This window comes from Punica granatum, chromosome 3 (assembly GCF_007655135.1).
Source record: "Punica granatum isolate Tunisia-2019 chromosome 3, ASM765513v2, whole genome shotgun sequence".
NCBI lineage: Eukaryota > Viridiplantae > Streptophyta > Magnoliopsida > Myrtales > Lythraceae > Punica > Punica granatum.
In genome coordinates, this window is record NC_045129.1 from 8,759,286 (window position 1) to 8,879,690 (window position 120,405).

The following is a 120,405-nucleotide window of genomic DNA, read 5'->3' on the forward strand; positions in this document are numbered from 1 at the left end:
GAGTTATGAGTTGGCCACAGAGAGTACATATGTGTGGACAGGGGTGTGGCTGCAGCTCTCCAAAGCAAATGCACACCAGTAGCTAGGAAACTACAGAGTTTGGCTAGCTAGCCAAACCCTTATGCCGCTTATTGCCCCTGCGACCTTATATTCACATCACATTTGAGAAAACGGATCTAGACCATGCAAGGGACATAACTCGGAGAGTATTGATGCAATTCCCAGTGAACTATAAATTTCATGACAACATAATTCTATTAATTATTTTTCACCGCATCATTATTAATATGATTTATATTAAATTTTCTCTATCACTGTGATATTCGAGTAACCAAAATTGGATAATGTATGCCATGGCATTAGTATCTTCTTCCATTAGAACATGACTTGATCTAATCGGATTGGAAATATTATTCATGTATGGACAGTGTCGATCAGGTTCATGATGAGTATGGCTTCATGGCTACAGCAGCAACAGCGTTTCCTTCGTCCATGCGAATAAAGAGAGGCAACCAACTTTGATGGGAAAGAAAGCAAGTCCCTTTCCTTTAATTTTCACTCGGTGCACGGGATAGTGTTTACCTCTTATTTCTCTTTATTGTCTCCTTCAAACTCTCTTATAACAAAAATATATATATAACTCAGTCCCAATATAGTTTAGTTCAAGTAGTTCGACGCTTGTTCTCCTTAAGTAAGGTCTCGAATCCGAATTTTGGGAATGGAAATAATCCACGCTGAGACTATGAGAACTTTATTCCTTAATGGACCAACCCGACTCAAACTGGATTAGTCAGAATTCAATGGGTTTCCGAATACCATGGTACACACAAATATATATATATATATATATATATATATACAACTCGGTCATGCTTGTTCATGGCTGGGCTTGGTCAACGATTCCAAGCCCGCACTCGTGGGCCCGGGCTAGCTCCGATGCAGACAGTAGAATTGGCCGGGCTGGCCCGGGCACAGGCCTGACCAAGCTCACCACAAACGACCTTACTATAAAAGCACGGGGGGAAAAAAAATCCATCCATTTCATAATATATCCATGAACGTGGCAGTGGCTGTATGAGATTTTGCCAGGGGTGGAAGAAATGGATTGAAGTTACAAACGTATGGGCCCAGCCCAGTTGATCCAGAAACATATGAGCCCAGCCCAGTTGATCCAGAAACATATGGGCCCAGCCCATTTGATGGCTCACTGGAATGGACACCAACCAGACTGAGGCCCAATTGCATCGCTGTTGTAATTTTTCCTTGTGAAGCCCGAAATTTTCTTGCATAATATTACCAATTTTTTTGGGGGGCAAATTGCGTTGAAAAAGCACGTGGTTAGCTGTTTTTCCCCAAATCTATCACATGCTGTAAAAAAAATTTCATAAAAGCACGTTGTTTAGGTTTTTGTTTCAAATTTAACACTGGGCGCTCTCTACATTTGTTTTTCAAAAAAAGAACCCTATATTCTTCTCTTGTTCTCAAATATGCCCATCCACTCTATCCTCTCCCACTCTATCGAAACCAACTCTGAGAATTGCGTTAGTTTTGCTCAGACCTCCGATTGCAGTGTTAGAAGAGCAGGGCCACTCTACATAGATACTGAAAGGACGAGTAATAAATAGTAACACTAAACGAAATCGAACTGAAGTTATAGACCTTGCCGTTAGAACATGAGGGTTACTATGCAACTCCCATGCATGAATTTTACCTTTCCGATTTTTCGATGCAATTATTTCAAAAAAAAAAAGCCTAAAAAGGCTTAAGGATGAGATTGTTATGCTCCTCAACCAACTCAAACAGACAAATCTTTTTTGTCGATAACCTCAGACCAATCAATCGAATATTGATTAATACGTAATCGATCGAAGACTACTTGAAAACGGCTCTTCTGCTCAGAAACGAAATGTTCCAAATGTTCCTGGAAAAAGAGAAAAGAAAGTGAGAAAAAAAAAGAAGAACAAAAAAGAGAAAAATACAAAAGAGAAGAGAAAGCACGAATAGAAATAGCAGAAGCCTGGGATAGCATTCTATTTGCTCAAGTAATAAGAGGTTTCATATTAGTAAGCCAAGCGTTTCTTAGAAAATCTATTATATTACCTTCATTGATAATAGCTAAAACAGTTGGTTACACATCCAATTACGAAAATAATAAGGAATCAAATTCAGATTATGTCCGCAGCACTGTATTCAATTAGATTATTTTGATATGTTTAGATTCTAGATCATAAGGAAGCAATGGGATTTTATAGTACTTGATTTCATTGAACAATTTGGTGGATATTGTTATTGAAGTTTCTAACTTCGTGATAAATTTCAATTTTAACCATAATGTATATGTCATTTCTTCATTTACCGAACTTATGTCAATTGGTAAATTATACTACGTCATTACCAGCTGTCCATAAACACCTTAATGCGAGGCACAAGCAAAAGGAGCGAAATTCTTGAATTCGGTCGTGATAGAGGAGGAGATGAGAGAGTGAATGGGCAGATTTGAAAATGTGAGTAGCTTTTATGAAGAAAACCAAACATAAAAAATAAAAAAGTCACATGCTCGATTCGAAACAAAAATCAAATCACATACTTTTAAGGAAAAAAATTTAAAATACATGCTAGATTTGAAGGTTAAAAATGCTCGATTTATCCTTCTTATTTTTGTTACCTCTTACTTTTCTTCTATAATAATTAATTTTCTCAACTTCCAAATAATTTGTGGCAAAAACAAAAAGATGATTCTTTAAATTCATGGAAATGAACCGTAATGAAATAAAGTTGTTATCATTTTTGTCTTAATGTTATGCCTTTATGCTTGTTGACATATTTCAATACATTCATTAAATATTATTATATTTCAATGTAAACGAATAGATTTTAATTGAAGAAGAATGTTCTATGACAATTATGGATTTCTTATGTTTTTTATTGTTTCAAAACTAATGATTTTGTGTCCAGTTGTGCCATACGACACCGGTCTTCTGTTTTGATATTCATAAATGAAATATGATTTGTTTCTCCATTCGATTTTTCAGAAAAGCAACAAGAAAGTATGCACCGAAGAGCGATGGAAAATAAACATTGTAAAGCACCTCTTCTTTCATAAAGTAAAAGGTCACAATTTAATTTACCCCAAAAAACAAAGCATGAAAAATTATTATTATTATTATTTTTTGCGCCTTTTCCATGAAGAAAAAAGGGATGATGTTTTAACCCAAAAAAAAAAAAAAAAGGACGCTGCGATTCGCCCTTTTGTTCTGCAACAAATAAATGGGAGCGCTGAAATGACAGTTATACCCTCAGGCTGGGTCAGGAGAGGAGGAAGACATAGACAAAGGGCTACGAGGGGGAGATGGCCACACGTGACCCGAGCCATCCATCAAATCGGACCGTTTCGGAGGATGAGCAGCGACAAAGGACCGAGGCGGGCCCCACCTCCCATGCCCACGGAACCCCATTTGACCTTCTTGCCGTCCCGACATTTCAAGTCACGGGGACCACGTCGCTTTTCCACGTGCCACGGTCCCATTCGCCCCCATCTGGGGACCTGAAACGGTGCGGCAGTCAGCCTGGAAACGACTTCCTCGCTTACTCGAGAGGGATGTTTGGTAACTAACTCGGCGTGGATGGATAAGTTACGTATTAGTAGACCGGTGATAGTAACTGACCCAAACGGGGTCTCTTTCAGTAAATCTTTTCAAACTCAGTTTACTATTCTATCAATTATCCAACCTGAGTATTATTAATCTCATCGAAGTTAAGCTCAATGATGTCTCTATGACCTCCCTCGGAGGCGCCTAACCTTTTGATGGCTGACATGGCGGGTGGCTCTTATGCCCGTGATGTCTGCATGGCTTCCCGCCACTCGCTCTGGATCGAACATTACTTAATTTCCAATATATTATTCCTCTTCATATCAAAACGAAATATATACCTTCCATGTTTTCTTAAAAATAAAAAGAAAAAATCACATTTAAAAATTAACGTGATTTTTACTTATGTAATTTTTCTCGTGACGTACATAATGAATTCATTGGATTTGTTTCTATAAACTAATGGTGAGCGTAACTAGAGACCGTTTGGATCGTAGGCCACTCGAAAATTGAAGGGAAAAAATGCACGAATTTCAAGGATAATGAGAAAAAAAAAAGGTTGTTGGGGTTTTATGGAATTAATCGTCGTGTGGATTTTTAGATTGGGCGAAGAAGAGTTATGTTAAGGGAAGAGTGTAAATGAGGGCAAAGGCAAATTAAAGTCACCGGCAAAAGCGGAGGTGGCCCGGCAGTGGGTCCCTTTGTCTGGGCACGGCCCCGCAGAATCTGTGGCTATGGAAAGCAATAAAAAACCTCCTCTTCTTAATTACAATCCCCCAGTTCACCTCCCGTTATATTTTTATTTTATTTATTTATTTATTATTAAAGAAAAAATTACTAAATTTAATAAATTATTATTATTATTATTATTATTATAAAAGAAAATAAAAAATAGGAAAATGAAGAAATTAATGTGTATACTTCTGTCTTACAATTTCTATATTTTTTCTTTTAATTAAGTATTAAATTAGATAGAAAATATAACAGTTCTATACTTACTAAGAAACTAGTTATATCATCTCAATTATATGATTCCTTTAGTTTCATGGGTGAGCGATTTCGAAACTATAGTTTTGTCCATATTTTTCTCTGTTTTTGTTCGAATCTGAGGTGTGAATAGAATATTTATGTCATTTCATTTTCATATGTGTAATTATGAAACTATGGTATCATTTTTACTTTTTTAAAAAAATTTATGATTGGACAAAATGTTATATAATTATATTTTAACTCGTGTAGCGATTCTTTTTTTATTTTTTTTCGTGCTGTCTCTGATTGACTAGGGAATTGAAGTTATTGTCTTCTTCTTCTTTTTTTTTTTGTCTCAATAGTAATGAGAATTTCATTCATTACTTAAAAATGTACAAGGAAAAATGCTCAAGAAAATAGACAAGACAACATATGGAATCTCCTAGGTAGGGCTGTGTAAAAACAAATGGTAACCGATCCGTTCCAATAACCATCCCTTCCGTACCGAAAAATAATTGAATTTTTTGATTTCGAGAAAATCGGTTCCTAAATTCTCAACTAATTTTGTTCCAGGACGGTTACAATTTTCATTGCCAAAATCGTGGTTAATTGTCTCGTTCCAAATATATATGAAAAATTCATATATAATATATTTTTTTGTGTATATATATATATATATTATGCGGCCAAGGCCCAAAATTGTGCACTGCAGTAACTCCAGCACTTCCCTTATTTTAAGAAAAAATTAAAAGAAGTTCATAATCACAAATTCACAAACCCTAATCCTCACTCCTCAGTCCTCTACGCCTCTTCTTCTTCTTCATCCCTTCAACATAATCCCTTTTTTGTTACAAACCCTAGTAACTCCAGCGCTTCCCTTTTTTTGTAATTGGAACTTGTAGAAATTTGATAGATATGTAATTGAATGTGTTTGTTTATTTATACTTCTTTTATCTTTGATTGCATTCTTGAGTCTTGTAGAACTCAGACTTTATAAATTTAGATCTAATATTAATTTTCTTACGTTGAGATGGTTCAGGTAGCCGAACCGAAAAATGATTTATTCTCGAGACAGTTTTATGATTGTAATATGATTTCGGGATTGGTTTTCAATTAGGAAATCTCATTCCCGAAACTTCGGGATGATTACAGTTAACACTGATAACCAAATTGTCCCATCCCGTGCCCACTCCTATTTCTAAGTTAACCACAAGGAGAATACAGAATGATATATAAAAATAAAATAAAAAACTAACGATCTGCTCAAACAATGTAGTTAAGCCCTTTAAAGTCTTGGCCTAAACCTACTGTCTCCACGGTGAAAACTGGAAAGGGTCCTCTTCTTATCGATCCACAAATCCTTCTTCGGCCTCATATTATTGTTGTTTGGGATGCTACTTCAACGAAATATAATAGATGGGGAATACAAAATTTTGGGGTTAAAAAAACAATGAGGAACGTGTCTAGTATAATGACACAAAACACGACTCATCATAATCAAAAAATCCTGAGTTTGATTTTCACAAATGAATTTACGTGCAAATTTTTTTCACTTTAATTCATATTCTTGTACTAAGTGATAAAAATAAATTAACAAATAAACATTAGAAAAAAAGAAAGAAATTCTATAGCCAGAAAACATAATCAGTCTCTTGGTACACACGCCAATATTTGGTGGTGGGTTCGGAGACAAGGATGAGAAATTTTCCCTCCTTTTCCTTGATTTGGAAGATAAAGATGCGATACGATATGCTATATGCAACTTATTGCATGTATCTAAGTATATATATGTATAATAATGTTCATAATATATCCGCTTTGTTAACAATTGGCTGTCACATCACAATTTAGTCTCACATACAAAGGCAAATAAATAATTAATTAATTAAATTTCATACTAGCTCCTAGTTTACTCCTTAATTGCATTAATGTGCCCCTTGTTCTATATTAATTTCCATGATTACTTAAAAAATTGTGGAGTCATGAGCCCCTATTGTAGAAAACGGAGCACAATATTCTAATAGAAATGCAGAAAGAATTGGTTTTCTCTTCGAATACTTTCTAGCCCGATCGGTTCAGCTCTATTTTATATGTTGCTTGATTTCAAAGAAGTAAAGGGTCACTGTAATGGAGATATAGCAAATATAAAAGAAGCTGAGAATCACTAATTTTAACAAAATTAATAGTTGATAGTGAAAAGATAAACTAACAATATAATCTGTGATTTTTTTTTTCTGCAAGGGGGCCATCAACTTATTCAAATCATTATCAACATTGGTTAGGATCGAAATCAATGGGTGTGTAAAGGATGGAAAACTTAATTTTACATATAAAAACCTTAATAAAAGCTCCTTTTGCTTTTTTTAAAACGATTCCTTTATATCCTAAAAAGGACAAACATTTGGCATGATGGTTGCCAAAGAAACAAAGCTCAAAATTTAAAACCCGTAACTCTTTCGATTAACATTAATTATGCGACATTAATAATGTCGAATGGGATGATAATTATGGCGAAACGCCAACTAGCTAGTGATAATTAATTAAGGCCAAGCTTTTGTGCTTTTACCTTTTCCTTTGTTTACACAAAAATGGGAACCACTAATTATGAAATTAATTAAGTTAAATAAGAAAAACGAAGTAAAAGAGGAAAAGAAAAGGGGGGAAATGACGTAGAGGGGAGGTGATAGTGAGGTGATGATGATAAATAATAAAAATGGGCATGGCATGTCTTCCACATGAATGGTTGTGCCCCCAAGCGTGCAAGGCCCAGTGGCAGCACATCATCATGATGCCTCGCTTAGAGAGAGTAAGTGATAGAATGAGAGAGAGAGAGAGAGAGAGACTCACCCTAATTATTTATTTATTATTATTACAAATTATAATAGCCTTCACAAAAAAATTAATCACATTTTCAAACTTGATTAGACAGAGATTTGACTAATTTCAATAAATTATATATATATATATATATTTGACTAATTACGTACGGAAAATTATGTTGTCCTCTTAAGCATTGGTCCCACCTTTCTATAGTTATCATGTCAACTTTTATTGTACATGCTATTGAAAAGAACCAGCCCGATGAGAAAAAGGAAAAAAGTCAGATCGCTCAAAGAAACCATATGATCATCTTCGACTTGTGACATATAAAAGAGATCTTGTAAGAAAGGCAAATGCCTTATTTTGTTATATCAATGAAAATTTAATGAATATATAGTCGTATATTGATATCCATTTTTTAAAATATAATTACATTCGGGTCATTCTTCTGCAAGATCACAATAAAACTTTTCTCTATGCAAAATTTTCTCTGGTTTATGCCGCATGCAACGTATATGTTAAATAGATTGCATTTTCTAACCCCCCTTGAAGCTAATTTCTTTGGAAGACGTTGTAGCAAATATCATTCATGCGTACATTCTATTGCCTAATTTGATGATTAGTCTACTCCAATCTATCATATTAAAAAAATTCTAAAGTCTAAAATGCCATTGACCCAAAGAGTTTTTTGGCATGCATATCCCACATCCGTGGCGAATGAATTCAGGGAGCTGGTTAATACGATACTTCTCTTATCTTCTAGATAAATTAATATAAATCTCACAGATGCTAATAAAATTATATATTTTCATTCGACTAACTTCACAAGTTTAACTTTTATATTAAGTGCAAAATAGATGTTACTTTCTTCCAACTAATCCAACTCTTGAATCTATCATCGATGCTTCTTCTCTACAACGTTTTACATTCCCAATTGCAATCAATAATAATATATAAAAGAGGCAGAAGGAGAATGCACGTAATCCAAATTATGGAATCCTCAGTTTCACTTCGAATTGACCTTCCTATTACAGCTTATTGAACTTTTGTAGTATTTTGTTTATGTCATATTCAACATACTTTAGCTATTTGTCCATAAAATTTGTATATAATAATATTTAAATAAATTTTTTAAAAGTTTTCTTCATAATTAAAAAGAACTCCTCGAAATATATAATATTTTTCAAGCATAATATGTCAAATGTCCTATAAATACAAGATACAAAAATTTATTTTTTCCATCATCTTTTTACTTATTATAATTTTTCTAATGCCTTCTCTTACACAATATCTCACTTACAATATATAGAGTTTATAATGTCTACTTGGTGAAATATATAGTTTTGAACATGTTATTTTTTCTTAAACCTATATTTATTGTATTAATTATCTATTTTCAGTCATGCAAAAAGTGATAAGAATTCACTGCAGAATGTGCAAGTACCCATTAATTTCTATTAAGATTTGATGTCTCTAATCCTCCTTCAAAATGTTCGAAGGCCTGATTTTCATGGTCTATTTATCTGACCAAACAAAAGGGATGCCCTATAATATACGGTTCCCACGGTAATATATGAGAAACAAAATTTTAAATGGTTTTACCTCATAATATGTGATGAGGACATTCATTAGTTCGGTGCAATTTAGTTGATTTTTTTTTCATGTTAAAAAAGGAAAAAAAAGATTAAAGTAATCAATCCTAAGAATTATTAGAATATTATTAGACACGTATAATGAGAGGACTGGAAGGATAATTTATCTTCTTTAGTTTCCTTTAGAAATGAGTGAGAAATATTTTTTTCGGTGTAAATCCTGATATCCGAAAGTCCAATTGGATATCGACTAATCCAATCGAATTGGGTCAAGCCGCTAAGAGGTAAAGCGAGTGAGAAATACTTTGAAAGTATGTTCTAGTTCTCCAATTATTTTCATCAATCCCAAAAGAGGAAAATTAATAGATATTAGGTGAACAATTATGGAAATAATAGAAATATGGATAAGTGGATGAGAAGGCAGTCACCTTCACCGTAACATAATAAGAAAGATTTCGATAAAACTATTTTATCATATAAATTCATGAACTTATTAGCTAATAAATACTTGATCACAGGACGGGATAAGATCACAAAATTTTTTATCGAAAGATAGAGATAGGGGGAAGAAGGGCAATGATGGCACCCTGCTTCCTTCTATTCAATTAGCCTATTCATCCTATCGCTGTAAGTTTTACTAGTTTTTCTTCTTACGTCAAGTGATGAGATATGATCGTTAAAAAAAAAATTATCGGGAGAGAGGAAAGAAGGGCAATGATGGAAATACGAAAATAAGAAGAAAAATAAAAGGAAAAATAGAGAGAGAGGAGAGAGAGAGAGAGGGAGGAGGAGGAAGTTACATGTCGCGGTCACCACCCGGCAAAGCATCTTCAAATGCCGCTTTCTTGTCCCCCAATCCCACTTCCCCCTTCCCCTGTTTTCCTCTGTACCCCCCAGTTTTCCTTTCCCCCTCCTCATTTATTATTTGCATCTATCTATATTGTATATCTATACCCCATAAAAATAGAAAAATAAAAACTGAAAAAAAAGAGAAATTTAAAAAGAATTTGGTAGGTATTATTTTTCAGCTATCTATGATTTAATTCGCATCTCTATAGTCGATAGGACCACAAATTTCCCCTTCAAGATTTCAGCAACTCAATACACGTGTGCGAGTTCAATCTCGTCTCGTATCTGAAACCGTATCCGTACCCATGTTCCTTTTTCCGACTCGTGCCATCCTTGACGGACTTAAATATGAGGTGATGTTAGGTATACGTATATTACAAGTTTATAGTGTTTATTTAGTAATTTGAATTACCGGTGTTATATTTTGTATGAGTTGGATCTCATTCACATTTTTCTTACGGTGCAAGATACGGTCAGTTTGGCACTCACAGGTTGGTTTGCCCTTCCTGCCTCACCCTTTTGGAGGTGGATCCGGCAAATAGCTGCATCTTGGTATTTGGCCAAGCGTGACTAATTGGGAAATAATTGACACCACGTAGCCCCAAGTGTACCCCATTTTGCAAACGGGTCATATCAAGTCACGATATATATATATATAGACACTTGATTTCGATATCTCTCGGAGTCAGTTGAGTGCTTGTACCAAATAATCTTATCATCAACAGATAACATATACCACGGTATCATCTTATTTAAGCAAGTCTCCGACATAGTTGGATGCAGGAAGTCGACATGGACCACAAAAGATCGAACACATCATTTCAATACGGGCGCCATGAACGTGACACGACTCATCGGCGTCTCAAAATTTTGCTAATTACAATTGATATTACCCTGTGTCACGTATAATTAGTATGTGCTGTCGGCCTTCACTGATAAAAAATCTACCGGTGTGGATCCAACAAGGAGGACATATTAGTAATTCTACCGACGAGCATGATCTGAGGTGTAATGAGTGGAGTTGTTGAATTTGATATATTTGGAGGGGACATAAATCTGATTTCAATCATCTTTGTAAATTCCACTTTGCTGCTCGTATTTATGGCCTCTGTCAAAAGGTTAAAAAAACCTATAAAAAAAAAGAATTAACCCACAAATTAAATATTGTAAAAGATAATAATAATAATTGACCTTGCATGCTCCAAGAACTGCAGAGTGTTTTTACTGTTCTGCCCCCCTCAGAAGCGCCGTGAGGTCATTGTACGGCAAAAATCCCGGCGGGAGGATAAAAGGGAAAAACGATAAAAATGACATTTTCAGTTCAACAATTAAAATGAATATATATCTGTTGCAAGCTAATTCCTCGGATATCTGTAATGAATCTTCACGAGTCTGATTACAATCCCAGCACTACTAGGATTTATGTCTTCAAAGATATATATATTTTTTTTCATAAATTTAGAAATTTTCTACCAATGAATAGACCAAAAATTCAGATGAATTGGCTGCTTTCGTGCACAATAAGATTATTTTTGCTTAACAAAATGTTTCACAAAGATTTTCTCTCATTATATGCAACTTAACCATGCAAAAATTTGCAAAGGGATGCTCGGCATTTAATTTCTAAAGATCACAACTATCTCTCCATGTTGTATATAGGAGAGATAAACGCAATGATATAAATCTTATTATGATAATATAATACCGATATTCAGTTGTGATATTTTTCATATAACACTAAAGAGCTATATAGATTTTTCGATGATAACCAACTTTCTGATGTTCGAGCTACAGTTTTACTTGCAAGTTTGAAAACGATGACAAAATCCGATGCTTCTGTTCCTCCATCCACAACAGAGCTTTGTGGATTCCAACATTTCTAGAAATCACACTTCACATAAGTTGGGGTTTACAGTTAAAATTTCAGTAAATTGTGAAAAATTGAAGAGTATGTAACTGAGTTTAATCCCGTAAAATGAATCATGAATTTACATTTATATCATATAAAAGTAAAACGAAAAATGCCACCTTAAAGGAGAGATAAAAAGACTATTTTTTTCTTTTGATTGGGGGGTGTATGTTATGAAATGCCGGTTATGCCCCTGGGAGGCCATTTTGAAGGGCGCGTGTGTGCGTGAAGTGTTGCATCTTTTTCAAGCTGATTTTCGAGTGTCTCAGCGAAAACAGCCCCAAAGCTTTTGTTGCTTTCTGCTTAATGGAAGGCCCCTAATCCTCTCTCTCCTCCGTCTCTCTCTCTCCGTCTCTCTCCGTCGTCTCCTTGCGGCTGCTCACTGAGGATTTCACCTGAAGGGTAATCTGCAACTTTTGCTGGTGTTTCCTTCTGTTGATCCGCTGGAACCGTCCAGGTACCGCCTCGAAGCTCTTGTTCCCATATGGGTTTTGCTTGATTTTTCATGGATACTCCTCTGGGCATGCTGGGATATATGTGGGAGCTGTTGCCCTGTGGGGAATTGAAGTGCTGGAGATCTTGGTCATAATTTCTTACAGCTTTGACTCTCTCCACATTAAATTCCTTCCTATTTTTCTTCTCTTTAATTTTTCCGAAACTTATTATGCTGAGTTTTCCTGTTCTTTTGTTTCTCTTTCTTCCCCTATTTAGAGCTCTGATGTTCCTCAGTTTTTTTTTTCTTCTTTTTTTGACCACACTGATGTTCTTCAGTTTGGTCGCTGTAGATCTACAGGATTCTTGGTTATGTTCCCATTTTTAATGTTTCTGAAGCTTTTACTTGTAGAATATGAACACTGGTGATTTTTTTTCGACATGTTTTTTTTTTTTTTTTGTGGGCAACTGATATTAGTTGAGTTGATTGTTGTTCATGTAGGATCATTAGCTTAGTTGAGTTTTTTTCCCCTCTTCTGTATGATTTTGGGTCTTATACTGTTTTGGGGTTTCAGTTCCTCTTCTTTTTCCGTTCTTCCCTTTCCTGAATATACATGCGTCGTTCTTTATGGAAATTTCCTTTTGTTTTTTTTAGGAATGGAATTCTATTATTCCTGTTGCTGCGTTCTCTCTCTCTCTCTCTCTTTTTTTTTTTTTGGTGTGTGTAAGCGCCGGGTTCTCAGTTGTTCATCTGATTTTTTGACTTAAAGATCTATTTCCTAAATTCGGGATGGCAGAAATTATTTTGGATTATGTGAATATGGGTTATTCGCTCCTAGGCAACAAGGGTTTTCCTGCTCTGTTCAATCATGTATAAATCATGCGCACTTTGGCCATTAGTTCGGATTGGGGATATCTGTCTTTCCTCAATCTGTTGGATGATGCCTTCCTGAAAGTTGGATTGGAAATGTAGTGAGTAGTTCGGATTGATCTTTCCTGCATATTCAGCATTACTCGGAGTGAATTTACCTTTCAATTTACTGATTACCTGTTATGTGGTGTTCTTCATTGTATAAGTCTTTACCACATCCCTCAAAGAAAGATTTATAGGATTGCTGGCAAAATCTGTTCTGATGGATATATTCTTACTGGTAATAATTGGCAGTTTACGAGGAATTGACAATTTCTAAGTGTCATGTCTCCACCGCTCCTGGGTGCGGAGGAAGGAGGAACAAGCGATGTCACCAAAGTTGCTGGTTCTCCCTCCTCAAAGGACTCCCCTGATGGCCTTGGCTTGGGCCTGAAAGAGAGGAACTACCTTGGACTTTCCGACTGTTCATCGGTTGACAGTTCAACGGTGTCGGGCCAGTCAGATCCTGAGGCCCAGAACAACAAGCTGAACCTGAAGGCCACAGAGCTCAGGCTTGGGCTTCCAGGATCTCAGTCCCCGGAAAGAGATCTTGATGAGAAGCCTCTGTTCCCTCTCCTTCCCTCAAAGGATGGGATCAAGACTGTCGTCTCAGGCAATAAGAGGGGTTTCTCTGATGCAATTGATGGGTTCTCGGATAAGAAGTGGATGTTTCACTCTGCCGGGACTGATGAGGGCACACAGCCATTGGGACAGGGTAAGTTTCCTGCTAATGCTGGCCCTAAGCAGCCAGCTACCAAAGAGGTGCCGGCAAAGCCCCTGCCTGAACGAGCAAATGGGATTAACCCGAGCAGAGCTGCGAACAATGCACCAGCTGCCAAGTAAGTGGAATTCATGTTAAGAAGAGGCCTTTTTTCTATGTTTAATTTCTTATTTTCAGGATCCATTACTGTTGATTGGAATTTTACGGAGATTTAAATATTTTCTTATTTATTGGAACTTGGAGTAGACGGTTTATGAGGCTTTACATTGTTAAATGTATAGAACGGCTTCTATTGATACGTAGTTGTAGATTAAGTATATTGATGCTGTTTTCTTAGTAGGCAGGTTCATTTTTCTATTGTGAGGTATGACAACATGTGTCTGTTCAGAGAATTATTTACTATGCAGTCTAGCATGTTTTCAGTTTTCTTTTTCCCTATATGCCAATACATAAAGAATGGAAATTTTGGCTTTTGTTTAACAGTTCTCTGGAACCAAAACGTACATTGAAACCAGCGGTTTGTATATATAGGAAGAAATAGTTTTATGGCATGATTTGTCTGCTTCATGGTAGGGCCCAGGTCATTGGTTGGCCTCCAGTGAGATCCTTCAGAAAGAACACTTTGGCGACTACTTCTAAGGATAATGATGAAGTAGATGGAAAACCTGGTCCTGGTGCTCTCTTCATCAAGGTGAGCATGGATGGTGCTCCATATTTGCGGAAGGTGGACCTAAGGAACTACTCCAAGTACTATGAACTCTCCGTTGCTCTCGAGAAGATGTTCAGCGGTTTTACCATAGGTGGGCATTCGATTGCTGTTCTTCATATGACATGTTATTTGTTTGATTTATACAATTGGATCTGTTTGATTTCAGAATTTGTAAATAAAAAAAAAAAGAACAGTTATTGTCAACCTTGCAGGCACTGGGATCACGTGTCAGGCTTTCATCAATATTGACGACCATCGAATATTTTCTCTAGACTATCACACGGAATTTTCATTTCTTAAGAACATGATATAAATAACAGATGTGGCACTTGAAGCGATGCGTGGGATTAAAAAAGTCTATACTGAAGTGGAATCCAGAAGCATTTTCTTTCTTTATATTATTTGTATTTTGAGATGAGAAAAAAAGAAACTGGGGAACCAAGCGATAGTTTTACAGCACCAAACAGACCCCAAATGAAAATCTTGGTATCGTGAGGCTACTGACTTCTTTGTGTTCTCAGGGCAATGTGGAACTAATGGAACTGGTGGAAGGGAATCGATGAGCGAGAGCAAGCTGAAGGATCTTCTGCATGGGTCAGACTATGTTCTCACATACGAGGACAAAGATGGTGATTGGATGCTAGTTGGAGATGTCCCATGGGAGTAAGTTCTTAAATTTGTCTCTCTTTCTCTCTCTCACGACACAATATGACATGTTCAAGATTCAAGACCTTCCCTCCATTGATTGTGTTTGTGATTTTCAGAAGTGTGATTTATATAGAGTATGTTTAATTATGCACTGCTTAGGCAGTAAAAAGTCAAAGGAAGAGAGAGATCTCAAGAACTCTCAATGTAGTAGAGATATGGATGCTGAATTTAAGAGTTGCTCCTAGCAGTGCCAGAGCCTTAGGAATAGAGAATGATGTGGCTTTCACATGTTTTAATCTTCTTTCTAGCGAGAGAAGAACGGATTGTTAACTCAAGCCGTTGTTGCCTCGAACTTTGAAAAATTGAGCAATGCTATTCAGTGTCTTCTTGACTGGATGAGTCTGGATCTTGATAATTAGTCTCTGTGATGATACTCAAGATATGATTTGCGATGGATTTTCGCATGTTATTGTAACTTTAGATTAAGAGTATCGGGTTTGTTGCCTTTTGAAAGAAAGATGACCTATCAGCATATTTATCGATCTATCTGTGGCCGCAAGTCTCTCGCTTTGTTTCAATTTGGCCCGCTGAGATATCTTAGTCATCATATCCTGGGGTAATTGTAATTCTCTGTGACAGGATGTTTATTGAATCATGCAAGAGGCTGAAAATTATGAAGAGTTCGGATGCAATTGGACTCGGTATGTTGGCTTGATACTCTCTCATCACTCGAATAGCTATTTCTATTGATATATTTCACATCAGGATCTGGGCCTCCATTGGAGTAATTCTTTGTTGCTTCCCTTGTGAGTATTCAGAACTTCTGTACTGTTTGTTATGGAACTGTTATGAGCACCTGTTCGGGTAATCCTCTGATCAATCGAATCGCTCGTTACTAGTCAGTCTTGTGAATAACATGATCTTTCTCAGTTGATCCACGAGGGACTTCCGTTCTCATAACTGCGCCTGATTATGTGCATGGGAATCCGTATGTTTACTTCTTCGACACTTCTTCCATGTACTGATGATGTTGGTGTGTGCAGCGCCAAGGGCAACGGAGAAATCCAAGGCAAGAAACTGAAGCCTGCTATCTCTCTGAGACTGTCCAAGTGCTGAGGGTGCATTTACAGGAGGATGAGAAAGTGAAGAGACAGCTTGATTTTACCGTGTTTTTATTAATCTATGGTGATGTGTTTTATGTGTGTTTGCATGTCCGTCTGAAGAAGATTTAAGTCTTTGTCCATTACGGTTACGAATTACTATTATTTGTATGAACCTCTCGTATATTACTAGGAAATTGTAGTAATCTGTGGAGTTCCCATGTCCCTGGAAGAAGATTCTTGTTAATGTACTCTGCTTTTATGATCTGATTAAGTGTGTGCTTTTATCAGTAGGAGCTCTTTGATTCTATACCTAGTGCGTGGCTCTTCATTGGACTCTTTCCTTGAGGCTGTGGTAGGGCTGTATCTTGACCGTCAACTGTTTTTTTCGTTTCAAAACGAAGATGCATGTAGACACCATATGGTCGAACTTTTGCCAAGTCATATGATCTGTGGTCATGCCTGAGGGGCGATTCCAATTTTGGATAGATGATCAGACATGCAGACTTTCTGCACCATCTCATTCAGCCCCAAGAACACGAACACCGGCTGCAAGAGGGCACTCTTCATAGGGAGATTCAACCTGATACTGATGACCTGTGTCTGGTCCATGAACCATTAGCCTCATTTACAGATTTTGAGTTGAAGGCTTAAAAACTGCAGAATGCAAGATTTGGAGTTCAAAAAGAAATAATATGCCTGATAAAGCACCAAAACTGCCATGAGGGGCCGTATTTATTAGCAACTCAACCACAATACCAATGAACTATGAGTAGCCCACGAACCATTAGCCTTATTTACGGAGAAACCAAAAATGAAGATGCTGAAAAGTCCGATAATGGAAAAACTACAGTTTGCAAGATTTGGAGTTTGAATATGAATGCCTAATACCATTTTCGGTGCAAAGAGAAGTAGAGAAAAGAAAATGGAATTGGGACTTTGTAAGAACTGTTATTTCCTGCAGCAATTCTGAGCCCGAATCTTTTCGGTGGCCAAGACAGGAAAAAGAAAGAAAGTCCTAACTAGCAATCTTCTACACCAACATGGCTTCTCATTCCAGATATGAGTACCAAAGAATGTGTCCTATATACAAATGGCAAAAGAGAGACAGGGAGTGAAACAACAACACATTCTTTGCCACCAACCATTCACATCACGTAACCCAGAGACAGACTACACGGAAGGAAGAAAGAAAGAAACAGTTATAACTTCTACATAACATGCATAAAGTGGTACAGCTCGTATCAGAAATTCAGCTGCTTACATAGCGAGGCGTCGATATCGGACGGGCAGTAAGGGCACTTGAACGACTTGGAGAGGTTCTTCGACATCTTCATGATGGACTGCCTGCAGAGGACATGCCCACAGGACATCAACATGGGAGGGTTGTCCTCCGTCGCCTGCTCCTTTGAGACAGGGCAGACGAATATTGAATGGAACTGAAACTCGTCCTCGAGCTCCACGGGGACAGGCAATTGCTTCATTGTCTGCCACTCTTGTTTCTTCCCTGCCATCACGTTCATGAACTTGAGGAGAGGAGGCAGAGCCTGAAAGCCTGCGGCTATTGTGACACTGAGTGGGCTCTCATAGGACTGCCCCAAGAGATTGCAGAACTGTCGGGTCACTTCCATGGCGAGCCTGTCCCAATTGGTCAGAGAGAGTAGCTCAGTGTAAGGTGACTGGTCCAGTTTTCGAGCAAAGAGGAGGCAACCCATGAGCTTCTGTATTTCAACCAAATGGGTTTCGGCAAAAGGGGCGAGGTGAGTTCTAGCATACTGGAGGGCTTCATCTCGACTTCCCTTCTGAAGTGTTTCCAGGAACTGCATACTATGGAGTTTCAGCTCAAGGTCCGACCCATTCGCGCGGAGCTTAGAAGAGTTTTCTGTGGCCCATGATAATGCTGGCTCAAGATTCCGACTTCTCATTGATTCAAGAATCTGATACATCTGAATGTAAGGTGATTTTATCAACGAGACTGATTCTTGCTCCATTGCCCCTACAGTGAAGCAGTCACCGACCTCGAAAAGACCCTGCCGATAAAAGTGGCTAGCAATTATCTGATTAGTTGTGTCTATATCAGGGTCAACATTTCTATAAGCCTTGGATATGTCAGGATTGAAGGATTTCTCTAGAAGTTTCGGATACTTGCTGAGAGCAACGTTCAGTTCCTTTTGTGTCCCTTCCAGTTGTGTAAGTGGAGCTGATTCTTTCAACTTGGTCCTCAGTTCAGCAAGCACAGTTTTACAATCGGATTCGTGGCCTGACTGTAAGTTCTCCAATGCAGCTTGAATTTCTTGATTGAGTTGATCAATGACTTCTTGGCTCTTAGAATAAGAAAGCTTTTGCTTCTTTGTCACCTTATCGAATGCATCCTTAATAGTGTTTACCTCCATATCTTGTTTAGTCTGCTGAGGTCCTAGTATGCTGTAATCAGCAGTCCAAGCTTGAGATAGCTGCAGGACAATTTTTATGGTGTTAAACCAGCAAAACTTGTAAGCACGTCAGATCAACAGCTGATGAAATGACAACAACAACCCTTTTGGTATCAGAGTTCATGAAGGTGTATTGTATTGAACAGTTCTGAGGATAGCACAAATTCAGGAGAACTCAGGCAAGTATTATATTTCGAGTGGCACAGATAAATGCTAGAGGAAAGTGTAATACACCAAGAAATGCTCCCTGAAATTTCAAAAGCATCATAAGCCCATATACACAAGCTTTTCACTTTAATAACCACGACGATCGGAACCTATTACAAGATATCATATTTTAAGAACTAATCACACACCTTCAAAAAAAAAGAAGAAAAACAATGCATTCATGAACATTACAGCATTTACCTAATATATTAATTTACTCTGTAGTAAGAAATCATGTGGACAAGGAGATGCGTATAAATAAAATGCAAATTCAACACATAAATTTCAAACCCAGCACATACAATGAAAAGAGTCGCAGAAAGTCCAATATACGAAAGTGAGATGCACACCAAAAGGGGGTACATGAAGTCTTTAGCTTAGCTTTTGTATGTGCTGTTATAGCTCCTGCAATCACTCTTCCACTACGGTTTCTCCACTAACTCTGTTTTCAAAAAGTTGAACCCGAAGCAACTTCTAAAGTCGAATTTTCTTAGACTGCCGACAGGCTAGTTCAACTGTAGTCTCTATCTTTCAGCACTTGGCCATCGACTACATCACATCAACTTAACATCAAACATCGAATGCATCGAACCTCAGATCTAATGTGCTATAATATTCCAGTGCCCGCGTGCCCGCTACTCCAGAAATCAAGGACTTGCGTCCGCAGACCCGAGCAAATCTTTATTGCCCAAACAACCATTAGAAACTCACACGGAGTACAGGCAACATTCCTCAGCACGACAAACAACCCGATGCGTCAGAGAGTTCCAATGTACAGGACAGATTTTTCATATGCTGCAAGCATCATAGTAGCATAGCTGGAAAGAAAGTGATAACTGCTGGCAGGGCTCGAGCATTAGAGCTTCAAAATCAAGAGGAAGAATTCAAGAACACTCCGACCAATTCGAGGAACATGGTTTAAGGAACGAATTGACAGCAGAGCAGAAAGCAGATTCACAACAACGGCAAACGGAAAACAGCGAGTGAGCTGAAACGAATCGAATCAGGAAATTCAGAGAGAAATGCTCGGAGATTCGCAAAGGGGAGGAGAGGATTGTTACCGGTAGGAGAAGTGCGGGGAGGGGAAAGGAGAAATCTTCTTCCCACGTAATCCCTGAGTAAACACCTTCTGGTTCCGGAAGGAGGAGGGGTAGGGGAGATGGAGACGACGAAGTGGTTTTACGTAACTGCCCTCGGGGATTCTCGGATATGCCCACTCTGCCCTACCCGTTAACCGGCCCGACCCGATTAAACTGAAAGATTTGGGCCTCCCATCTCCTTCGTCTTCTTCCTCCTTCAAACTTCCCCATACGCCACTAAAAAGAGAGATGCATTTCGGGACACCGATGCATAAAAAACGCGGGTAATATGTCTATTAGACGTAATATTGCTATAGGGGGGCGTTCGTAATGCGAAGCGCGCTGGCTCGATCCGACAAAAGCACGAGTGGTTGATTCCAGCATTGAAAAGAACCTAAAGGCAACCAGCGTTTCTTCCTTGGCATAATGGATCGTGGAAACTAAGGTGGAAAGGATTGAAGAAAGATGAAAGATCTCATTCGGCTTCCGAACTTTACATTGTTTGAACTCGAAGACTCATACGTAATAACCAGGGCCTTCTGACAAGGATTGATGGTCTGCAATATCTTAGCAACAATTAATACTCGTGAGAAAAGTTGGCTGCAGAACAGTACAAAGTGCACACGAGGTTCTTCAAGTCGAACCGAGCAGTACGAATGCAATTTCTTCCGCTGAACACGAGCCCTTTATCAAACCTAATTGTAGAAGCTTCAATAGTCAACGGATGAGCTTCCATGCTTCTCTCATGAGTTGGTCGTTTATGAAAGGTCGCAACGACCACATCAGGCAATAGCTCTCTAATTCTCCGGATGACAGCTTTAGATCAAGAGCGGAAACAATTCTTTCCTGAAGAAAAAGCGAAGCTGTTCATGTCAGTATCTCACAGAAGCAAGTGTATGCATCAGATATAAAATACAAAAAGCAACTTTCGGTCTTCCTCTGTTCTTTGCGTGCTAGACAGAGCATAAAGAAGATGATCGAAAGCATACACATATTTCAATACCTGCATTAAGAAATCCTGTTTCATCATATTGTAAATTATTGCCATCATGGTAGCATAGTCTGTGATTTCGGGGTTTTGATGATCTGAAAGTGCAGTTTCATCCTGTACAATAAGCAAGTCGAGAATCAGAAATTGCAAGAGGAATCATCCTAAGGCAGCGCCGGCAACAGCTCCAGTATTAATTTTGTAGTCATACATAAATGATTCTCTTGAAATTATGTAAAGCAATGCAGGATTTATTAAAGAAATGGAGTAAGAAGCTTTGCAACCCAACTCTTTTTGAACCAAAATGCAAAAGATAAAGGATAAATGTTAATACTGCATTAACAGTTCACAAAATTGACAGCTCCAAGAGAGTAAGGGAACTAGAAACTCCGACATTTTGGGATTTTTGAATACCATCCAGTACTTTATGTTCTTCACTAAAAACTCCTGGACAAGAATATAGTTATATCAGCATTGGTATGAGCAGTAGTACCTTATTGCTGACGATTGCTTGGTCATGCAACCCATCACTAGAATCTACATCCCGATTTTGTAATAAACATTCATTTGCTGTTTGCATCACGAGGGTAGCATCTGCAAGAAGACATTCTGACTCTTCTAGCATGGTTTTGGCTGCATAATTATCAACAAAATCAATTACATCAATTTAGGGCCAAGTGGCTCGTGGTAATGATGAAATGAAATTAAGGCAATAACCATTGGACAATGTTCATACATCTGCTGCAAAGCGTATCCTTAAAAAGAGTTTGAGAGTAGCCTCTTGCAATTAACAGAAGAATATTATTTTTTCTAGTACTCATTTTGAAGGGAAAAATATGTAGAGAAACAAGTGATACATTTAAGGAAAGGGGCTGCTCAAAACCCTTCACGAAAAATACAAACAAACTTGCAAAAAACAAAGAAAACTAATACTTCCATAATTCACAAACCCAAAGTTTGTAAGCTCACTAATTTTTCCAAGAGATCAAAACTTCGTATTCTAGTCCATTCATGTTAACGAAAAACTGAATCTGACATATCTAGTACTAGAAGTACTTCTGAAGATCAATTCAACAAGACCATCCAATTCCATTACCTCTATTTATATGTTCCTGAAGCCCGAGCAGACACGTGCGTACTTCTGCGTGCACATTTCCCACAAAAAATGTGTTGCTGTCAGACAAAAGTGGAACAGAAACATGCAGAAAACAAACAAGTTGATCTGTCCTCATTAATTTGAAGTTTATAACAGAACTCCTACATTTTGAAATATATCTCTATCAAGATATGTCACGCAGAAATCTGACATCTTCCTTAAAATTAACTGTCAACTTTCATTAGATTCCAATCATCAATAATGAAGAAATACTTAAAAGGAGGGTTAAAGTAGACATACAGTTGCTCATACTCTGGACACTATCATGGACATTAATACACCCAGCTTCAAAGTATGATAGAACCCTTTTCGACTCATTAGCTTTGATAATCTTCTCAACCAATTCTGAATTCCTGTTCACAGGAGGTCGCCGGAGGAGCTCTAAATGAAGACCGGAATTCATATTAGTTCTTGCAACAGATCATAAAAATTTCATTTACGCATAAAAAAAGCCGAAACGAAGTCAGGAATTCCCACCAAGCCTTTGCTGAAAGCCAACCAGTAGCTTGTGTCCTGCAGCTACAGATTCGTCGAATGATGCCATCCTAGAATAAGAGATTCCACAAGATCTCCGAATTAACTTGTGTACATTCGACTATATTCAACTTTGATTAAGAAGTTCCTTTATCGTCAACAGGACGAAATGAGATACCGGCAATGAGAACAACGATCGTCAAAATGAACAATGACACGACCAACCATGAAAGCTACCTGGTCATCAAGTTTTTGAAGCTCCGGAGCATCTTCTGCTTCAGCTCGGACTTCAAATCTCCAAGCTCTCCTTCCATTCCGCAACTATAGAATTAAACGACAAGTGCTTATTTGAAAAGAAACAACACCGCTCAAACATAAAGGGCCATTCATGCAAACCTGAGAGCTCAAGGAAGGAGACAAAGTGGGAGCAATGGCGGACAACTGACCCCACTCTTCTCAGCTGAGCTCCTCGGCTACTGAACCTCTTGATCAGACCAATCTCTGCCTCCGAAGCTCAAAACACAAAGAAAAGCCAATAAAGCTTCCAACTTCTCATTCCAAGTTAAGCTTTAGCTTCAAACTCAGCCTCCTAATGGCGCCTGATGACCAGCCCACGCAGATATCTGTAGACCCTCTCCCTGGCGGTGACTAGGTCTGCGACCGAGATGGCGGCTGTATAGGTGGTGGCGGAGGGCGGAGGCGACGAGAGAAGATCGAAAGAGAGAGAGAGCGTGACAGGGTGGGGCGAGGGATGTCGGAGGAGAGAGGAGCGGGAGAGAGAAAATCCAGAACGGGCTCTTGAAATGGTTTCGGCCCAGCCCAGCTAACCGTAGGCCTTATTTATTATTATTATTATTGTTGTTGTTATTATTATTATTATTATTATTATTATTATTATTGAATGATATATTAGGTATCATCGTGATTCAACTCTTTTATTTGCTCTTATGTATGAACAAAATTACATGTACGATTACTTCAATATTCTCTATCTCATTTGAGTAGCAGCTTTTAATAATTATCGATCGTTGTTTAGAAATCTTCTACTTATAACATGATTATAGATCAACTAATGAGAGTCACAAAATATTCTATAGATAATCACATATTATTAGAGAATCTTTTATTAGAAAATTTTAGAAAAATTATATAATTAGATATCATATTTGATCGAAAATTATTTATTTAAAAATTTTAAAAAATTTCATGTATCAATAAATTATCATCAAGTAAATAATTGAAAAAATATGTAACACATTATTATGCAAGCAAAAATGAAGATGGAAAAATTCAAACGCTTTCATGTAGATAACCGCATTTTATCAAACTTTTAATTTAAAAGTTTGAAATTTAAAATTTTAGTTATTTAGTAATCTATCGTCGAAAACAGAAAAAAGTTCATTATAATACTATACAAATAAACTTAAAAAATCCAAAACTTTAAAAAGTATCATAAGGATAATATTCCATATATCTTATTATAATATTATAATATACTAACATATTAATTTAAAGTTCATGATAATATTTAAAAATAAAAAAAGATTTATTAAATAATATTTTCAAAGAACATTAAAGAACCTCAAAAGTTCGAGAATATGATGCCAGTATTCTCAAGCTATCAATACTGGGTTCACCTTGACTTCACTTTATATATATATATATATATATATATGCAGTTACAGAAAGATGAGTACATGTAAATATTTATACTCCGTTTGAAAATAAAGTTGAATTTAATTTATTTTTTATTTTTTAATTCAATAATATAATCATTATTATTTTATCTTTTTTTCAATTTAATAATAAATTCTCTTATATATATATATTATTATAATTAATTTTTTTCTACTAAATTCTCTCAACTATCAATTATTTTTCTCTCGATTCAACAATACGATTATTACTTTTCTCTCGATTCAACAATACAATCATTACTTTTATTTTTATCCATCAAAATCAAATAACATCATAATCATACATCGTTACCAAACGCACTATTATGAATATAGATTTTATGCAATGTACTCAATATAGGACCAATTAATTTTTAATGTGAGTGACTCTCTCTTAATAATCATCTTAAAATTTAATTATTTTTATTCAATTATGTATAATTTGCTCGAATTTTTAACGATTACTAAATATTCAAGCAACTAGACACATTACTGTAAGCACTTCTTTTGTGAAAGCAAAATTGCGATTGAGGTTCTCTAGCACTCGACTAGTAGCATAGATATAACGACAGGTGATTATAAAAATTGGAAAATTCGTCCACGAGATCCTCTTCGGGTTTATAGTACAAGAAGTCGCACCAAGTTACAAGTTTAGAAATAATGTAGCAAATAAATCACCGCATCAACTCTCGAAATATCTATCTCTTCCCGATAATGCGTTTGACGCCGAACGTAGTAAATCCTGCGCCGATGGATTTACGGCATTGCTCGACTTGCAACCGTGCAATGGCATTTCTTCTTTTGGAATGTAGATGAATGAGAATGCATAGTACCAAACATCATCTTCCATGAATGGACCGGACAGGGCATCCGAGCCCGGCCTACAAAAGCCCGCAGACTCGAGCTGCCGAGCCGACAGCCAACTCAGATCAGAATCCCGAGTCGAAGCGCGTGCGCACTACGCTCCCCGGCGCAGGTTAGCACATTGGCCTTTATGTTCTGGGTCCTTCCTTCCGATCCTCCTCTCCTTTATCTTCCTTATCCAACCCTAGATGCCCCCTTCCCCCCCTCTTGGCCGCCTCTGCGCTCTCAGGAATCGAGATCTCGGATCGTCGCGCCTCTGCTTCATCGATTCAGCTCGCCGCGATCTCTCAGGTGATTGTTTCTCGGCCTTTTCAGCCAAGGATCGGCGATTCTCTGGCTGTTTTGCTTAATTTTGCGTGATTGATTGGTGCAGGAAATCGAGAATACGGTCAATCGGACCATATGTCTCCATAGCAGCGAAGAGCAGACGGATTTTTGAGTGGTATCTTCGCGGATTGCCCTCAAGTGGGTCGATTTCGAAGGAAATTTCAATTTTGTTATTGGCTGTTTCGGGAACCCTATCTATCGGAGGAGGTGAGAAATCAAGGTCTGATCGATCATCCGTTCATTGATAGCGGTGAACAGAATGATTTTCGAGCGGTAGAAGGGAAACCCAATTTCCTGCGTGATTTTGCACTGTAATCTCTCTCTTTCTTACTCGATGTGTATGAAATATCAATTTTTTTTGGAATTTCGAAAGTCCTAATTTTTTGCCTCAGCTTCTTGCTATCATAATTGCGGAAAGATAGCTTTTATCTGTCGTGTTTTGATAGCCAGTTCGTTCCTCAAAATATGCGTCCTGTTTGATTTTGCTAAAAAAGTTGAATTCATTGGCATTATGTTGCAGTTGTGGTTTTTAATTGACTTTTATTTCTCTTTACACAGTTCTCTTTGGTAAGATTTCAAGAGATTGGCTCAAGAATGCGAGGATACGAAGATGATGTAAGTGATACTCGGTAGTTTTTCGATTCGATCATAGTTTTTTCAAAGCATATATGAATTTTTCTGGGTTCGTATGTGCTAAAGAGAGGCTGGTTTTCAGGAGTACGAGGATTATGATAATTATGAGGAGGAAGGGTACGAGCAAGAGGAAGGCGGTGATGAAGAAGATGAATATGAAGAGGAAGAAGAAGAGCCAAAGCCCACCAAGGAGGAATTGGAATATTTGGAGTTGAGGCAGAAACTGAAGGAATCTATCAGGAAGCGGATGAAGAAGGCAGCTTCTGGTTCAGAAGAGATAAAGAAAGACAAGTGAGTAGTGATTCCCTCCAGCTTACATTTTCTCGTGATAAACACTGTTCTGGACATTCAATGAAATTACTACTCTTTGTGGAGACACCTTCGTGCTCGTCGACTTGTTCTATTCAGTTCTGTAAGCCCTTAGGATTCATTTTATGAAGTTCTAACCTTTCAACTTATTTTCACAGTTATGGCTCTTTCTTTGGCCCTTCTAAACCTGTCATTGCACAGCGAGTGATTCAAGAGAGCAAGTCATTGTTGGAGAATCAACATTTGGCTGCCCGATTGTTGAAGTCCCATCAGAATGTATGTACCCTTGATCTTTATCTTTGGACTTTACAATGAAGTGATTGCATTTGGCTATTACCCAAGTTTGTGCATTGCCCCCTTCCTATATACTTTTGTTTTGTTGGTAGAAACATAAATTAAAAGCACAAAATTGCTTGAATTAAACAGGAGTTAGACAGAGTCTGCTAGAACTATCAATTAATCATCTAATCAGAGAAAAGACTATCATTAAGCTGTCTTGATAGGTGAGACGAAGATTTTGCTATGAAAATATAATTTGTGAAAACACAATGTTTATCTCCTGTCTAACATAGTTGTGTGGAGTTTGTGACTCGTACATGCGGCTAGAAAGGTCAATAGCCAAATTTGCTTTCGAAATCTTGGGTTAAGTTGCTTTATGTTATCTGTGTTTCTGGGGCTTGCCTTGTTTCAAGCAGTTATACATATGTTCTGTGCATGGTGGGGATCGTGTGAAAATGATAGCCATTTATTCTGTAGTTCAATTTTCAGGCGATGAACATCATCTAAGAATTCTAATTTTCAGGGTAATAAGAGTTCTTCTTCAAGACCTGATGGTTCCAAGCCTGGAGTGCGTCCCCAAGCTCCCAGAGTAAGCCAGGTAATTGGACTCTGAGATTACTTTATTTTACGATTCTTAGAAGTTATAGTCATCATTTGATTAGTACTGACATATGACATGGTTTTGGACTATTTTCAGCTGAAACAGAGAGTTCAGAAAATAAAAGATACAAGGGACTACTCTTTTCTATTATCTGATGATGCTGAGCTCCCTGCCTCGCCCAAACAACCTCCACCACGAAGTATCCCTGCTCCCAGTTTGGGTATGTCATGATTTATGCTAGATCTGATTCGTGATCTTTCTATCATACTGGTATGAAACTTACTGAGTTCTTTTCTGTTGTTGCAGATGCTCGCTCAGCTAAATTATCGTCTCAGAGCAGACTTAACCCAGGGAGCAATAGCAGACATGTAAATGGTGGTCGTGAAGAAAGAAGACCAGCTTCATCTAATGGTCACAGTAACCCTAGACCAGGCTCCTCTAATGGTCACAGTAATAATAGACCTGGATCTGCTAATGGTTATAGCAACACCAGACCAGGCTCTGCTAATGGTCACAGTAACCTCAGACCAGGCTCCGCTAATGTTCACAGTAACCTCAGACCAGGCTCCGCTAATGGTCACAGTAACCTCAGACCAGGCTCCGCCAATGGTCACAGTAACCTCAGACCAGGCTCCGCTAATGGTCACAGTAATCTTGGAGCCGGACCAAATAAGTTGTCTTCTGCTAGTAAGCCTCAGATGGCAGCCAATAGGAAGCAGCTCGGTAGCAACAGTGGGAATGGGCCTGGCCGGCCTGCAGTTTCGAATGGGTTGCAACCAAAGAAGCCAATTCCACCCCCACAGAGATCTTCTCAAGGTTTGAAAAGCTCTGTTCCTGCTGGGGTGAAACCGCCAGCCACAAAGATGCAGTCCTCTGCTTCGAAGTACCAGGTGGAACCAAGAAGAAATGTGCAGCAACCAAACAAGGGCAAAATTTTATCTAAACATTCGGTTGCTTCGACTAGACCTCAGGTTCAAGCTCAGGTGATGGCACTTCTGCCTTGTTCCCCTTTGCTTTTTATGTGCAGATGAATGCTATGTTTAATGGTGTGCTGATTTCTGTCCGTGATGTTATTAGATGAGCAAACCTCAGAAGCAAATCCCCTCTCATAACAGACTGCAAGATCAGAGGCCCAAGAAAAGGCCCAGCAGACCATTCCCTGAAGACGACGATGACAATGATGCGGCCATCAGTATGATCAGAAAAATGTTTGGGTAAGCAAGAGTTCACTTAGTTTGCTTTTCAACACTGTTAGGAGAGGTAAAGAGAGGAGTGTAAGAAAAGTGAAATGCTCCCTCTCTCCTGGATGATCTCTGTAAAGGAGAGGGGAGGTGAGGAGTTTGGAGGAGGCCAATGGGTTTCTTCGGAACAAAGGAAAAATGCTTTCCTCTCCAAGTCCTCCATTCCTCATTCAAGAGGCTTTTGTCTGAGCCACAATTAGAGTTCTCGTCAATAACCGCGTTTATTTTTCGTTGCATCTGTTCTAATGGTACTTGATCTTCTGACTGGATTTTCTTTTTTAGATACAATCCGCAAAAGTTTGCTGGTCGTGATGAAGACGACAGTGATATGGAAGCAAACTTTGACGACATCATGAGGGAAGAAAAGAGGAGGTTCGTACCTATTCCCTGCCCTATGGACATAATTTTCTAGCCTCTTTATCTGTCTAGTAGTCCTTATTTCTTTTCCAAAACGTCAAACAACTGTTCACACGTCGTCTGATGTTGTTGGGTGGTGCAGTGCGAGAATCGCCCAAAAGGAGGACGAGGAACAGCTGCGCTTGATAGAGGAGGAGGAAAGGCGCGAACGCGAACGGATAAGAAAAAAGCGGAAGATGGGATAAAAGGCTAAGATGTTTCTTCTAGAGATTTGATCATCAGAAGGCGTGTCTTGTAATTGGTCCATCTCTCTCTAATGGAAGCAATATCTTCTTCTGGTGAAGTCGATTTATTTTTCAATTCTTAGGAAAGAAAGAATGTACAGCAGTTTACTGAAATCTTTTTTTCTTAGGGAAGGTGTACTCTTTTTTTTTGACCGGAATCACATCAATTTGCCCTCCTGGCCAAAAAGGCCTTGCTTTTCGGAGATAATAATGATAAGGGTTAATAATATGGAAAAAAAAAATCCTTTCACATTTTATTAATAATTTTAGCATGATTTTTTTTCTTAACTTATTAAAAAATGCATGAACTATCGATTCGATAACAATTATATTATAACGTTAAATTTTTTATTAATTTAGACGAAATCGATATAACAATTGATGATTCTAATGGTGTCGGCGATCCTAATTGAGGTTGGTGACCTGAATTGAGACTCTCACCCCTAAAATCAGGAGAACCTCTCGATTGGACGCACTCTGGGGTTGGTTGGGATTGCGCACGACTCCAAATCAACTATTTTTTATTTTATTGCGCAAAAAAAAAAAAAGTCGGCTGAAGTCGGAGGACGTGATCGGAGGTTCCAGTAGAATCCCGTCCGAGCGGGACAACGTGTAAGTTGGCCGTTATCTTTGGCGGAAGAGAGATGCTCTCTCTCCCACACGCGGGCGCACACAGTGACTGAGCTCTGCTGCATTCGCCTCAATAATGGAGGCTCTGATGATCAATGCCGTGACACCCTCGCTGGCGCGGTTCCCGAGCCGCAGGGTGCCCGCGCAGAGCCACCAGAGACCTTCCAATGTCTTCGCACTCTGCTGTTGGAGGTAAAGCAACCAACTCCTCCCTTCTTCTTCTTCTTCTTCTCGAAGTACACCGAGAGGCCGAACACGGGAAATCGGAGCTGCGAGTCCCTGCTTTTGGATAGTTGATCGAGCTCGTTTGGCTCGGAGCTACTCAAATTCTGTAATTTCGCTCATTGATACTGATGCCTGCCAGTTGGGGAGCACAATTTAGTGTCAAATCTCAATGTATCCGTAGATATGCGCGTACGATCATACCTGCCAGTTAAGGTTCACTGCTACTGCTTTCACATTAGACGGTGAAATCGGATTCAGCGAAGCTCATCTTGACATCCTCAACTCGGAAAAGATTGCTGGACGGAGAGATGATAGTCCGCTGTTAATAATTCTCGATTCCAGCGCTTTCCATTAGCTGCCGATTTCACTTTCTCGGTTGGAATATCGAAGTTTTCAGCTCAATATTGGGTATTGGTCTTATTCTCAGGAAGGATGGGGAGACCAATGAAATATCTGGCACTCCTCTGCACATGGAGTGAGTGTTTTCCTTGTCTTCATGTGTGTTAAGTTGCAACAGACATGTCTTTACATCTTACATGTGAATTCGTAGGTTAGAAAATCGTGGAGATGGGGACCCGTCTGAGGTATTCTTTCTCCAGCTGTTTCTGTGTTCAAAATCACACGGAATCTCCTTATTAGAAAAAACAGCCTTCGTACTGATTATCTGTTGCATATTTCCAGGAGAGATTTCAACCTTCTAATGTGGAATCGGAAGCAAAGCAGAAGGACATTTGGGGGCTTTTCAAAGAGGCTCAACAAAGTCTTCTATTTTCTTGTGTTTCCTTTTCTCTTCTCTTCGTATTTGGCTGTACAATTATGGTGTCAATTCATTCTCAGATGGTCTCTCTCAGATATACTGTACTTAAACAAGCAACGCATCAAAGCTTTAGAGGAGCTGGATCGAGCGTATAGAGAGAAGCAACTATTGCTTGACAAGATAGAGCAGCTAGAGGCTAAAAAGCAAGCTGGTGTTGGACGAGGTACTACCTTTGCAGGCTCATTGCCCTTGTACGGTTGGGACATGATGTGGCATATTTTAGTTAACAATCTTCTTTCATGTATACATTGTCAAATTGAACCTCATATTCTTGGAAAGACTATGCCAGACATTAAAGTTGATTAATTTACTTTGAGAGGCGGTAAAGATGACTGACTATTCCTTTCAGAGAATAACTCGTGTGAAGTGGGAATGAGTATAGATATCCAGATGGTAAATAGAGCCTTAAGATGGTGCAAAGCATATGATTCACGAAATCTCTTGTTATCTGCAACCGGTACTTGAAAGGAGATTCCTTCTTTGACTTTGACGGTTTGACCTCCTTTTTTTTATTCCAAATGCTTAGATTGACCCCCTTCAAGAATTGCCTCATCTAGTCTCCCAAAGAAGCAATTATTTCTCTCTTTTTCTTTTTATTCCCTTATTTCTTGTTTAATGTTGCTGCTCAAAATGCATCAGATAACCTATCGATCTGCTGGGAGTTGCTGCTCCGGATAGACTCCATGGTTCTGACTGGCTTAGTTAATGTGGAGGAGGCATCCAATTTGAGGAAGTTAATCATGGAATCTAGAGCTATTACAGCTGATATCTTCTCTGGCATTCTGGACAAAAGACATGCTGAACTTCTTGCAGAGGTCCGCAACTTTGCCAATGGAAGTAGGAGGTGAGGCTGACTGGAAGTAGTCGCCATATTTTTCCTTCTAGTGACTTCTGTCACTGAAACTGAATCAGGATTTATATTGATAATGAACCTCTGCATCATGTGAAAAGTGATAGATGCTTGAAGTTAGATCACTTTAAGTTTCTTCTTTTGCTTCAAAGATTTTCTCACTTAAGTTACTGATATTCCACATTTGGCTATCATTCAGGAAAGGCTTCCACATTGTCCATATATGCACTGAAATGGAACCACTGGTCTCAATCGGATCTTTGGCATCATATGTGACAGGCTTGAGTCGTGCCCTTCAAAGAAAGGGCCACATGGTTGAGGTTATTTTGCCAAAGTAATTGTCTCCATCCTTTTCTATACCAAGGGCTTTTTATGAGAGTGAGAAATTTTCAAGCAAAATAATAAATCAAGTGAATTCCACTAATTTGCTTTTTCACTCTTGGAACTGTTTCTTAAAACTGATTCATGGAGCATTTGTTGTTAGAGAAGGTATTAATCTAGAGAAATATCGGTTGAGCTACAGAAGTTTTTCTTTTTTTCTCCCCTCCTTTTGACCTTTATATTGTTTTGATAAAAGCTTAGGAGGTTGGTAATTTATAGAAAATAGCCATGGTTGCTACAGAAAGCTAAGTTTGTATCAGAAACGTGAAGTACTTAAGTCTCTTCTTATTTGTAATTTGTTCTACTTATCCCAAAAAAAAAAAAAAAATTCCACTTTAAGTTGATTTGCTATTGTTCAACTTCTTATTTTGAAAAAAGAAGAATTGATTGAAATAGGTATGCAAGCCTGGACCTGGATAAAGTTGAAGGCCTGAGAGAAATCAAGGCAGAGTCTTACTCATACTTCAATGGGCAACTTCGTGGGAACAGAATCTGGACTGGGTTAGTCTCGATTACTCTTCTGTTAAGTCGCTTTTAATTTTGCCTTCGATATAATCGTTTTAATGTTGCCATCTACGGAGCAGAAATGGTAATAGATGCTTAAGCTGTTGCTTTTGAAGATGTGGAATTTTCTTCATAATATGAGATTTGGAAATAAAAGATATTGCCTTTTCCTGTCTGCAGTGTTATCTATGGAATTGGAGTGACTTTCATAGAACCTTTGTATTACTCGTCATTTTTCAACCGAGATAGGGTATATGGCTACTCAGATGACTTTGAACGGTTAGTAATGTGGTTACTTTTTTATGTCATCCTTTGGAAATATTCTGTTGCATTAGTTGAGTTATCTTGTATTTGATCTATAAAATGCATTTTTCATTTGCCCTATAGAAGGCATTTGCATGTAAAGATCATTATGATTTCCCTTCCAAGGAGTCAAAAGTCCTGAAGTCTTTCTTAAATGTACTTCTATATGGATACTTCATAGTTCAAATTACTCCTGGCTGCATTCAGGTTCATTTATTTCTCCCGTGCTTCGTTAGATTATTTGGTTAAATCTGGAAAGAAGCCTGATGTGATACACGTGCACAATTGGGAAACTTCAGTTGTAGGGCCACTTTTCTGGGATATATTTGTTAAACAGGTGACTTAAGATGCTTTTGGTTATCTTATTGTACTTTTTGTTCATGTACCATCATTTATAGCAATTATTGGTCTTACTTCTTCTTCTTGTATTACTCTAATCAAGTGATGGGTTAGTACCATGAAGAGATTTTTCTATATTTTTCTTCATCAGGTACATGTTTAAGAGTGTCCCTTTGATTGGATTCCGTAAGTGGTAATGCTTTAGCGTAAAGATGAGTCCATGGTTTTTCCCTTTCCTGCACAGCAACCATATAGAGAAAATGACTTCTATAACAGCGATGTGGGTGGGTTTCATACCTACCTTAACTAGGGAGAAGCATATTGATTTTAGCCTTGTATTTACTGTAAATGGTTCTTACCCTCTTCGTTTTCTTCCCTTCCATCTAAGCACTTGTTTTTGTGTCCTGGCTTAACTGGCCATTCAGAAAAAATAACAGAATGAACGATTATCGTATTCTTCTTTCATTTGTGATAGTGACCGATACAAAGACTAAGGGTCCAGAATGGAAAAGTATATTTTGCGATCTATTTGTTTCTGTTAAATACAGTTGAGGAGTCTGGACATTCTTTATTGAATGCAGAAAATTCGGTCATCTTCTTTAGCTGTCCTACGAGAATTTATATGTTGGTCTTAACTACTCTTCGATGACTCTGAAAACAAGTCATGAATGGTTCCCATGTTCTTTTCTTTATTTGTGCCGCGTGCACGAGCGCGCGCGCGTGTATATAATTTTTCCTCGAGCTTCATTGGGGTTTCATAGCTTCTATTCCTCTTAAGCATTCTAGTAAACTTTGTGTTGGCCTGTGCTTCTAGGGACTTGAAAGCACAAGAATAGTACTTACATGCCATGACCTTCAGTCGCAGGCAAGTTGCCACATTCCCCTTCTCTTTTCATTTTATATGTGAATTCTTTCATTAATTTAGTTTGGTATTGCTAGTGTCTCGAGCAACCTGATAAGCTAGCACTATGCGGACTTGATCCTGCTCAACTTCACCGTCCAGATCGTCTCCAAGATAATGCCAAGGCATCACTTGTTAACTTGTTGAAGGTAAGTTCCATGTGAAGACAATGACTAAAATCCATTGCTGCCTTTAAAAAAATTGCAACACATGATAGTAGTAAACGTTACTCTCAAATCAGTTTGATTAAATTGCAAAAGTTCTGGGTTTTAGAGGGACCTTGAGTATATATAGAAACGTGAGCATCTCCAATTTGTTGATCATGTCTTTCTTTGTAAATTTGCAGGGTGGAGTTGTTTACTCAAATAAAGTGGTGATAGTGTCCTCCTTTCATTCAAAAGGAAGGATTATTCGTGACTTCAGCCATGGATTAGAGCCTACATTAGCAATACACAAGTAGTGCTATAATTAATCCATTGTTCTATGCCTATTTCATCCCCATCTCTTTCATGCAAACTAGTCGTTTGATTCCACTACAGTGCGTATAGAGAGCCAATTTCCTGACCTGTTGGATTTTTTCCCTTGTGTACCTCTTTTCATAGAGAGAAGTTGCTGGTCACTCCTCCAGGATTTGACAACTCAAAATGGGATCCTTTTACGGACAGATTTCTTCCCAAAACCTATAGTGCAGATAATATGGAGGGTAAAGTTGTCTGCAAAGTTGCATTGCAGCAGCAAGTGACCTTACCTGCTAATGCTTCAGTCGCACTTGTGAGTGCTGCTCCTCTCATATTATGTTTGTCTTTGTGACAGGTGCTGACCATTCTTGTTCATTCATGCATTTTTAGAGGGGACTGGTAATGAGGAAAAGCTCTTTCTATATGAACTGAACATCAAATCGGGTAGCTCATATGTTGGATTTTTCATTTGAACCAAGTTAGTTGATATCTAACAAGATTATTATATGGAGGTGGCAAATGAGACTAATTTATTGTTGTATTAATCAATCCTCCCGACATCTTTACTCATAAGTTTAGGACAGCATGAACAAGGAATAATGGAAATTTTAATTTCGGATGAGCTATGTTGGTTGGTCTTTTATTATTTTTTAGTTTTTCAAAAAACCATACACTTGAGCTAAGGCTAGCTTGTTTAGGACTTTTTTCCTTAACTTTGTGTCCATCTTACATGGTACAACTCTTAAATAATGTACAAAATCACCTTCCACCAGGTTGGATGCATCTTAGAAGAAGTATCAGATATCGATCTCAAAGCTCTGAAGAAAATTATTTGGGGCAACACAAAGAAGAACGTTCAGGTTAGTCAATTTGTGATACATTATGCTTTCATCTCTAAGGAACAAAGAGAGAGAGAGAGAGAGAGAGAGAAATAGTCCACGAATAAGTTGATGGCAACCATAAACTGCCATAAGTACTCTGCTCTCAATTTGGCATTTCCTTTTTTGTATATATTCATAAAGAGCTTTGCAAGATTTTCCTTTAGTATCCTGTAGAAACTATAATCATCACACAAGTATGCGATTTTCATGGTGAGTTTAACATGCTTAAGTGATCCCCCGCAGTTTATCTTCACGAGGATGGGCAAAATGCAGAGTCCTGATAAGGTTCTCGAATCCTTTGTGGAAGAAGTCAAGGTATGTGAACTACAGAACTTGCTTTTTGAACATTTATCATATATCTTGTCATTATCACAGCATATGATAAAGTATTTGTTTGCCTGGTACAATATAAGCTTTTGTTTTACATCACAATGACCGTAGGATGATAAAAATTGAAGTTACTGATCTTTAAGCTGCATAGACCATAATGAAACAACCGATCATGTGATGATACCCAACTAATCTAACAGATATTAGAAAGCAGCTGACAAATCCTATCCTGCAATGAAACTGTATTGTGAGAACATTTTTTTTACGCTCCTATCTTTTATGTAACTTCACATTGGAAATGCTATTTAACTTGTCAACAGGATAAGAACGTGAGATTTATAAACAGGGATGATGAGGCTTTATTGCATTTGATCTGTGCGGGATCTGATATAATTTTGTGTCCCCAGCATGATCCTGTGCACCAAGTACCGGTACGTTTTGGTCACATAGATCATGTTTATTTATTTACTTTAGTGCATCGATATGTAATCTGAGAATTTTGTTTTCCTGACCGGTCATAGATTGAAACTCTGTACTTGCAAATTTTAGAGCAGTACTTAGTGTAGATTCAATCTAGGTTTTTGGATGGGGGAAGAAAACATGATTGAGTTGCAGAAAAAGGAGTTCGGGGAAAGGGGAGGATCGCAAATAACCGGGATGAGTTCATACAATATATTTCAGGTTCAATTGCAATCAAGAAGCGGCCTATTGTTTATTGGCAAAAAACATGAGGACCTCAGAAATTAGGAAACATAAAGTAATGGAGAACAGAATACATGAGTATGGTTATCGTAATTCGGGAAAATAAAAGCAGTACTGGTTCCTACGGTAATGTTTGGTAAAGTGAAAATCAAATACTGGAAAGTGTTATGTTCGGTTGATTTTCTTCTGTAAGCCCTAAACATCCACTTCTATGTTTCTTGAGTCTCGAGGTTGATCCTATCATATAAATTTTGCCAGCTAAAGGCATTGAAGTATGGAGCTGCTCCAATTGCATTGATTGCTGATGATGATCGATTCAGGTATGATGCTTAAAGAGATTTTGGAAGTATCAAACTTGTGAGACACTAAATTCAATCTCGGTTTATGACAGACACTTTGTAGATCACGAATATGAGACCTCAAAGTACTCGCGGTTCATCCCTTCTACCTTTGGAAACATGTCAATCAGCCAAGCCATAGACGAAATGGTAAGAATTCTACCCTCATATCTTCACATCGATTTCTTTCTGAAACATAATTCACTTTCCCTTGTTCAGATTAGCAACCCTTCCAAATGGAAGCGAAATATAGCAGAAGCAATGGAGAAGGACTTCTCCTGGGACGCAGAGTGCTCCAACGTGCACATTTCAGCTTATGAAGCCGTAAAGAACTTGTAAATGTGGTTTAGCTATACTGTAAACTACGCGTTCATGTAATCATCGAAAAAAGAAAAAATAATAACAGACATGCGAAGATATCAGATGGCCGGATGTATTTTTTGACCGAAAGGAATAATATATAGAAGATCACACATCTGTAAATTTTTATGTTCGATACAGTATTTATCGACTCATCGGAGCTATGGTAACGGAAAGCCATGTCAGTTTTCCATTTTCATGGGAGCAAACACTACTTCCCAGTTTTCTTTTCTTCAGTTGTAATTATTAACAGAGAAGAAAATGATTGGTAGAGCTTCCATCAGAAGTCGCCGATGGCCAAGAATCCGGCTATCGGTTTAGCATGAGATTAGTTTATCTTCTTCGTTCGTACTTCCCGGGGAGAGGATCGTCAAATTATCTTCGTGTGTTTGGCCTAAACGGCCCTCCACCAGTCCATGTATTTTAAGTTCCGACCAATGTTAGGCCAACGGGCCTATGTTCGGTCTTGTTGAGTCTGTTTACTATGTAAAATGACCCAACAACACAATTACCAATAAATGACCATCCACACGTTTGGCACCTTGTTGCCAAGCAACGTGCTTTTCCACCACACTTGACATTGATATGTTTGGTTTTAGAGTTTAATTGAGTTGAGTTTTGGTTTTACTTAGTTTGTAATGATTATGTTGTTGAATTATGAAAAAAAAATGTGAAAAAGTAATAAATAGTTGAGATAAAATAATGGTTGTGTTATTTGAATTGCGAAAAAAGTAATGAATATTTGAGAGAATTTAATATTAAAAATTAAATTTAATGATTAAAAAAATTAAAGGAAAAAAGGAAAAGTAATAATTATAACTTGAGTATAATTAAAAACAAACAGCCCTTAGCCTCGTCGATGGAAGCCTTCATGCGAGAGATTGAGAGTGCGTTTGGATTGAGAGTTGAGTTAAGTTGAGTTTTGGTTTTAATTGGTTTGTAATGATTGTATTGTTGAATTATGAGAAAAAGTGTGAAAAATAATAAATAATTGAGAGAAAATAATGATTAAGTAATGATTGTGTTGTTGAATTGTGAAAAAGTAATGAATAGTTGAGAGAATTAAATATTAAAAATTGAATTGAATGGTTAAAAATATTTTAAAAATAAAAAAGTAATGATTGTGATGTTGAATTTAAGATAAGTTGAGTTGAGTTGAATATTTTTCCCAAAACAAACACACCCTGAGAGTGCGTTTAGATTGAGAGTTTAGTTGAATTGAGTTTTGATTTTAATTGGTTTGTAATGATTGTATTGTTGAATTATGAGAAAAAGTGTAAAAATAATAAATATTTGAGAGAAAATAATGATTGTGTTGTTGAATTGTGAAAAAGTAATGAATAGTTACGAGAATTTAATATTAAAAATTGAATTGAATGGTTAAAAATATTTTAAAAATAATAATAATAATAATAATTGTGATGTTGAATTGAAAATAAGTGAACCTGAGTTGAGCTGAATTGAACATTATTTATAAAATAAACACACCCTGAATTATCGAAGTAAGACATTATTTCTGCAACGACTGGATGGCAGGGAGTTGGTTTACTCTGCCATTGTATGTTCATATCTACCAATCGGTTTGGAGTGTTTGGTGATAGTGTTGACCTTCCTTAAACCACCTTTTCATTGTCCTTTTCTCTTGTTTTGTACGTGGGCTTTGGCATGTTTTATCCAAAAGGAAATTCCATAGACCTTTTATTTTTTCATGTATCTATACTGCGTGTACTTATTTAAGGGAGAGTTGTGTTATGTAACTATCCGCTTGAAAGTACAAAAAATAAATATTATAAATTTACTAAATCACTCATTTAAATAAGTATCATCTAAATAGAAAAAAACTGATTTTGAATATTTTCTTTCAAGTTTCTCCCATGTTAAATTTTTTTCTCTCCTCTCTCTCGTAACTTAAATTCACCATAAATAACTTTTCATTATTTTTACTATTTTTTATATTATTTACAACGAAGTTAATATATAAAAGTTCGCATGTTACGCATGGCATATTAGAGATCATAAAACGAAATATAATTTATGCAACATCTGTCATAGGTGGCGATGATTTTCAATATGTAATTATTTTTTATTCAGCGCATAGAGTGGGTCATTCTCTAGTACCATCTTATATTCAAGTTCTTCTTAATTTAAATTAAAGACAAATCAGATCAATAAAGAATAAAATTGTTCCTTTTGTAAATTTTATAAAATTGTTCATTCTGTAAAATTTTTCTATTCACAAGATTCGAACTCGAGTTTCACTTAAAAGAAGAGACACCGAATCATCTGAACCAACTCAAGTTGCTAAACCTCTATTTAATTACATGTGAAATTAGTCATGGAGGCCATGCGCTGTATGGGATAAAACGCTATCTATTTTTTTTCTCTTTTAACGATATGATTACATATATGCGTGTCTTAAACAATATATATTAATATATATTATTTTGGTTTATATATTTTAAATATATTAATATTGATGTGATCAAAACAAATTTAACTTAAATAAAAAAGCAAGATTATTAAAAATCATTTAGATAATATAAGTAAAAAAAATTGAAAAATTAAAGATTCAAATTAGTACATTACTACATAAGTTATACAATAGGCAAATTGAAAAACTCATGTTCGAAAATTCTAAAAACTCACATCCACCCTAGCCAAAAAAAATCATGTTCTCTAATTTGAAAAGAGATTGTGCACGTGGCATAAAATAAATAAATAAAAGGAGATTATGCACTAAAAAATTAAAATGGAAATTTTTTTGTTCAATATTGGTAAGATTCATACAAGTTACATCAAATCTTATGTTGACCACATACATAATATCGGACGACTCAAAACTTCTAAAAGATTTTGAGTGTGAAAAAAATACATCGATAAACTCACGTATGTGTCTAATGGTTGGCAGATCGACTAAAATAAACTCGTTTGTGTGTGAAAGTTCAAAGAACTTGCGTCCAGTAGTGACAATATTTTTTCAAAACCAGATCGATTATAGTCTATGTGTGGTAATTTCTCTATTTGAAAAACAAATATATAATTGATCATATATATGGAAAACATGATTAATTTTTTTTGAAAGACAAATATGATCTTAACTAATTTTTTTATCTGGATCTTTTCATAAAATATTTTAATATTTTCAAAAGATAAAAAATTGGTTTTGTTAAAAATATTTTAAAAAATAGTACAATTGTTTTATTTTTCATAAAATATTTGTAGAAAAATAGAGAAAATAATGACTATCACTGATTCCATAAATCTATATCTATATGATTTTAAAATAATAAATTTCGTTTTGAAAAAGCTCAAAAAAAGAGAAGAAAATAACAACTGATATCACAAATTTATATATTTATATGTTTTGAGAATTTTAAAAAATAAAAGTTAAAAACTTATTTTTTAAAAAAAGTTCAAAAAACTTGAGAAAATAGTGATGCGTCAAACACAACAAAAATTTATATATTTTAAAATTAAAATTTTGCTAAAAATAGGCTTAAAAACCGAGATAGTTCTTATTCAGCAATCCATACATTTTGCAACTGTCTGATCAGGTCCATCATATTTTCACTTTATTATATTATATATTCATATTAATATATTAATAAAGATATAGTTTCTATTTCGAATTATGATCATCTATTTAAAAAAAAACACATCTTAATCATTCTTTTGCCAAATCGGATATTTATTTCAAAGGGGGGGTTTTACCTAAAATGGTCAATGGTTTGTCCGTTTTGTCAAATATATCCCATACTTTACCTTTTGCATCAAATTTATCCCGGCGTTATCTTTTCCGTCGACATCTAACGGCCGTGCTGACGTGGCACGTGGAGAGATAGTGGGCCACACTTGCCACGTAGGCGCCACGTCAGCACGGTCGTTAGATGTTGACGGAAAAGATAACGCCGTGATAGATTTGATGCAAAAAGTAAACCATGTGATAGATTTGATAAAAAAAAAGTATATGATAGATTTGACAAAACGGACAAATCATAGGCCATTTTAGATAAATACCCATTTCAAAAATCAACAAATCTTCAATGTAACCTTCTTAAAAGATATTCAGAGCTATTTTTATGTTCCAACGGGATTTTTTTTGGTAAAAAAAGAAAATACACGAATTTTGTATCAGATTTTATTTTATTATATAGATATATTATAATCATTAAAAAACATATACTTTTTTTCTTTTGCTTAATTCCATTAAAAAAGTATATACAAAGCATAAAACTGAGAATGCAAAAATGTCAAAGCGGATAACTCGGATGTGTCCAAGTCAAACCAACCGGTGAACCAACAAACAATCCCTTAATAACAGGGAAAAATTATTTACCAAAAAAGAAGAAATCAAAAAGGGGGAAAAAAAGAATTACAGTGAGGAACGAGCGATAATATTTATTATTTATTGACCTCTCTCTCTCTCTCACTCGTCGTTCCGACTCTGTCTCTCTCGGGGGTCGGGGAAGGGGCTGTCACGTTAGCAGCTTTTTATGTTTGCGTAGTTGAGATGGAAATACAAGACAGCCCCTGCCGCACCAACACGACCCAGAAGCCGAAGACGAAGACGAAGACGACGACGGCTTCGGCTGTTGAATTCCCGCAACAGAAGCAGAGGCAGCCCCCAGAGCCCAGACCCACCAATAAGGAGCACAAGGAGGAGGGAGAGAAGCAATCTAATCAGAAGAAGCCCCGTTCTAATTCCTCAGACATGGCGAGGAGACCACCAACTGCTGATGATCCCCTGACCAACCCTTCATGGTTCACCCCCAAAAGGTTAAACCCACTTTACTTTTCGCCTCGAATTCCGCTTCCAACCCATCCCCCATTCCCCCACCCCCCCTTTCTCTTGTGGGTTCCGGTGGCTTAGATGAATTATAGTTTCGATTTTTGGGAGAAGCTCACTAGGGGTCTGGGTTGTTAGAACTTAGAATGCTTTCTATCAGCTGCAGACGCCGGAGTTTGACTTAAAATTCAAATTTGGTTATTTTCTGAGGTTTGGTGGCTTGGATGAATGGAAGTTCGATTTTTGAGAAGAACCCACTATACTATTTTAGCAGTTTGGCCTTGCAGAAGAGAAATTTGGGGAGGGGATCTACTTGTTATCAAGTACTTTTTAAAATTGAGTCCACCGTCTCCCAAGCTGATACTTTATAGATGAAAATTCTGCTAGTGGGAGTGAGCATAAGCTTATTGCTATTGAGTCACTGATCCATTAGTAGGGCAGTAAAAGGTATAGGATTGTCATCTGTTCTATGGTGTTATGGTGTTATTGCCTATTGTCTGCTAAAGAGCTATCGATGGCTGAAGTCTAATTCTTTTTTGGGATGCGGGACTAGAGCTAGGTGCTTTGTTTAGCATGGAGGTTGGAGCAAATTCTGCTGCGGGCCAATTGGTTATTAGAGTTTTGAGTTCCTTATGAACTGTTGAGTTCAAGTTGTATGATTGGGATTCTTGATGGCCGAGGGCTATATGTGATTGTGATACTTTGTGCTGGAAGAGATACTTACTTCGTTCAGTTCATTAGCTTTAGGTTGTTCTATCAAAGAAAGTGAACTGAGTTGTTAAGAGAATCTTATTTGATCATTCTATCAGCATGCTGGACGTGTCAATGGTTTAGTGGGTTATCTCTACTGAAAATAGTCTAGTGTGGGTGCGCTTTTGAACGAAAACTTACTGCCTTGCGACTGTAGATCGTGTTATTGTATTTTGCTGCGTTCGGTCCTTGAACTAAATTGATTGAATTGCACATCCAGTTCCAAAGATTTGATTTAAATTGTGGATGATGCTCCTTTTGCAGGCTGCTCATAATATTCTGTGTGATCAACATGTTGAATTATGTTGATCGAGGAGCGATCGCGAGCAATGGTGTGAATGGAAGTCGTGGTACATGCACAGAGAAAGGAATTTGCACGTCAGGAACAGGAATCCAGTAAGACTTGTTCGTCTTTTGTTGATTATGCAGCTTTATCTGTTCCCTTTTGATCTCCCACAGTAACTTTGAGTGTGAAATTATTAACATAAGTGTAATCTTGTTGATAATTATGTGATCTTGCTAATAGACTTAATGTTAAAATATGTAGTATTAGTCTTGGTCATTTTCTTTTATGAGACGGCCAATGCTTAATTCAAGTTAGCACAGTTTGTGGTTCTACTTAGTTGTTGGATAATATGATTATTCTCTTAACCATGTTGGGCCCTCTTGGGCTTGCATTATCCTCTTTATCACAGGGGTGATTTTGACTTGAATAATTTTGAAGACGGTGTTTTGTCGTCCGCATTCATGGTTGGGCTTCTCATTGCTTCTCCAATATTTGCATCTTTGGCAAAAAGGTAATACTTCTGGTGGCACATTTAAGTTAAGCTTTTGCTTGGGAGTTCAATCTTGTGAAAGAGTATAGTCCGAGTTCTATTGGACAATCATTCTGTTAAGGGTATGGAAACTTCGGGAAATCAATTAAAACTGATTTCATGAATTTTTGCATGCATTTAATGGTTGTAACATTTTTGAGAGCATAATATTGTAAAGAGAACATTACTTTGCTAATATAACCTTATAGGTTAGTGGATTTCATCACATTCTGGTTGCCAATTTTTTGCTGGTTTGTTTGAATTCTGTGCCTCTCATATGGTCCAAAACTCTATCTATATGCAGCATCAATCCATTTAGGCTTATTGGAGTTGGACTTTCGGTCTGGACTTTTGCTACGGCTGGGTGTGGAAGTTCTTTCAGTTTTTGGTCAATCGCCATATGCCGCATGTAAGTTAAGGGAAGTTCAACATTCAAAAAATAAGTTATCAGAAGAGGAATCAAACTACCAGTTTTTGGCCTGGTCTTGAGCCTGTGGTAATATGTACCTGACTTGTGGTAACCAGACTGGACCAGTCACAACTGAACGACTACTTTCTTAATTAACCTGGGCAATTATAAAGGTTTTTATGTTTTTAATACGATTGTTGAAATAAGCAGTTTGTACACCCTGATCCGCCTATAGGACCTAAGACCGCATGCCTTGTTTGACCATTTCAAACTGCCGATTCTATGAATTTAGACTATTTAGTGTTGATGAATGCATTTAATCTTCTCCTTTCAGGTTGGTTGGTGTTGGCGAAGCTTCTTTCATCAGTCTTGCTGCACCATTTATTGATGATAATGCTCCTGCAGCTCAGGCATGTAAAATCTGATCTTCTCTTATTCGTTTTCATATTTAATTGGCAAAAGTCTCCTTTTGTGTTTGTTGTATCATATATATGTACCTGGTATAATAATAACAATTTTTTTATTTATAATTTTGCACTAGAAAACTGCATGGCTGGCAATGTTTTACATGTGTATACCCACTGGAGTTGCTTTGGGCTATGTATACGGTGGATTTGTGAGTATTCTCTCCATAGTGATTCTAATTTCTAGTTTTATTCTCTGTTTAATATGGCAAGATAAACTCAACAACATGTAGATGGCAAATTTTGTATTTTTCTTCTAACGAGTGGACTTCAACTTCATTTTTTGATTTTACTATATCCATTTTTGTGAAAAAATTTTAATGGCAGGTTGGAAATCACTTAAATTGGCGGTATGCATTTTGGGGAGAGGCCTTGTTGATGCTTCCATTTGCTGTGTTGGGATTTGTGATGAAACCTTTGCAGTTAAAAGGTGCATTGATGATCAGCTTAAATAAATAATCAGTGTCGAAACAACATGATTTTAGACCTGGCCCTTTTTCTTCACAGGTTTTGCTCCTGCTGGATCGAAGAAGGCCGCATCTGTTGTGACAGCTGATGCTGTCAGTGAAGGTGCTTCCCAACATTTACATCTCTTGAGTGAAATTTTTGTCCTTAGCACTATTTGATATTTGTTATCGAGGCAAGATGTCTATTTCTTCTAATCAGACAAGTTCTTATCCTCCTTTGTGCTGAATATGTTGCTCTTGCAGAAGTCTCAGACTTGAATGGAAATGTGGGAGGTAGCAGCAAAACAGCCAATAAGACTTCCAAGTGAGTTTAATTGCCTATTTATGTCTCTTGTTATATATGCAAGGGAAGGATAATGAATCCAACTGGAGCCCTAAGCATTAGTTGTTACTTGTGAAATTAGCAAGTGAGGATGTTGCCAACAAAACTGAGAGAGAAAAGGCAGCTTATAAGATTAAGTTGTTATAACTTTTTCTGAAGTCTGAGTGAGTGCATATAATAAACATGATCCTCCATGAAAAAACTTGGTTGGAGTTCAAGGTATGCAAACCCATATCTGTGAAAAAAGGTTGAAACTTCCTCAAAATGAATGTTTTTAGTTTGAAAGTTCTCTTTTATTGGCATTGGATTGAAGGGGAATGGCAGTATGTCAATGAAAATTTGAGCTTCTTTTTTCCGCTGTTCTGTGCATCAAGAATTTCTACAAGAATGTACATATTTGAAGGGGAAAATATTAATACCAGATAAACAATCAGAAATTGCCTCCTGAGCTGATGAGTTATGGAGAAAGATCAAAATGTGTGAAGGGAATCTAAAATAATTTGCAAGGTCCTTCTTTTTCCTTTTCTGATCCACACTTTATTTGTGCGGCAGGTTGGATACTACTTCTGGGCTTTGGTTCCAGTTGTCGAGATTTATGAATGACATGAAAGCGCTTCTCGTTGATAAAGTTTATGTCGTGAATGTTCTTGGTATTTCCCTTCAAGTCTCCTTACCCACATATTACTATCATATGTTCCATTTTCCTCTGGTTGCTGTGAAGAGAAGTGCATTACATGAGTAAGTTACTTTAAGTTTCAATATTTGTAATTTCAATTTTTGACAGGTTATATAGCCTACAACTTTGTTATTGGAGCTTACTCGTACTGGGGCCCGAAGGCTGGTTATAACATTTATCATATGGTATTGGTCTTTGTCCATTATTTATGTGTATTTCTTGTGAAAGCAGGCTTTAGCTGTTATCTTAGTTCCTTTTATTTGGTTGATACTTGGTAACCACACTCACTAATTTTCTGACATTTTTGTGATTTCCAATTGCAGAAAAGTGCTGATATGATGTTTGGAGGGATCACAATAGTTTGTGGGATCTTAGGAACAATAGCAGGAGGATTCATTCTCGACCGAATGACTGCGACGATATCTAACGCTTTTAAGGTAATTATCTTAACTCCTAATTTGACGCATCTTTTCCTTGAGGGAGGGTGGTGTGGGATAAAATTTGTCAAGGATATGGGAATATGAATGTGCCCATTCTCCTTATACACTAAAAAAAAAAGGGAAGGAAGGGGGGGGGGGGGGGGGGGGGAACAAAACAACTTTTTTTGTGCTGGAAAAGCTCCTCCAGAAAAGTTAGGTGAAAGTGAATCATGTAAATTGCATAACATTTTACAAGTTGCTCTTGTTGCTTTGTCTGGCAGCTTCTTTCTGGGGCAACGTTGCTGGGAGCAGCATTCTGCTTTGGTGCCTTCTGTATGAGGAGCTTGTTCGGTTTCATGGTCCTCTTCTCAGTGGGCGAACTTCTTGTATTTGCTACACAGGTACTTCCTTATGAGCTTTCATAGAATTATTAGTCTGTCTGTAGAATTCTGTTTTTCCCTCACCGTATTGGGATGATAAACTTACTTGTTTCATCCGTTTAGAATCATTTTTTAATTGGTTGGTCTCATTATTTCCCGGGAAAAGATCTACTTGTTTTGACGGTTTTGCCTGTTGGTTAAATTGATTGATCTTCTGCAGGCTCCAGTTAACTTTGTGTGCCTGCATTGCGTGAAACCAAGTCTCAGACCATTATCAATGGCAATGTCAACAGTCTCAATCCACATCTTCGGCGATGTCCCTTCATCCCCACTTGTTGGGGTTCTCCAGGTTCAAGCAGTTCACCATACCAATTTTGTTTTGCATTGGAGCTTTCAGAAGCGATGTGTATTTGGATTAACTTTAGGATATTGGTATCCTTTGGCTCTCCAATCTAACCGAATTATTTCGAATCCTACTGTTTGCAGGATCACGTTAACAACTGGAGGGAGACCGCACTTATTCTGACATCCGTCCTGTTTCTTGCTGCTGGAATTTGGTTTATAGGTGCGTGAAGTTTGCTCGGGATCATTCTTTCATTTCTGACCTGCAGTTTTGGGGTTGATAATGATTTTCAACCTCTCAACCTGTTCGTGCCAGTCTTGAATTGATGTGAAGGAGCATCATTTTTTCTTTTTCTTTTTCTTTTTTTCCCCCCTAACCTCATAAAATCAACGTTATTATCTTGAGACAGGGATTTTCATGAAGAGCATGGACAGGTTCAACGAAGATGTTGAAAACCAATGTCCCACCAACAAGAAAGCCGCCTTGGAGCCTCTGCTTGAAGGGAACGAAAAGGATGATGTGCCGGAGAATCGGAATAAAGCTTAGATTCCTATGTGGACTTTTTACTCGGTGATCAATCTGCACTTTCCATCTCCATAGAGCTGCTGGGTTACTGCATACTAAAGTCATTCCTGGATCAAAGATTGTGTGATAACAGATATATTCCCCCGCTGCTACTGTGAACGACGGAGTGGTGAAGGTTGATCCCCATTGTGAAGCTCTTGGGTGCTTGGGGGTTTTAAAGCTGGAGGATGTAGAATTTCGCTCGCTTAATATATGATCGATCGACAATTCGGGGTGAAGTTATGATGAGGTGATTGAAATGTATTTATTCGTCAGGATCACGGTGTCTTTGGTATCTTCGTCATGCAGGGTTTGAATCAAGCTTGTAAATATATACTAATGCTTTTCCGTTCACTATTCTGTCAAATATTTCCATATATTCAATCTCGATCTTCTGTTTTTACCATTCCATCGAAGACTGGTGTTTTGCAATATCCAAGTAATAAATGGGGAATTGATAGAGATGATGGAAAATAAGGAGAAAAATACGATTTGGTCATGAAAAGATGGATAAATTTCAAAGATATTCTTATAATTTAATAAATAGTCAACGACGTTATCTCCTTTTAAAATTAGTTACACACCGTCTCTTTTTTTGCAAATGTGGAGCCAAGAGTACTTCATCGTTACCACGTGAATGTTGTGTCATTATGCTTCATAAAGTCGGATATATCGGATCAGTTTATGGAGTACAGTGATATAATATTCACATCACTATATTCACGTGGTGACGATTAAGTATTCTTGGTATAACATCTGCGGAAGAAGAGGTGATGTGTGACTAATTTTAAAATAAGCGAGTGTCGTTGGCTATTTACTAAATTATAGGGATTATTGTCGAAATTTAAAGTTAGTACTTAAAAGATTTTTCCTAAATAAATTAGCCCCATTGTTTGATAGGTTAATCTTTTTGTCCATTTTGGGCTTCTCGTCCCTTACTTAAAAAGCTGATATTGCATATTATCTTTTGATTTCAAACATTATGATCCACGCGAGAATCGAATTATGTTTCTATTAAAAAGAATAAAACAAATTTCTTTAATATGTCCACGAGATGTGCATGCCAAACTTGAAGACTGCGTTTGGTTTGGGAGTTGGATTTTGATTTTAATTGATTGATTTTAATTTTAATTGGATTGTAATGATTGTGGTGTTGAATTATGAGAAAAAGTGTGAAAAAGTAATGAATAATTATGATAATTTAATATTAAAAATTGAATTGAGTATAATGGAATTGTATGTGGATTTATATCTTTTTGACTTTAAAGAATTGATTTTTGTGGTGTAGTGAGTATAATTAAAATTAGAGTTAAATCTTAAAATCAGATCCTAAAAATAAACTGAAGAGAAATGTCATGCTCACTCTCTGGGGTAAACGTCAACATTCACAAAAGTGAAGGATGAATATGCAAATACCGAGAAAGCAAGATGAAGAAATGATCAGATGGAATGGGGGCAGCGAGCAGGAATTTCTCACCTACTCGATTGCGCTTCGAGGATTCCTTCCTTCAGTTCTGCTCAGTACGAGGCTTCTCTCACCTCTCTGGATCTTCGATTCTTCGAGCTCGATCACGATAAGGGATCGCTCTCTCTGCTAAATTTGTTGTTCGAACTCCATCTTTAGGGTCTTAATTGATCTGTAGAGTCTGTTATTTGATTGCTAGGGTTTATGATTAGGATTTTGGATGTTGAGTTCTGATTTTGCTTCTCAGTCCTCTTTAGATGAGATCCAGTTTACATGAATTGGAAGCTAAATTTCATATCTGAGCTTGATGTTTCATTATACCTGTTGTTCCGAAGGAAAACTTACATTAGAGAAGTTGTTCATTTTTTTTTTTTTTAAAGATAAACTAAGCTGCCATGGAGATGGATCTTGGGCAGCCTGCTGGGTCAAATTGGAATAGTAATATAGGTGGAGGTGGAAATGAAGGGCCTGATCGGGACGGGGACATTACGGACCCTCCCTGTAATACTAATGATAGAATTGAACCACATGTAGATGGAACACAATCAAATGTTAGAGACACGGTGTTTGGAGACGAGGGGAATGTGGATCGTCTGAAATCTGTAGAGCTTCATGATGGCATGGATTTCGAATCAAAGGAGGAGGCTTTTTCATTTTATAAGGATTATGCGAAGTCGGTGGGGTTCAATCCAATTATAAAGGCCAGCCGCCGGTCGAGAATATCTGGGAAATTTATCGATGCCAAATTTGTCTGCACCAGATATGGTAACAAACCAGAGTCTGCTGAGGAACCCGCTTCGACCTCGGAGAACTTGACGTTTCCTGTCAAGAAGAAACGGGGGAGGATTAACCGGTCTTGGGAAAAGACGGACTGCAAGGCTTCCATGCATGTGAAGCGGAGGCCTGATGGAAGATGGATAATTTGTAGTTTCATAAAAGAGCACAATCACGAACTCCTCCCTGATCAAGCGAGCTACCCCACTGGTCATGGGGATCCAGATATCCGCGAGAATGACCGAGATGCTTTGCAGGCGGGCCAAGCTAAGCAGATGTATATGATGGCCAAACAATTCAGTGGCAGTAAGAAACCTCACAATCAAGTGGGGCATTTAACGAATCAACACGAGTGTGAGGTGCACTTACGATTGGATGAAGGAGATGCTCAGGCTCTGCTTGACCATTTTCTACGTATGCAAGAGGAGAATCCTAACTTCTTTTATTCACTGGACTTGAATCAACAGCATCGCCTGCGGAACGTCTTCTGGGTTGATGCAAAAAGCAGGCTTGATTATAGGCATTTTGGTGATGTGGTCTTCTTTGACATTGTGTACATAAAAAATGAATACAAGTTGCCATTGGTTTCCTTTATTGGTGTGAATCATCACTTTCAGTCCCTGTTACTCGGATGTGCTCTGGTTGCCGATGAGACTAAGTTGACCTACACTTGGCTGATGAAGGTGTGGCTCAAAGCAATGGGTGGGCGTTCCCCACAGGTGATGCTCACCGACCAAGATATTGCTCTTAAGGAAGCCATAGCAGAAGTCATGCCTGATTCTCGTCACTGTTTTTGTCTGTGGCATATCCTGAACAAGGTACCTGAGAAGGTCAATTATGTTATAATGCAGGATGAGAATTTCAGGAAGAAGCTCGATAAATGCATCTTCAGGTCTTCTACAAATGAACAGTTTGAACGAAGGTGGAAAAAAATAGTTGATAGATTTGGTCTAGGAGCAAACATGTGGTTGTTGTCACTATACGAAGATCGTGAGCAGTGGGCTCCGACATACATGAGGGGCATCTTTTTGGCAGGGATGTCTAAGGCACAGCGGTCAGATGGTGTGAGCTCTTTCTTTGACAAGTTCATGCAGCGGAGAACTACCTTAAAAGAGTTTTTGGAGCAATATGGAGATATTTTACTAGAAAAGTATGAAGATGAAGCAAAATCAGATTTTGAGAGTTGGCGTAAACAGCCTGCTTTGAAATCTCCGTCACCATTTGGGAAACAAATGGCGGCTGTGTATACTCATGAAGTATTCAGGAAATTTCAGGCTGAAATCCTGGGAGCTGTTGCCTGTCATCCCAGGAAAGAAAGCAAAGATGGACGAGTCACGAGTTTCAGGGTCCAAGATTTTCAAGAGAATAGAGATCATATTGTAGTGAGAAATGAAGCAACTGCAGATTTATCATGTTCTTGCCATTGCTTTGAATTCAATGGTTTCCTTTGCAGACATGTATTGATTGTTCTGCAAGTTTGTGGTGCATATCGCATCCCTTCGCAATATATATTGAAACGCTGGACAAAGATTGCAAAAAGTAGATATTCTATGATCCAAGAGCAGTCCGTTGTTACATCTAGAGTCCAAAGGTACAACGATATATGTTGGCAGGCACTTAAGTTGGGGGATGAAGGGTCTTTGTCTAAACAAAGTTATGACACAGCACTAAGCGCACTTGAAGAAGCTATAAAGAAGTGCAGTAGTCTGAATGACTCCATTAAGTATGTGCCAATTTTGCAACCTAGTCACGAAAGTCATGACCTTGCGAAAGTTGACCACGACATTGGATCCACTGAAAAAGAGAAAAAGCATAGCATACCTGAAGAAGGAAAGGTTTGTTTACTTGGTCTCATAAATCCTCGTATTTTCTAACCATAAAGAAATAATGACAAGACAAAGTATACCTAAAATTAAAATGCTTACATTTTCTGCGACTTTTTAGATTCAGAAAGGGGCAGAGGTCATCAGCTTTGGGAGGATAACCTGAATTGGCAAGCAAATGGTATGAAGGACCCAATTTATTTTGTCGAAGAATACATATTTAATCATTAGTTGCTCAAAGTCGATTCCGCACTTGTTGTAGGGAATATCAAATTCACAAGCGTTGGCACCTCATTGATTCAAGGCTCGAGAGAGCACGCGAGTTCGTGCAAGAAAAATTGAAGTCAAAAAGCCTTTTTCTGGTGATAGCTATAATGTCCAGACAATGAATGGTATAGCATGTAATAATTGTGGTCTGTTTCTCTACATTGGAAAGAATGTGCTTTTATCTATTCCTTGTTTTGTGTTAAAAACAGATGAACTCAGTGTCCAGTGGTGCTAACTATTGTCCATGGGCATGGCATGCAAGGGCAGGTACCATAGTAATTTTGTCAGTTTCTTCAGATTTGTACTTGAAATTTAGCGCGGGACGCACGACATTCAATTTTGTTTAGGGCAAATCAAACTCTATGACCCATGCAGGTCCCTCAGCTAATTTCTCAGCAAAGGATGCATGGGATAGTATGTTACTCCAGTTGTTGGACTGATCAGAACTCTGCCTAGTGTAAGGCTAGGTGAAGAGGGCGCCAGTTGTACCAAGAAAGAGTGTTACACTTGAAGACCATTTCCTTCTAGCAAGCAACCAACTATGTCAAAGACCTGGCTGGTTAACAATGGATTTATGTCATGTTATGCATTTAATGGTGATACCCTGTTTTATGCTTAGTTGGGCAAGGGCATTTCAGACCTCATACTGCCTGTTCCGATATTCAGGTAGTCTGAAATATATGGATTACTTTTTCTAATTTGCTGACTCTTTGATTAGTTTCTTTCGTAAATTGATATTGTGCCCTCTTCTAATGCAGAATCGATCCAATGGATGACCCTGTGCAATTCTTGAAGTGACATCAAAAGATTTGCATGAGAACATGTTAGTCAATGGCATCTAATGCCCATGCTTTTGATGATAAATTTATGCTGTCCTACAGTCTTACCTAAAATGTGGTAAGATTACGTGTACGCGCGTGTATTTGTCCATTTGAAATATAGGTTTATTTACATTTCATTTTGGTATTTTCATCGCCATTCCCTTTGGTCGACGCAAGGAAGTCTCGCAATTTATAATTGCTGAGAAGAAAGCTCCAAATTGTTTCTTTTGTTTTTTGTTCTTTTTCCAATGAGTTACCAAAGTTCATCATATGATCCTGACTGAATCTTATCCGAAATTTCTACTGAGTAATTAATAGTCTGTGACAAGCATTAGAAAGAGTAGCTAGAGACCATTATTTAGTAGAATCTTTACTTTGGTCTCTCAGTGTATGTGCCTTTGAAGGGTGATAATTTCATTCTCTTATGGCAGGAAATCTACTGTCCCAGTCTAAAAGAGCCTCTCTCAACGTAGAGTTCTTGAAACAGTGAAAATTCTCATCAAAAGGCTGAATTTGTGTGAGTATGAGGCTTACCAAGGAACTTACAGGAGGTACTGCAACAGCTATCCAACACCATGGATACTTGAGGTTTTACATGCTGCCTCATTTTTGTTTATTTTGGCTCCCTTTGTTTTGCATTACTGGTTTTTCCTGTAAAAAAGTATATACATAGTAAAATTTTCTGAAAAATAATTCTTTTTCTTGTTTTTAGTAAATATTTTGTGGTCTGAAGATGTGCGACTGGCGACCTTGCTAGCACCTAAGCTCCCAACATTGCGGGTGAAAGTGTGATTAGTACGAATAGGCAGAACCACGGAAAACAACTTATAGAGGTTGACATCTTGAGTTTCTGTACATTACATAAAACCTTTATACTGACTTTTTCAGTTTTCTGACAACCATGGTCGATGACTTTTCATTGTAAAAGTACTTCTAATCTAAGAATGTCAGCAATATTATATTCGTAAAGTAATGATATTTGTTGAAAATAATGAGTGGCTTATCTCAAATATCCTAAGAAATATAAACTGTCGTGATTATAAGATCTCATCCTCCTTTGCATTGGTGGTGTTGCTCTTGCAGAAGTCTCTGACATTGTGGTTGGAGAGGAAAGACATTCAACTAAGCCTTCCTTGCGGTTGGTACTCGCTTTTATCGTGCTAAGTCAATGGATAGCAATTTTCTACCCCATCAAGCTACCAGACTCCAAGTCGGTGGACTGAAGATTCTATATGAACTCTTCTCAATGCAGTGAAAACTCGTGTCCTGTATTCTTAGAGGTTCTGTCACCTGCAATTGTGGAGACAAAGCCTTGAAGCTTGATATCGGTGGTTGAAGTTTAGACATGCCACTGGACTTCAAACTCGGAGGGTCGAAAATTGTCTGTCAGATTCATTGCCGAAATATGAATGCCAGGAAGACCAAGATGAAATTACACGGTCACATGAATTGTCCATGAATGATCGTGTCAAATGCTGTCTTCCTTTCTATGCATGTAATTTGGTATATCTTGTGCATGGTCTGGAAACGTACCAGTGATCATGGTTGTGTAAATTTTTCGTTTTGCTCCCTGAAGTTTTCTCATTTTTGAATTGCCCCCTGTTGTTTCAGCTGTCTCATGTTTCCCCATGCTTCATGAATATACCATAGTGTATCCTAAGTCAACATTGTTATGCTGCAAGAAATGGGAGATTCAGCTTATCATATTCTTATTACATAAAATTAAACGATATGATACGGAAAAAAATATTGTGGCTGAAATGGCCATTTTCCGGATCAAATGTGATCTTTTCACAAATGTGACCATGTGAGTCTTTTCGGTTATATTTTCTTTTCCATCTTTTTTTCTGCCCTCATGGTAGTGCTGGAGGTGCTGGAATAACTTGAAAAGAAATTTGAAGTGTTGGGGGGAATTTGAACAGGACAAATACTATAGGGATGCAGATTGCGATTAACTGAAAGCTTGCGACGGTGTTGCTAAATGCTACGACAACGGCTGATTGTTTGATTACGTGGCGCAATATAAATGGGTGAAGAGAAGATCGCATCGTCAGACGGAGTACTGGATCCCGGCCTCCACGTTGTGAATCGCAAATGACAAGTTGTGGGCACTGTTTGAATTCGCATCCCTCGTTGTCAACGCCGTCTTGTCTCCGACAAAATTAATTTCATCTCATTTATGTACATACATGATACATACATTGGATATATGGACATATCAAAATCAATCAATTAATAATATATATAATCTTTTTGAAAGAAAAATATGATATTAATGTTGGCGTGGTTGGTCGAATTATTTTTGAAAATTGAAAATAAAGAGTTAATAAGAAAGACCCACATTCATTTCATTTACTCCTTGCACGTTATCTAAGACGATAAGGGTTTATTCTTTTCTTTTGAAATGAAGAAATAGTTTAATCCCAATATACAATTGCAATTTACATCGTAACTATGTAAACATGATACTGCATGTAATGATAGGTCATGATCAGTTTCAATTTATTAATAATCTATATCTATATCTGTACATTAAAAGAGATGGAAAGCGTAGGAGGATGCCACGGGCATCGAGTGCTCTTGGTCCAGTGAATAATATTACTTGTTTGGGTGTTTATCAACTATCAAATATGATTATTCGATCAGTTGTTCTCATACTAACAAAAATCTTTTCACACAAAATCCTTTTTCTTATTATTTTCGTACCAAATCCCATCATAATAGGTCGGTTACACCTACAACGACGATATAAGTCCAACATTCTTAGTTTAGAAATGCTGAATCTTATCTCCATATTATCATATGTTGGGGCTGTTCGAACGGTATAGATTCGTTGGCTTGGAATATAACAGTCGGAGCACTAACCATTTATATACCATTGCACTTGATGGGATAATTCACTTTGAGTGCATTGTGTGGCTGCTGGTGGATGCCGTGTTCCGAGAAACTAGAGAGATCATCAGTGATAATCAAGTTTGCTTGTAATATATTATTAGTTATATAGGTTTAGAAGTTTACGAAATAATAGAGAAAGATTTGTGCTATGCACATTCTTCTATTGATTGGAAGCGTCTGTGGAACTTGAAAGTGCGTGAACGACTGAAAAATTATATATGGAGATTTGCGAGTGAATGCCTCCCCTAATTCTCCCAAAGTGGAAATACATGCCTACTTTGTCAAATCGGTTTCGATAATTTTGCCAACTTCTACAGTGAATGCATATTTTATCGTGTCATGTGGAGGGAATCACCATGGCATTTCATTTCAGATAATTTCCCATCCTCTTCCCCTGCCAATGTTGTAAATTTCAATATTCGCCCCCCTACACTTCTATTGTGTAATCGTATTGATCCTATATCTTTCACATGTTATGGAATCATTGTTCTTAATACTCTGTGGAATCTAAGGAACAAATGTCTATTTGCAGGGGCTAAAGCTGATATTACTCTTGTCCAGTAACGAATTCGAAAATCATATAATGGGCATTCAAGAGGAAAGGTCCATTGCAGTCCCCTTAGCCTTGACTGCCCCATACACTGTCACCTAGCCCCTAGCACCATCACAAACAACCATGATGCACAACCAGATTTCACAAGCAACTCCTTCCCTAATTCCATCATGCTTGCAAACTGGGATGCTTTCCAACTTCCCAACCATACTAACCAGGGCCCTATGAATGTTACACCCTCTATTTTACAGCCCCCACTACCTGGATGGTGTAAGATATACACTGATGCAAGTTAGAGAGGCTCCAATGTAGCTGTCGCTTGGGTGGCCCAATCCTATAATGGAGAAATTCTTTGATCATGGTCTCCCCAGCCTTAGCAGCAACCCCGCTCCAAGCAGAAGCACAAGCGATCCTTCTTGCTACCTCACTGGCCCTCAACTTGAACTGCTTGAAAATTTTGGCTAGTTAGTGATGCTTTAATAGTAGTTAATGCTTTGCGTAGCTCGGGGAACGTCCTCTGAGTAATTAGGAATATCATTCTAGGCATTTTGAAGCTTCTCTCTTGTTTCTCAGAGTGGTAATGTACTTGGATCTCCCACACTTTGAACCCTCAAGCGCATGATCTATGCCGATTTGGCAACAAATAAAAAAAAAAGAAGAAGAAAGAACAAACTAGTTATTAATCAAAAGTAGTCAAACTAATTATACTTATAATATTAATATATAATTTCTATGTTTGATTTCATGTATAATGCCTATGGGCCTCCATTGTAATCGAAAAAAAGAAAAAAGAAAAATGTCTATACTTGATTATATGTCTCATAATTCTATTTATACCCTTTTTAGCATCATTTTCTTTATATATTAGCAATGAAAGACATGCATGATTTAATACAAATATTTTTTAGATAAAATTCATCATGTTTATATATTGTAATGCTTTTAAAATAATCAAATTTGATGCCTTAATTATGTAATATAAGTGCATCATTACTTATTTTTTAAACTTAAGCGAATGTTTTGCACAAGATTTTAATAGGATTGTTATTCTCTTGACTTTTTTTCCCTAATTTTTTGGACATGCTTTAATTTCTATCTCTGCTTTTTTAACATCTAAATGTATATGAGAGATTATTGGGTGATCCTATCTCGCTACATGGCATGAGAAAGAACTAATTAAATTGCAATAAACTAAATAATAAGTGCTAATCACTCGATTAACTGTGGTAAGTCTTCTTAATTGAAGTAATCTTATTGGTTCTTCCTCACCACATCATTATGAGGTAGGATCATTCAAAATTTTCTCATTAGCTTGACTTCATTTATTACTATATAAATATAATAAAACAGGGAAAATTTTTAGCCTTAGTTATTACAAGTTTTTTCTTTTTATTTTTGGATAGTTACCTTAGCAATATTTTTTAAAAAATATAAAAAGGAAACTCTTCTAACATGGTTTACTTGATGTAAATATAACATAAACATATATTTATATATTGTATACTTATTTTACATAGACCATCCACTTTATAAATACAATTGATATACACATACATGCATATAATAAATCATATAAATTATTAAAGTAATTAGCATATTAAATATTTTCAGAGTCAAGTGCTTGAGTATTTCTATTTTAAGTTAGTTAGCAAAAATATTTTGTTGTCCTAATAAATTCATTTGTCAAAATTATACTTTTGAGGCCACATATTGTAATTTTTATGATTTATTGATTTAGTTATTTAAATATAGTCCATTGTAATTATTACATGCATTTTTCAATCAAATGTTTTGAATATTCGAAATTTTACTCATATGAGTAACTATATTAACTTTTTTAAATAATCAATTTTTAAAGAATATATTGCCAGGGCCATAAGTTCCTTTTTTTTTCATAGGTTATGGAGTGTAGATACTTAAAATACTATATGCATATTATATACATTTTATATTTTTACTGTTATTTGATTTAATAATAAAATAAGGTTAATATTAATGCACATTTAATTTGCCAATTCTACTTTATTATATATACATATATATGATTAAGCTAGTAGCAGATAATTAATTATGTTATTTTAGTATGAACATTTTCGGGAACTGAATGTTACACTAACTTTCATCCTTCTCCCTTTCGTAATATAGATAGATAGATGTCTATTCGTCAGTTTTCATCTCTTCTAAATTAAGCGATAATATTATTGAAGAAAAATGAGATACATCTATTAATACTGTTCGTGAGGAGGAAAGTAGTTTGTCTTACTTTCCTTCTCCCATAATTGCCCTCCAAATATGAAATTAGAAAATCAATAACCATAAGATTGTAAGCAAATTATGTTTAAATGAGTAATTTTAATTTTTTTTCATTTACCAATTATCATCACTCCTCCCTTAATTTTCTCCCGCTCCCCCTCTCTCCTTCCATGAGGTCACGTTCCCTTTCTCTTTTTCCGCTCTCTCACTAATGTACTAATTTCTTTTTTAATTTTTCCTTGTCAATTTCATTAATTGAAATTTTCAATTAACATTTTTTTTACAATTCCCTATGAATAAATAGGATTATTACATTATTAGATATCTCTTCCTACTAATTAATAAAGGCCGAAGGCCTCATTCATCTCACTTTCATCTTCCGAAATTGCCCACATCATATTATATTTAACTAATTACGACCACAAAATTGAGGATAAATTTATGATTTTTCAGTTAAACTACGACCGCACTCATCCATTTTTCACTCCCTCTTTCTCCTTCCTCTCAATTTCAACCTCTATCTTTCTCCCATGTACGTGTATAACCTCCTTCCTATTTCTCTTTTACCCCTTTTTCGTGTATTCAATTATAAATCAATAAATTCCAAAATTACAGCATAACCAAAATATAATTGCGCATATTAGGATTAATGTCTAAGTATTTGATTTATTATCCGTGCATAGCATGGGTGGAGCTCTAGTATACATTTATGTACATTTGTTTTTCGAAAAATCTCCAGTATTTTGAGCAAAAAGGGATGGTTAGGTGGCATGAGAGCGACACTACCCACAAGTGGTTAAATACTAGCTATTTCTACCTTTTCTATTGAAATTTTTATTTTGGTGATGCAAGTTATGGGCCATGAGATTGAAGTTGCCATCAATCAGTATCAATGTAAAGGACAAAGAACTGCTTAAGATGTAGGGATGATAAGATTTGAAATGAATTTAGTGAAAAATGGTTCTTGAGAATATGTAAATTAAAACAAGAACATCAGAATTTCATTGTCCTCTCTCAATTTTCAGCGCATCCTTATTAGTTTACTCTCCAAATTGTTATTTTTTCGGTGTGCACCACTTGATATTCGGATGCCCAATAAGTCTCCTATTAATTCGGAATCGAATCAAATCGACTTACTAAGGAGTAAAATTTCATAATGTGGATTCAATTAAAAATGATATTTTTTTCGAATTGGATATTTAAGTTAGGTTTTTCTATATTCTATTTTAATTGGTAGAATTCAAAATTGAAAGTGGGGACATTCCAATCATATATACGAGCCAAATCCAAGTAGTTTATTAAGAAAAATAAAACAAAAAATAATTCCATTATTTAGGTTTGATACTCTATAGATTTGTCTACGCTAAAAAACAATTTCTGACCAGACAAATAGCAATTAGAATATAATTGAACACAACTAATAAGATATGTCAATGTTTCCCAATATATATATATATATATATATATATATATATGATAACTTACAGGCGAATGATATCGTCGGTACATGCAGGTGACTGGGAATGGACTCAGCATCTACACTCGAGGGAATACAGTCAATATATTCTTCACCTAATCCACAGTCCTGAATTTGCTCTAACCGGGGCAATTCATTCTTAAGACATGTGCGGTTCTTATGTCAAGACTCGAGAGTGTATTTTTATCGGGACGGACTGCTTGATGGTTGAGTAGTCGATGTTCGATCTACTAGAGGTTGGCATTTCCCCTTTTCTGTCTTCTAAACAAAATTTGGTATTCTTGTCCTTCCTAATTAATCTTACCAATTATATCTACTCTCTAATATATTATCAAAGATGTCGCTGCTCCGTACAAATAACAGTTTTGCTAATAATTATAAGGGTAAATTTTCCAAAAAAAATTACCGTTTGAAGTTTTTTCCACATAAAATCAATTATTTGAAATTTGATTTTAAAAGATGTCTCATAAAACACTCACAATTGTCTATACATTTTTCAAGTCTAAATTTGAATGTAAATTCAAAAAGAGTGGATCGCATCTAAATCCAAGAAATGTATATGAATACATAAATCTCAAAGCAAACTCTCAATATTACTAATCAATAATAATATTGATGATTTTTTTTTTCGGTAAGGCGATTTCTTTATTTTTTTTATTGAGTGGCATTGGCATATAAGGCTTTTATGGAAAACTAGGATTGCTAATACTATTATATATATAGGAAATAAAAGATGAAATCTTAATACTTTCCTTTATTTCAAAAGAAAATCTCCTAAATATTTTCTTGTTTAATAAGATTTACTATTCTAGTTTAAACTAAAAAAATTCCGAAAAAAATTCCTAACTTAATTTCTATTTAAGTATCAAGACTTCTAGTCTTCCCTTCTCACTTCAGGAGAATCTTATATTTTTTCCGGTTACAATAGGAGACTCATGGCCTAATATAACGAAATGGAAATGAAATCTAAATAAAGGGGCACGGGTAGTCCCACTGATGAGAATCGAACCTGGAACCTCGAGGTTAACAGGTGAGTGTGTTGGCCACTGCACTACACCCCATTTCTTCAGGAGAATCTTATATTGATGTACATGAAATATAACTATTTGAGCTTGAATTTCTTGAGTTCAAAATTCATCTGCCTTAATAAACCGAAAAAATAAAATAAAATCATCCGCATTAATGGACTTCCCATCACTTCAAAAAAGTGTAACATTGAGGATGAAATTTAAGAAAAAAAGATGAAATCGAAAAAGAAACTAATATCGAAAAATAAAAAAGAGAATTTTCTTTTCTCTTTTGTTTCAAAATTATATTCGTAATTTTCGACATGGGAATGGGGCCCAAAAAAAGAAAAATTTAGAAAAACGCCTTTCCCCCGCCTGGCACCACAAGCCCATCCACCAGCTGCCGGAGAGCCCAACAACGGTCGCGATCACCTCACGAGGAGAGGTACGACCGTAGCTTCCCCTTCCGTCCTTCCACCGCATCGGTCGTCCTCTTCCTCCTTCTCTCTCTCTCTCTCTCTCTCTCTCTCTCTCAACATCACAGCTCCCTCTGCAAAACGACACCACCAATTCTTAACAATTTCCCCTGACCGCCATAACTGCTCCTCCCAAGCTTCCCATCTCTCTCTCTCTCTCTCTCTCTATCTCCTTCTCCTTCTCCATCTTCCTCGCCATCACGTAAACCTCCGGCATTCCGTCAGCTCCCTTCCTCTCTCCCTTCAAATGCAGCCGTCCTGTTCGTCGTTTGACTCAGCTCCTCCTCGTCTATTCACCTCCTTGTCGTCTTCTCATCTTCTCTCGGCCTGCATTGCATGAGCTCCTTCAATAGTTTCAGGTACCGCCTCTGTATATATATACATACGTACAGCTCAGCTGTTTTAGGAAGTTTCCAACCGAGAGAACGCATCCACGGCGATTGGTTGGCCGGGGAATTTGATGAAGGCAGCGGTGGCTCTGCGGTTCCGATAGGGACGAAGGAACAACATGCCGAGCATCAAAGCTCCAGGAATGAAGAAGGCCACGACCTTAACGGTTAGTCCATCTCCGCCTGGGATTGTGATTTTAGCCATTGAAAAAGCTGATTGTCTTGCCGGTTCCCCGTCTCTCCTTTTGCTCAATGCGGACAGGTTGCGGTCAAATGCAGGCCCTTGACGGAGCGGGAGCGCGGCCGTGACATTGTCAGAGTGCATGACGGGAAGGTCTGGCGCATGGATTTTCCTTTCCTAGTTTTTCTGATTTTTGAGCTGCATTCATTCATTTGGATTCCAAAAATGGAAAATCAGATTTTGATTTTAATTTTGATTGGAATAAATGGGCCCACCCTTGACTTTGTATGAGTTATGTTGTTTTGTTGTGGAAAAAAGTGGTATAAATGGGGTCCATTCTTTGACTTTGTATGAGTTATTTTGTTTTGTAGTGGGTAGAGTTAAGTTAGAATTGTGATTCTAAAATAAAATCTTGAAACCAAACAGGCCCTAAATTTGAGGTACGAGAATGCTGAAACCGATATGGTTCAATTCAATAATGTAGGAGGTGCTGGTATTGGATCCTGACCTCTCCAAGGATTACCTCGATCGCATACAGAATCGAACTAAGGAGAAGAGGTACCGATTTGATCATGCATTCGGACCTGAATCCTCAAATTTGGTATGCCTTCTCTAGCTTAATCCTCTGCTTTGGTTCTTTCAAAATTTAAAATTGCTTTCTGAGCTATGGCAGATTGATATGGGATGGTATACAGTTTTCATGTCAACTTATGTTTGAACTGTCCACGTTGTTAAAGGCATTGGAGGTAACTGAATAGAAAAATGCGATTGAGATGGTTCACGATTTCACTGTAGCTCATGGCTGCTTTTCAGATAGAAAGAAATTATTAGAGTAGCGGTAAATCCCATATATTATTGGGAATTAATCCCATCTTGTCGAAATATCCAGGATGTCTACAATAAATGTATATCTTCCACAATTTCTGGAGTTGTTCAAGGTCTCAATGCTACCATCTTCGCATATGGCTCTACTGGAAGGTAAATGAAATGCTCATTTAGTTGTGAATGCTTCTAACTTGCCTTCTTTCCGAAAGTTGAGGCACTTGCGTTGCTCTTTTACGACCTATAGCTTCTGCCGTGGTTGCCGATACATTTACCTGTCTAGCATTGTCTTTCCTTTCTAGTCGATGATTGACAGGCTCAACTTATGATAGCTCTCATCCTGATTGAAATATGCTTGCAAAAGTGAGCTTTCAATGAAGTGGGATATGGCATTACGTAGGATTTTATTCTTTGTATTCCTAGGAGCCAAACATTTTGATCCTTGCTTCTTAATCCTAAAACTTTGACAGGTTTGAGAAAATTCATTTTGCCAATTATACATGCTGAATATGCATGGTGAACAAAATTTTCATTTTAAAAGACAAGGTCCTGTGGTACTTCTTTCTTGTTAATTATAATCGTCCATGAAAAGCACTAGTTGTTGCCCAACATAGTACGTGTTCCGAAAGTTTTTGTGGATGGTTATTGCAGGAAAAGTGCATAATCAAGTCAAATATCTGCATTCCCATCTGACGTTGATTCCACACATTAGGTGTTCTAGTCCACCTGTCTGAAGCATATAGCTAGTTTTGAATTTCTTTCAGGAACTCCAATTGTGTTCTGTCTCCAAACTTTTCAAGCCGAATTATTTAGGTAATAATTGAATGATAGAAGTACTATTATTATTATTATTTTTTAGGTAATTAAGTTTACAGTGTCTTGTGTGTCGTAGCACTCTTCTGATCATTTTTGTTAGAGGATCTCATTCCACGGGATAATCTATACTATCATGTAAAGTCTCCGCATGTCCTCTATCATCTAATTTTCCTTTTTGATTTTGCCAAGGCTACACAACCTTCAAAACATTAGAAAGGCACTGATTAAGATAAAATGAGGATAGGATAAGAAACTTAACATAATAGCTACCGAGCCTCTATCTTGCCACACCTCTCTATATATTACTTCTCTACAGAAACTGCAATACCCATTCGTCTGTTACAAGTCACAAACAGTTTAGGTTTGTTTTTCTTATTTTTTTTAAATAATATTTCTTTTTGCATTAATTTTCCTTTTAACTTTAAAAAAATAAAATAAGCTGAAAATAACCATGTAAAGGCAACCATAAGAGGAAACTTTACAGATGTTAAATTTAACACTGTACGTGACATGAGAATGCCACTGGTGTGTTTGTATTTTTCAGTTACCTGTACTTCTTATGTTTTTCATTTAGATCTAAGCTTAAAAGTTTCCTCTGTGTAAACATCCAGCGGCAAAACATACACAATGGTTGGGACTAGAGATGATCCTGGTCTCATGGTTCTTAGCTTGCATACTATCTTTGAGCTTATCAACAAGGACAGCAGCTCGGATGAATTTGAAGTTAATTGTTCCTACCTTGAAGTCTATAATGAAGTAGGGGAAATATTCTGCTTTCCACAGTTGATCTTTTTATTTGATGTGTACAAACATATAAAATTTGATTTTTAATACAGGTTATATATGATCTGCTTGAAAAATCATCTGCTCATTTGGAATTGAGAGAGGATCCTACCCAAGGAATTGTTGTTGCTGGCCTAAGGTCAATTAAGGTTCTTTCCTTCCTTCCATGTGCATAATAGAGCAAACAAAATTTTGCTTGGAATGATAACTGCAATTACAGAATCTCTTGTCAAGTTTGACAATGGCCGGATTTGTAGTTCGCTTAGCTAATATATGAGTGGGATGATCTGATTTGAACTGTAAAGACTTTTGCTTCAAGTGATAATCATTTTGATAGTATTCATCTGGTTTAACTTTCACATGTTTTTAAGTGGATCAGAAGTGCATGGCAACTGGCGTGCATGCACAGACACCTCTCTCCCCTGCCCCCACCCAAACCTGTAATTGGGTTCCGTACATGTAGAGATGGGGAATAGAAACTAGCAAATAAACGAGATCAGGTGCTTAAAACAATCAAAGGGAAAATCTTTTTCAAGTTTCATCCTAAATGTTTGAACTAATAAGAAGTTGTGCTGACGATATATATATATAAAGGACTACTTTAAATCTGCATTTAGAGAGTAGTGTAGGATACATGACTTGCTGGAAAGTAAGTGCTGCAGCCTCATTCCACTTTCATTGTTTTCAAAGGATTTTCCCCGGAGAATATTTATTTTGGCTCTGGGGATAGCTGAGACTCTGCAAATGTTGTCCTGCTGATTCTTGCTCCTCTCAGTCAGAGTAATTTTTCTTGGAGGTTTGGTTTATTTAGTTTCTATCTCCAATTCAATCTTGGCATTTGAGCCACGATTCTATTCCAATATGATTGGCTTTTTGGTTATTAAGCTGTCAGCAGTACAGACTCCCACCAAAATAACCCTTGTTGGAGTTGCAGCGACAGTGTATTTTGAGACTCCCTTTCATCACTAGCCTAAGATAACATTGTTATTGGCCTGGCTAGAAAGTTTGGCGTTGCTTTACGAATTATGTACTCAGGCTTTATATTTCAATCATTTCTGATTCTTTGATTTAAATAGTTCTTGAGTAATCTGATTTCAGTTAGCTCATCCAGAGACTGGATTTTAGCTTGTCAGTTCTCTTCATGCATACCTTAGCTACTATCGGGTAGTCCAATTGCTTGTCATGATCTCATCTAATTAACAATCATCTTTGAGATATGCTGTTTTGTGCTGCTGTTTAGTACGTTAACTGAACATATGCTTGTTTAACTAGAGCAGGATCGCTTATTATCATGCTTTAGCAATCCTATAAAAGGATAGTTCCATTTACAAAGCTTTCTTGTTGATACAGGTCCGCTCAGCCGATAAAATACTTGAACTTCTGAATCTGGGGAACAGTCGGAGGAAAACAGAAAGTACTGAGGCCAATGCAACATCCTCAAGGTAAGGGGCTCATGGCCCATTCAACCTCTGGGCTTCCCTTTGCTTGCAGTAGATTCTTCAATTCACAAAATGTTCACTTGCAATGATGATATTTATCATGTAAGTTGAATTTCAACGAGTAGGCACAAACCAAGGTTTTTGATGAACAATAAAGCAACTTTTCTTATGTACTCATTTCTTCTGCAAAAGTAAATTTGTCTTCCTTTATACCTGATACTGAAGGTGAAGTTATATTATCTTTGTTGTGCTTCCTTATTTAAGCTTATACACTTCAAAAAAATGCATGAACATCGCCACTTTATGCAATGTGAAGTTTCATTGATTGTGGTCATAAAATAAGCATTTATGATCAGTCCCTTGAACTTTTTATCTACATTATCTACAAGAGGGAAATTTTTACCGAAAGTATACATGTGCAAATTTCAGTGGTAAAAGAGACATGCTTGTTGCTCGGCATGGGCTAACATAGCTGATTTGTCATAAATGATTTCAATCTCCTTTGCATGAACAGTTCCGGGATAGTCGATTATTGATTCTTATACGAGTACCACATAGAAGACAGTGTGAAGCGATCATGTTTACAGTTTCTTTTGTTGTTCTCTCTCTCTCTCTATCTATCTCTTTCCGAATGCAGATCACATGCAGTTCTAGAGATTACTGTGAAAAGGAGGCAGAAAAGAAAGTATCCAAATCAGGTCATGCAAGGAAAACTTGCACTTGTGGATCTTGCTGGAAGTGAACGAGCTTCAGAAACAAATAGTGGAGGGCAAAAGCTAAGAGATGGTGCTAATATCAACCGTTCACTGCTTGCATTAGCAAACTGCATCAATGCTTTGGGGAAGCAGCAAAAGAAGGGCCTCGCTTATGTCCCTTACCGCAATAGGTAATTGCATATGCAACCCTTGAGTTTATCCATTGTCTTGTACTGTGTATCCAACACTTAAAATTTTCTTTTGGAGAAAAAACTATTTCTAATTCCTAGATTCTCGCAGCAAGCTGACGCGGATTCTTAAAGATGGCCTTAGCGGTAACTCTCAAACGGTTATGGTGGCAGCAGTATCACCTGCAGACTGTCAGTATCACCATACAGTGAATACATTAAAATATGCCAATCGAGCAAAGGAAATAAAGACGCATATTCAGGTTAGAAAGCTTTGCCTGAAATTCTGCGTATGCTTCAGATTGAGGACATAAATGAAGTCAAGGCCATTATTGTACACGTATTCGGCGTCCTCTGTTGCCATTCAGCCCTTTATCTATTGGTCTATGAACATTTTAGCGGCTAACAGTGGTAGGAAAAAGTATTCCTGTTTTCCCCCTTGCTATCCTATATTTAATTTTCATAGGAATATTCTTGCATTGCCTTGAACAGGGGTCTAATATTTTGAATACGGTCCAACAGGTATTATTGCTCCTTTTGATAACATTCTCTGCCTAATTCGAACTAGTAATCCTTTGAGCACATAATTTAGAGCTGACAATCTTCCTAATCTGCTATATCTGTGATGACATGAACAAACTTTCCTTGATCTTTTCATCTTGATGTCAGTTGAAATTAATCTAAATTTAGATGTAGGGCTTGGCATCCAAGATTTTGGTGCAAACGACGACCTTTGATTTTTCAGATACAAAACTCAATTCCTTGCATTATCTTCTGATGCTCATTTTTTGGCTTTAGACACTTTTTGATTGATTTTAGGGTAGTCTGAAGACTGCTTTGCACTTTGTACTTGTCACATGCATAATATTGATGGATTAATTAAACGTAGGCATTAATTTTACTTTGCTGCTAATTGTGTTTGCAGAAAAATATCGGTACTGTTGATACACATGTATCCGACTACCAACGGATGATAGAGAGTCTTCAAGTAAGTTTTTGATGTTTCCATTTTTCTTCTTTTTGCTGTCAATGTACCTTCATATCATTATCTTACATGACGTGCTAAAACTATTGTGCGCTTGTAAAGGTTGAAGTTTGTTGTTTGAAGAAGGAGCTAGCTGAAAAGGAGTCGCAGCTAACTGTCAGAAGTACTGAAACAGCAGCAGATGATGAGCTTTCTTGGTTGAATGCATTGAGCTGTGAGACCAGCGAAAATGTCCAGGAGAGGATAAACTTACAGAAAGCACTGTTTGAGCTTGAAGAAACTAATATCCGTAACCGAACTGAACTCCGGCAACTTGATGATGCCATTGCAAAACAACAGGTGAACTTTGCAATCTTGCCATGATATTGATAAACTTTTCTTCAATATTTTATATATTTGCATTTACATTTTAGCTGAAACTCTGCCTTTAATATAGCACTTCATTTGATTGCACCTAATAGATTAGCCTCCTTATCTTGTCTTAGGCTATTGAAAAGGATGGCACAGTTGTGGAGGCTTTAAGAGCAAGGCGGCAACTCATTCTTGATAATATCCGTGACAATGATGAGGCTGGTATTAACTACCGTAAGGTGATGATTAACACCAGTATATTGATTTTATTTCTTTTGCTAGTCTTCTGGCACCTTGTCATACTGCTGTCCCATTTGAAAGCAGTCTTGGGTTTGGACCTCTAGTAATTGTTTCTTTTTCACTTTCTCAGGAAATTGAGGCAAATGAGAAGCTTCAATGTGAACTCCAACACAAGATCAATGAAGCTATCAATAACCACGGAAACAAAACCTACCTGCGCATCCTCAGTCAGTACAGGCTTCAAGTGAGTAAATCTAAGAATGATTTTCCTTCACTTGAGATTAATGACTACTCGTTCATTTGCTCTACCTCTATGTAAAACTTTTATTAAGTAGCACGCAAATGGAGAAAAATGTCCCCAGGCCGTGTACTGATTTTATCATGAAGAAATGTGGTTTGATTTTCTTTTATAAGAGAGGACCATTTTGTTTACATGTTTCATGTAAGGTGCATTAATCAGTGAGTTTCTTCCATGTATCGATCTCTTTCAATTTGCTTAGCTCAATACTTGCTTGAATCTAATATACAACTTCTATGCTTACAGGAGATGGCGAATACAGAGCTTCAGCTGGAAGTGGCAATGAGAGACCAAATTATTCACCGTCAACGCGATGCACAAAGAAATTTATGGAACTTGTTAATGGGTTTGGGGCTTGATGAGAGGCGGCTGTTGGATCTTGCCGCATGGCAAGGAATTCCGATGGAAGACTACATGATGGCTCCTTATATGGGTCTCTCCAATAAGAACCAATCACCAAATCCGGCTGTCCATAGATATATTCCTTCTCCATGCACAAGCCTTTCCTATTCAACATCATCTTCCAACTTTGAACACTATCAAAACTTCGAAAATGGATCCATGCGAAGAGGGAACTGGAACTCGTTTTGCAGGGAGGAGCGTCACATGTCGTATTATTTTCTCTCTGACAACCCCTCCCCATCGGCTCAACTGCAGACAAGGAAGAGCGAATGTTGGGTTAGTGGTAATTCAGGCTTGTGTTTGGACTCTCCTAATACCAATCCTCAAAATTCGGAAGATTCCAACGCAAAAATGGAATGTCGACCCCGGCCTTATGAAACCTGCTCATCAGTCGGGGCTCGTTCTTTAGGAGATCAGCACGAGGTATGTCTTAGAATATTCATGCCTGATTTCCAGCTTCATTTTTTTTTTTTTCCTTTCATTCTTTGATCATTTCCCAGAATTTCCACAAAGAGAATCTCAATAGTAAAAATTTAATGTGGTTAAAACGCTGTTTCTTTGTTATGTTGTTAATCCTCTCTGCAGGACCCAACCAATGATAATGGATGGTACCATCGCACAGATCGTAGTGTACATAGTAGTAGCGGAGATTCTCACTGTAATATGAGAAGGGAACATGTCGGTAGAACTGATGGGCCAGCGGGATGCAATAGCTTTACAGGGCAATGCTCAACAACTAGCTTTTCTCGGAATCCCATGAACTGCAGTGACTCATCTTACAATTTTCCTTCTTATGGGAATGTAAGGCCTTCTTCTGGTTCGTATTGTAGTCCGCAATCCGAAGTTCTCTCTTCAAACATCTTCACTCCCCGGCATTCCCGAATTAGTTAGTGATCCATCTTCCACGATATTCATTTTGTACCTTTAGCCACACGTACATATGGTAGGATTAGTATCTTCCTCCAAAACATGCTTTGATTTGATTGGCTCATGATCCTTTGTTCTGTAAAGGGAAGTAGCAAGGATTAGCTCTAAAGCGGCAGTTTTTTTTTTTTTTTTGTCATCATGCCATGGGAAGCTCATGGATTGAAGTAGTAATCTCTGTTTGTAAATATCGCGGTTGATCAAGGGACTGAATTACTTGATTCAGTCGCTGCGACCAAATTTCATCAAAATTCATTGTTTTGATTCAATATATCATTCTGATTCTCGATTTGTATCTTTTAGATGCGATATTTGTTTATGTTGTATTGCATCCTCGAGAGTTGCCTGTCATTAATCGGCTTTTCTGAGTGACCCATCATATTTGGCTGAATTACCTTTCAAGTCCAACGCATACCGTTGTCTAAATTTGACTCCATGGACTTCATTTTTAACTATTTTGCTTTTCGTTCATCTTCTCTCCCCTGAAAGGACTTTATCCTATGTATAGATAGATACACCCACATACATACACAAATATATGTATGCACGGAAATGAGTTCCTTACACACACGCGTGTATGTATGTGGAAATTTTCCTCCTTTTTAGGAGCGTACGGACGCTAATTTCAAGGGAAGTACGGATTAAGGGAATCGTTCATAAAGTCAACCGTCTAAAGAGAAATTGTGCTCCGGCCATCCAATGACATTTGTGGCCATTCTTTGACGAGTTAATAAAGCGAAGCTTTAATGATAGGAAATTAAGGGAGGCCACAGGAATTGACTTTTCTCATAGAAAGGCAAATCTTGCCTTTAATTATCGAGTAAACCCTAATCAATCCGTGGCTTAACCGTGGAAGCTACATCTGCACCTTTAAACAAATCTCAAAACCATCACATGCCAGAAAGAAATTTAAGGCAAAGAAAGCCTTATTTCCCAAAGCAGTATATATTATATGTCTCCTTCGTGCGTCTGAACAGTTGATTATAATAGCACTTAACTGAATATATGCCTCTCCGATTTTATGGTAGCGTGTGATTAGACCCGTGCACTACACGAGAGATATTATTCTGTGATCCGGGTGCATATGCACCGTTACCCTCGCGGATGTGACTGGCTAGCTGAAAAGTATTCTGTGAAACTAGTGTATGCTGTATGACAGATATCGTGCCGTGCATTATGAGTTAGATTGAAACTATATGTGAATGGGAATCGGATTAACTGGTTTTTTCAGTACGGTTTGGTTTAGGTTCGTATTATTTCAACCTTCTCATGGGTTAGGAGGAGGGTCTGACTTGCCTGCTCCAATGATGCCGTTTGCCTTCAAGCACTCCTCTTATCATTTTCTCTTTTCTTCGTTTTCTTTGTTATAATTAGTTTAGACAATTTTGATATAAGCAAATAATAGTTCAAGCATCGCTTTCAAAATTATATTAAGAAAATCCAGTTCAACCGTGCAAAGCTATTACTGATTGATATTGTTCTGTCTTTATTCGATTTTGAACACAGGAGACGACAAAATTGCCCTATAAAAAATTGACAACTTGGGGATTGTTTTTGATAATTCCTCTTTTCCAACATTATGGCTCAATTTGATTTCCCTCAATTGTAGATTAATTCCAATAATATTCAAAATTTGGCCTGACCCCACAGAGATTTCGATATCTAATTGTGTAATTAAGAATTCTTCCAAGTCTTAATCTTTAATTTTTAAACATGAGCGCAGCACATTAATCAATGTGATTTCTTAAAATGGGAAATCCCAAGTTCTTCAGATTGATTACATATGATTATTATTATTATCATTATTGTTTTTTTTTTGCGGCTACATATTCATGAACTAATAAACATAATGTATGTGAAACTGACAGAAGGAATTTAGTAATTTTATTGTAATTGATGATCGAAGCACACGCAATGCAGTCGACACAATTTTCAGTGTTTTCGACAATGTTCGTGGACAAAACACAATTGTAGGTTTAATTAATCTTATATTTGAACTATTACTTATTGCATTAACATTGGGAGGAAACATAAAGAGAACCGTACGTAAACCCATGGCCGTATTTGCTTCATCGGATATATTGTCAGATCACCTCGTCTATACATATCCTCCTCTCCTTTTATTTCGCTGAATATACATATCCTCCTCTCGCACATGCACATGCATATGCATGTAAATGCAAACGGTGATCGAGGGCTTCAACATGCTAGTATGGAGGTGAAGCCATGCGCAGTGAGGCACATAAGCCAGCTCGTTAATGAGGGCAATCGGTGGGGCTAGGCCTAACTCTCGTGCCGGATTAAATTTCGGAGAGGCCAGAGCCGCTTTTCTAAGAGATGCCTTACTTAAAAGTGAGAACGAGTTCGTCAATTCTCCTTATACAACTAGTAAATCATCCGCATACACTAGATATGGGAGTACAAAAATGATAAATAAATAAAAGGAAAGAAGAAAAAAGAGAAATGCAGACAATTACATCGATCGATGATCCATTTATTCAGTTGAATTGCATTTATACACTCATAAGATTCTAAATAGAGTCTTATTAATGATTGTTTCTTTAGGGGGAAAAATTAAATAACAAGATATGGTGAGGTTAGTAAAATACATTATTAGTTGATGAATTTTATTTGTAGTGTATCGATTTAAAATTCACTAGGAACATCGAGAAAAAGTGAATGGGCTTCAGAAAATTACTTCGAGTAAAATTGTAATGCCTGATGCGCCTAGATAGACACCTACCCAAATCGAGTTTGTGGTCTAGGTAGGAATTTTTCACGTGTGTACAGCTATATACACACACAATACATATATATATATATATATATATCGTGCTTCACGTGCTACTAATTAATTTCCCTTTAGTTTATTATTAATTATTATGCAATTTGATGGGCTCAATCACAGTCTATGTTTTCTCACTCTCCTCCATTTACGTTTCTCCATAAAACTAATGCGCAATTATTCAGGTGAGTTGTACTCCAATTTTCAGAGTATGATTGGGTTTTTTCTTTAACTTTTTATATTTTCTAAGATAAAAAAGATTATTTTCTCCGGTCAATAAGATCTGTTTATGCACTGGTATCTGTACAATTGCACGATTTTGCATGTCCCTGTAGTATTTATAAATATAAAAATATAGAATTTATCTCGATTATATTCATAATATTCATCCTTCCTTATATTTCCGCACGTTCATCAGGCTCTTAAAATTTTCTGTTGTGAAGAATTAGAATCAACAAAAACCAGGGATATCGATGATGAACCGGCACCTCTTTCCGGCCCAAAGCACTCGCCTTCCTTTGGCTCTCAAGACCCATACATAATTAATGGTTGGTGGGACTAGATAGTGAAAACCGAGTGTCTTGATTATTGACGTTCATCAGAACTTGTCGTCGGAAGTTGGCTGAGGTTGTTGAGCAATTTGGGGTCAGCATAGTTATTTTAGGGGTTATTGCACGCAAATTCCTCTTCGGCTAGTCCCATTCCCATCCCACAGTGCTAACATATATCCAAATTTATGTGCCGACCAAAAAGTCATAGTCCCTGGGGACATAAGTCTCTAGATGATTATGATTATGTCTATATTACATCATCACCTTATGTCTATATTACATCATCATAATTAATATATTGTACGGATTCGCTGGATAAAAAAATTGATAATGAAAGAAAGTGAATAAATAAATAATACAAACAAATAAATTAATGTCATTATAGAATTAGTAGATTAATATTCCTCAAAGATACGACTTTATCTTCGAAGATTATATGCGAATTTTTAATAGTTCAACTCTAAATATCATATTTACACTAATAAATAAATAAATTAATCGATATAATTAATGTGGACACTTGCCTTATGTTTTTCTCCAATTTTATCAATTTTTATTTCTAAAAATTATTTACAAATGATTTTGCATCCTTTTGAACTTTTTCCAGTTTTTTAAAATTATTTCTTTATCTCTCTCTGCTTTCCAGTCTACACCGTCCAAAATAATTTGAGAAAAAAGACTAAAGTAATATATAGTGGGACATACTCGTAAGTTGAAATTGCTCAATAAATATTATATATATATATATATATATATGTATATCAGAATACAAAAGAACGACGATAAGTACATGAAATTAAAATTGTTATAATGTCTATTGGTTTACAAAGTAATTGACAGAATATGCATTATTATATCTATCCACAAAAAAAAAGGATATGCTTTATTATGAATATCTTTTTGGAGAGCATACCTGCAAATACAAAGATAATAGAAAAGAAATAAGGGGAATGTAATTTAAGTAAGAAATGATGAGTGTCATAAGGATACAAATGAGAAGGAAATAAAAGTTAATGCAAATATATGAAAAGAAAAAATTAAAGTAAAAATATAACATGCAATGCGGCACCACGAGACTCAGATAAATTTTGAATTCCACGGTAGTGAACGGTGAAGGCCAAGTATCATAATTTATACACAACAACTTGGTGAAGTAGGAGGAGCATGATTAATTATAAGCGGAAATTACAAATATATTGATGTTATTATATTGTAATCATTGCATTGTACTTGTAGTTTAAGAAGAAAAATAACCAATTCCTTTCACCAAAAAAAAAACAAAAAATCCTCGTAAATACTTACTGCCTACACTTGATGCTAATTACTATATATCCTCATTTTCCTTATAGTGAATTGGTATATGTACTACTTAATTTTTGCTTACGAAGAAATTAATGTTTTCTCATTACCAAAACAAACATACGAGCAGAATTCAGTTTCAACCAATAGATTGGAAATATCTCGTATATTTTACTGATAAAAAAGAAATAATATGTGAATTAGCGCAATGAAACTCTAATTAAACCTTCATTCGAAAATCTAAGTTGTAATTATTTTTAAAATTATCACTACAGTTTAATTTCCTTTGCTAGCTATTTACATTTCTTTCTCTTTATCCTCATACTAAACTCTATCCGCGTGTACTGTAACTATACATTCATAGATGGACTGGTTTTCAAGAGGGAAGAAGAAATTAAAGGCGACAAAAATAATAAGCTAAAGAGTTGGAGATAAAATATGAAAAAGAAGCAAAAATAATATGATAAAACATGGAATTAGGAGGTTGAGAGAGGAGAGAACAAAATAAGGAGTGGTTGAGATGTACAGTAAAGAGAATAATATTAAAGGGACAATATAATATTATCCTTCGACTTATCGCTTTTTTTTTCCTTTTTTTTCAGGGTGAAGTAAGGGGCCAAGGCCCGAGTTCAAAATAAGCGTAAATACAATAACAAGGCATGATGGTTTTATTTTAATTTTATCATAATAAGCAAGGAATAAAATATAGTAGGTAAAGGGTATTTTCTACTTTTCAATCATTCTATAAATGAAGAGCAGTATGTATATACCAAATCGGGGTTCTGCATAAATAGTAGTAAGTATAAGATATATAAACTCTTCGAAATATTTTCACACGTGCGTATTTAGATATAATTTGAATAACAAACGCGTACTTGACGCCCTACCCATCATACTTCATCCTTTCCTCAAATATATAAATCAGTATTCCTCCTTTCTTTGTCCACTATCATTATTCTCTGCCTAATCCCAATTAATCACTTAATTCAGTCTTCTTTTATCCAAAGGTCTCTCTCTCTCTCTCTCTCTCTCTCTCTCTCTCTCTCTCTCTCTCTCCCCCTCCCTCCCTCCCTCCCTCCTTCCCTCCCTCCCTCCTCAATTGCTTTCTTCAGATCTTGTTTTAGTCATCTTAGGTCATGTTTTCTCAGAAATTTGTGTGTTTAATGATGTTTGTTGGGTCCTAATGTTTTCTAGTTTTCCATTTTTCTTGGAACTCTCAGGAACGCTTTTCCCTTGAGAAGGGTTTTGGAGATCTGTTTTGAAGAGAACAAAAGGAGAAGAAGGGGTTTTGGGTGCATAATAGTAACATGATGGAAACCACAGCATCAGCTAAGTGGTTACCTGAACTGGTAAGTTAGACAACATCATAGGATAAAACTACCTCGTAATAATTCTAGTTTTCGAGATCTATTTGCTTCTTTTCCTCATTTCTACATTATTAATTACTTCTCTCAACTAAGCATCTCCTAGTTTATCGATAAGATGACATCCAATCGATCTCTTACTGTTCTATTTTGTTGATTTGCTAGCTCGAGTGCTCTGAGATGAAATTTTTTTCGAGTTTTCAGTGATGGGTTGAAGTTGAACACACAATGGGCTTAACGCCTTAACTTATCCTTTTCCCATTTTTTTTGTCTCTTTTAATCTTTTATTTAATTTGATTGCTTGAATTAATAAGAAAGAAGATTTATGCTTTACGCTTTCTGGATTTCATTTTTAGTTGTGCGATGTTAAACACTTAATTGAATGAGGGTTAGCCTAAGCCACTGGGATGACATATCGCTAGGGTCGAATATACTGACGGCTATCTGAAATCTCAGTTAAACACTGGATTTGTTATCTCTTCTATATATTTGGCATTTCGTGAAAAATATACCAAATGAATTGGAGGAGTTTCCAAAATTTTCACGTTAAAAAGAAATCCAATGCATGGTAAACGGACTTGATTTATGTTGGAGTGATCATTAATATAGCTCAAGTGGACTGTATATATGCTTTTCTAATTCTTCAACTTGCACTCACAGGAAACCGAGGATATTCCAATAATTCCAGTATTCACAAATTACTATCCGATGAACTCGTACCTTGGTGAATACTCGCTCGATGATCTCGACTTCCATTCATTTTCGTCAGAGAATTACTCATTGAATCACAAAGCAGTACCCAACTTCAGCGCTTCATCTGTTGAAACCTGTCAAGTAGTCACCGAGAGGCCAACAAAGCAGCTCAGGACGATGTCCTCGTCTAGCTCCTCGTCCCAAATCATATCTTTTGGGAACTCAGGCTCTCCTCCAATTAAAACCAAGTCTGAAAAGTTTTATGGAGCGGACGGCACTGGCCAGGCAGTGAAGCCGAAGACTGAGACTATTTCCTCGGACGGGAACTTGAGTTTCCAATCTCACCTAATTTCTCAAGGTGACTCCTATCAGATCGGAGAAAACATTGAAGCCATTTCCGGTCAAGGAAAATACAGTAATAAGAGGGCACATGCTTCCATGAGCCGGGCGCCTCTACATGGTCAAGATCATGTGATGGCAGAGCGAAAGCGCCGGGAGAAGCTCAGCCAGCATTTCGTTGCTCTCTCTGCAGTCGTTCCCGGCCTCAAGAAGGTACTTTGGCAGTATGTCCAATTAAGTATGTTTATATAGTATGGTTCAGGAACTCTACATATCTACATATAATATGGTAAATTTTTAAATTAAGCACGCTGAATCGACTACCTGTCTGTAATTCTTACACAATTGTTACGCAACTAGGTTAGCACATGAGGAGTGAAACTTCGAATACAAACTGTTGTTGGTCTAATAACCTAGGTCCGATCCCTTGATTTGTTAATGTTATGCTTGGATTGAAGAAAATGGAAGGAGAGGGAGCAGAGGGTATGTATGCAAATGAATGGGACCGTTGGCGGCCGAGTTCCTATATAAATGCCTCCAGCCTTTTTCTCCAATCCAAACATATATAGGGCAAACTAGTAGACAATTGATCGTTCATAACCTTCGCATCGCCAATTTCACAAGTTAGGTGAAAAGCCTACAGTTCTTATGGAGTAAAACTTCTTTTCACGTATAGTAATGGTTTCTGCTTTTGCATTAGATGGACAAGGCTTCCGTGCTAGGAGAAGCAGCCAAGTACGTGAAAGAACTTCAGGAACGCTTAAAGAAACTTGAGGAAGAAGCGTTGAGGAAAACTGTGGAATCTGTAGTTCTCGTGAGAAAATCTCAAGTCACAACCGATGATGACAGCTCTTCATCAGACGAGAATTCCTGCAACCAATCTGACCAAGAGTTGCCCGAGATCGAAGCCCGTGTTTCTGGAAAGCATATTCTTATCAGGGTTCATTGTGAGAGACGCCATGGTTACATCTCCAAAATAGTAAACCTAATAGAGAAGCTAAACCTGAGTGTCATTAGCAACAGCGTCATCCCATTCGGCAGCTCTATACTCGATATCACTATCGTGGCTCAGGTAACCAGACATACTTAGATGCACATATATCTCTATTCCAATTTATAAAACTCGAACACGACAAAATAAATTACTTCTATACATGTTTAAATCTAATTTTCAAGAATTTATTGTCCTTCTTCTTCCGTTTCTTATATGTCTAATCATATTACAATACTATGTATTGCGCGCAGATGGATGGCAACTTCTCTGTGACGATTGAGGATCTTGTCAGAAACCTCCGCCGGGATCTCTTGAATCTCATCTGAAAGCAGTTCCCCCAGAGTATACTTGATTGTTGATCCACAAATAATCGAACACCTAGTTTTCTTTACATAGTTCTTCCCTCTAGTTTCGTGGTCGTTGTTGGGGAGAACTTCCTGTATACCCATTACACAGAATACCCTCTCCTCTCTTTGGCTTAATTTTCGAAGGTTGAGTTTCCATTTTGCATGTCGGTTTTTCTTTTCCATCTGGCTCATCCCCTTTTTTTCGCGTGGTTGACTCGTTGACCATGTGTTGTAAATTAACCCACCTGCTGTATTTGAAACTCAATTACTTCTTTAATTGGTTTTTGGAGGTTTGGTGAATTTTTTGAAGAGGTCCGACATTTGAAAACAATTAGGCCTCTTTTATGTCTTCCCTTTATCCTGTTGATCAGATTATTACAGTGTGGTCGTCCAAAGTTGTTGGTCATTGTGAGATAAACGGGCACATGTTTTGTTCCCGGCCCGACGTTTGGATCAGTGTATTAATTCTTATCCATTTTTCACTTACAATATTATGTATCGTACTTGATTTATAGTTATACATACTACAGTGGTCCTCGTGTTCTAATTTGTTTAATATCTTTCTGTAATTGTTGCATCTCTTTGATTGTTTAATGCATGACAAGTAATATTTAGTAAGAAAAGGTACATTGTCTTTAGAAATCCTCATCACCCGCATCATTACAATGATAGAGTGCCGAATAATCAAATCTATCCTTTTATTAGTATCGCCCTATACGCTAATGCTACCCTTTATCATTGCTCTATTTGATAAGAAAAGATTACTTAAAAACGTTTTGATAATCATGCAAAAAATTACAATGCAAGGTATCACCGAAAGGATTTCATTAAATTATAGAACTAGACTTGAGAGTCATGCGACACCGCACTGAGTGTTGATTAATTCTCGGTAACTATAATCATACCATAAGAGAAAATTCGTACAAGCAACAACTTCCATGAGGCAGTATAAATTACGTGCGATAATTAACACGTTTTGATTGATGAACCACATAATGTACGTTAGATTTCAGTCTTTTTACGTCTAAAAGCTTCTTCCTCCAAAGTTCTAACAGTTTGATGGCTTCAAGGAAAATTCATGTCGGTGATGATACATGTGTTAAATATGTGTACGCTGAAAAAGCTCGTGATGGAGTACTAGCTATTCATTCTCTAGTCATACATTTAGTAGGACAAGAGGCCTCTCCCCGAAAATTTCAATCAGCTGGAAATTAATTCTTATAATTTGTAACGGGAATAGCAACTAGAAGTATCGACCACTTCCATGACTACTTGCACACTTTTTGTCACGTATGGTAGCTCATGGGTTATTTGTAAGTTGTAAATACCAAGAGGTTCATCGAGATACATGATTTCTTGGCCATTTGCATTCTCGACTTTCATTAATTTCATGTTAGCCGGTTCCACATGACCTTGTCTTTGGTTACTGATATTTCATTTTCATATTCTTATACATGCGTCCTTGATCATCGGGTTCCTGGAACCGACCCCATGCGTATTCACACGAGAATTTCCCCATCAAGTCCAAATTAAGCATGCCGTTGTGGAATTTTTTTTTTCTTCTAGAAAGTAAGTACGGACGTTCATTTCAAGGGAAGTACGGACCTTGAAAATTGATAGTTAGTCAACCGTCCTTGACTTGAAAAAGGGATCAACCGAGCTCCATGATTTTTGCAGGCGCCATTCTTTGACCATTTTTATGAAAGGAAAGGAAAATCTAAAGGAATTGAGTTGTTTTTTTTTGGGGCCGAATAAAGGAATTGAGTTTTGCCGCTTTATATAAAGCCAAAGAGCCTTTAATTAGCGAGTAAACCCTAATCATTCTGTGGCTCCACCAACGGAAAAGCTTCTTTTGTACTTTTTTTTTTTTTATTATTATTATTGCAAGAAAGGTCTATAGATCTTATATAATGAAATATAAATATTATATATCTAATAAATGAATACGAGTAGTTCTATCTGTGTATCAAATTTAAAATCTCTTAGTTGTCAGGTGAAAGCATGCGTCACTGCTCTACATCCGTTTTTTATGCTTCTTCTATACTTTAAAGCAAAGCTAAATCAAAACGTTCATCACATGTTAGAAAGAGAGGGTAAGAGGCAAGTCTAATCCCCAATTATCGGCCTCTCTTTTTCATATAGAAATGTCTCTTATGTGGACGTCTAATGTCTTATGACAATTAAGAATATGCATCTCAAATGATCGTGAGGTGGTGTTCGCGATCCAAGAGATGTCGTTTTGCGATCCAAGTGCGGGTTGAGAACACTATCCCAAGAGATATTATTTTGCCATCTAGGTCCAATAGCTATCGCACGGTACGACTGATAGCCTCTTAATAATATATACTAAATCTGAACCAGATTCAAACTGTTAATTAAACATGGCAAGAAAATAAGCATTGACTTTTTTACGGTCTCAAATGATGCCCTTCGCCTTCGAGCACCATTTAATTATTCTCTGTTTAATTTTCTTCTTTGATAACCTTGATAAGAAAATAATAGTTGAAGCATCGCTTTCAAATCATAAGACAAGCAAAGTCCAGTTCAACCGTGCAAAGCAAATGACGTGTATATATATAAACATATATATTCGACTGTCAATTATTACTCGACTTTGGACACTAGTGACGACAACAAACCATAAAATAAAATTGACAACTTGGGCCATTGTTGTTCTCTTTTCTGCATCACTATGGCCCCATTTGGTTTCCATAATTACAAATAGATCTCAATAGGCCGAGAATATTCGTATTCTCACAAAAAAAATTTTTTAGACCTGATCGAGCCCACAAAGATCACGAGATCTAATTATGTAATTAACAATTCTTATTCTACTTTTCCCCAGTCTTAGTCTTAATTTTTTTGGGTAAACTTAATCGTTAATTTTTAAACATGAGCTCAAGCTGCTCAACTATCAGACTTCTGTCATAAAATGGAAAATTCCAAGTTATTGAGATTATGATTATATATAAGTTAATTTTTCCGGCGCTTTTATTCAACTTATAATTTGCATAAAATTGACTTATATGACAAAGGAATTAAAATTATAAAAAAACTATAATTTTCAAGAAATTGATGGAAATAATTTAGTAATTCACTTGTTCGAAATTGATGACCCAAAGCACACACATTGATAGCGACACAATTCAGGGAATAATTTTGCCATTAGATTAAAAGTGTAAATGGAGACAATTATAATTTATATATTTCTTGCAACATATGAATTTTCACTGAGTAAAATGAGTTGGTATATTTTCACTCTGGGGGAAAAAGTTGAGAGATGATCAGAACGTACAGGGAACGACAAGGAGAGCCTCGAACCAATGGCCATACATACAAACACACACACACACACACACACATATATATATATATTCTTCATGAGAAATGCTGGTAACTCTCTTTATATGTAGTGTTATTAATTCCACCGAGCATTACATTGGCGAAAGGGTAAGTCAGCACGCTACCATAAACACAACGCCAAGCACGTAGATAGATATGTATAAGCCAGTATGTTAGGGTGGGCAATTGGATGGTCTAAGTCTAGCTCTTCAACCATGTTAAATTTATAATTATGATACTTTCTTCAAAATTTATTACAAGTAATCTCTTCTCTTCTCTACTATTATAAAGCATGAAAGAATCCTCTCTCTTCTCACTTTTTTTTCCTAACACCGAAATTGCCATACTATATAATTTTAATTAAAAAATATTAGATTGTACCAACATAAATTGACTCAAGCATTTCAATGTTTATTACCCTTAAATAAGATATCAGGTTCGAGTATTGTGAATGAAGAAAATCTATACTATAAGAGTTTTATCCTTTGATGGGTCTACGCTGCTCGAACTATATTAGACATGATCTACTGTGCTTCCGAATACCCAAGAGTACACCAAAAAAAAATTAAGATTTTGATAATAATTTTCTGATAATAACTCCCCGCTAATTCTATTTTTCACTCACTCATTTTCCTATTTTCTTTTTTATCTAGAAAACCTAAAAAATAAAATAAAAAGTACGTTATAAAAAAATAAAAAACTTCCTCCCCAATTTTAACTTAGTCGCCTTCAGGTTGGACATTTTCTTTTTGGCTTTTTTTTTCTCTGCAAATTATTTTCTTATTCTACTAGGGTAAATTATCAAAATACCTACATGAACTTTTTAGTATTTCGTATGTATCGTTTCACACGGAGTGAGGGTATTCCCCTCTAGTTACTTATATATATATATATATATATATATATTAATGCTGTGTGTGGACAGATATATAGAACGATCGGTCCTATCGTAATTGTCGTCTGGATTTGTCCTGCTACATCATGCTTCACGTGCCAAATTAATTTACAATATTATTAGTTGATACAGTTTGATGGCTTCAATTTAAAATGTTTACATTACTTCTTTTGCGTTTTTAGTATAATACTTAATCAATTACCTTTCCAAGGAAAAAAATAATATAAAACTTAGTCAATGTTTCAATGGTTCAGGTGACTGGTCCTCCAATTGCAGAGCTAAGCCTAGGACAGATGTGCTGTTTAAATTGGGCTTTTTCTCTTTTCTCTTTTCCATGTCCACATTATTAGATTCGTTTATGCACTAATATCTATAAAAGTTGCACGATTTTGCATGTTCGTGTAGCATCTATATATCTATATATAAAAAATATATAAGTATGGGAGAGATTGTAGTTGCATATCATTTGTCTAAAAATCCAAATGAGAACTCCTCATTCATCAACTCTTCATATGCCCAAAACCTTTCAAAGCTCCAACAAAGAATATAATAATAATAATAATAATAAATATATATTATATTTATTATTATTATAAATAAAATGTTCTCAATATTTAATAACTTGAGAGAAAGATAATAATAATAATAATTATTATTATAAATCGAATGTTTTCACAACTCATCAAATCTATATATAATATATAATTGCTTAGGAGATTGTTGCATGCCATTTACCCAAAAATTTCAAACGAGAGCTTCTTATTGACCGACTCTTTGTATGCCCAAAAGCTTACGTAACTCCAACAAAAAAGAGGAATAATAATAATTAATATTATAAATCAAATGATCTTAATATTTTGATAACTTGAGAGAAAGTTAATAATAATAATTATTAATATTATAAGTACAATATTTTCACAACTTTCACCAAATGGGATAATCGTTGGGAACAAAAAATAATAATAACAATAATTTTTACTAAATGGGATAATTACTGGTGATAGGAAAAAAAAAATAACGCTCACTAAACGAGATAATTGCTGAAGACAACAGTAATAATCTTTTATAATAATATGAGAGAAAAATAGCAATGATAATTATTATTACTATAAATCAATGTTTTCACAGCTTTCACTAAATGGGATAATTGTTGTGGACAAAATTAATAATAATAATAATAATAATAATAATAATAATAACTTTCACTGAATGTAAAAATTGTCGGGGACAAAGGCAATAATCCATATATAATAGTATGAGAGAAAATATAGCAATAATAATAATAATAATAATAATAATAAATTATTATTATTATTATAAATAAAATATTTTCACAATTTTCTCCAAATGGGATAATTGTTAGGGACAAAAGTAATAATAACAATAACTTTCACTCAAGAATATGATTTATGTTATTTCTATTATGTTGTTATCATCATCATCATCATCAAATATTTACTTAACTATCACTAATCTATATATAATACATAATTACTGGGAAGATTGTGGTTGTATGTCATTTGCCCAAAAACTTTAAATTGGAGCTTCTCATTCACCGATTCTTCATATGCCCAAAAACTTTCATATCTCCCACAAAAAAGAATAATAATAATCAACATCATTACTATTACGATTATTATTATTATTATTATTATTATTATTATTATTATTATTATTATTATTATTTTGGTTGCAAAGAAGGTCCAATGCTAAGTACAATGAAAGAGAAATATCAAATAACTAATAAAGGGGTAGGGGTAGTCCCACTAGGTTTTCAACCTACGATTTCTAGGTCAACAAGCGAGGGTGTAGCGCAGTAATATTTAACAATAATAATAATAATAATAAATTATTATTATTATTATTATTATAAATCAAATGTTCTCAAAATGTTAATAATTTGAGAGAACGATAATAATAATAATAATAATAATAAATTTTCACATTTTGATTTGTAATGATGATGATGATGATGATGATGATGATGATGATAATAACTTTCACTAAATAGGATAATTGTTGTGGACAAAAATAATAATAATAATAACAACTTTCACTAAATGATATAATTGCTTGAGAGAAAAATAATAATATGAGAGAAAAATAGTAATAATAATAATAATTATTATTATTATAAGTCAATATTCTCACATCTTTCACCAAATGGGATAATTCTTGGGGACAAAATTAATAATAATAATAACTTTCACTAAATGGGATAGTTCCGGGGACAAAAGTAATAATCTATATATAATAATAAGAGAGAGAATATTATAAATCAAATGTTTTCACAACTTTCACCAAATGAGATAATTATTGGGGACAAAATAATAATAATAACAATAACTTTCACTTAAAATAATATTACTTCTATTATGTTGTTATTATTATTATTATTATTAATACTTTATCATCATCATCATCAAATGTTTACTTAACTTGACTAAACGGGATAGATAATGGGGAACAAAAATTATAGATATTTTATATCTATATATATTATATGAAAAATCATTATTTTTAAAATATATTATTACAAATTAAATATTAGAAATTTTCAAAATTCTAAATCGAAACTCCATTAGGAATTCATCTTAATTTAGGAATTTTATTTTAAAAAGTTATTCGAAAACGAATCGATTGTAACTTCTCAACACCAGGTAAAATAGTTTTACTTTTAAATTACAATCTAAATAAGAAATAATTTTTAAAAATAAGAATTAACAAGTACCATTACGGGTTAACAATAGAGAAATTTCTTCAGGATGACTAAGAATTGATCAGCACAACGCAGGGGCTGATAGGATGGTAATATGTAATTGTTAGGGAGATTATGGTTGCATGCCATTCGTCCAAAACCTCAAAATGGGAGTTTCTCATTTACCGACTCATTATATGCCCAAAAGCTTCCAGAACTCTTGCCATAAAGAATATTACTTGTTTTAAAATTATTGTCATCATCATCATCTTTATTATTACTCCCATAAAAAAGAATATTATGTCTTTTAAACTAATTTTGCCAATTCACCAAAGGGGATAATGCTAGGGACAAATTTTATAATAAACCAATGGGATAATTGTTGGGACAAGAACAATAATAACAAAAATAGTTATTCACCAATTCATCAATATATATGTAATATATAATTGCCGAGGAGATTGTGATTACATGCCATTTGTCCAAAAACTCAATGGGAGCTTCTTATTCACCAACTTTTTATATGCCTAAAATCTTCCGTATCTCCCAACGTAAATAATATTATTTCTTTAAAATTATTATCATCATCATCATCTTTATTATTACAACCACATAAAAGAATATTATTTCTTTTAAAATTATTATTAGTATTATTTTTTTTTGTCGTAGTTGTTGTTCGGGATAAAATAGTAATAATATTAATCTGATAATAATAGGGACGAGAAATAATAATAATAACAACTTTCACTAAATTCACTAATTTTACCGATTCACCAAATGGGATAATTGTCAGGGACAAATTTTATAATAAATCAAATGGGATAATTATTGGAACAAGAACAATAATAACAAAAATAATTATTCACCGATTCACCAAATGGGATAATTGCTAGGATAATAAACCAAATGAAATAATTGCTGGGACAAATACAATAGTAATAATAATGATCATTCACCGATTCACCGAATGGGATCATTGCTATAGACAAAATTAATAATAAACCAAATGGGATAATTATTGGGAAAAAACAATAATGGCAATAATAATTGGAGATAAAAAAATGATGATGATGATGCTAATAATTATTATTATTATAAATCAAATATTTTCATAACAACTAGAAGCCAAATGGGATAATTATTGGGACAAAAACAATAGTAACAATATAATAATTATTGTAAATCTAATATTTTCATGACAACTCCAACAACAAAATTAACAAAGTGATGTTGCCAAATAATAACTTCAGGGGATAATAATAATAATAATAATAATAATAATAACTATAGTTGAGGAATAATATTAGATCAATTTTTCTCTCTAGGTTTAGTTTTATTATTGAGAAATTTAAAAAAATATAACAGACGATTATTCAAAAGTCAAAATGTAATTCAGACAAAAAAAGTCAAAATACAAATATTGCTTGGAATCTAGAAGCTCTATATTATAGAAGAATATGGTTAATTCAAATTCGAGCTAGGCTGATTCATTAAATGATAAAACTATCCAATTAATTTATTTACTCTATTCACAAGACTTAAATTCAAAATCTCACTTAAGAGAAATATTTTCGAACTACACATTAACTAATTCTACATTTATAAACTAATTAATATTTTTCATGATCTAATTAAATAATAAATACGTTTTTTTTCTTGATAAATAATAATTCCGCGCAACACGCGGGTGTAGAAGTTAATTTTATGTACTTATATTCTGCATTATTCTTAACATTAAGTGCATTTTTGTTAATTAAATTTGAAGCCCTTAGTTCGTATCTGATCATTTATATGGAGCTTCCTAATAAGTCAAACACAACAACTTAGATTTTCCTCAAATTACAACTAACTAGGTACAGGCACGCACGTTGCACGGAGCGAAGATATTATTAAATTTGTATAATTTTAATTACTTTTTAGAAATTTTTTAACATATTTGTGAATTGATTTAACATTTCGTTTTAAAACTTTAAATTTCTATTTGCGATTTTTTAATGTAAGATTAAATATTACAATTTTTTTCGGTAAGGTAAATGTTACAATTTTGTTAAAAAAAAATAAAAAAATAAGAACTGGAACTAAGAAATATAAAAATGGCATTCTCGCGTATTGTACAATACATTTTTTTTGATTAATTTTTACCCGTGTTTAAAATGGATAAGAAGTGAAGTAATATGATGAAAAATTCAATGCAACAATCTAATCACATAAAAAAGGCTGAACGAACATGAAAATTCTAAAATTATGTGAAAAGTTAAACTTAACTTGTAAATGAATCAGTTTAGCTCAAGTAGTACTAGACGTAGTCCGTTAGTCAATTTCGGTTCGAAACTATTACTGCTGTTAAACCAGTCTATGTGACACCTCCTGATTTGTCAAATAATATTTTTATTTATCAAAATATTTGGAAAATCTGAGAAAAAAAGAAACAAGACAAAAAAAAAGAAGGTGGATGGAGTCTCACCGGTGGGGTTCCCTCGCCGCCACCTTTCGCTGCCTTGGGGGGGTGGAAGGTGGCCGGGAGCCGAGAGCCCCAACTGGCGAGACTCCTTCCTGTTCTTTTTTTTTTTTTTGAGTCTTTTTCTTTGTCTTTTTTTTTTCCATATTTAAAAAAAAAAATTATTAAACAAAAAAATTATTGGATATCAAGAGGCGTCACGTAAATATATTTAACGGGGTTAATTTTTACTTACGGTTTTGGATGAAAATGTTTAAGTATTTCAATTCAAATATTTGGTACTTTGTACTGTTCATTTAAATAGTTGAATTGAAAGTACTAAATACCTTGACTTTTTATTATGTTAGACGAACCAAATACCTTAATTAGATGGAAGACGCAAAACGTTTGATGGAGTCCAGGGAGATGATGAAACTGGGAGAGGTGTCCTTTTCTTGTCAAAAAAAATTTGACAGGCAACAACGTTAAACAACAGAATTTTGATGTTTAAGGCATTATTGAATTAAAAAAATAGTATTTGTCTTCATCTAGCTTTTTTTTTCGGTAAGTTAACTGGGCAAAGTCCAAGAAATTAAAAAGTACAAAGATGGGATGTAACAATTCTAAAAATGCCACTTAACAATAAAGAACTTAAGCTATTAGGAATAGAAGGTAAAATATGCAATCCAACGGGCAATGAGATAGTCCGCCTAATAAATCAAATCGAAATCAGTCTTCATCTGGCATTTGATGACATGATCGGTGCCTTTACGCAATGAATGATCTCCTCAAAGACCATTTTCTGCCATTGGATTTCAATCGAACGGTGGAAATTAATTTGTTAGTTTTAGAATCACATTTCGTGTATCATGTAAAATGTTATATATTGACAAATTTTCACACCTATAAAAGAAATTCATTTTTAAATTCAATTCATAATTCTAGAACTGTTAATTAATAGGCCGAAAATGATAGTTCAAATGTATTTGTAGAAAATTCGCAGAAGTCCCACCAAATTATATTATTTTTAAAATTTCAGGTTTTATCCTTCGTATGATGCTCTTTTTCATACTCTTTTAAAAGTCTCTGTTATGTTCATATTTTTATATCAATATAGCATTAAACTTTTTTAAAAATTTAATTGCGACTGATTGTTTCTCCTGACATTGTATCAGTTAAGAGAGTCTATTTGTTGTTCGTGCCGCTTCTCGTTCCCGGTGATGTGATTGGTCCTCTTATAAACAACTATTAATTTTGCAGATCTTCAATGAAATCGTATAAGCATGTAGTTGGATATCGCATGAAGTCCTTGATTGGGCCTCGAACAATTAAAAATCAGTGCTGTAACCCACAATAATAATGGTGTGCTTGAGAAAGCAGAAAAGGAAAATACCAATCATACTAGGATAAATTATGGAAAAAAATCACTTTAAATCTGCCAACCTTTAGACTTTTCTTCATTTTCATTCTATAATTTCTTTTAGCTAAAATTCTTCCTCAATCTTTCCTAGAAATGTCAGTTTTAATCCTTCCTTTATATTTCCATCAAAAACATTACTTTTCCATTCATAAAAAAATCTTTTGATGTTTTAAAAATAAAAGAATCAAATTAAAAGGAAAAGGAAAAAAAGGGATCGGCAAAACTGAATGCGGAAGAGAAGGGGAGAGGCGGAGGGGCCTCGCTGACAGCCACTGACCATCAATATAGCTTATCGCAACAATTCTAGTTCTCGCTATTACTGGCTACCTGATGGACTCGTCCTTTGGTGGTTACTCGCTCGACGATCTCAACTTCCATTCATTTTCGACAGAGAACTACTCATTCAATCATGAAACCTCACCCAAGATTACTCGCTTGTTGTAGTAATGGCTTTGTTTTTGCATCCGTACTTGGTGAAGCTGCCAAGTACGTGAAGCAGCTTCAAGAAAGCTTGAAGAAACTCGAGGAAGAAGCATCGATGAAAACCGTGGAGTCTGTGGTTCTTGTGAAGAAATCTCAAGTTTCAAGAGATGATGATTCCTCTTCGCCCAGCGAGAACTCCTGCAACCAATCTGACCAACAATTGCCTGAAGTCGAAGCCCGAGTCTCGGGAAAGCATGTTCTTGTCAGGATCCACTCTGAAAGAAGACAACGTTGCATCCCTAAAATACACTCGACCTGATAGAGAAGATAAATCAGAGTGTCGTCGGCAGCAGTACCATCCCGTTTGGCAGCTCTATACTCGATATCACTATTGTGGCTCAGGTTCCCGCACATACGCACTTATATTTCCACTTAATTTATCACACTCAAAACACTACGCAATAAGTTTTCTCAATATATTTAAGTTTAATTTCCAATAATTTATCATCCTTTTATTTGATACTGAATGTTGTCTTGCAGTATTATCTATTACACACAGAAGGACGGCGTCCCGCCCACGATGACCATTGAGGATTTCGTCAAAAACCTTCACCATGATCTCCTCAATCTCATATGACCGTGGCTCTATCCCAGAACATCTTGACTGTCGACCCACGAATGATTGAACTTTATATTGATTCGCCTTTGCTTCCTTCTCTCCATTCCTTCTGGTCTCTTTATCGTGACAGTTTTGGACCAAAAACTTTGGCCTGTGGGAACTCACTCTCTTGTGTTTTTTTTTAAATTTTTTTAAATTTTTTCAGATTGCAGCGGAGGCCCATAGTCTAATATAATAAAATAGAAATCATAATATCTAAATAAAGGAACATGGATAGTCCCACCCGAGTATCGAACCTGAAACATGCACTACATCCTCCTTGATTCTCTTCGTTTATTTTCAAAGGTTGAGTTTTCGAGATTGCAATTTTTTATTTTTTATTTTTTTCGGATTATAAAGGAATCTCATTAGTTTAGTACAATGAAATATGAATACTAATAGTTAAAAAAGGAACGCTAGCAATTCCATCACAAGAATCGAACTTGTAACCTCTTAGTTGACTGGCACGGACATGCACCACTGCATTATATATATATTTTTAAATATTTGGCTGTCCATACTTTTTTCGCGTGGCTGACCGTTGACCAGCTCTTATATTAAATTTAACCCACGTGCTGTATTTGAAACTCAATTATTTCTTTAACAACGGTCGGATTAGTGTGTTCTTTCCTTTTCTTGTAATGTTTCTGTATTGTACTGAATAACTGATTTATATTCAATGATCTTCGTGTTCTAATTTGGTCAATATCTGTATGTAAATTTGATATTTATTATATCATTAGCATATAAGATGATAGAAAGTCGAATAATCGAAAATATCCATTTGTTTATATCTTAATATATATATGCTATATATAGGAGATAGGAAAGCTACTGACTGCCTTTAGCCTATACTGTAACTAGACGAAAGGAGAGTATATATATGCACATGCTAGAATTATTGAGAACCATAACTAGCACCAACTGCGTGAGACAATATGCATTGTGTGCGAACCCGACTAAATTGGCACAACACGTCTAATATTGAAATTCGTTCCCGTTTGCGTCACATATCCTTATAGTTTATATTGAACTATTTGATGTCAGACGTAGTCATGACTAACAAAACCAATCATAAACCATAATAAATTTTAATCCATAGAGATGGGTTATGTTGAGTAGATGATAAGAACCAATAAAGGAATGGACCTAGGAAAATCTAGGGGCAAGAATAATCTCATTGACAAGAACAGAAGGCAGAACTTCTTAGTTCTAAATGAGCGTGTGTCTCGCTGCATCGCACGTCCTTCCTGATAAAATAAAGCTACCATTTTAAAGGTAATATAAACATAATAAGAAATATCCCTAGCTAAATTCATTCGCTACAAGAGACAATTTGAAATGTAACGCATGAACTGTTGAGTATAAGTGCAATTTTATCCAAACATGGCTCGAAAGACTAGTGGAAATTTCATAGCTTAGTCCAATTTGGAGGTGAAAGTTTTTCAAAATTGAGAAAAGGTAGTATAGCTTTCGGCGTGCACCGCCTGATATCCGAAATTTTAGATTCTAGTTGGGTTGGCTCAATAAGGCTAAAACTCTTTTAATCGTAAACTTTCTTTATTCACAATACTCGATTGAGACCTTATTTTAGGACTAAAGGCGTCAAACTGCTTATACCAACTTACATTGTTTTGAGCATTCAGGCGATTTACTGCATGAGCTAACGGTAGTATAGTTCTACATATATCATGTATTAATTCTTCTGAATGCTTGAATTCTAGACCTTTATTAAGCCACACGTACATGTGGTAGGAGTACATATCCTCCTCTCTGAAGCTTGCGTTAATTATTTGATCGGTGCTGGTAATTCTTTTGTTCCTCAGAAACTCATATATTCTAATAGTTATATCTGTTTATGTCTGAATATTGAGATTGATCGGCAGAGACAGGGCAGGTATCCATGCATTTCTTCGATTTCACATCAAACTCCTCCGATACTGATATTTGCTTTTATTATGCGTTGGCCGTGCTTCCATGAGAGTCCTTCCTTGTTGATTGGTTCGTTGTAAAATTCACCATCGATCAACTCCACATTGTTAGCCAACTCGTTGTCTAAATTTGACTCCTCGAACTGTATCTATGTAAGATTTTCTTTCTTTGGAAAGTACGGGCGTTAATTTCCGGGAACATACGAGCCCTGGAATTGCTTTGTCAACACTTGAAAATTGAAAAGGGACCTCCATGATATTTGTGGCCATTCTTTGACCATTAAAGCTCTGATAGAAGCAATTCACTTGCTTATATAAAGCTAAAGATCCTTTGATCAAAAACCACCAGTTGGACGGTGTAGCTGGTTTTCTGTATTTCATGTGAACATATTTTATTAACCCATATAGTGCAGGAATTTGAAACTCACTAGAAGTATACCGTGAGTAGAAAAATCAATGTTTGCGCAAGAAGTATTCTCAATCAAAAGATTGAAAGTCATCCTTTAATTTCGCGCTAAAAATTAGAACCTTTGTATGACTGAGTGGCTCCACCAAGGGAAGCTTCGTCCGTAGTACTTTAAAGAAAGCTAGAAGTCATCACATTGTCACATTGTAGAGGGAAACCGCGATGTCTATATATCTCCTGAAGCTTGTCTTTTATACATGTCTTTCGTGGGGTCAAAAATCCAATTTTTTTATCTTTCAAATGGCACTTGATGATTAAATATATATGCCTCTCCAATTTTATGGTAGTGTGTAGTGATGACCTCTTCGCGGTCCAACAGATATAATTATGTGATCCAAGCGCTCACGAATCTGCCGATAAGTAAGAGGTAAAACATTGGCATATAATATATGTTGGTTCATCTCACATGGTCGTTCGTTTCGAGGGACAAATAGTTTTTTTGTGCCACTAATTAATCTGAGCCATAGGGCTCAGAATAAAGGGATTATCAAATTGGGCTCAGGATCGTGTTCCCATAATTTTCTGTCTCATAGTTTAGAAATAAAGTTTCGACTTACCAGCTAAAATAAGTATTTTTTTCTTTCTTTAATAAATTAAATTAAGTAAATAATAGTTCAATTAAAAAACGATGTAACGCAGTAGTGCACGCTCTCACCTATTAATCTAGAAGTCGTATGTTCGATACCTAATGAGTGAACCCATGCCTCTTCATTAATTATTTAATATTTTTCTTTCATTATACTAGGCCTCGTACCTTCTTTGTAACTAGGAAAAAAGAGAGAGTAAATAATAATTCAAGCATCACTTTCCAAATATAAGATAAGCGAATCCAGTTCAACCGTGCAAGCAAATAACAATTTTGTATTCAAATCTTTATATTATACTATATCATCAACGCAGACGAGGCTAAATTGCCGTTATATAATTGACAAATTGGGCCATTGTTTTTCCATTTTCTTCACCATTTTCTTTCCTTAATATCAAGTGGATCCAATAATTAGACACATGCTGGATCTCATTGTGGATTTTCAGATCTATTTCTGTAATTAAGAATTCAATTTAGGTTGTCAGAGTCTAAATTCTTGATTTTTTTTTCGATTACAAGGGAGACCTAAGAGTCTAATATAATGAAATAAAAATCATAATAACTAATAAATGAGCACGAATAGTCTCACTACGAGTATTGAATCTGAAATCTTTTGATTATCAGGTGAGGTCATGTACAAACGCTGTGCTACACTCTTTTTTTATTAGTCCTTGATTTTTTAAAACATGCAATGCAATGATCATCGACATTCTAAAAATGGAAATTTCCAAGTTCTTGAGATGGTATACGTTCTGTTTTCTCCTGCTCCTTCTTTAAACTCGTATAGTTTACATTAAAAAATTGATGGAAATTAAAAAATATAGTATTCTCTCTTGTAATCGATGACCAAAGGACACGCAATGCTGGCGACACTATTTAGAAGCAATTATGTTCTTAAACTATAAATAATTAATGGAAACAATTATAGGTAAGCAACTGTATTATCTATATGCATCTACCCAAGAAATTATATATATATGCAAAGAATTTGGATGTGAAACTACGCGATACGAGATGCATTAGCCAGCAGGTCAGCGTTTGACAATCGGATAGGTGGGTTCTAACTCTTCACATGTCATGTTATTGGATCTGAAACGAGTTAGGCCTACATCTCCATAAGTCGCCTTGAGAAGATATGTTTGTTAGCTCCCGATTGCTATAGATATATATATATATATTCGTAAAAATCACTTAGTGCACGTTTGAAGTGGGATTTTCAACGTACAAAATATAAAAGTAAATAGACGATTTTGTTCTTGGAATAGTTGAGTTGCATCAATTGATTCCTCTTTAAAAAAAAAGTTGCATCAATTGGATCCTTCTATACATGAATTGGTGGTGCATTTATGCATCAAATTTAATTTGGTCCCAACGTTACATCAATATTACATTAGTTTTGATGGAAAAGTGTAACAATATCGAATGGGTCCTTCCATGCCATTTTAAGGTTTCTTTTAGTAAACTATCACCATGGTCCTTGAAGTTTGGCCAGCCATCAGTTTGGGCTTGAATGAATTTTTGCCACCCGTATGATCCTTGCAATTCAATAATATATATATTTAAAATTATTCAAAGAAAAGAAGGAGAAGGGAGATCAGCAGTGGCCCTCTTGACCGGTCATCGAGCCCCAGATGAAGTCATTGGAGGCCCCTCAAACCTCTACTGATGTTGCCTGGGGGAAGGTCACTGACTAGGGAGCACCCCCTAGCGCTACGAACTCCCACTCTTACTTAGAAGGGAGAGAGTGGGAGCGGTGCCTCCAGTGACATCGCCTAAGGGGAAGGCAACTTGCGGAGGCAGGAGCCCCCCACCCCTTCTCCTGAAACGGGGGCCGGGGTGTGAGTTTGGGTCCCAGGCAACCTCCAACATGGAGAGGGAGCTCGGGCGGGAGCTCACGTTGGAGGCTCGGGGCTCGGGAAGAAATTATGAAAAAATGTTTTAATTTATGTCTTTTTCCCTCGTAGTATGAAAGGAAAAAGCTCCCTCCCAAATACAGGGAGCTGGTAGAAATTTTCGTATGCGCCGACCAAGGAGTCCTAGTCGTCGTTGGTTGACGCGAAGTAGATGTGTATGTAATAATGCGGATGTCTACTTAACATCACCAATATATTGTTTGTATGGTTCATCATTGAAGAAAAAGGATAAAGGACGAGCCAATGAGTAGATTATATCTTTTTTAATTTGATGGGATAATATAACGTGTAGATAGATATATTCCAATGAGATACGACTTTATCTTCAAAAGATTATATCAAAATTTTAGATTCCCCTCCCAGTTCAAGATATTTCATTTTAATTCAACATAACTACTTGCAAAATTTTAAAATTCTTTTTCTTTTCCTGGTGGGCGAACTTGCAGAAGTTTTAAGTGGCAAAATAAACCAAGCTCGTAACATTATTCGCCCATACTTAATGCTAATATTCTCCTTATTTTCCCCCTAATTTTACTATGGGTGCGTATGTAGTCACTATTTAATTTTCAGTTATAAGCTAGGAGGTTTAGAAGCCTAGTAGAAAAGAAGAAATAAATGGGTATATGAATTCCCACGGATGAGAACTAATATCGAAAACCTCTTGGTTAGATCAAGGACAGATGAGAATACTGTGGCAAAAAACTCCATTTCTCTGCATGTATTTACTTTTTAGAGAACTAATCCCCACTTTTCTTCTCCTTTTCTAAACTTATTTCTCCATTGAAAAATATAAAAATATGCTTACTTATGTTAAAGTTAAAAAATCATAGTTCATCGTAAATCAATCACTAATTTAGTGTTGGGCTCAAACCTTGTAATAATAAATGATGTTTAATAAATAAGAAAGGTAAATCAAAAATTAAAAATTAGAAAAGGAACGAATTGGCTAATGAAAAATTAGAGAACTAAAACAAAAGTTTTTTTTTAAAAAAAATCAAAGAGGATGAAGCGCAATGTCGCACGCCATCACCTAGTGACTAATAAGTTCTAGATTCGATATTCAGGTGAAACTACCCGTGCCCCTCTATTATATATTTAAGATTTCAATTTTATTGAATTTGACCCATGAACTTTCATTGTAATCGGAAAAAAAAGAACTTTTTATCTACCAAAAAAAGAACTTTTTAAATCTCTATGCAAATTTGAATAGTGGAAAATAATATTTTCCTAAAAAATTCATTTTAATTTTATGTTAGTAAATACATTTTTTGTAGTTCTCTATTTTTTACAAAATTTTCCTAGAATTGAAAAATTCTCCAAAATTAAACAAGCACGTAATTTTCCCAGCATTCAATTTCCCCATTGGCTCACTGAGTAATGCAATTTCTTTTTTTTTTTTCACTATTTAAAACTATAGGGTTCATTCCAGCTATAACCCCGTAAGGAGAATAACATAAGTTCGAGATTCGGGAAGCACACTTGTTAAGAGGGGAAATAACATTTAATACTCGATCCCCTGAAATTGCAAGAACATCGTTTTCCATAATTTTTCTTACCGAAAAAAAAAAAAGAAATACGTGGAAGGAAGGAACTGGGATCCTCCATATGTGAAAAGTGCCCTATTAAACATTGATAAACTAAACGGAATGAACCAAGATAGAAGTCTTCACACGTGCGAATTAATTTGATCATCTGCATAACAAACAAACGCGCACATGACGCCCTACCGATCATTATTGCATAAATATAAATACCCACTATTAATTTCGTTTGGTCAATACGATTAATCCCTTCCTAAGCCCAATTAATCACTTAATTCAGTCTTCTTCTCCAAAGGTCTCCTTCTCTCACTCTCTCCCCCCCTCTCTCTCTCTCTCAAGAAAAGTGAGAACATAAACATCACATTACTGCTTTCTCCAGATCTTGTCATGTTTGAGAAATTTGTGTGAATTGATGATGTTTGTTGTGTCCTGATGTTTTCTAGTTTTCCATTTTTCTTGGAACTCTCAGGAAAACTTTTCCCTTGAGGAAGGTTTTGGAGATCTGTTTTGAAGAGCCAACAAAGAGGAGAAAACCAGAAGAAATCAAGAGAAAGGGGAGAAAAAAAAGGGGTTTGTGTGCATAATTATAATTTTGATGGAATCCTCAGCAGCACCAACTAAGTGGTTATCTGATTCTGAACTGGTAAGTAAGACAATATTATCGGAAAATACTACCTCGTAATCCTGCTATAGTTTTTGCCATTATTCTGCATTCCCTAGGTCATTACTGAATATATCGAAGCAACCATGATCTGTACCGTAGATATTTCGAGTTGTCATTTTCATTTCAAGGGAGAAGAAACATGCAAACTTGCACTGAACCAAAACTAGGGAGAGTTTTTCTCAATGAAAAATCAATTTCAGTAGCGCTTAGTATTCTCAAGTTTAAACAGCATCTAGATTTCTTCTTTTCCAGAAAATTGGATTTATCTGTTTCTAGTCTTCCGCCTTCGGATAGAAATGAAAGTTTAATGTCATAGATCTTGGAGTGATCGGTTAACACAGTCCAAGCGGATGTTTGGTAGTGGATGATTTTCTAATTCTTTCACTTGAACTCACAGGTAACTGAAGATATTCCAATCATTTTCACAAATTACTACCCGATGAACCCATCCTTTAGTGACTACTCCCTCGACCTTGATGATCTTGACTTCCCATCATTTTCATTAGAAAATTACTCATTGAATCACGAAGCAGCGCCCAACTTCAGCGCTTCATCAGTTGAAACCTTCCAACCAAGTACCGAAAGGGCCGCAAAGCAGCTCAAGATGTCCCCGTCTAGCTCCCCATTCCAAATCATATCTTTCGGGAACTCAGGCTCTCCTCCAAGTAGGACTAAGTCTATGACTCCAGACGGGAACGTGAGTTTCCCATCTCACGTGATTTCTCATGGTTATTCCTATCAACTAGGAGAAAATATTAAAGACATTTCCGAGCAAGGAAGCCATAGTAATAAGAGGGGCCATGGTGCCATGAATCGGACACCTCTGCATGCCCAAGATCATGTGATCGCAGAGAGAAAGCGCCGGGAGAAGCTCAGCCAACGTTTCATTGCTCTCTCTGCAGTCATCCCCAGCCTCAAGAAGGTATATATGTTTGCTGTGGCATTAAAGTATATGGAAACCTTTTTTCTTTTACATATATTTGAGGGACTCCCTTTAATAACTCGATCTGATATGTGTTATTCCTCAATATGTTTAAATAGAATATTCATTTCTTCGATGAAATATCCCATATGCTATATAAAGTGATCATCTTTAATCGCATGTGATTGCTTACTTTTACGCTTTCGACGACAACTCATTACATGCATTTTTTTTTAAGGAAAAAAAATGACAGTACTAACTTTATTTTTGCATAATAATTAGATGGACAAGGCCACCGTGCTCGGAGACACCGTCAAGTACATTAAACAGCTTAAAGGACGCTTGGAGAAACTCGAAGAAGAATTGTCAAGGAAAACTGTGGAATCTGTGGTTGTCGTGAAGAAATCTCAGGTTGCAATGGATGATTGCTCCTATTCATCTGACGAGAGCTCGTGCGACCAATCCAACCAAGAGCTGCCTGAAATCGAAGCTCGAGTCTCTGAAAAGCATGTTCTTGTCAAGGTCCATTGTGAAAGACGCCAAGGTTGCATCTCCAAAATACTTAACCTAATTGAGAAGATGAACTTGAGCGTCCTTAGCAACAGTGTCATCCCGTTCGGCAGTTCGATACTAGATATTACTATTGTGGCTCAGGTATCTTACACATGCATTTCAAGAGTTCATTTTTCCTTCTAAATTTCTTAATTCACTTTACATTACATAAGCCCTCTTTAATGCGAATATAATCCGAACTAATTGTTTTACAACACTGTCTATTTGCATGCAGATGGAAGGTGAGCTTCCCATGACGATTGAGGATCTCACTAAAAACCTTCGCCAGAATCTCCTTAATCTCATCTGACCGCGACAATATCGTAGAATATGACTCTCGATCTCCATATAATTGAACTTCTAATCTCCTAAGCCTATATGCCTTGCTTCCTCATCTCCTATCCGTCTTTTTTTTTTTTGGGTGACCGTTTTGAGTGAAATCTTCTGCTTGTGAATTCACTCCATATGCTTATTTTCGAAGGCTGAGTTTCCATTTTTCAGGTGGGTTTTTTCTTTTTAAACTTTTTCTCGCGAGGTTGACCCGTTGACCATGTGTTATAACCCACGCGCTGTATTTGAAACTCAATTACTTTTTAAAAATATTTTTGGAGGGCGATTTTTTGAGAGGTTTGACTTTTCAGAACAATTGGGCCCTTTTATATATGTCTTTATCTATTTTCTTATTGTTATTATTGTAATTAATTCCGCTCTGTTTGTCCAAAATTATCGGTCTTTGAGAGACAAACAGGCACATGTTTTCTTCCTAATGGTCGGATATATCATCCATGCATTCTGTTCTTTCCTTTTCCCTGTCAATTTGTTTGTTATGTATACTATTGTACCCAATGAAGTATACATATATATAGTGGAATATCATGTTCTAATTTGTTCAATATCTCTCTGTAAATTGGCCTCTCTTTGATCGTTTAGTGACATATATCTCGTTTGTTCATGCTGAGAATTAAATCCCACATGAAAAAATAAAATAGAAAATTATGAATTTATAAATTATTAACTCATCTCTAATTCAAAAGATTGAGTTAATAGTGCGCGGAAATATAACCTACTCTAATACGATATAAAATATCCAATGCGCTTATAAGCTATTAAGTCCATCCTCAATTCAAAAATTTGAACTGATAGGTTGAGATATTCAACTTTTACAAACTCACGGTTTTCTATTTCATTTTTTCTTGTGGAATTTAACTTTCAACATCTGTCCTCACATGACAACGTATGTGACATTTCATCTATACGTGGGCCACGTGGATTTTAGATGAATGTCTATCAAAATCCTCATTTTCGAGATACACATGATTATAGTATCCCAAAAAAATCAAAAGTATCTTTATAACGTGCTTCGGTAAATTTTTATTATAAGAGAGTTACAAAAGTTGGCACTATCTTTGATTAATTCTACCGTTCTTTATTGCACCACATATGTGATCCAAAAGGATTATTCAGCACTAGGGTTAGCTGCCAAGCTTAACGAGTTACACGCATTTAAAAGTCTAAGAAAATTTAGGAGCACTAGTAGACCTACTTGTCTAGAAACTAGATTAGTCGGAAATCATTGAATTTTCAGATACCAAGTATAATAGACTGAAAAAGAAAAAAACTTATTAGCCAATAATAAAAGAAAGACATAATATGTATGAGGGGAACAAAAGAAAACGAAAAAGAAAAATAGAAGACCAAATTGAGGGGAAAAGCCTTTAGGGTATGTTTACATAAAAAAAAAATAAAATTATCTGTAGGGGATAATATCTACATATATATAAAAATTGGAGCGAAGCATAAGATGATGCCACATAGGATGAGTCTAGGCTCTAAATGAGAGACTTTTCAAGTCTCTACTTGTGAAATTTCAACAAATGGCATAATATTATGGTGTCACGTCATTAATGAAATACTACAAGTTTCTTTACTTACACAAGTTGAAAAGTTACTAACTGACAGAATTTTAAATGGCCTTAATTTATATGAAATCCAAAAGTTTATAATCTTCGGAAGTCCAAAAATCTCCAACTCAATGATGTCTGAAAATCACATGTTTAGTGGACTTGTATCTCTCTCTTACTGTTGATAAATAAAGATTTTCTCTTTGGATTTTCATAATTGGGGACCTATCACTGTTAGATTGTCTCGACTTTTCTACCAAAGACAGAGAGGATGTGATAGTAACAAGATTCTGCATAATTATAATATGACGAGGTCATGATTTATTATCGTGATTTTGTTAGTTGAAGGTAATGGACTTCTTAATTTTCTATTAATAATTTTTTTAATTATGATTACGTAGAGTTCTGATATCGATTATTTTCATTATACTATATTATATATCTCATGTTCCTAGTAGTGATAATCAATTTTGTTATTTCAATGGCTCCAACCCGCGCATATGCACGAGCCTTTTATCTAGTTTTAAGTAATAGCGATAACTACCTAGAGATATTATGTGGCGACAATTTGTCACCATGGCAATATCAGGTCCGAACTACTCGAAGAGGCATGTTTACTTTTAGAAAACTAATTCTCACTTTTTTATGTACTTTCCTCCTCTTTTTCTAAATTTATTTTTCATTGGAAAATATAAAAATACGTTTACTGATATTATGGTTAAAAAATCATAGTTTAAAATGAGAGTGTAGCGCAATGACGTATGTCCTCATCTGTTGACCTAGAGATCGCATGTTCGATATTTAGTGAGACTATCCGTATCCCTTTATTAGTTATCTATGGTTTATCTTTCATTATACTAAATCTTAGGCCTCTCTTATAACAAAAAAAATAAAAAAATCGTAATTCATAGTGAGTCAATAACTAATTTAGTATTGGGGCTCAAATCTTCTGGAAATAGTTGATGTTTAATAAATAAGAAAGGAAAGACATAAACTAAAAATTAGAAAAGGAAAGAATTGACTAATGAAAAATTGGAGAACTAAAAATGAGTTTTTCTAATCCCTATATAAATTTGAATAGTAAAAAGGAAAATTTTCTTACTGAAAACATTTCAATTTTATGTTAGTATACATATTTTATGTATTTCTCTACAATTTAAAAAATATTCCTAAAAAATTGAAAAATTCTCCAAAAGTCGTTCTCCATATGCAAAGAATTTTATTTTTTTCCCAATAGAACCATATATAGAAAGAGTTTATCATTACAAAGTCATATCGAGATATTTCATCATTGGAAAAAGAAATAGGAAACCAGACAACTGTTGAGTTCTAATTTAGAGTTGGAACTTCAGAATAAATGCAGATCATTAATCAAACTTAAATATTGAGGCACGCTAATCATTAATTAGTCCACTTGATGGGCATAAGAAATAATGGATATATTTATCATACTATATATAGTACATGTATAGTTAATGCTTAAACCCTAGAGAGACAACCATGCATGTCCACCCTCCTGAGATTGCGATCTTATCACTAATTCTGTCTCTCTCGCCCTTAGAACGCTGAACTAATCGATCAGACGACTTTAAAGGTGCGACTAATTATAATTGTGTATCAATACATAATTATAATTTCATCAGATGTAAACCAAGGAGTACATTGTCATAATTTCTAAAAAAATAGTACGTACACAAATGTATATACAATAATCTCATCAAAAAATTCGTTAAAAGTGTCTACATAGTATAGAGGTTTTAATATCATATATTCTATAGTTTGACGCTTTTTTAGATCTATCACATGGTTTAAAAATTATCAAAAAATGTATATAGTTTGCATCTTGTTCCAGATCAATAACGATGTCACTTTTTCCGTCAATGTTTGACAGAATTGTTAACGTGGCAAGGATGGGCCCACATTACTTCTACGAATCACGTCAACAACTCCGTCAAATATTGACGGAAAAAGTAACACTGAGATAGATCTGGAATAACATGCAAATTATAGGCTTTTTAAAGTAATTTTTAAACCTTGAGATAGATCTAAGAAAAGTGTCAAACCATGAAATATATGGTGTTATTACCCTTATATTATATGCATGCATTTATCAATTAATTAATTAATTAAGTTGTTTATTTATTGGTTTATTATTATGACAGAGACAGATAAACCCAAGATGTAAGGGAAACGAAAATAACGGAGCATAGCATGTGAGAAGTTGGGTCATAGTACATTAGATATACTGGTGTGTTTGGTTTCAGAGTTAAAGTAACTTTGATTTTGACTGTGGAAAATGACAAATGATTGTGTAATGTGTTGAGTTAAAGTTAAAGTTAAAATTTTTGACTTGAAAAATGTGTATTTTTATTGTGTAGTGTGTTGAGTTAAAGTTAAAGTTAAAATTTTTGTGATTTTAATTGCGAAACCAAACGGAGCAACCTAGAGATTCTAAATTTGATTCTCGTCAGTGAGGCTATCCGTGCCTTTTTTTAATTTTAATTTTTATTTTTTGGTCTATTGGTAAAAAAGAAAGAAAGAAAGAAAAGAGCATAATAGCAAGTTTCACTAATTAAAATTAATACCCCATAATCTGTTGGTTGCATATCGATGTCGACGAGTACGATGTCCTTTATCTAACTAGATTTATTTTCTATTATAAGATCCATGGATCAGATATATCGTGTAAATAGGAATCTAGGATTATTAAAACAGAAACTGGTAAGATCTTCTAAATCCATGGGAAAGCAATGGATTATCAGTTTGCTTGTTATAATATGGGACCAACTGTGCACAGCAAAATATATTCCATCCATTCCTATTAGTTGATCGAGAAGAAAGAACGGACAGCCCGATCGAAAAGAAGTAAGATATCATTGCAGTGATACGGATCATTGATTTGGAATCAAGAGGTCGTAGAAATGTGGAACCTTCTATATACTTTTATTTTTCTTTTCTTATTATGATATCTAGACTTATGAAACTCCCTTCTAGAAAAAGAGAGAAAAGTTAATTCAGAATGTTGTTCTCCTTGCTCAATCAACAATTACATGTATATACCTGTATATGTGTTGAATTGCTTATTATTTGCACGAACATAAAAAATACAAATCAAAGTCGTCTTTAGACTCTTCGTCTGATTTTATCAAATAGCAGCAATCAGTTGGTGCGTATTAAACCACTGGTACGTACATTATATCTATATATATATATATATTTATATTTTACCAATATTCCGCTATCAGCTCATTGATCGTTGTTGGAATTAGTTAGAGGATAAGTCAAAATCAATCAACCCGAAAAAGCTAAAACCAAGCAAATAATGGTCGGCAGCTTGGAGAATTATTTTCTTCAACTTTAATGTCCGTAAATATAAATCCAAAACCAATTCTTTTTTTGGAAAGCAATGTCAATTATTGCGGGAAAGAATAGAAGTATATGCCATCACTATCGGAACATTCATTGAAGGCACGTCTGTGTACCATAAGTACATAAATACCCTAATAAAGATCTACACCGGGCTGCCATACCTTACTTTTATTCTGTTTAGTTTTCACTGTTTTCCCCGTTAACGTAACAAAAAAAGAAAAAGAAAAAAGATCTATTATAAAGGAAGAGGGTATAGTATAATGGCTTACACCTTCGCCTAATAATAAAAAGGTTCTGAATTCGATTCTCGTAGAGTGACTATCCGTTCCCCTTTATTAGCTATTAGAATGATAATTTTATTTCATTGTTTTAAATTATAGTTATTTCTTGTAACGAAAAAGATAAAGGTCTACTGTGGTATTTCTCATGATGTCCACAGAAGTTGGACCGTTTATTTATTAATTGTCTATCTCTTGTTATTAATGGTCGGTGGTCTTAAATGTTTTCCAACATTTCACATATGGCAGCATCAAATTGATTTTTGCTTTAAAAAAGGAAGAAGTAAGATATGTTCCTTCCGACCATTTAAAAAAAAAGAAAGAAAGAAAAACAGAAACATATTTAATTTTCCCGATAATGTTTGACGATAAATAAGAATTTAGGCCTTTTCTCTTTATTTGATACTTATAATGGTCTGACAAAATCAGGTTTATCAACCCCCGTCGGTAGAATTCGAATACTTTATAACCAGTTAATCCACTAAATTCATGCAGTTTCAAACTGTCCTTTGTTTTTTTTCCCCCTTGAAAATCCATGACTGTCCATTGATCATAAAAATGGATAAAGGGCAAAATGTTAAAGATGGTACATTACAAGGACAGTAATACAACATATTCACCTAGATTGCTGTAAAGGGAGATAACATACAACTAAAGCAAATCAATTGAACCTAAGTACAATTGCAGAAATCTATCCAGATGCTCTAAACATTCTCAACCTCATGAGATAAACTCTATATGGACATAGTAAAAACCAAGAAGCAGAACATAACGCAATTCATATAGAGACTGCTACATAGAAAACCAAAGTCAAGAGGGATTTTGAACGGGTAACTAATGCGGGAACCCTTCATAGGTTAAATCTCTAGATCAATTCTATAAACCAATTCCCAAATAGCTCAATCCCTAAACATTCAAACCAATTCAACAAAGTTCCTTTGATCAGTTCAAACCAGTGGCAACCTAACTAATCAATATCAACTAGACTACCAAATCAAACTACCAAACTCCCTCGAGTAGGAGCATATGGCAGTTAGGTCGGGCGTTGAATGACAATTCGGGTCGGGTCGAGGATGTCTGGCCTGGGTCGGCTGATTTGGAAAGACAGCCCTCTCCGCCGACAGAGGAGAAGAGTACTGTACCCCCTCTCCATAGAAGATATGGGGTAACAGTAGAGGAGGCATGATCGCAGCGGGGAGCGGGAGGCTGCTCCATGGAGGGACATCCCTATACATCGTCTTCAAGGAGTCGGGAGCGAAGAGGAGAAGGAGTAGGGCCGCTACGACCTCCGTGGAGCCTATCAGCACAGCCATAGACTCTCAGTGACCCACTGAAAGTTGGGATCCTGCCGAGAATGTGAGCAACCGCTGAGACCCACGAGTGAAGACTGTGACCCATGCTATTTAGGGGTGACGTGACCCACGCCGTGCAAGACAAGAGACCGATAATTGCAACCGTGACTCACGCCATGACCACCGAGCAATGGAGGACTGTGACCAGGACCTGATCGGAGAGAACACCACCCCCATCACATCTCCGTTGCTTTCTTACATACATGTATATCCTAATTATATATACATGCATATCTATATTACAAATGAGAGGAAAAAACATTAGCTCGTGTAAGATTTTATTTTTTTTCAATATTGCTCATAGTTAAATTGAGAACCATTAAATGAAAAGGAAGTTTAGACTAACAGTATAATATTCCGTTCATATTTTTTTCAATTATAAGAAAGGTTATTTGACCTAATAAAAAATTTAAAAATAAAATAAATAAAAGGTGTATAAATCTCACTAATGAAATTGAACTCATAACTTTTTTTTATTCTGTGTCCGCATCTTATGACACTGTACAAAAAAAAACTCTTTCTCCATTCATACCTTTTTTAACAACCCATTGCTACATCATTCTCTTCTTCCCACTTTGACTCTCTTTCTCTTCCTATTTCTCTTTTCCTCTTTATGATAAACGTAAATTTTCTTTTTTAATTAATTAATTAGTTCTAATTAAAAAGACTATTTCAATGAAACAATCTAATAACCATATCTTAAAAAATACAATAAAATTCATATTATAGAGAATTAAAACGATACTTTACTGATTACATCTATATATAGGAGAATATGATAAAAAAAAACAAATATTATAAAATACCGCGTAAGAAGTGCACCATTCCTATATATTTATACATACATATATATATAAGGGAATTTTATATTCTAATTTTTATGTTCACAAGAGAATTTTTATTCATATTGGATCAACATGAATCATTAACATTCAAAACTTCAACAAATTAAGATTAAAAAAAAAAAAGGAGAAATCCAACACTGCATGAAATTTGACTTTTAGTTGGGCCGGCGGCCCGAGCAAAACTCCAGGAAGCCCCTAACAAACCTTTTTACCGAGGATCGCCATTTGTTGAAATTGCGGGTTATAGGAAGGAAAGGAGCACGGGTTATGATGGTTATTATACAAATTAGGTATGGGTCGGCGCATTGTGCAGGTTTAAAAAATTATTTAATTATGTAATTTTTTGATTATATTTTAGATTACCTTAATATACTCATGAATTGATTTAATATTTAACTTGAAAATTTTTAATATTTATTTGTAATTTTTAATATAATATTAAACGTTACAATTTTGTTAAAAATAAAATAATAAAATAATAATAAAACATTAATTGAGAACTATAAATATAGAAATCGTGCGTCCTGCATAGTATCTAGTAAAATTATCTAGAAAAATGTTATTGTAAAATATACACAATTTAATTATACAAAAAATGGTATTGTAAACTATACATAATGTTGTTTTATTATGAAAGGAAAAGTTACATATTAAAATTTAAGAAAAGCAAAATTTTTAGTGATAGGAAGAAGTAATTTGATTTGTATGAGATTGTTATTTTCGATAAAACATTAGAAAAAAGACTTATATTATAGAAAATTATATTATACACCTGTGTGAATCGAAAAAATATTAGAAATTATTATAATTTAAACTTAAATTTAAAATACATTAGAGGATATCGATCGCGAGAGAAATGGCTTGAGGTAAGGTGTTAGAGAGATAAGAGTAAAAAGAAAATAGTGTAGAAAATGAATTTTCTTGTACTCTATTTATAGGACATATAGTATATTGAATTTAGAAATACATTTCATATTTTGAAAAAATATATATTATTGAGAGAATTTTTAATTTTTCAAAAAAGAACATTAAATTATATCCCTGAGTAGAAATAATGCAAAAGAATATCTAAAATTCATTGAATCGATACATACAAAATCTTGCAAAATTCATTTAAGTTTAAATTAATAGATACATGAACCTATTTCTACATTTATTATGTTCTTACGAAATAAGATCTATAAAAATGGACGGCTATATAAATCCTTTTATTATAAATTTAGTTTTACGAAAAGGCAGAGAGTTAATTAACCGCAAGTTAAGGGTTTGCAAAACCAACGTTTCTGAAGCACTTTTCAGCTTTTATATATTATAATAGATTTATATAGTAACCATCCATAACCCAACATTCCAACGGCTAAACCCCTCCATAACCCTCAATCCAATCGAGATATAAGAAGGAACTCCAGCTGTTGCATTACAGTTTTTGTTTTTGTTATTTTTCCTTTTTACTTATGAATCACCTGGTGGTTCTTTCGTTAGTTGCAAAAAACTGTGGAAAATACAAGTTATAGGGAAAACAAATAGCCCTCCAATGGGGTCTCGTATTTTTGAACCTCCTCTAACTTTTATTTTTTATTTATTTGTTAAGTTTCATCCATCGCGTGCATGACAGTGACCCTCTAGGGTATATAAAACATACAGGTAGATATACATATATACATATATATATGCATAAGCTGATGTAATCATCCATCTTACCGATAACCTATATATTTTATCAATTCTATAAAGGATAATTAATTTGGATTGAACCGATCACATACATGCAAACTTAAAGATGTCTCTAATTTAAGATGTTTTAAGTGCCCTCATATGTTCAAAATTCATTTGAAAAAAATTAATAAAAGTTATGATATAGTAATAACTAATTTAATTATGGACCAGAATCCAGGTAAGACATCTACTTTCTCTGTTATGTACTTATTTCATATTTGGGTACCGCTCAAAGATTATTCCCATCTTGTGTCCGACAGCTCAATATGAAACTGGATTGCAAAAGTAAACGGAATGAGAAATTCACGTCGGTCACATCAAATGTCAAGTAGAGTGTCCAAAAAGGGAGGAGGTTCAAATAAATAACAATCTTTCTTCGGTGACATAGTTATTACTTTTAATTCAAGTGTTTATAAGTATTTTAATTCATATTTGGTACTTTGTATTGTCCATTTAAATAAATACCTTGACTTTTTATCATGTTCGATGGACCGATTACCTTAATTAGATGGAAAACGTTTGATGGAGTCTAGGGAGATGATGAAAATGGGAGAGGTATTCTTTTCTTGTCAAAAAAAATAATTGTGGCAGACAATGACATCTGAACAGCAGAATTTTGATTTTTAAGGTATTCTTGAATTAAAAAGTAGTTTTTGTCTTCATTTAGCATTTTTTTAGGTAAGTTGATGGGACAAGGCTCAAGAAATTAAAGAGTACAAAAACGGGGTATAGCAACTCTAGAAATGTCGCCTAATAACAAAGAACCTAAGCTGTTAGGAACGGAAGATAAAATATGCAATCTAAGGGGCAATGAGATAGCCCATTATTAATTTCTTTTGCTCAATACAATTAATCCCTTCCTAAGCCCAATTAATCACTTAATTCAGTCTTCTTCTCCAAAGGTCTCCCTCTCTCTCTCTCTCTCTCTCTCTCTCTCTCTCTCTCTCAAGAAAAGTGAGAACATAAACATCACATTACTGCTTTCTCCAGATCTTGTCATGTTTGAGAAATTTGTGTGAATTAATGATGTTTGTTGTGTCCTGATGTTTTCTAGTTTTCCATTTTTCTAAGAACTCTCAGGAACACTTTTCCCTTGAGGAAGGTTTTGGAGATCTGTTTTGAAGAGCCAACAAAGAGGAGAAAACCAGAAGAGATCAAGAGAAAGGGGAGAAGAAAAGGGGTTTGTGTGCATAATTATAATTTTGATGGAATCCTCAGCAGCACCAACTAAGTGGTTATCTGATTCTGAACTGGTCAGTAAGACAATATTATCGGAAAATACTACCTCGTAATCCTGCTCTAGTTTTGCCATTATTCTGCATCCCCTAGGTCATTACTGAATATATTGAAGCAACCATGATCTGTACCGTAGATATTTCGAGTTTTCATTTTCACTTCATGGGAGAAGAAACATGCAAACTTGCACTGGACACAAACTAGGGAGAGTTTTTCTCGGTGAAAAACCAATTTCACTAGTGCTTAGTATTCTCGAGTTTAAGCACCATCTAGATTTCTTCTTTTCCAGAAAATTGGTTTCTAGTCTTCTGCCTTCGGATAGAAATGAAAGTTTAATGTCATAGATCTCGGAGTGATCGGTTAACACAGTCCAAGCGGATGTTTGGTAGTGGATGATTTTCTAATTCTTTCACTCGAACTCACAGGTAACTGAAGATATTCCAATCATTTTCACAAATTACAACCCGATGAACCCGTCCTTTGGTGACTACTCCCTCAACCTTGATGATCTTGACTTCCCATCATTTTCATTAAAAAATTACTCATTGAATCACGAAGCAGCGCCCAACTTCAGCGCTTCATCAGTTGAAACCTTACAGCCAAGTACCAAAAGGGCCGCAAAGCAGCTCAAGATGTCCCCGTCTAGCTCCCCATTCCAAATCATATCTTTAGGGAACTCAGGCTCTCCTCCAAGTAGGACTGAGTCTCAAAACTACTTTAATGGGGTGGACTGAGTGGGTTCAGCGGTGAAGCCCAAGACTGAGTCTATGACTCCAGACGGGAACGTGACTTTCCCATCTCACGTGATTTCTCATGGTTATTCCTATCAACTAGGAGAAAATATTAAAGACATTTCCAAGCAAGAAAGCTATAGTAATAAGAGGGGCCATGGTGCCATGAGTCGGACGCCTCTGCATGCCCAAGATCATGTGATCGCAGAGAGAAAACGCCGGGAGAAGCTCAGCCAACGTTTCATTGCTCTATCCGCAGTCGTCCCCAGCCTCAAGAAGGTATATATGTTTGCTGTGGCATTAAAGTATATCGAAACCTTTTTTCTTTTACATATATTTGAGGGACTCCCTTTAATAACTCGATCCGATGTGTTATTCTTCAATATGTTTAAATAGAATATTCATTTCTTTGGTGAAATTTCCCTGATGCTGTATAAAGTGATATCTTTAATCGCTTGTGATTGCTTAATGTTACGCTTTCGATGACAGCACATTACATGCAAATTTTTTTTAAAAAAATGACAGTACTAACTTTATTTTTGCATAATAATTAGATGGACAAGGCCACCGTGCTCGGAGATGCCGTCAAGTACATTAAACAGCTTCAAGGACGCTCGGAGAAACTCGAAGAAGAATTGTCAAGGAAAACTGTGGAATCTGTGGTTGTCGTGAAGAAATCTCAGGTTGCAATGGATGATTACTCCTCTACATCTGACGAGAGCTCGTGCGACCAGCCCAACCAAGAGCTGCCTGAAATCGAAGCTCGAGTCTCTGAAAAGCATGTTCTTGTCAAGGTCCATTGTGAACGACGCCAAGGTTGCATCTCCAAAATACTTAACCTAATTGAGAAGACGAACTTGATCGTCCTTAGCAATAGTGTCATCCCATTCGGCAGTTCGATACTAGATATTACTATTGTGGCACAGGTATCTTACACATGCATTTCAAGAGATCATTTTTCCTTCTAAATTTCTTAATTCACTTTATATTACATACGCCCTCTTTAATGCGAATATAATCCGAACTAATTGTTTTACAACACTATCTATTTGCATGCAGATGGAAGGTGAGCTCCCCATGACGATTGAGGATCTCGTTAAAAACCTTTGCCGGAATCTCCTGAATCTCATCTGACCGCGGCAATATCATAAAATATGACTCTCGATCTCCATGTAATTTAACTTCTAATCTCCTAAGCCTATATGCCTTGCTTCCTCATCTCCTATCCGTCTAGTTTTTCTTTTTTTTTTTTTTGTGTGTGACCATTTTGGGTGAAATCTTCTGCCAGTGAATTCACTCTCTGGACTTATTTTCGAAGGCTGAGCATTTTTAAGGTGGGTTTTTTCTTTTTAAACTTTTTTCGGCGGTTGACTCGTTGACCATGTGTTATAACCCACGTGCTGTATTTGAAACTCAATTACTTATTTTAAATATTTTTGGAGGACGCTTTTTGAGAGGTTTGACTTTTCAGAAGAATTGGGCCTCTTTTATATATGTCTTTATCTATTTTCTCCTTGTTATTATTGTGATTTATTCCGCTCTGCTCGTCCAAAATTATCGGTCTTTGAGAGACAAACAGGCACATGTTTTCTTCCTAATGGTCGGATATATCATCAGTGCATTCTGTCATGTCCATTTCCCTGTCAATTTGCTTGTTCTGTATACTATTGTACTCAATAAAGTATACATATATATAGTGGAATATCATGTTCTAATTTGTTCAATATCTCTCTGTAAATTGGCCTCTCTTTGATCGTTTAGTGACATATATCTAGTTTGCTCGTGCTGAGAATTGAATCCCATATGAAAAAATAAAATAGAAAATTGTGAGTTTATAAGTTATTAACTCATCTCTAACTCAAACGATTGAGTTAATAGTATGCGGAAATATAACCTACTCTGATACGATATAAAATATCCAATGTGCTTATAGGCTATTAACCTTATCTCGAATCCAAAAACTCGAATTGATAAATTGTGATATTCAAACTTTTACAAACTCGTGATTTTCTATTTCATTTTTTTCTTGTGCGATTCAACTTTCAATATCCGCCATCACATGACAACATATGTGACACTTCATTTATACGTGGGCCACGTGGATTTTAGATGAATGGCTATCAAAATCCTCATTTTCGAGATACATGATTATAGTGTCCCAAAAAAATCAAAATCAATCAACCCGAAAAAGCTAAAACCGAGCAAATAATGGTCGGCAGCTTGGAGAATTATTTTCTTCAACTTTAATGTCCATAAATATTAATCCCAAACCAATTCTTTTTTTGGAAAGAGATTTCAATTATTACGGGAAAGAATAGAAGTATATGCCATCACTATCGGAACATTCATTGAAGGCACGTATATCTACCATAAGTACATAAATATCCTAATAAAGATCTATTATAGCGGGCTGGAATACCCGCCTTTGTTTTGTTTAGTTTTCATTAGACTTTTGCCCTGTTAACCTACTAACAAAAAAGAAGAAGAAAGATCTATTATAGAGAAAGATTGTATAGTACAATGGTTTACGCTCTCAATATTAACTATTAGAATTAGAATTTTTATTTTATTGTTATAAGCCATACCTATTTCTTGCAACGAAAAAGATAAAGGTCTACTGTGGAATTTCCCATTTCTTTTTTGTTTTGCTAAATAAAAAATGTTGGGAGGGGGAGATCAGCGTAGCAAATCCTCCTCTGGAGATTAGAGGAGCTCCACAGCCACCATAAAGTGTTCCATTCATCCGAATGGGTAAAAGGCTCAGTGAGACATAGCTTATTTAGGTCACCATGACCTCACCAAAACGCACAGTGGACCAAAATAGTTCCCACAAGGTAGAGGACAATGATCTACTAAATCAACCGCTTTCGTGTTTAAGTCGAGTTTCGATTTCTTGACCTCCCTTTTGGAAGATGAAGTTCGTTACTAGCTGGACTACCACCTTAGTGGGGTGGAATTTCCCATTTCACGTCCACGGAAGTTGGGCCGTTTGTCTATTGATTGTCTATCTCTTGTTATTAATGGTCGGTGGTCTTAAATGTTTCCCAACGTTTCACAGATGGCAGCATCTAATTGATTTAAGAAAAAAGTAGTAACATATTTTCCTTCCGACCATTTAATAAGAAAAAGAAAGAAAGAAAAACAGAAACATATTTGATTTTCCCGATAATTTTTGACGATGAATAAGAATTTAGGCCTTTTCTCTTTATTTGATACTTATAATGATCTGATAAAATCATGTTTATCAAGCCTCGTTGGTAGAATTGTAATACTTTATAATAAATTAATCCACTAAATTCATGCAGTTTCAAATTGTCGGTTTTTTTCCCTCGAAAATCAATGAATGTCTATCAATCACAAAAAATGATATAAGGGGAAAATGTCTAAGAGGGTACATTATAGAGATAATAATACAGCAGGTCCATGTAGATCGCTGCAAAGGAAAATAACATGCAACTAAAGTAAATCAATTGAACCTAAGTACAATTGTAAAAATTCATCTGCAGTAGACATTCTCAACCTCATGAGATAAACTCTATATGGACTCTGGTGAAAACCGGAAAGCAGAGCTTCTCTCCTTCCACCCCCCTCTCCCTCTCTCCCCCTCGAGTTGCTACAGCTCCTACTCAAATTTTCCTCCACCTCCCGAGTCAATGCCGGTGCTGCTCGAGCCTCCTTCTACTCCCAAACTCAAGTTGTTGCTCGCTACTGTGCTGCTTGGTTCCTCCACCTCGTTGTTGTGTCGCTGCCCTACTATTGCTCAGCTCCTTCCTGTTGATGTGCTATCTTCCTTCTCTGCGATGGTCAGCTCAGGCGACTTACCTCGACTCGTCAGGAACTTGAAGGTCCACATGTTTCCTTCTAACTTCAGCTCGGAAGAGGCTTGTTAATGAGGTTAAACATGAGAAATAGTTCCTTAATTTATTAAAGTTTAGATGAATTTCGATGCGTCATTCGCCCATAATTCTTAAAAGTTTCTTGGTTTGAAGCAAGAATAAAACTCCCATATTTGGATATTTTTGAACTTGAGATGGATCTTCCCATAATAAATATGATTCTCTCTCTATAATCTCTGCATAACTCTTCTTTTCCCTCCTCATGACTGGTTTAGATTCTTCGAATGAAATTAGTTACCTTATTTTTATGAACATTGGAAGAATGTATAAGGAAAGAATTTGGGGAAGTTTATTTGCTCAAAGAGATAAATAACAATTACTCAGACATTGAATTAAATAACATTATTAATTTTTATGATGGGATGTTGTAGGGTGTTAAGGAGAGGACGACGAAGAAGATGAGAAAAAAAAATGGAGAATCTGTAAAAATGCAAGCAGCGAGCTTTATATCGAAGGCAGCTTGCTACCTTCTTTTTTTTTTTTTTTAGTAATGACCTATGCCGTTGCATGTGTGTTGGGATAGGTCGACTCTCCACCGACTCAATTGTGAGTCGGCAAAGATAATGGGACACAAAAAAAAATGCGTCGGTATAGGGTGCTTGTGTAAGACGTAAATTTAATTAGCCTTAATAAGTCACAAAATTGAACGATAATTCAAATAGCTATTCGGACAAATAGAATACTATCAAATTAACTTAATTTCATTAGTATAGGAACTTGGAAATTCAAACCGAAACAAAGGCGAAACCGAAAGATACGAGAGAGAGCCGAGTCCTGTGTTAGACACAAACCCCTTGAAACAGAATTGTCCCCTCCTGGGTGCTTGAGGTTACGTGGACAATCGTTTCCCAGGATAAAACGGCAACAAGCGAAGCAGCAGCACAAACAGCAACGCTTCAGCGAACTCGAAGAGAAGCGTGAACACTTTTGAGGTCGAATTCTCTTCTTATTTTTTCAATCGGCTACAGGAAGCAATGGAAGGCAGGAGGCTTTTTCTCTTGTTCTTTTCCTTTTTGCCGTGTGCCCCTTTTATAGACTATGGGTTCCATCCGTTATATGACTCTTCCTATTCTCCATTTATGGGGAATAATTCACATATATTCAATATACATGTTAATGACATTTGATTATTCATGAATGCAATCCATTCATTTCTTGTAACCGCCAAGAAAATCAAGAGTCATTAGCTCGTGAGCAATTTCCTCATTCACCCATTAGCCATAATTTCCAACAATCCCCCACATGAATGGAAATTGTTTTGTTTCGACTCGTAAATAGTGTTCACCAGTTGAACCTGTATAGGATAGGTAGGTGTCACCACCCTTGAACCTTCCCTTGTGAAAATGCATGTACTTTACTAGCAGTCTAATAGACACGATGTCCTTGAATTGTTCCACTGTTTTGTGTAAAGATATTACACACCTCACACAAGATTCAACTGACTTCCTTCAGTTCTCATAGTTGTGTCCTTTTTTGCCATGGAACACCGTTCTGGTTCTGCGAGAGTTTCTGAAGAATTAAGTCCATAAAAATTCTCCTCTAAAGCGGCCCCACTTTTCTCTCACATAGGTGATTTCACATATCATTAAAGCAATTTAGATTGCTAGCCTTATCCGTTTATCACTGTTTCATCAAGGAATGGTTCAGGGATTTTCTCCCTCACAGTGATTTAATTCGGTTCTATAACTTGGTTGTCCCATTGAACCTAGATCTTGGGATCTCTAGTCAGCTAGGTTGGGTGTCCGCTATAAAACCTTTCCTCTAATGGACTTTAGACCCATTCCCTTTGACAACTTCTCAAACTGTTCTTTACTTAACCCTTTGGTTAGCGGATCCGCTATATTATCCTTTGACCGCACGTAGTCAATAGAGATAATTCCAGTTGAGATCAGTTGTCTAATGGTGTTGTGTCTACGACGTATATGTCTAGACTTACCATTATACATATTACTTTGTGCCCTTCCAATTGCCGTTTGACTGTCACAGTGGATACAAATTGGTGGCACAGGTTTTTCCCATTGAGGAATGTCCTCTAGAAAATGGCGTAGCCATTCAGCTTCTTCTCCACATTTATCCAGAGCAATAAACTCAGATTCCATTGTGGACCTAGCGATAACAGTTTGTTTCGAGGACTTCCATGAAACTGCTGCACCTGCTAGTGTGAACACATATCCACTAGTGGATTTTGAATCCGTTATATCAGATATCCAATTCGCATCACTGTATCCCTCTAGGATAGCTGGATATCTGGTATAGTGCAGCCCGTAATCTCGAGTGTATCTAAGGTATTTGAGTACCCTGACAATTGCCTTCCAATGGTCTCCACTCGGATTACTCGTATATCTACTGAGTCTACTAACCGAGTATGCAATATCAGGCCTAGTACAACTCATCAGATACATCAGACTTCCAATGACCCGCGAGTATTCTAACTGAGAAATACTCTCTTTTCTATTCTTTGATAGATGAAGATTATTGTCTATTGGAGTCTTTGAAATTCCAGAATCATTTTTGGTAAATTTTTCCAGAATTTTATCTATGTAGTGTGACTGACTCAAAATTAGTCCATCTGATGTTCTCATGATTTTAATTCCTAAAATCACATCAGCGAGTCCCATATCTTTCATATCAAATCTTGAATTCAACATATTCTTCGTAGATTTGATCATTCTGTCATCACTACCAACAATGAGTATGTCATCCACGTAGAGACATAAAATGACGTAACCATTTTCTGTTTCTTTAATGTATACACATTTATCACACTCATTGATTTTAAATCCTTTGGAAATCATTGCATTATCGAATTTTTCGTGCCACTGTTTTGGCGCTTGTTTTAACCCATACAATGATTTGACCAATTTACAGACTTTCCTTTCTTTTCCTGGAGCCACGAACCCCTCGGGTTGTTCCATATAGATTTCTTCATCTAAATCTCCATTTAGGAAAGCTGTTTTCACATCCATTTGATGAACTTCCAAATTACGCAATGCCGCAACTGCAAGTATCATCCTAATGGAATTTATTCTTGTCACAGGAGAATAAGTATCAAAATAGTCCAAGCCTTCCTTTTGCTTGTATCCCTTAATTACAAGCCTGGCCTTGTACTTATCAATGGATCCATCTGCTTTCATTTTCCTTTTAAAGATCCATTTGGATCCTAAGGGTTTACAACTAGTGGGGAGATCCACTAATTCCCAAGTGTGATTTCGCAGAATCGAATCAATTTCACTTTTGATTGCCTCCTTCCAAAGAGGTCCCTCAGAGGAATTTACTGCTTCAGCATAGCTTTGTGGTTCATTTTCTAACAAATATGTCAGAAAATCATTCCCGAATGATTTTTCAATTCTAGCTCTTTTGCTGCGTCTAGGTTCAATCTCTTCATCCGAACCCTGCCTTTCATGATCTATGTCATGAAGTCCATCATTCATAGTGCACGAGGTTCGTTTTGATGAACTCGATACCTCATTCAATTTACATGGAAATACATCTTCAAAGAACGATGCATTCCTTGATTCCATTATCGTGTTCTTGTGTATATCGGGAATCTTAGATTCATGCACAAGAAATCGATAAGCACTACTGTTATGTGCATAGCCAATAAAGATGCAGTCCACCGTCTTAGGACCGATCTTTACTTTCTTTGGTGCCGGAACGACTACTTTTGCCAAACACCCCCACACTCGCAAGTGGTCGTAGGATGATCTCCTACCTCTGAATAATTCATAAGGTGTCTTTTCCCTTTTCTTTCGAGGCACCTTATTTAATAGGTAATTGCTTGACAATATTGCTTCACCCCACATATTTTGAGGTAATCCTGAACTTAATATCATCGCATTCATCATGTCTTTCAATGTGCGATTTTTGCGTTCAGCAACACCATTCGATTGAGGTGAATAGGGTGCAGTCACTTCGTGTATAATTCCGTATTGTGCACAGAATTCCCCGAAAGGCGTTACATATTCGCCTCCTCTGTCACTCCTCAATCTCTTGATTTTCTTGTTGAGTTGATTCTCAACTTCATTTTTATAGAGAACAAATTTCTCTATGGCCTCATCTTTGCTTTTCAACAAATATACGTAACAGTATTTTGTACTATCATCGATAAAGGTAATAAAATAATTATTACCACCTCTTGTTGTTGCGAACTTTAAATCGCATACATCACTATGAATTAGATCTAGTGGCTCGGTGTTCCTTTCAATCGTTTGAAAGGGTGATCTTGTCAATTTTGCCTCAACACAAATTTCACATTTGTGCCGTGAATCAATTTGGAATGTAGGTATGTGATTCAAGTTAATTAATCTACGCAAAGTATTATAATTAACATGACCTAGTCTTCCATGCCACAAATCAGGAGACTCAATCAAATACGCAGAAGAACCAGAATTCTTATTGATTATGGTCATTACATTGAGCTTAAAAAGCCCGTCACATACATATCCCTTTCCTACGTACATTCCAGACTTGGACAGAATAACTTTGTCCGACTCAAAAACCATCCTGAACACATGTTTGTTCAGCAATGACCCGGAGACTAAATTCTTCCGAATCTCAGGTACGTACAATACATTGTTCAGAGTCAACTCCTTTCCTGAAGTCATCTTTAAGACTACCTTTCCTTGACCTTCAACAGCAGAATGGGCAGAGTTTCCCATATAGATCCTTTCCCCAGTGACCGGTTCGAGCATAGAGAACAGGTCTCTATTTGAGCACACATGTCTGGTGGCACCGGTATCAAGCCACCATTCCTTTGGGTTGGACCCAATGAGGTTCACCTCTGAAACCACAGCAGATAGGTTGATGTCTGCCACATCTCGAGCCATTTCATTGACCACGTTTGCTTCATGATCCTTTTTCCTTTTTGGGAGCCTGCAGTCAGCAGATCTGTGACCTTTCTTGTCACAGTTGAAGCATTTCCCCTGAAACTTGGGCTTGAAGACTCCTTCATTCGTACCCAGCTTCTTCTTGCCTTTTTTGTTCTTAGAGCTTTGCCCTTGCTCCATGACATTTACCTTAGCAGCAGGGAGGATGAGATCCTTTCCGGAGTTTTTATTGTCTTCTTCAATTCGAAGCTTGACAACAAGATCTTCCATTGTCATCTCCTTTCGCTTATGCTTCAGATAATTCTTGAAATCCTTCCAACCAGAAGGCAGTTTCTCAATGACAACAGCCACTTGGAAGGATTCACTTAGAGCCATTCCCTCAGCCTGAATCTCATGTAAGAGCACTTGCAATTCCTGCACTTGACTCATTACGGTCCTTGAATCCACCATTTTAAAATCGAGGAATCGTCCGACGAGAAATTTCTTCGCACCGGCATCCTCTGATTTATATTTACGGTCCAAGGATTCCCATAGTTCCTTTGCCGTCTTAAACCCCTGATAGACACTATACAGGGAATCATGAAGACTATTCATGATATAATTCCGGCAGAGATAGTCGGAGTGCTTCCAAGCGTCAACCGCACTGAGAGCCTGCACATCTGACTCCCCCACAGATAGGGTTGGAGCATTTTCAGTCAAAAATCTTGCAAGGTTCAGAGTTGTGAGGTAGAATAGCATCTTTTGCTGCCACCTCTTGAAGTTCAACCCATTGAACTTCTCGGGCTTCTCGACATGGTTCACAGGGACCATCGAGGGAGCAGCCACGTTTTGGCTAACCAAATGGTTAGGCAAGATAGGAGCAGGGCCGGAGCCAGTAGTCTGGCTTCCGTTGGTCGTATCTCCATCGTTCCCCGACGCCATTCGAATCGTTCAAATAACAAATTCTGTTTCAAGATTGTAAGACGTAAATTTAATTAGCCTTAATAAGTCACAAAATTGAACGATAATTCAAATAGCTATTCGGACAAATAGAATACTATCAAATTAACTTAATTTCATTAGTATAGGAACTTGGAAATTCAAACCGAAACAAAGGCGAAACCGAAAGATACGAGAGAGAGCCGAGTCCTGTGTTAGACACAAACCCCTTGAAACAGAATTGTCCCCTCCTGGGTGCTTGAGGTTACGTGGACAATCGTTTCCCAGGATAAAACGGCAACAAGCGAAGCAGCAGCACAAACAGCAACGCTTCAGCGAACTCGAAGAGAAGCGTGAACACTTTTGAGGTCGAATTCTCTTCTTGTTTTTTCAATCGGCTACAGGAAGCAATGGAAGGCAGGAGGCTTTTTCTCTTGTTCTTTTCCTTTTTGCCGTGTGCCCCTTTTATAGACTATGGGTTCCATCCGTTATACGACTCTTCCTATTCTCCATTTATGGGGAATAATTCACATATATTCAATATACATGTTAATGACATTTGATTATTCATGAATGCAATCCATTCATTTCTTGTAACCGCCAAGAAAATCAAGAGTCATTAG

The 120,405-nt window shown here is 36.0% G+C and overlaps 11 protein-coding genes across 33 annotated transcripts; 9 read left to right on the forward strand and 2 right to left on the reverse strand.

The window, feature by feature from the left end:
* Positions 1-11,974: 11,974 nt before the first annotated feature.
* Positions 11,975-16,559, forward strand: LOC116198660 (auxin-responsive protein IAA9). The gene is made up of 6 exons (XM_031528861.1): positions 11,975-12,186; positions 13,327-13,910; positions 14,366-14,592; positions 15,023-15,164; positions 15,789-15,850; positions 16,193-16,559. The coding sequence occupies exons 2-6, from the start codon at positions 13,357-13,359 to the stop codon at positions 16,228-16,230; spliced, it is 1,023 nt and encodes a 340-aa protein (XP_031384721.1). The 5' UTR covers positions 11,975-12,186; positions 13,327-13,356; the 3' UTR covers positions 16,231-16,559.
* Positions 16,560-17,180: 621 nt separating this feature from the next.
* On the reverse strand, positions 17,181-20,104 carry LOC116198658 (protein RMD5 homolog). Of its 3 annotated transcripts, XM_031528858.1 has the most exons (3): positions 19,950-20,099; positions 19,600-19,750; positions 17,181-18,702 (listed from the first exon to the last, which is right to left on the reverse strand). In XM_031528858.1, exons 2-3 carry the CDS (start codon positions 19,615-19,617, stop codon positions 17,494-17,496), a joined length of 1,227 nt encoding a protein of 408 aa, XP_031384718.1. In that variant the 5' UTR covers positions 19,618-19,750; positions 19,950-20,099; the 3' UTR covers positions 17,181-17,493. The 3 variants fall into 3 exon arrangements, with proteins under 3 accessions (XP_031384718.1, XP_031384720.1, XP_031384719.1); XM_031528860.1 differs by lacking the exon at positions 19,600-19,750 and having other exon boundaries at positions 19,950-20,104; XM_031528859.1 differs by lacking the exons at positions 19,600-19,750; positions 19,950-20,099 and adding an exon at positions 19,239-19,554.
* A 318-nt stretch (positions 20,105-20,422) lies between these two features.
* On the reverse strand, positions 20,423-23,373 carry LOC116198661. 3 transcript variants are annotated; one of them, XM_031528864.1, is made up of 8 exons: positions 23,032-23,373; positions 22,823-22,906; positions 22,589-22,656; positions 22,352-22,492; positions 22,052-22,093; positions 21,449-21,588; positions 20,971-21,072; positions 20,423-20,813 (listed from the first exon to the last, which is right to left on the reverse strand). In XM_031528864.1, the coding sequence occupies exons 2-8, from the start codon at positions 22,897-22,899 to the stop codon at positions 20,685-20,687; spliced, it is 699 nt and encodes a 232-aa protein (XP_031384724.1). In that variant the 5' UTR covers positions 22,900-22,906; positions 23,032-23,373; the 3' UTR covers positions 20,423-20,684. The 3 variants fall into 3 exon arrangements, with proteins under 3 accessions (XP_031384724.1, XP_031384725.1, XP_031384722.1); XM_031528865.1 differs by having other exon boundaries at positions 22,823-22,892; positions 22,982-23,372; XM_031528862.1 differs by having other exon boundaries at positions 22,982-23,372.
* A 1,696-nt stretch (positions 23,374-25,069) lies between these two features.
* LOC116199299 (protein SPT2 homolog) lies at positions 25,070-29,364 on the forward strand. Of its 4 annotated transcripts, none has more exons than XM_031529614.1 (12): positions 25,070-25,416; positions 25,499-25,659; positions 26,011-26,067; positions 26,168-26,376; positions 26,553-26,670; positions 27,197-27,271; positions 27,371-27,494; positions 27,581-27,883; positions 27,917-28,257; positions 28,352-28,488; positions 28,798-28,887; positions 29,015-29,364. In XM_031529614.1, exons 3-12 carry the CDS (start codon positions 26,047-26,049, stop codon positions 29,115-29,117), a joined length of 1,521 nt encoding a protein of 506 aa, XP_031385474.1. In that variant the 5' UTR covers positions 25,070-25,416; positions 25,499-25,659; positions 26,011-26,046; the 3' UTR covers positions 29,118-29,364. The 4 variants fall into 4 exon arrangements, with proteins under 4 accessions (XP_031385474.1, XP_031385472.1, XP_031385470.1 ...); XM_031529613.1 differs by having other exon boundaries at positions 25,075-25,237; positions 25,355-25,416; positions 27,581-28,257; XM_031529612.1 differs by having other exon boundaries at positions 25,072-25,416; positions 25,499-25,763; positions 27,581-28,257.
* Positions 29,365-29,630: 266 nt separating this feature from the next.
* LOC116199297 (probable starch synthase 4, chloroplastic/amyloplastic) lies at positions 29,631-37,384 on the forward strand. Of its 5 annotated transcripts, none has more exons than XM_031529605.1 (20): positions 29,631-29,978; positions 30,439-30,486; positions 30,562-30,595; positions 30,693-30,771; positions 30,863-30,991; positions 31,468-31,672; positions 31,878-32,012; positions 32,456-32,560; positions 32,744-32,842; positions 33,074-33,203; positions 34,020-34,070; positions 34,145-34,255; positions 34,453-34,562; positions 34,709-34,877; positions 35,338-35,424; positions 35,689-35,760; positions 36,096-36,206; positions 36,736-36,797; positions 36,869-36,965; positions 37,035-37,384. In XM_031529605.1, exons 1-20 carry the CDS (start codon positions 29,863-29,865, stop codon positions 37,152-37,154), a joined length of 2,070 nt encoding a protein of 689 aa, XP_031385465.1. In that variant the 5' UTR covers positions 29,631-29,862; the 3' UTR covers positions 37,155-37,384. The 5 variants fall into 5 exon arrangements, with proteins under 5 accessions (XP_031385465.1, XP_031385468.1, XP_031385467.1 ...); XM_031529608.1 differs by lacking the exon at positions 29,631-29,978 and adding an exon at positions 30,084-30,224 and having other exon boundaries at positions 37,035-37,368; XM_031529609.1 differs by lacking the exon at positions 29,631-29,978 and adding an exon at positions 30,202-30,332.
* A 4,211-nt stretch (positions 37,385-41,595) lies between these two features.
* LOC116201080 (probable sphingolipid transporter spinster homolog 2) lies at positions 41,596-47,981 on the forward strand. Its single transcript, XM_031532169.1, has 16 exons — positions 41,596-41,951; positions 42,976-43,107; positions 43,407-43,508; positions 43,831-43,935; positions 44,270-44,345; positions 44,477-44,551; positions 44,727-44,829; positions 44,907-44,969; positions 45,110-45,170; positions 45,741-45,838; positions 45,973-46,049; positions 46,188-46,301; positions 46,565-46,684; positions 46,884-47,012; positions 47,150-47,228; positions 47,416-47,981. Exons 1-16 carry the CDS (start codon positions 41,686-41,688, stop codon positions 47,550-47,552), a joined length of 1,737 nt encoding a protein of 578 aa, XP_031388029.1. The 5' UTR covers positions 41,596-41,685; the 3' UTR covers positions 47,553-47,981.
* A 1,043-nt stretch (positions 47,982-49,024) lies between these two features.
* On the forward strand, positions 49,025-54,380 carry LOC116199969 (protein FAR1-RELATED SEQUENCE 4-like). Of its 11 annotated transcripts, XM_031530579.1 has the most exons (10): positions 49,025-51,644; positions 51,754-51,813; positions 51,895-52,024; positions 52,109-52,166; positions 52,275-52,565; positions 52,658-52,796; positions 53,152-53,308; positions 53,433-53,553; positions 53,804-53,858; positions 53,973-54,380. In XM_031530579.1, the coding sequence occupies exons 1-2, from the start codon at positions 49,431-49,433 to the stop codon at positions 51,796-51,798; spliced, it is 2,259 nt and encodes a 752-aa protein (XP_031386439.1). In that variant the 5' UTR covers positions 49,025-49,430; the 3' UTR covers positions 51,799-51,813; positions 51,895-52,024; positions 52,109-52,166; positions 52,275-52,565; positions 52,658-52,796; positions 53,152-53,308; positions 53,433-53,553; positions 53,804-53,858; positions 53,973-54,380. The 11 variants fall into 11 exon arrangements, with proteins under 11 accessions (XP_031386439.1, XP_031386435.1, XP_031386443.1 ...); XM_031530575.1 differs by having other exon boundaries at positions 53,804-54,380; XM_031530583.1 differs by lacking the exon at positions 53,433-53,553.
* Positions 54,381-61,305: 6,925 nt separating this feature from the next.
* LOC116198622 (kinesin-like protein KIN-8B) lies at positions 61,306-70,187 on the forward strand. Its single transcript, XM_031528816.1, has 15 exons — positions 61,306-61,937; positions 62,033-62,104; positions 62,436-62,552; positions 62,841-62,929; positions 64,201-64,345; positions 64,426-64,521; positions 65,723-65,814; positions 66,449-66,697; positions 66,807-66,957; positions 67,620-67,682; positions 67,782-68,018; positions 68,165-68,269; positions 68,401-68,514; positions 68,815-69,393; positions 69,556-70,187. Exons 1-15 carry the CDS (start codon positions 61,890-61,892, stop codon positions 69,859-69,861), a joined length of 2,463 nt encoding a protein of 820 aa, XP_031384676.1. The 5' UTR covers positions 61,306-61,889; the 3' UTR covers positions 69,862-70,187.
* A 5,265-nt stretch (positions 70,188-75,452) lies between these two features.
* LOC116199043 (transcription factor bHLH18-like) lies at positions 75,453-78,808 on the forward strand. The gene is made up of 5 exons (XM_031529333.1): positions 75,453-75,536; positions 75,750-75,878; positions 76,554-77,138; positions 77,626-77,997; positions 78,171-78,808. The coding sequence occupies exons 2-5, from the start codon at positions 75,837-75,839 to the stop codon at positions 78,243-78,245; spliced, it is 1,074 nt and encodes a 357-aa protein (XP_031385193.1). The 5' UTR covers positions 75,453-75,536; positions 75,750-75,836; the 3' UTR covers positions 78,246-78,808.
* Positions 78,809-96,818: 18,010 nt separating this feature from the next.
* LOC116199247 (transcription factor bHLH18-like) lies at positions 96,819-99,622 on the forward strand. Of its 2 annotated transcripts, none has more exons than XM_031529547.1 (5): positions 96,819-96,871; positions 97,046-97,219; positions 97,638-98,162; positions 98,445-98,816; positions 98,950-99,622. In XM_031529547.1, the coding sequence occupies exons 2-5, from the start codon at positions 97,172-97,174 to the stop codon at positions 99,022-99,024; spliced, it is 1,020 nt and encodes a 339-aa protein (XP_031385407.1). In that variant the 5' UTR covers positions 96,819-96,871; positions 97,046-97,171; the 3' UTR covers positions 99,025-99,622. The 2 variants fall into 2 exon arrangements, with proteins under 2 accessions (XP_031385407.1, XP_031385408.1); XM_031529548.1 differs by having other exon boundaries at positions 96,834-96,919.
* A 9,491-nt stretch (positions 99,623-109,113) lies between these two features.
* On the forward strand, positions 109,114-111,853 carry LOC116199287 (transcription factor bHLH25-like). The gene is made up of 4 exons (XM_031529593.1): positions 109,114-109,428; positions 109,837-110,421; positions 110,697-111,068; positions 111,202-111,853. The coding sequence occupies exons 2-4, from the start codon at positions 110,179-110,181 to the stop codon at positions 111,274-111,276; spliced, it is 690 nt and encodes a 229-aa protein (XP_031385453.1). The 5' UTR covers positions 109,114-109,428; positions 109,837-110,178; the 3' UTR covers positions 111,277-111,853.
* The last annotated feature ends 8,552 nt before the right edge of the window (positions 111,854-120,405 follow it).

What these genes read in the sequence shown, in the direction of transcription:
- LOC116201080 (XM_031532169.1), top strand. Translation starts at nt 41,686, where the DNA reads ATGGAAATACAAGACAGCCCCTGCCGCACCAACACGACCCAGAAGCCG. An exon ending in TCAATCGCCATATGCCGCAT is followed by an intron (nt 43,936 to 44,269) that starts GTAAGTTAAGGG and finishes TTCTCCTTTCAG; the next exon opens with GTTGGTTGGTGTTGGCGAAG. An exon ending in GTTATAACATTTATCATATG is followed by an intron (nt 46,050 to 46,187) that starts GTATTGGTCTTT and finishes TTCCAATTGCAG; the next exon opens with AAAAGTGCTGATATGATGTT.
- LOC116198622 (XM_031528816.1), top strand. Translation starts at nt 61,890, where the DNA reads ATGCCGAGCATCAAAGCTCCAGGAATGAAGAAGGCCACGACCTTAACG. An exon ending in GCCAATGCAACATCCTCAAG is followed by an intron (nt 65,815 to 66,448) that starts GTAAGGGGCTCA and finishes TTCCGAATGCAG; the next exon opens with ATCACATGCAGTTCTAGAGA. An exon ending in ATGCCATTGCAAAACAACAG is followed by an intron (nt 68,019 to 68,164) that starts GTGAACTTTGCA and finishes ATCTTGTCTTAG; the next exon opens with GCTATTGAAAAGGATGGCAC.
- LOC116199247 (XM_031529547.1), top strand. Translation starts at nt 97,172, where the DNA reads ATGGAATCCTCAGCAGCACCAACTAAGTGGTTATCTGATTCTGAACTG. An exon ending in GGTTATCTGATTCTGAACTG is followed by an intron (nt 97,220 to 97,637) that starts GTAAGTAAGACA and finishes TTGAACTCACAG; the next exon opens with GTAACTGAAGATATTCCAAT. An exon ending in TCATCCCCAGCCTCAAGAAG is followed by an intron (nt 98,163 to 98,444) that starts GTATATATGTTT and finishes CATAATAATTAG; the next exon opens with ATGGACAAGGCCACCGTGCT.
- LOC116199287 (XM_031529593.1), top strand. Translation starts at nt 110,179, where the DNA reads ATGACTCCAGACGGGAACGTGACTTTCCCATCTCACGTGATTTCTCAT. An exon ending in TCGTCCCCAGCCTCAAGAAG is followed by an intron (nt 110,422 to 110,696) that starts GTATATATGTTT and finishes CATAATAATTAG; the next exon opens with ATGGACAAGGCCACCGTGCT. An exon ending in ATATTACTATTGTGGCACAG is followed by an intron (nt 111,069 to 111,201) that starts GTATCTTACACA and finishes ATTTGCATGCAG; the next exon opens with ATGGAAGGTGAGCTCCCCAT.
- LOC116199297 (XM_031529605.1), top strand. Translation starts at nt 29,863, where the DNA reads ATGGAGGCTCTGATGATCAATGCCGTGACACCCTCGCTGGCGCGGTTC. An exon ending in GCCATGACCTTCAGTCGCAG is followed by an intron (nt 34,071 to 34,144) that starts GCAAGTTGCCAC and finishes TGGTATTGCTAG; the next exon opens with TGTCTCGAGCAACCTGATAA. An exon ending in ACACAAAGAAGAACGTTCAG is followed by an intron (nt 35,425 to 35,688) that starts GTTAGTCAATTT and finishes GATCCCCCGCAG; the next exon opens with TTTATCTTCACGAGGATGGG.
- LOC116198660 (XM_031528861.1), top strand. Translation starts at nt 13,357, where the DNA reads ATGTCTCCACCGCTCCTGGGTGCGGAGGAAGGAGGAACAAGCGATGTC. An exon ending in AACAATGCACCAGCTGCCAA is followed by an intron (nt 13,911 to 14,365) that starts GTAAGTGGAATT and finishes GCTTCATGGTAG; the next exon opens with GGCCCAGGTCATTGGTTGGC. An exon ending in TTCGGATGCAATTGGACTCG is followed by an intron (nt 15,851 to 16,192) that starts GTATGTTGGCTT and finishes TGGTGTGTGCAG; the next exon opens with CGCCAAGGGCAACGGAGAAA.
- LOC116198661 (XM_031528864.1), bottom strand. Translation starts at nt 22,899, where the DNA reads ATGGAAGGAGAGCTTGGAGATTTGAAGTCCGAGCTGAAGCAGAAGATG. An exon ending in TGGCTTTCAGCAAAGGCTTG is followed by an intron (nt 22,493 to 22,588) that starts GTGGGAATTCCT and finishes GTCTTCATTTAG; the next exon opens with AGCTCCTCCGGCGACCTCCT. An exon ending in TCAGGAACATATAAATAGAG is followed by an intron (nt 21,589 to 22,051) that starts GTAATGGAATTG and finishes ATAATTATGCAG; the next exon opens with CCAAAACCATGCTAGAAGAG.
- LOC116199969 (XM_031530575.1), top strand. Translation starts at nt 49,431, where the DNA reads ATGGAGATGGATCTTGGGCAGCCTGCTGGGTCAAATTGGAATAGTAAT. An exon ending in GCATACCTGAAGAAGGAAAG is followed by an intron (nt 51,645 to 51,753) that starts GTTTGTTTACTT and finishes GCGACTTTTTAG; the next exon opens with ATTCAGAAAGGGGCAGAGGT.
- LOC116199299 (XM_031529612.1), top strand. Translation starts at nt 26,047, where the DNA reads ATGCGAGGATACGAAGATGAT. An exon ending in TGCGAGGATACGAAGATGAT is followed by an intron (nt 26,068 to 26,167) that starts GTAAGTGATACT and finishes GCTGGTTTTCAG; the next exon opens with GAGTACGAGGATTATGATAA. An exon ending in GAAGAGATAAAGAAAGACAA is followed by an intron (nt 26,377 to 26,552) that starts GTGAGTAGTGAT and finishes TTATTTTCACAG; the next exon opens with TTATGGCTCTTTCTTTGGCC.
- LOC116199043 (XM_031529333.1), top strand. Translation starts at nt 75,837, where the DNA reads ATGATGGAAACCACAGCATCAGCTAAGTGGTTACCTGAACTG. An exon ending in TCGTTCCCGGCCTCAAGAAG is followed by an intron (nt 77,139 to 77,625) that starts GTACTTTGGCAG and finishes CTTTTGCATTAG; the next exon opens with ATGGACAAGGCTTCCGTGCT. An exon ending in ATATCACTATCGTGGCTCAG is followed by an intron (nt 77,998 to 78,170) that starts GTAACCAGACAT and finishes TATTGCGCGCAG; the next exon opens with ATGGATGGCAACTTCTCTGT.